Source organism: Antechinus flavipes, chromosome 6, assembly GCF_016432865.1.
Source record: "Antechinus flavipes isolate AdamAnt ecotype Samford, QLD, Australia chromosome 6, AdamAnt_v2, whole genome shotgun sequence".
NCBI lineage: Eukaryota > Metazoa > Chordata > Mammalia > Dasyuromorphia > Dasyuridae > Antechinus > Antechinus flavipes.
Window position 1 is genome coordinate 256,559,217 of NC_067403.1, and position 132,398 is coordinate 256,691,614.

Genomic DNA, 132,398 nt, shown 5'->3' on the forward strand with positions numbered 1-132,398 from the left:
CTGGTGGAGGACCCAGGGAACTGTCCTCGGGCCGGGGCCCCTAATACTGCTTAAAATCCAAGATCTGCTTGGTGACAGAGAGAATATTTAGCCGGAGGAGACTCGAGGGAGATATCTGAAGAGTTGTCCCATGGGGAGCGATTAGGTTTGTTCTGCCCGGAGAGCGGAGCCAGGAACTGGGAGGAAGTTGCAAAAAGGTCATTTTAGTCTGGGAAAAGGCCAACAGTGGAAGCCTGGAGTGGAAGCTCTGCAGCTTCTCTGGGTCTCCAAGCGGAGGGGCGGCCCCCTGGCCCGTGTGTCCCCCAGGAGCTTTCTGAATGGGACAGACATTGCTGAGTCCTTTCACTTCCTTTCTTAGATTCGCTGATTGAAATCAGTCAACACAACAAAGAGGCCTAGAAGGGCCTGGACTCAAAAGTGCTTGATAAAAGTTTTACTGGCTCTGCTGGTCAGAGAGAGGGCGGCCTCCCAGGGCCCCTACATCCCCGGGGGTGGAAGATGGTGAAGGGCCCAAAAGCACACAAACATGGACAGACGGGTCTTCGTCAAGGAGAGCCCCCGTCCCGGCCACATCCACCTGACGGCTCTCAGCGTATGGAGAGGGAAAGACCACCGGGATTGAGATCGAGAAAGCGCCTGGCTGGGTTACCCTTCCCCGCGCTCACTTCTAAGCCAACCTGATTCTGGATTCTCCGGATTTCTGGGCCTTTCCCCATTTCCCTCAGAAGACGCCTCTGCCCCTGCAGCTCCTTCTGATCGGTTCTAACCTCACCAGCTCTGCTCTTCATGGAACATTTACACCTTCCCACTTTATTTATTTATCGAGGCCATCGGATCAGAGTTAAATGTTTTGATCAGCATCACACCACTAATTAAGCTAGGTCAGTGTCTGAGGCTAAATTTGAACTCAGGTCCTCAATTTCAGGACTGATGTTCCATCCACTATGCCACCTAGTTACCCCTCTCACTTTTCAGCTCTCTTTTCTGTGTCCTCCCCCATTAAAATGTAGCCTCCTAGAGGACAGAACCCCCCCCCTTTTAAATGTTTTATTTTTTATTTATGGAATAAAACAAACATTTCCATAACACAGTTTTATTATTATTATCATTATAGCTTTTTATTGACAGAACATATGCCTGGGTAATTTTTCAGCATTGTCCCTTGCAATCACTTCTGTTCCAACTTTCCCCCTCCTTCCCCCCACCCCTCCCCCAGATGGCAGATAGTCCATTTAACATGTTAAACGTTAAAATATATGTGTGCATATTTATGCAGTTCTCTTGCTGCACAAGAAAAATCAGATTTAGAAAGAAGGTAAAAATAACCTGGGAAGAAAACCAAAAACGCAAGCAAATAGTAATAGAAAGAGTGCAAATGTTCTGCTGTGCTCCACACTTATTTCCCAGCGTTCTCTCTCTGGGTGTAGCTGGTTCTGTTCGTTACTGCTCTATTGGAAGTGATCTGGTTCATCTCATTGTTGGAGAGGGCCACGTCCATCAGAATTGATCATCATATAGTATTGTTATTGAAGTAAATAATGACCTCCTGGTCCTGCTCATTTCATTTAGCATCGGTTCATCTAAGTCTCTCCAGGCCTTTCTGAAATCATCCTGCCGGTCATTTCTTACAGAACAATGATATTTCATAGCATTCATATACCACAATTTATTCAGCCATTCTCCAGCTGATGGGCATCCATTCTATTTCCAGCATGTCTTAATAATAAAACGATTGCACGTGAAACTGCAAGTCTATTGTATACAACTTGCTCTTCCTTTTAAATATATAATACAATTTTACTGTAAATTTCTTCTTTCTTCTCTCCTCCTCCCCTCCCTCTCCACGGCTACCATCAGGCACAAATACGTATGTATGTGTAAAACCATTCTATCCATGCTGACATTTATCGGTTCTTTCTCTCAGTTCAGAGCGTCTTCCTGCATATGTCCTCTGTAGTTAATTTGGGTGTTTACAAGGATGGAACACAGGGGCAGTCGCACGGTGTAGTGGATAGAACACCGGCTCTGGAGTCAGGAGGGCCTCGTTCAAATCCAGCCTCAGATACTAAATACTCATGAGCCATGTGACCCTGGCCAATCACTGAACCCCATTGCTTTGCAAAAGAAAAAAAAAATAATCGAATACAATGATTAAAAAATGAAACAGTCTCTGACTTCAGGGCTTAGGTTCTTTCAGGGGAGACCTACATATGTAAATATATATGGACTGTGTACAAAATAAACCCTGAATTATTGAGGGTGGAGAGGAAACCGGCAGCGAGGGGCATCCAGAAGGAATTCAAGGAGAGGGTGGAGCTTGTGTTGAGTCTTGAAAGTAAGAGATTCTAAAAACAAAAAACAGAAAGTAAGGGATTCTAAGAGGTGGAGAGGAAGAGAGAGGGTATTCCAGGCAGGGGGACCAGGCAGAGACCCAGACCCGAGACAGAGTATGGCATAAGGACCAGCGTCCACTTTAGCTGCACTTTAATGTGGGAGGGAGAGCAATGTCCAGGATTACAGGGTCTGGGGCCAGATTGTAAAGGAAGAATTTATTTTCTATTTTATCCTAGAGGCAATAGGAAGCCACTTAAGAGTGTAGAATGGAGGAATCCCATTATAGGATCTGTGGGGAAGGAAGATCTCTTTGGCAGCTTACTGGAAGATGCACTGGGATGAGGAGAGACGAGTCAGGGAGACTAAGTAAGAATCTAAGGGATGGATGGCCAGGTAGCCCGGTGGTTAGAGAACTCAGGAAGATCTGAGTTCAAATATGACCTTAGCTATATAACACTTATTAGCTGTGTGACCCTGGGGAAGTTATTTAACAAAGAAAGAAAGGAAGGAAAACAGTAAAGAAAGAGGGAGGGAGGAAGAAATGAAGGCATAAAGAAGGAAGGAGGAAGGAAAAAAGAAAGGAAGGGAAGAAGGAAGGAGGGAGGAAGAGGAAGGAAGGAAGGAAGAAAAAAAAAAAGATTCCATGTTCGGTTCTGCAAACATGTATTGTATCTAGGATATACGGCAACATATCTAACATATATAGGACTGCTTGCCATCTAGGGGAGGGGGAAAATCGGAACAGAAGCGAGTGCAAGGGATAATGTAAAAAAAATTACCCTGGCATGGATTCTGTCAATAAAAAGTTATTAAAAAAAAAAAAAAAGAAAAAGAAAAAAAAGATTCCAGGAGAGAGGTGTTAATGGCCTAAACTAAGACGATAGTAGCTGTGTGGGTAGCAAGAAACAGCCACGGGTGAGAGAGGTGATGAGAGAAACGTTAAGATTTGGCAGCAGATTGGATCTGTGAGGTGAGGAGAGGGAGAGCGGAAGGTAAAGATAGGATTCAAACCGAGGAGAGAGAAAGGAAGCCGAGCCTTCCACAGAAATCGCTATTGCTCTTCCGTAATTCTCGACCCTCCGGACCACAAGCCCCAGAGTAGAACGTGTGAAACCAGGGTAGGTTTGAGGGGACAATTTGAGATCCTTATGAGGACATCCAGTTGTCAATGGCCGGTAGACAGTTGGTGATGCAGCCCTGAGACTCAGGGGGGCGGATTCAGGAATCACCCGTAGAAACATAATTACAAGTGGAAACTGCTGAGGTCATCAAGAAGAGAACTAAGGGACAAAGAGGCAGCTTAGTGGTGGGAAGACTAGTCCCAGACACTTCCTAGCAAGTCGCTTCACCCTGTTTTGCCTCAGTTTCCCCCTTCTCAGTAAAACGGAGCTGGAGAAGGAAGTGGTAAATCGCTGTGTCCTTGCGAGGAAATCTCCATGGGGTCGGGAAGAGGCAGCCCCCCTAAACGCTATCTCCATCCCCCCGACTTCCGAAGCCCTGCTGGGAAGCCCTATCTCACAGCCATCCCTCGCTGCAGTCCGTGCTAGTGGTGCTGGGCACTCAATCCCAGGAGAGGGACCAAAGGGCTCAGTCTGGGAAGACTCGGTTCCCCTTGGGCCGCGATGGTGGAAAGGGAGGCGGAAGATGCTGCGCAGCCCACTGTTAAGGGCCAGGCCCTGACCCTCCTCGGGCAGCTATTTCAAGCGGGAATGGCTAGGAAAGGATGGTGGCTGGGATCAGGTGCGAAGATCCTGGGAAGTGGGTTTATCCAGACGGGGAGGGCCGCCTTGTGTCATTCTGCTTTGGGTCCCGGAGTCTTCCGCCCCCTGAACCACCGCCAGCCCCTCGGGGTAGGAGAGTCCAGAATAAGGGGGGTGGGAAGGGGCGCCCCAAGGGGGAGTGCTTTCCCCAGGTGCTCCTGGTCTCTGCCTAATAAGGGCCTGCTGATTGACTGGGGCTGAACCCAAAGAGTTCTAGGCCCGGAAGCGGCGGAAAAGGGATCCTCAAGAAGAGAAAAGGGTGGAAACGTCCTTCCAAGTCACGGGAAAGGGAGGCAAGTGCGGCCCGGGCTGGGCTGGGGGCAGGGGAGGGAGGGAGGCCCCTGGTCGCTTGGGGCGCAAACGGGAGGGGACGGCTTCCGAACCCACCCCCAAAGCCCCGCTCCGTCGGAGAAGGGCCTGGAATTGCAGCCGAGGCCGAGCAAGATCATGGGCTGCGTGGCCCCGCCTGAGCCGCCGCGCGCAAACACCCGGACCCGCGGGGAGCCCGGGAAGCCGGGGCCCCAGCAGTGACGCTGCAGCGCCCGGAGCATCCCCAGAGGGGAGGCGAGAGCGGCTCCTGATAGAGGCGGCGCCGGGAGGCAGCGGGAGCGCTGGGCTGCGTCCCTGCCCTGGCTCCGGGCCGTGACCGCGCCGCTGCCGCCTGCCGAGAGCCCGCAGGGTCGGGAGCTGCGGCCAGAGCGGGCGCGACCCCGCCCCGGCTCGCTCGGGCTCGCTGCTCAACCTCGGGCTAGCTTCCGGGCCAGCGGCGGCCTGTTGTGGGACCAGGAGAGAGGTAGGGGGGTGGGGGCCATATGAGGAAATGGGGAGAGGGGGGCTTCGGGGGTAGAGGGGAGATTGGGGGGTGGGACGGGAGGATGGAGGAGGGGAGGGACGGAGCAAAGGATGGGATGGAGGTGTGTAGAAGGATGGGGGCGGGAAGGAAGGAGGGATGGGGGCGTTTGAGGAGTGCAAATATGGCACACCCATTAGCAGTCCCGCTCTTGTTTCCCAGCAAATCCCACCCTTGCATTAAGCGGGGGGGGGGGGCGCCCCCTCCTCTCCCCTTCCCCCTCGCCCTCCATCTTCTTCCTTCTGCTCTCCCACCCCGCGCCGGTCTTCCCCTTTAAGACCGCGGGGAAGGGGCAGCCCCCCTCGCACCCTCCCTTCCCCTTTAAGACTAGCGGCGGTGACCGCGCAGGCGCAGGGGTGGGCGCGGGGGCTGCCGGGAGAGGCGGCGATGGAGGCTGCGCGGGCCGCGGGGGGCAGCTGAGGCCGAGGAGGCCGGGCCGGGGCTGGGCCGGAGCTGGGGCCGGGCCGGGGCGCGCAGGTGAGTGGAGGCGGGGCAGGGCGGCGTTCGGGAGATGGGCAAGCGGATCGGGGGCTCCCTCCTCCACCTCGAGGAGCCCCGCACGGAACGGAGGCTCCCACCCGGCCCTGGGCGCTCTCGGGGACCTGCAGTGACTGTCACGGGGTATTCGCGGGGGGGGGGGGGGTCCCAGGAATTAGGAAGCTCCCGTCTATCCTCGGGGTACTCCAGAAGAGAGCGGGAGCTTCCCTCTATTAGGGGCTGCCTCCAGGAGTTGGGGGAGCTCTTCGCTATCTCGGACTCTCCCCAGGGAGAGGGAGAGCCCGAGCCCCCCTTTCTATCACAGGATGCCCAGGGGAAGGGGAAACTCCTCTCTATCCCCGAGTGCTCCTGGGGGAAGGAGAGTTCCCTTCCATCGTGGGGTACCTTCCGAGGGAAGGGGGATGGGGGGCTAGGCCAGGAAGAACTCTCCAGAGACTCTACTTGTTGTGTGCAGAAGAGGGAAGAACCGGGGCTTCGGGGTGGAGATGCCCCTTTAAGAAGGATCTGCATCTCCTCCGATGGGCAAGGTAGCTCGGCTGTCCCTAGTGCCCAGCTGGCCTGAGGACAGCCCCCCGTGCTCCCCTAAATAATCGGGGATTTCTCTGGGGGCTTCCTGCCCCCTCCCCCTGTCCAGAGTCCCCCCTCCCCGGGGCAGCCGGAGACCAGGGCCCGCTCCCCACTGCAATGCGTCTGGGAGGGAGAGCTGCTGCCGGAGACGCCCCCTGGAGGCCACTGGCAGGAAGCGGTGGCGGAGCTCCGGCAGGACCCCCACGGCCCCCCAGAGGCTGCCGAACCTCAGCTCCCGCCCTTCCCCCACAGGGGCCTCTTCCCAAATCTGAGCCCTCCAGCCATGGCCACCCTGGTGATGTCCCGGGAGGAGAAGCTGAGCCAGGATGAGATCGTGCTGGGTACCAAGGCCGTCATCCAGGGGCTGGAGACCCTCAGGGGCGAGCACCGGGCCCTCCTGGCCTCTCTGCTGGAGAACGTGGCCGGCCGGGAGGCAGGCGAAGCTGAGCCTGGAACCCAGGAACGCTCCGGGCTCCTGCGCAGATCCCTGGAGGCCATCGAGCTGGGCCTTGGGGAGGCTCAGGTACCCCGGGGCCTGAGGTGGGAGGGGGGGCAGTGAGACCCGGGCAGGGGCTGCCGGGGAGGGGCCCGAAGCGCCCCCTTCAGCCTCCTCTCTTGGCCGAGGGGCCGTAGGTGATCCTGGCACTGTCGGGCCACCTCGGGGCCGTGGAGTCGGAGAAGCAGAAGCTGCGGGCTCAGGTGCGGCGCTTGGTGCAGGAGAACCAGTGGCTTCGGGAGGAGCTGGCTGGCACCCAGCAGAAGCTGCAGCGCAGCGAGCAGGCCGTGGTCCAGCTGGAGGAGGAGAAGCAGCACCTGCTCTTTATGAGCCAGATCCGCAAGCTGGACGAGGACCCTTCTCCCAGTGTGAGCCCCTGGGGTCCAGACCCCCCCCCCCCGGCCAAACCAGCAGCTGCCCTTCCCGCGTCCCTGCGGCCCGGGGCTCCTGGCCGGCCTCCCTCTAGAGGGGCCTCCATTTGCCTTTTAGGCTCCGGCCATTTCTTTTCTATTTGTGACTTTTTTTCCTTCCCATTTTCTGCTTCCCTCCCTCAGGAAGAGAAGGGGGATGTTTCCAAGGATTCTCTGGATGACCTGTTCCCTAATGAAGATGAACAGAATCCAGGTAGGAGTGGGGGGAGGAGACGGGTCTCTGCCAGAAGGTCACAGTCCACGAGGGGACCGCAGGGGTGGAGGTGGGGGTGGGGCGCTGGCGGTGATCGCACTGCCTCAGGACCCAGAAGAATGCAGATAATGAGCCTCCCAAGATGCCCGAGTGTGCACGTTGCTTACTTTGGTGTAGCCACTGGACGCCCCCTCTGACCTCCTGCCTTCCTCCAGCTCAGGGCCCCGGGGGTGGAGACGCAGCCGCCCAGCACGGAGGCTACGAGATCCCGGCCCGGCTCCGGACCTTGCACAACCTGGTGATTCAGTACGCTTCCCAGGGGCGCTACGAGGTAGCGGTTCCCCTGTGTAAGCAGGCCCTGGAGGACCTGGAAAAGACCTCCGGACACGATCACCCTGATGTGGCCACCATGCTGAACATCTTGGCTCTTGTGTACCGGTAAGGGAGTACCTGCACCGTGGGGCAAGTCGAGGGGAAGGGGCCACCAGGTCGGGGAATGGATAGGGTGCTGGGCCTGGAGTCAGGAAAACCAGACTTCAAATCTGGCCCTCTAGCTGTGATCCTGGGCAGGGAGGGCAAGTCATTTCACCCTGTTTGCCTCAGTTTCCCCATTTGTAAAATGATCTGGAGAAGGAAATAGCAAACTGCTGCTAACCCTTTACTCAGAAAACCCAAATGGGGCTAAGGAGAGTTGGACAAGAAGCAAACGACCGAATAGGAAGCAGGCCTGGGCTCTATGTAAAGTCAGCTCTCCGTAGGCCTAACACTACCCCAGTGTACCCCCCTCCAAGGAAACCCACCCTGGTGCCTGTGAGTCAGCCATTAGTCCTTTGTTCCCCCTGAAGCTCCTTGAGAAAGGGAACCTGTGTGTCCCCAAAGCCCCAGACCGGGTCCCGCTCTCAAGCTGGAGGGAGCCTCATTTTCCCGATGGCGAGCACGAAGCCAACTTAGGAAGCCCAGCTGCAGCCTGGGGGCCCTGGGTCGGGTGTCCCTTCCCCTGCCTCCCACATGATCTCTCTGTCCCCACAGGGATCAGAACAAATATAAAGAAGCGGCCCATCTGCTCAACGATGCTCTGGCCATCCGGGAGAAGACCCTGGGGAAGGACCATCCGGCTGTGAGTGAGACCTGGCTTCCCTGGGAGGGAGGGCTGAGGATGGGGAGAGGGCCCTGCCCACACGGGGCTGGGTCGCCTCTGGGTCTTTGCAGCTTCTTCCTTTGCCCTGGTCCCAGGTGGCGGCCACCTTGAACAATCTGGCGGTTCTGTACGGCAAGAGGGGCAAGTACAAGGAAGCAGAGCCCTTGTGTAAACGGGCCCTGGAGATCCGAGAAAAGGTAGAGCCCCTCAGGTCCCCTGGGGCAGTGGGAGGAGCAAGGCGGCCAGGTGGGTGGCCGCCAGGTCAGAGATGGGGGGCCTGGAGGAATTAGATGGGAGCCCAAGTGAAGGAGGTCTCGACCTTTTCCTAGGTGCTAGGCAAATTCCACCCGGACGTGGCCAAGCAGCTGAATAACCTGGCCCTGCTCTGTCAGAACCAGGGCAAGGCCGAAGAGGTGGAGTACTACTACCGGCGGGCTCTGGAGATCTATGAAGCCCGGCTGGGCCCCGACGACCCCAACGTGGCCAAGACCAAGAATAACTTGGTACCTAATCCTTGGAGGTTTGAGAGCAGCTGGGCTGGGCTCCTGGGGCTGGCTGAGCTTGGCTGGGCTGGGCCAGGCTCCTGGGGCTGGGCTGGGCTGGGCTCCTGGACTAGGCTAGGCTTGGCTAGGCTGGGCCAGGATCCTGGAGCTGGATTAGGCTGGGCTGGGCTCCTGGGCTGGGCTGAGCTGGGTCAGGATCCTGGGGCTGGGCTGGGCTGGGCTGGGCTGGGCTCCTGGACTAGGCTAGGCTTGGCTGGGCTGGGCTGGGCTGGGCTGGGCTCCTGGACTAGGCTAGGCTTGGCTGAGCTGGGCTCCTGGGCTGGGCTGGGCTGGGTCAGGATCCTGGGGCTGGGCTGGGCTGGGCTGGGCTGGGCTCCTGGACTAGGCTAGGCTTGGCTGGGCTGGGCCAGGATCCTGGAGCTGGATTAGGCTGGGCTGGGCTCCTGGGCTGGGCTGGGTCAGGATCCTGGGGCAGGGCTAGGCTGGGCGTGGCTAGACTGGGTTCCTAGGCTGAGCTTCTGGACTAGATTGGGCTGGACCGGGCTAAGCTGGGCCAGCCCCTCACACTCTCCCCCGGCTCCCCTTCTTCAGGCCTCCTGCTATCTGAAGCAGGGGAAATACCAAGATGCAGAAACCCTGTATAAGGAGATCCTGACTCGTGCCCACGAGAAGGAGTTTGGCTCAGTCAATGGTACGTCCTTCCCCGAACCCCCATCAGCCCTTGGGAAAGCACCGGGCCTTTGGGGTCGGCCTTGGGCTCTAGAGCCCCGTGACAGCCCCTCCTTTCTGTTTGTCCCAGGAGAAAACAAGCCCATCTGGATGCATGCTGAAGAACGGGAGGAGAGCAAGGTATGGGGAGGCACAGAGCCAGGGCTCCCCGCTTTCACTGGGGGCTGGGGCTCCCTCCCCAAGGGTTGACCTTTCTCCCCTTCAGGATAAGCGTCGGGACAGCACCCCCTACGGAGAATACGGCAGCTGGTACAAGGCTTGTAAAGTGGACAGGTGAGAAGGGGGCTGACCTCCGGGCCTGGGAGGGGAGGGGAGGAGGTGACGAGGGCCCCCATTTCATGGCTGCCTCATCCTCCAGCCCCACGGTGAACACTACGCTGCGGAGTCTTGGGGCCCTCTACCGCCGGCAAGGGAAGATGGAGGCAGCTCACACCCTGGAGGACTGTGCCAGCCGCAGTCGGAAGCAGGTTGGGGCAGGGTCTAGGCGGTCGGGTGGGAGGGAGCAGCGACTTCTCAGCTTCACCTCCTGTCTCCTGCTGCTGCCAGGGCCTGGATGCTGCGAGCCAGACCAAGGTGGTGGAGCTGCTGAAAGATGGCAGTGGACGAGGGGATCGCCGCAGTGGCCGCGAGGGAGCTGGAGGCAGCGCGGGGTCTCGGGCTGAGCTGGAGCCCGAGGATTCAGGGCCCACGGCTGAATGGTCTGGGGTGAGGGGGCTGTTGGGGGTCAGTCAGGATGGAGGGATGGGCGGGGGAGGGGAGCGGGAGGGTGGGCAAGAACGGTTCCCTGGCCCGCAGGACGGGAGTGGTTCTCTCCGAAGAAGTGGCTCCTTCGGGAAACTCCGTGATGCCCTGAGGCGCAGCAGTGAGATGCTCGTGAAGAAATTGCAGGGGGTTGGCCCCCAAGAGCCTCCAAACCCCCGGTGAGAGCCACCCCCACCCCCTGTCCCCTCCTTACTGGAACTCATTCCCACGAGCTTTAAATTCTCTCAGCTTCCCCCGGGCCCACCCCTAGAAAATGTCAGCTCCCCCTCTCCTCCTGCAGGATGAAGCGAGCCAGTTCCCTCAACTTCCTCCACAAGAGCACAGAAGAGCCCACCCAGGTAAGGAGACCCAGTGTTGGGCCTCCTTGCACTCTGGGCCCCTTTGGGAATAGAACATGAGCTTCCTGGGGCAGAGGGGACCAGCGGTTGCGGTCTGGCCTCCCTGAGCACAGGCGAGGGTGCTTTGGCAGCAGGAGACCCCCAGTAACCCGGGTGGGCTCGGATCTTGCCTGTCCAGGCCAGAGGCCGCCCAGCGCCTTCTCTGCGGGACCCCGGCCAGGCCAGGTCCAGATCCCTGGGGCCTCGTGGCTGCGCGGTTCGGGCCCCCTCCCAGCCCCCCCCTAACCCTCCCTGTGTTTGCCCACAGTCCAGCAACACCAACCTGTCCGACAGCCGCATGCTCAGTTCCAGTTCTCTTGACCTCTCTCGACGGAGCTCTCTCATTGGCTAATGGGGAGGGGTGGGAGGGTGGACCTAAGGTCCGACCGCTCAGCCCGCCCCCTACCCGTCTCCTGGGCCTTCCTTGGCTGCTTGTCCTGTCCCACAGGGGCAGGGGGCGCAGGGGGATTCCCAAGCATCAGCCCCCCTTCCCTGAAGGCTGTTTCTCGCAGGCCCCCCATCTTTTTTTGTTCAATCTCAGGGTAACCTCTCCCCCTGTCATTTCAGGCTTAGCAGCTCCAGGCTTATTCCCCCGCCCCCGCACAGTCTAGCACTGTTAGTCACACAGCCTAGAAGTGTCCTCTTGGTGACAGAGTGCAGAGAGGAGCCAGGATCCCCCCCTGTATTTATTTCCCTCTTCTCAGCGGAAGCCAGGAAAGTGAACCGCCTCCTCAGGGCCTGACCCACCTTCCCAAAGCAGTCCCGGCGGGGCCCCCCAGCCCCCCAAGGCAGAACAACACTAAGCAGCTCCCTCGTCCCTCCCCTAGGCCTCTGCTTCTGTATATAGAGAACTAAGTTATTGGCCGCTGCCTCCCCGAGCCCTGTCCATGGTACCGCCTTCAGCCCTCCCCGCTCCCAGTGCCGGGCGCCCCCAGGCCTTAAGCCTTTGCAGACAAGGCCTCGGACCCACAGAACCGCAGAGCTTGTACATCCTTCCCGGAGGATGGGAGCCCGCCTTCTCCCCCCCACAGTGTCACTAGCGTAGGACCGAGGCACCCGGTCCCCCCTCAGCACTTTCTCATCCAGGATAGCTGACAACGGTTTCCATGGCCCCCTCTTCTTTCCTTCCGGGTGTGGGGCCTGGGCCTTAACCCCGCTCCCTTTGAGCCACATTCCAGGGACTTCCTAACCCTTCTCTGCTGCCCCCCGCCCCCCCACCAGGTACGGCCCGTTGAGCCATCCCTCCTCCCGCACCTGCCACTTCTGAAGCTTCCGGTTCCCCCCTCAGACTCCGAGGGCGGGGCTGCACTCCCTTCCCTGTAGCTGGGAGGGGGCCAGGGTGGGGTGGGCCTGGGAACCCATTTGCTTTGTTCAAATGTTGCTGTAGAAATAAAGACGGTTTGAATCCAAATGAGCCAAGTCTCGGTGGAAGGGGGGGTGGGGGAGGGGGGGCTCTGAGGTGCCCGGAGTCTGGGGGGGAGGGGGTGCTCAAGCTCTGGGGGTAGGAGCTAGAGGAAACCCGGGCTCGGGAGCCAGCGGGCGGGCTGAAGGCTGAGGGAGAAGGTCGGGTCCAAGGCCGCCCCCATTTTTACAGAGGAAACCCGGTCAGAAGTGATAGGTGACAAGGGCCCCGGCTGAGAGGGGGGAGAGCGGGTGCTGTGTGGACCTCGGCTACAGGGGTGATGATCGCCCCAAATTGGCCGTGGACTCCCTCCACGGGAGAAGCCCTTCCGAGCGGCGAACGGAAAGGAAAGCTACAAAGCCGAGAAAGTGAAGGCCAGAAAGGAGCTGCGCGTGCGTCGGGGTGTCCGGCGCCTGCGCAATCGAAGCGAGGCTGAAGTCAAGCGAGAACTACGACTTCCAAGAGGCGACGCGGTAGGACGAGAAGGGAGGGTCTGCGCCTGCGCCTGCGCGTGGGGCGGAGTCACGGGGCGGAGCCGCCGCCATCTTGGAGCGGGAGGCGGAGCGAAGCAGACAGGGAGGGAGCGACCGACCGGGGCCGCTGCCGCCGCCATGAACCCCGAGTAGTGAGTGACCCTCGCCCGGGCCCCGGGCTCCTCCTCGGACCGGGGAGGCTTCGGGCCCCGTGTCCGCGACTTGTCCCCTTCCCCACATCGGACCCCCACCCAGAGACCCCGCTGTCCTTCTCCCTGACATCCGGGTTCCTGCCCTCGGTGACCCCCCCCACACATCCGGGTCTTATGGGAGGGGGTGCCTGGCCAGGACCCCTGCTCCCCACTCCGCCTGGGAAGGCTGCGCTCCCCCTACTCTCCCTGTCCCCGTCCTCTTCCCCTCCCCCCTTCCTATCCCTTCCCCGTCCCCCTCCCTCTCTACCCCAGCTCACTTCGGGGGGAGCGTTGTGGTGGTCTGGAATCTTCTAGATTTAGGTCAGAATTTCCCCCAGTACACGTGCGCAGATTTGTCATTTCTGGGAACAGCCTCCCAGGGTTGACCCCCCCACAACAGCCCCTCAGCCCCCTCCGTGTGAACTGGGGCCCCCCTCCAAAAGTGCAAATGGGGTTAACACGTCATCTCCCCAAGTTGCGCTTTCCAGTAATGGGGGGCACAGACCTCCCCCCTCCAGGTGTCTGCACAGTGTCAATCAGCCCCTCCCCGGGGACGTCCCTCCCCAGGTGGCCCCCAACCCGCCTCTGGGGGGCAGGATCTCTGCACAAGCCCAGGAGTCCCCTGTTATGTTGTGGTTTAATGCTTAAGAAGTAAACCAAACCTGTGAGCAGCTAACTTCTGTAAGCACTTATTAAACGCCTGCTGTGTTCCAGGCATACAGCAGACAAAAATGAACTACTTCCTCCCTCAGCCACTGCAGAGTTCACTGGTTAGAGCCGTGTCCATAAGTAAATACCAAGCAGATCCCGAGTCCCGGGCCCTGGAGTCCCCGCAGGGCCTGCCTCGCTCTCCCCCCTCTGGTCCATCCTCCATTCAGCCACTAATGGGAGCCCCCTAAAGCCCCGGCCCCACCCTCGCTTCTCGTGGCTTCCAAGGGCATCGGGGGCCTCATCTTCACCCTTCTGACATTCACCTTCTGGATGCAGCTTCCCCCACGCCCCCTCCCCCCCACTCTCCCTCCGGGCTCTAGTCCTGTCTCTGACCCCGGCCCTGACTTCCTTCAGGCCCCTGAGCCTCGTCCTCTCCACACTTTGTCGGTTTTGGCGTTTGCAGGCGCCCCCCGCCCCCCCATGACCGCGGGCTCCGGGGCAGGAACCCAGTGGTTGTGGTGGGGGTTGGCCCAGTGCTTGGAACACAGTAGGTACTTAATAAGTGCAGCAGTGGTGAGGAAGGAGTCCCCTCCAGGCCGGGGGAAGGGCCTTTGCAAAGGCCAGTCTGAGATGGGTCCAGAGGCGGGTGGGAGCCACCACTGCTCCATGGGGACGACGAGCGTGGGGAGCTCGAGAGCCAGGCCAGGAGGGGGGGGGGGCGCACGTCAGTCTGGGGGGGCTGTAGGGACGGGTAGGGACAGAGGGGCGGGTCCTGTAGTGAGGAGGGAGGGGGAGGCTTTGAATGCCAAACGAGAAGACCCGGAGGCTTTGGCGGTTGGAGGCCGGACTGTGGTGGGCAGAAGCTCGCAGCGGAGAGAATAAAGGCTGCTGCTGTGGCCTAGGTGTGAAGTGAGAGGGCTCCGGGAGGCAGGTGCCAGGGCACGGGGGCACAGCTAAGTGGGCACGGAGCCCTGGGCCCACCAGGAGGATCCCAGAGAAGGGGGAGGAGCAGGACACAGGTGACCAATTGTCAGAGGCCTGCAGAAAGCTCAGGGCCCGAGCGGCGTTAGCCCGGGAGAGCGAGGGGGGCGGGTGCCCTGGTCCCCAGAAGCCTCCCGCCCCCCCCTCTACTTTGCTGCCCGGAAGCGCCTTCGGCTCCTGAGGCTGCGAGCAGGAATCCCGGGGAGGGCTGATGGCGGCACCGGAGCTCAGCCCCAGGACGGCCTCTCTGTGCCCCGGATGCCGGGCCCACCTTCCCCGGCCAAGGCCCTTCCTGGCTCTCTGGGGCCCCAACAGGCGCATCTTGATGTTCGCTGCCCTCAAGTAGCATCGAGCCGCTCCCTCCCTCGTTTAAACGTTTCCCAGCGTTCTGGGAAAGGGCCCCAGGAGTCCGGGAGGAGCCTCCGGGGTCGGCAAAGCCCGTTTCTGGTTGTCTGACTTTGCCTTTTATTTTTTGCCTCAGAAGTAGGTTTAAGAGTCAGTCTGTCCCAGCTCCCCCGTGGAGACCGCCCGTGACCCCCTCCCCCCGCGTGTCCGCCAGCTTCCCACGCTCCTTGCGGCATTCGTCGGTTTCTCATCTTTGTCCCTCGCAGGTGGCCTCGGGCCAGGGGGGGCTCGGCCTCTTAATGCTGGAAAGTGGGGAGGGGGCGCACCCACTGTGGGGGGGGTCTCCCTGACCCCCGAGCCTTAGTTTGCTTCTCTCTAAGTGGGAGCAGCCCCAGGGAGTCCCCTGGCATGTGATGGTTGCTGGGATCAGATGCCCTTCTCACCCCCCTGGCAGCCTCCTGCCTCTGCCCCGGCCACCCTTGTAGTCTTTCCCCTCGCTCCCCGGGCCTTCGCAGAGACCTTTGCCCGCAGAGCCGGGAAGCCCGGTCCTGCCCGCAGCTCTGCCGCCCCTGCCCTGTTAAACGTGGCCAGCGAGGCCGGCCTGGGGCTGGAGGGGCCGGGACGCGTGAAGCCCGGATACCGGCCTTCGCTGGCACAGCAGGAAGGGGGAGGCGCCGTCCCCGCCCCGACTCCTGCAGCCTCCCCTTCCCAGCCCGGACGGGGCCGCGTGGGGGGCCCGACCTCTCCTCCGGAGCCCGTTCCCGGTTCTTTCCCGGCTCGTCCGCACTTTCCCACATCTCCACCTTCTTGCTCTTCCTCCAGTGATTACCTGTTTAAGCTGCTCTTGATCGGCGACTCAGGTGTAGGGAAGTCCTGCCTGCTCCTGCGCTTTGCGGTGAGTCTCCCGCCCACCCCCGGGCCTGTTTGCCACCTTGAGTTCGGGGTCTGGTCTGCGTGAGGGCCGCCCACCGCCCTTCTGAGCTACCAGGACTGAGGACACGAGGGGCCTTATGAGGGGGGGGGGTGGAGGCTCCGGGGGAGGGGATCAGGAGGCCGGGACCCGCCGTAGTTGGGCACTAGGCCCTCGGCCGGGCCCCGGTTCCTCAGAGGCCGCGCTCTCTGACGTCCTCAGGATGACACGTACACTGAGAGCTACATCAGCACCATCGGGGTGGACTTCAAGATCCGGACCATTGAGCTGGACGGCAAAACCATCAAGCTGCAGATTGTGAGTGCGCGCTCCCCCCTGCTCCCCCCTCCCCTCCCCCGTGGGTCCCGGAGCTCCCGGCCAGGGCCCTGACCCTCCGTCTCCCGCCCTGCCCTTTGTCTCTTGCCCCAGTGGGACACAGCGGGTCAGGAGCGCTTCCGGACCATCACGTCCAGCTACTACCGGGGGGCCCACGGCATCATCGTGGTGTACGACGTCACCGACCAGGTAACTCGGCCGGTCCCGGGGTGGGGGGTGGGACATTTTCCTGGAATGAAGGCCCACGGGCACACGGAGACACACGTGTACACACATGCACGTACAGCCCCCTCCCCACGAGGCTTTGATTCACTCTTGTGGCAGAGGCTGCCACGTCCTGTGCCCGAAAGCTCGAGGCCCCGCCCTGCGGTCCCTGTGGATGTCGGAGCTCCTCCCTCAGGCCCCGGGGGGTCCCAGGAGGCACCGCCCGCCGCCTTCAGCTCCTCTCCCCCTCCCAGGGCTGGGGCCCCTCCCCTCAGGCTTCTCACGGCGCCCTCTCCTCTAGGAATCCTACGCCAACGTCAAGCAGTGGCTGGAGGAGATCAACAGATACGCCAGCGAGAATGTCAACAAGCTGCTGGTGGGCAACAAAAGTGACCTCACCACCAAGAAGGTGGTGGACAACCCCACTGCCAAGGTGAGGCTCGGTGCCGGGGGTGGGGGGGCAGATTCCCTCGGGCACCTCCGACCACCCTCCCCCCTTCCCCTCAGGAGTTCGCTGACTCCCTGGGCATCCCCTTTCTGGAGACCAGTGCCAAGAACGCCACCAACGTGGAGCAGGCCTTCATGACCATGGCCGCCGAGATCAAGAAGCGCATGGGCCCCGGGGCGGCCTCGGGGGGCGAGCGGCCCAACCTCAAGATCGACAGCACCCCGGTGAAGCCGGCCAGTGGAGGCTGCTGCTAGGGGGCGCAGCCGGGGCCCAGGGCGGGAGCACACCTCTTTTCAGATGATGCCCCGGAGGCCGGAGGCCCCGCCTCCCCCCATCCCCACTGAGGGGCATTTGATTCTGTGGCTTGGGGGCCCACCCCCACCCGACCTCCCTCCCACAGCCCTCGTTCCATCTTTGCTGCGGGCAGGGCCAGGGGCAGGGGCAGCTGAGCGAGCCTCCAGGCCTTGCTCTGGGCACTGCTGCTTTCCTAGTCCTTGGAGAGCCCTTCCCTGCCCCCGGCCTCCCCCCAGCTTTCCTGGGGAGGATCTGCCTTGTTCCCAGCTCGCTCCCCCTGCTTTCCCTCAGAGCTGCAGTGAGTCCTGGGTAGCCCGTCTCCCATTCCCGAGCCCCCCGCACCCCTTGGCTCTCATTGTCCGAGAGCCAGACCTGAGGCCCAGACTGTGGGGAACGTGGGTCCTGGGCAGGATGGGCCAGACCTCAGGAGGGAACGGCCCTGGGAGCCCCTGCTCCCTTCCCCCTCTTCCTGCACCCCCTCAGCTTCCCCCTCCCTGCCTTGAGCTTGCAGCTCCATCCGTCCATAATGGCTTGGGGGGGAGGGGGGCAGGCTTTGCACAAAGCCAGAGGTGCGGCTGTTTGTGCTGGAGGGGCCTGCAGGCCTCCCTCGCCCCTGGTGTGCTCGCCCCCTCTCCCCTTCTTGGCCTAAGGGGGAGGGGGGGCTGAGGAGGTGGAGGACCCCCTGTGGCTGGCTCCTCCCCCCGCCCCGCCTTACTCGCTCCTGGTTTTTTCCTCCACCCCAGGATAGAGTAAATGGTATTTCTTGCCTTGGCTCCATTACTTGTGTGCCCCCCCCCCCATTTCTTCCTTTGTCATGGCCCCTGGTTCCCAAACAGCTTGAGCGCTTCTCCCAGTGAAGTTCTGGTCCAGGTGATGGCCAGGGTCCATCTCTGCCCCCCTCCCATGCCCCAAGACATTGAGTCCTCCGATCTAGGGACCCATTCACCCCCTCCCCCTGGGCTGCGGTCCCCTGGTCAGTGTGACACCCGCCTGCACGCACAGGGACACGTGTGTTTTTGCTTGGCTCGGACCGTGCAGGGAAGCCCTCCCTCGGAGGTGCCCCCCCCCCCATCCTTCCTTCCTAGTCACATTTCGTCCAGCATTTTGCAAGGAAAAGCCACTTGGGGAAAAGGGACAAGGACAAAAATAAATCAAATCTCCGGTGGCCTCGGGAGAGCCCCCCCACCCCCAGAGGTTTTGCAAGGAAGTTGGCAGCCAGCCAGTGTGGTTTGTGGGCTGCGTCCCCGCGGTGGGGTGGGGGTCGGGGGCCAATGGGTGGCCTGGGCAGAGGGGACCCCGACACCCCGGCCCGGGGAGATGCGAGCTCGACCCACTTCCTGCGTCTGGAGAGATGTCCCGCGGAGCTTCAGACCCCCCCCTTCCTCCCCTAAGTAGGGTTGGCCCAGAAGGGAAGGAAGCTTGGCGATGCCGAAAGATGGCGAGGTCGCGGGAGGCCCTCCCCCACTTCCCTTTCCTACCTGTGCCCGCCCCCGCCCTTGTTGCCCGTCAGGTGGCCAGGCCGTGCCCACACCCTTGGAGCCAACTGCGCGCAGACTCGGGGAGCGGTAGCCATTCAGCCCGGCTCCAAAGCATTGTCCCTCCCTCCCACCCAGACCCACGAGCGAGGTGCCCCCAGCCTCGGTGGCAATCTGCGTGGGCGCGTGTGATCGCATTGTCGGCCCGGGGTGTGTGCGTGTGCGGGGGGAGGCGGGGAGCCGGAGAACTGCAAAAGCTCGGGGTGTCCTTTGTGCTCGGTTTTGGCAGCGCGATGTGGGGCGCCGGGGGTGGGGGAGCTGTCAGTTGCTAGTTGGGGTGTGCGCGCGCGTTTGCGGGGGCGGGCGCAGGCCGGGGGTGCTGGCCCCTTACCACTCGCCCATACCCCCCCTCCCGCCCCGTGGGACCCTCGGGTTCTCTCCCCCGCCCCTTCCCCGGCCGCTCGCTCTGGGGCTGGGGCCCCGCCCGCCTGGAGGCTGGGCCTGCCCCTTGGTGGGGGAGCCCCGCCCTGACTCCGCCCCCCCAGCTTCCCGGGCTGGAGAGGGAGCCGCGGGGCGAGCGCAGGATGAGCGAGAGGGGCAGGAGCATCCGCCAGCGCCAGCGGACGCGCCCCCCGAGCCGCCTGCCCGCCCCGCGCTCCCCGAGCCCCCAGCGGCCGGGCCGGCCGGCTGGCCGGGCGCGTCTCTCTTCGGGGCTCGCCTGGGCGACCCCCTCGGCCATGCCAGGCCAGCGCTGAGCCCTGTGGGGCGGGGTGGCGGCCGGAGCGGGAGCCGGGCCGGGCCGGGGCCCCCCGGCGACGGGGCCACCCGACGGCGTAGGCTGGCGCCCCCCGGCCTGGCGCTGGGCCCCGGGGCCATGGCGTTCACCTTCGCCGCGTTCTGCTACATGCTGACGCTGGTGCTGTGCGCATCCCTCATCTTCTTTGTCATCTGGCACGTAAGGCCGGGGGCCAGGGGACGGAACCTGACGAGGGCCGAGGGGTCTCCGGCCCCGGGCGCCCGCGGGGGCGGGGGCGCGGCACGCCTTGGGGGGGATCTTCCCAGGGTAACGAGGGGAAACTTGCCTACTCTTATTCTCTCCCCCCTTGTCTCTGCTCTTTCTTCTTTCCCCATATACCTGTTCCCCCATTTCAATTCCCCTTTTCCCACCTCCCCCCCTTTTTCTCCCGTCCCCGACACCCCATTGTGGTCCCTTCTGCAGCTAGATGGGAAGCGGGGAGGGGGTTTCGCGTTGCTTTGCACTTGGGGGCTTAATTTCTTCAGTACAGCTCTGCTCTTCCTCCCCCTCTTCCTGGCAGGGCATCTCTCCAAGCCTCCCTCTGTCTGTACCAGGTCTGTCTGTCCCCCCTCCTCCTTTCCTCTCCATTGTGGGTTTTTCCAGCCGAGTGATGGAGCCAGTTGCCATAGCAACTGCATCTGTTTACAAGACCCACATCTACCAGAACCCATTTAACCCCTTCTCTTTCATACCCGCCCCCCCAAAGCGTCTGTGGAGGAAGGGTCTTAAGCGGGACAGACCCCCCATATATTCCCTGACCCCTTTGATCTTCCTGCCTCTCCCTTCCCCCTCCTTCCTCCCTCCCCCCTGCTCATTTCTCTCCTTTCCCGGACTCCATTCTTCCTCTGGCCTGATTCTTCCCAGAACTGTTCAACTCCGCGGCTCGCTGTCCCAGGTCCTTATCAGCTCCAGGGCCTCGGAGTTTGGGGATCATGGGGGAAAGGGGGGGGCCTCGGCTGGGGTCCTTTTTAACCTTCGTCCTATGCTACAGCTCCTGTCCCCTCTTCCCCTCCCCCCAAACCTCCCCCACTTCCCTCTGTGCTCCCCACCCCCAGTGGCTCTCCCCTCCACCCCTAGCCTCCTTTCTGGGGCTTTGTTTGCCATTCTCTCCATCTCCGCCGTTCTCCCAATTTCCGAGCACCCTCCTCCCATTCATTCATTCATTCCGCTCCATTCATTCACTGCACAAATGTTTCCTGGGCACCTGGACTGGGCAGGGGGGGCGGGGGCCGGCGCTCCCACCCCGAGAGACCTCGCATCTCCCCGGCCCGCCCCACCCCCCCTCCCGCCGCTCCGCCATCCTGGCCGCCGCACATCCTCGCTCCCCCATTGGCTCCCGGGCCCTGCTTCCCACAGCCCTGGCCTGGGCCGGCCTTGCCCCACCGCCAGTTGCCACCTCTCTGTTTCCCTCCGTACTTCCTGTCTCCTCTCCCATATGGCCACCGCTCCATCTTTGCCATCTCTCCATCTGTTTCCCCCTCCTCATTTCCTCTTCTCCCCGCACCAGCCTCGGCTCTCTCCCCACCTCCCCCTTTTCTCCCTGCTTTTCTCTCTTCCTCCTTTCTTTCATCTCCTTTTCCTCCTTTTTCTTCCTCTTTTCCTCCCCCCTCCCCGTGGTGTTCCCCCTCCCCCCCACGTCCCTCTCCTCCATCTTCAGGATCTCTGCCACTTGTGCCAGTCTCGCCACCGTGTCCACAGGTCTTTCTCCCCATTCCCGCGGCTCCCTCTCAGCCGCCTTGTATTTCTCCATCCCTGTCCCGGTTCCCGACCTCCCTCCCCCCCCCCCCGGGGCTCACTGCTTCCCCTCCTGCCCAGGCTGGGGCTCCTTGCCGCCTCCCCTTCCCTCCCTGTGTCACATCTCAGCCTTCCCCTTCATCTTTGGCTCTTTGTCACTCCCCAAGTGCTGAGTGCGCCCCAGTCCTGTGTCCAGACCCTGCCTGGGGGACATCTGGGGCCGGCTGCCCCTCTTCTTCTTTTTCCCTTCTCCCCATCCCCCTCAGCTCCACTTCTGCCATCTGCAGGCACAGACCCCCTGGCTCAGTCTCCTCCTCTCCTCCCTCCCCCACTCCCTTGCAGCTCAGCTAGGGGAGAGAATAAGCACTTATCTAGCACCTCCTGTGTACCAGGCACTAAGGTGCTTTCCCCAATATCTCATTTGATTTTCCCAGTTCTGTGAGGCTGGCGCAAACATCCCCATTTTTATTGTTGAGGAAACGAAGGCAAATGGAGATTTGGGGGAATTGCCCGGGTGATCTTGAGGCAGGATTTGAACTCAGCTCTCCTTGCCTTCAGGCCCAGCAGCACCCTAGGCTCCATCCAGTGGGCAGAAAGGGGAGACCAGCCCGAGGGAGCCGAGGTGGACAGAGGGCAGAAGACACAGTCTTTAGGGAGAAAAACGTCCAAAAAAGGGCTGGGACTCACAGAATTGTGCAGTTGGGGGGGGGCAGAAAGAATGGGACTGAAACGGGGAGCCCCCGGCAGCTGGCCAAAGGCAGGGCTTTCCAGGAGACTTCCCTTCCTGATCATCTGAGCTGCCAGGGCTCATGGAGCACCCCCCTCAGGTCTCACCCAGCCCCCCCCTCAAGTCTCACCGAGCCCCCCACTCCCTTAGGTCTCACCCAGCCCCCCCCTCAGGTCTCAGCCCCCCCCTCCTCAGGTCTCACCCAGCCCCCCCCTCAGGCTCACCCAGCCCCCCCCTCAGGTCTCACCCAGCCCCCCCCAGGTCTCACCGAGCCCCCCACTCCCTCAGGTCTCACCGAGCCCCCCACTCCCTCAGGTCTCACCCAGCCCCCCCCTCAGGTCTCACTGAGCCCCCCCTCCTCAGATCTCACCCAGCCCCCCCCTCAGGTTTCACTGAGCCCCACCTCCTCAGATCTCACCCAGCCCCCCTCGGAAGCCCCAGGTGACCCATCTTCCAGAGCTCAGCAGCGCCAAGGCTTTCTTACAGGAGGCAGAGCAGCCTCCCTGAGCCAGGGGGCCCAGAGGGGCCGAGGAGGGCGGGAAGGGCCATTGTGCCAGGGCAGAGGAAAGCTGGCCCTGGGGGCGGGAGTTTGCAGGAAGGGCCCTGGGAGGTCGGCCAGCAGCTTCTGGGGCCGGAGCTGGGGGCCGGGCTCCTTCCCGGGGACTCCCCGTTCCTCATGTGCCGCCCCAGACGGGCCAAGGTCACAGCGGAGGACGGAGGCAGAGCGGGGCCCCAGCCCCCCAGCTCCTGCCTGGCCCTCCATCTGGAGCCCTCCCCCCTCCCAGCCCCATACCATGTGTTCGGGGAGGGGGAGGAGGCGGTGTTTGCAGTTGCTAGGCAACCCCAGGGCACCCTGGGCTTTTGACAGGTTCGAGGGGTGAGTGACAGGTGTCGACTGGGGGGTTCGTTTGTTCCTGTGGCACTTGGGGTGCAGCTGGCCTTGTGGTGGGGCGCAGAGGAGATGCTCTCTGCCACCCCCACGCCCCGCCTGGGCCCAATGGCATCCTGGGTTCCAGATGGCACCAAGGAACAGCAAAGGCGAGATGTTCTCTAGCTCAGAGCTCCCCCCCCCCCCACTCCAGACTGCCGCGGGAACACGCAGGGGGGTCTGGGCTTGCTGGGGCCCCTCCCCCACCCTAGGACACAACCCCCCCCCCCAGGTGAATCAGCTAAAGTGGTCCCGGCTTCCGAGGGCACAGAAGGACGAGGCTGCTGGAGGGGCCCCGAGGGGGAAGGGCCCCGGGGGCTAGGGCTCCCTGGCTCCCTCCCAGCCCGGCCTCTGCAGCCCGGGCAAGTCCAGAGGGCGGGGGGAGGAGGCTGCCCCGGTCCCTCCCCCTCCTTTCCCCCACCCCCGCCGGCCTCAGGCTCCTCCCTCGTAAAATGGCCCGTGGGCCCAAAGTGCCCCCTCTCCCATAAGTCAGCGCGGAGGCGGGGAGGCGAGGCTGCGGGGAGCCGCGGGAGAAGCACTCTCAGGGGCCCGGGCGGGGGACCCCCCCGGGCACCCCCAGCCTGACAGGCCTCCACCCCTACCCAGATCATCGCCTTTGACGAGCTGAGGACCGACTTCAAGAACCCCATAGATCAGGGCAACCCTGCCAGGGCAGTAAGTCAATACATGTGCCGTGCCGAGCAGTGTCCGTCAGTCTGTCCGTCTCTGTGTGGGGTCGGGGCGAGGGGAGCCGGGGCCAGGACTACGAGCCCCGAAGGGAAGGGGGGAGGCCGTCCACCGCCCCAGTCGGCCCGCCGCCCTTGGCTCCGGTCCCGAATGGCCGAGCCCCCCAGGCCTCTCGACCACCGCTCTCGCGGGCAGCTCAAACCCCGGCCGTTGCCAGGGAGATCCGGGTGAAATGGCTGTCCTCCATGGCGACGGTTGCCATGGCAACGGCGGCTCCTGCCTCCCTCAGTGGTGACATTACCATGGAAACAAGACTTCAGTCCCCATGGCAGCAGAGAGCTGGGCTCCCCGGCAGAATGGGGGAGGGCTGCTCCAGCTCTCTGGGCCCTGGCGCCCCACCCCCCACTGACTCTCCTTCCTGCATCCCTCCCTCACCTGGCTCCCTCGGTCTGACCCTCCTCTCCTTCCCACAGCGAGAGCGTTTGAAAAACATTGAGCGGATCTGCTGCCTCCTAAGGAAGGTCAGTGGGAGGTCTCGGGGGTCGCAGGACCCCCCTGTCTGTTTGTCTGGCCATCTGCCTGGAGCCCTGGACGGGGATCCGGGCCCGCTTTGCCGCTGCCATTGTGTGTGTGTGTGTGTGTGTGTGTGTGTGTGTGTGTGTATGTGACTGTGGGCAAGACCCCCAGCCTCAGCTCTTGCTCAGCCCGGGCCCAGACGCTTGGACCGGAGGGGCTTGTCCAGGCGGATCCCCGAGTCTCTGGCGCCCCCTTCTCTCCTCCCTCAGCTCCTTATGCCCCAGGAAGGGGGGGCGGGTCGAGATGCCATGCAGTGCAATGCAAATTAGGCATCCCGGTGCAGCCGTTCTCTTCCCAGCAGGCTCAGGGACGCCCCACCCCAGGACCCCTACTCCCTCTCCCAGCCCCAGGAGCACAGAACAGGTGGGTTAACCGGCCCCAGACGCCGGAGCTCAGCGCCCCCCCCCCGGCCTGTCAGGGGAGGGTGGCCCCCCCTACGCGACCCCGGGGGGCGGAGCCTGACCGCACGCCCTGCTCTGGCCCCCTCCAGCTCGTGGTCCCCGAGTATTCCATCCACGGCCTCTTCTGCCTGATGTTCCTGTGCGCCGCGGAGTGGGTGACGCTGGGGCTCAACATCCCCCTCCTCTTCTACCACCTATGGAGGTGATGAGCCTGCGGGCCCGGCCGCGGGTGCTTGTGAGGGGCCCTCCCGACTGGAGGCCCAGGCCCGGGAGGGAGGAGGGCCCCAAGGGCAGATTTCAGTCGCCGCAAGTCCCAGCCAAAGAGAAGAGGGACTGAGCTCCCCAGAATGTCTGGGGGACTAGAAGAGGGACTGGCCGCCGGGCAGGTAGTGAATGTCTGGGAAAGGAGTGGAGCGCTGTTCCCGGTTCGCCCCGGGGAGCGGCGGCGGACTCCCGGCCCACTCCCGGCTCCCCCCGCCCCTCCCCCAGGTACTTCCACCGCCCAGCGGACGGCTCCGAGGTCATGTACGACGCCGTGTCCATCATGAACGCAGACATCCTCAACTACTGTCAGAAGGAGTCCTGGTGCAAACTCGCCTTCTACCTGCTCTCCTTCTTCTATTACCTGTACAGGTGAGCGCCGGGCCGCCGGGAGGGGGGGGGGGGGGTTTGCGAGGGGCGCCGCGGGTTGGCGCTCGCCGGCTGCCCGCCGTCCCAGCGCGCCCCTCTCTCCCACAGTATGGTTTATACGTTGGTGAGTTTCTAAAGGGGGAAGCCGGCCAGGGAATGAACCCCGAGAACGGACCGGACGCCTGTGTACCCCCACCCCCGCGCCCCTTGTGGACAGCGGAGAAGAGCCACTCCCCGCCCCCCGTCTCTCAGAAGCCTAGGCTCTGGGGGGAGGCGAGGGGCGCCGGGGCCTCCTCAGCCCCTGCCCCCCAAATTGCTGCTATGGGATGGCCCGACCCTTCACCTCCACCCCCACCCCCACCCCGTCCTCCCGTGCCGCGCCGGCCTCGCTCCGAGCGGCGCCTCCCGAAGGCAGCCGGCCGCCCCTGGAGACCCAAGCCCCCACTTGGAAAACCTGGCAGTGGGGGGAGGGGCCTTGGGTCCTCATCCGCCCTAGGGATAACCGAGGGACGGAGGACAGGGGTGCTGGCGAGGGCCTGAGCTCGGGGGAGGGGAACTGGGCCCACCCCGCTCCCAAACATCCCTCCGCCCTCGGCCGCCGGCCCAGGGCGTCCCTCGGGGTCCGGGAGGCGGGGCCCCGGGGAGGGGAGGGGCGTGAGCAGGCTCAGCCGGGGGCTCCTCCTCAGCCCCACCTCCCGCTCCCAGTTCTCCCTCTGCCCCCGCCCTCCCCCCCCCCCAGCCTTTTCTCGGCTCGCTCTTCTGTGCCCTCCCCAGCCCCCGCCCCCTCCTCCAGCCCCGAGCCCCCGTTTTCGAAGGCGCTGGAGGCCTGGCCCTTCCCAGCGCCCGGAGGAGTTTATGTGTAACACCCCAGTCTCCCTCGGCCAGCCCTGGCCATTTGTGATTGAATAAACAATTGCAAAGACTTGGGGCCAGGATATGGCCATGTTGGGGGGGGGGGGAAGAGAAGGGGAGGGTATCACTTGCACGCCCCGAAGGCCTAAATATCCCTCTGACTCCCTCCTCTGAGCTGCTGCCCCATCCAAAGGCCACTCGGGAGTCCTGGGGTCCTCACCTCCTGGTGGACATCCGAGAGGGCCTGATCCAACCATCGGAGAGGTGTGCAGTGGGGGGAGTAAAAGGGCAGGAAATGAGGTCTCCTCATGGGGGGCCCTGAGCCAGTGACCTCCCCCTCCCTGCCCTGGTATAGACCAGAGGCCTTTGGAGGCTTCTTGTTCCATAGCCTCGCTTGATAAATGAGTTAACAGGCCAGAAGAAAGGCACTGGCCACCCAAGGTCACTCAGCCCAGGGGCAGAGCCAGAGAGCAGGGCCCCCCCGGGGTCACGGCCCCCCAACCTTTGGCCAGCAAACCAGGCCCAGCAGCCCTCTCAGTCCGGGGGGGGGGGGGGGAGTCCCGGAGTCCCTCAGAGCTGACCAGGCTTCCTGGAGGAGCAGTCAGCTGCCCATCAAACAAAGGCAGGATGACCTCTGACCCTATCCACCGGAGGTTCTGAGGCAGGGAGTCTGGATTCAAATCCTAGGCTCCCTCTGTGTGACTTTGGCCCAACCCCTTCCTTCCCACATGCCTCCATTTGTGGTCCAACTCTGCTCTGATGCTCCTTTGGGGGGGGGGGTGAGAAACCCACCTCCACCTCTGACCTTTGGTCCTGAAGCTCAAAATCGGCCTGGTCCTGGGAGGACGGGCCAGAAAGGGGCCCTATCTCTGGGACAGCTCTCGGGGTTGTGGGTGGGTGTGGCTGGGGGGGCAATGGCCGGCCTCCCTCCCCTGGTCTCTCCAAACGGGACGAGCGCCAAATGAGACCATAGGCATGGAGCCATTGCAAGTTTTACCGGGGGCTGCGGACAGCGCGGGCTTCTCCGGCCCGGCCAAGTCTCATCGGTGACATGGAGTCGCCCCCCTGAGGATCGCTCCGGCAGGGCGGCAGCCACTTGCCCCCCAGAGCCCCCCCACAAGGGGGGCCTGTCCCTGGCCAGCCCTTCTTTCCCACCACCTCAGACCCTCAAGGTCCCGTCCAGGGCCAGGTTCCCAGGAATGAGGGACAGATGTGGCGGAAGCAATTAAAATCTTCAATGTACAGGGTAAAAATCATCATCGTCATCTTCTCGGGAGTCTTCCTTGGGGACAGGGGAGACCCCATCTGGGTCACCGGACCAGGTGAAAGGTCAGCCAGTAGATGATCATTGGCTGGAAGGCAGCCTCGGCCAGGGTCAGGTACAGCTGGAGGCGCTGCCGGGTGGCCGGTCCCCCCACCCCGTCGGTGCCCACCGAGGTCATCCGCAGCGAGCGTACCTGTGGGGGACAGACCTTCAGGGGGGGAGGGACAGAGGCCCAGGCCCAGTGACACTCCTCCTCACCGCGGGGGTCCGGGGACTCACAATGAAATACATGAGGGCAACCGAGGTCCAAGCCAGGGCCACGTAGTAGCCGTCGCTGCCGAAGAGCAGTCCCGTGAGCACGCTGAGGATCATTCTGGGAGGACAGGAGAACTGTCAGGCCCCGGGGGCGGGAACCACGGGCAACGGGGGGCAGCCGCCTGCCCCTCCCCGGGCCCTGGGGAGCCGAACAGAGGATCTGGGACCCCCGGCGCCGTGTTCCATCAGGTCTCGGTTCTAAGGCCGCTCTGAGGTTCTCTGCCCTCAGGTTCCTCCCAGTTCCAATATTCCAGGTCCCAGCCCAGATGTGGTCAGGCTCTAAGGTCCGTGGTCCATGACCCAACGTGGGGCTGCCTCGAGCCTCTGCCTGCCTTCCCACCTTCAGCACTCAGTGACCCGCTCGCTGTCCTCCCACCTCCCCCAGGGGCAGCCCCGCGCCTTTCTTGGGTCAGCTCCCACCCTGGCACTCCCTCCTCTCGCTGGGCACTGGCCTGGTTCCCCTCCCCTTCTCTCCATCCATGTCCGGGGGTTCCGCAGAGGAGAACCAGATTCCCCCCGAGTCCGGCCCGAGGATCTCTCCTGAGCCCCCACTCTCCCTGCCAAGGGCTGGGCACATCCCACTCCCCCAAGGCAGCCTCCCTCGAGGCTCCCCTGCCTCCAGCCTCTCCTTTCTCCTCCCCAACATCTGATCCTTCCTTCTGATCTTAGGGGCAGCGGCCCCAGGACCTCCTTCCTCAAGGCCCGTTCTCCCCGCTCAGCCGCCCCCACTCGGCCCCTCCTCCGACTGCCCCCCCCCCCCCATTTCTGCATTCTCAGGTCCAGTCCCAGTGTTCTCTGTTCTTCCCAGAGTCAGGCCTGCACTTCGGCCCGGAGCTAGAGCGCCCTCCCTCCCCTCCTCTGCCTCAGACAATCCCCCCCAGCCCCTCCCCCCAGCTGCCTGGACCCTTCTTCCACCTGCTGGGATTTCTTCCCTACTTACATCCTCCTCCCCGGGCCCCGCGCCGGAGGTTTCCCCGGCAGGGGGAGCGGGGCCCTGGGGAGCTCTGTCCGCCCTCAGAAGCCGCCGTGCGACACTCGCTAAAGCCGCCGAGGACGCCACGCTCAGTGTGCCCTGCCCCCCTCCCTGCCCCCTCTTGTCCGGAGGGGCACTCAAGGACTGAGAGGGTGGGACCTGTCCAGGGTCACCGGCTAGTGCAGGGCCAGGATCGGGATCTGGGGTTCTGGGCCAGCTCCACTGCCTTCCCCCAGCCTCGCCCTGTTCCTTAATCTTCCCCCGCCCTGCTGCCCTCCAGCCCCAAGACTTCAACAGCCATGTCCGCATCTGGGGGCCCCCCACCCCTGCCCGGCCGCCCCTCCCCGACTCCCAGGCCCGGAACTCACCCCACGTATTTGTAGCCGCTGTAGGCGAGCAGGTGGAAGGTGCTGAGGTCACTGCGGACCGTGGCCAGGTAGAGGCCGAGGAGCAGGGCCAGCACCTCGATGACGACCCACACCAGGGCCGTGCTGGCGCACAGGCCGAGCACCTCGGGCGAGAACCTGGGGCGGAGCGGGAGGACGGTTGGGGGGTCCTGCTCCTCCTCCTCGGATCTCCCCGGGCTCAGGGACCTCTGACGGAGGCACAAAGAGGTGCCCTGTTCTCCCCAAGGGGAGTCTGTCTTTGTCCCAGGGCCAGTTATCTTGGGGGCAGGGGAAGCCCAATGACCCTTCTGGCCAATTCTCTTCCCCTCCCCTCAAAAATACTCTGTCGGGCGGGAACCCTAGATTCTTGCCTTCATTCTACAAATGAAGAGGCTGAGATTGGCAGTGGGGAGCACCAGGGTAGGGGGCAGGGGGCAAAGAGCAGAGGGCAGAGGGAAAGGCTGGGGGTCCTGACTGAAAACTGCTGAGCCCCAGCCCTGCCCCTCCCGCTCTGGGCAGGCGACACGCGAACCCAATTTAAACACACAAGACCCAGGAAGACGGGGGCTCCCCAAGGAGGGGGGGCTCAACCTTTTTTGAATTCCCAGCGCCATCCCGGCCAGGAGGATGTATGTGATAAACGCCATGGCTGCCAAAGAGACAGAAAAGCTCAGTACGGTGAGCCCAGATCTGAGCACCAAGCCCCGAACCCTGAGCCCCAAGCTCCAGGCCCAGCCCCCTCCCCCCTGCCCCGCCGGATACTCACTGGGGATGTAGAGGTCGGGGGCATTGAGGTCCTGCCGTGGGGGCAGGGGCACATCCCGGCTGTACTGAACCTCCCAGTTCTTAGGAACAGGGAAACACAGAAACAAGGTCAAGGCCCCAGAAATGGCAGAACTAACCCCCCCAGGAGGCTGAGAGGCCGGGGCGGAGGCCGAGGACCTCACCTGGTGCGTGTAGGGGAAGACGAGCAGACCCAGCTTCCTGGCCACGTAGGACGTGTCCACCGCAAAGAAGTGCTTGAGCTTGTTCATGGACACAAACCTGTGGAGCTGAAGAGGCGGGATTGAGGCGCAGGGAGTCGGGAGGGGCCGAGGACACGGCGGACCCAGGGCGGGAGGAGACCTCGGAGACCCTTATTTACGAAGGAGGAATTGGCGGCTCTGGCCCTTTCCCCTTCCCTCGGGCCGGCCCCCTCCGCGCTGCAGCCTCGCTCACCTCCTTGTGCACCATGTCCTTGCCCTGGGAGGCGATGGAGCTGCCGTAGGCCATGGCCACGTTGGCCACGGGATCCCCGAGCAGGTGATTGACGTTGAAGGCCACGTCCGAGGCCTGCGGGGGGTAAGCGCCGGCCTGAGCTGGGTACCCGCCACTCGTGTCGTCAAAGAGCGGAGGCGGCTCCGGGGCTGCCCTGACCCGGTGCTTGGACCCTGAAGGGACGGAAGGCGGCATGAAAGGGGAGCATCCGCCGTCTCCCGAAGCGGGAAGTCCACGTGTCCACGTGGTCAGCAGCCACGGGCCCGCTGGGGGGCGGCATGACCCCGTGCCCAGCCTCCCGGGGAGGGAACGCCCCCTCCCAGGCCCCGCCCCCTCCCAGGCCCCCAGGGCTGCGGAGAGAAGGGGGAGCCAGGACAGAATGAAGGAGGGGCCCGGAGGCAGCTGCCCCCACGAGCAGGACTCCATTTCCGGGGCGCCCGCTCCCCAGTCCCGGGAACCTAGGAAGGGATGGGAGTCCCTCCTTCTGAGGGAGCACTGCCAGGGCCCCAGTTCCCTGACACCGTCCTCAGGCTTTGCCAGCTACAGCTACTCCAGAATCCCCTTAAAGGGAGGGTTTACTTGGCCCCTACTGTGTGCACAGGGGCCTTCTCGGTTTTCTCTCTGACCCCCCCTCACAAGGCAGCGCTCCAGCCGCCCCAAGGTCCCAGGAGCTGGGAGAGAGCCTGCGCTCCGGCCCGCGGCTGTTCCGCTCTGGGCACAGGCCCCGCATCCTGCCCTCGCTCCTGGGGTGGGGGCGGGGGGTTACAGACAAACCCTCCCTGGGAACCCACGGGGAATTAGCCCGAGGAAGAAACGGCTTCTTTACAAGGACCAGTTCTAGTGGGCGCTGGGGGGTGATGGTGCACGTGGGGGGCCACTGTGGGAAAGCAGGATTTGGGGCCTTCAGAAGAGATCGCTCAGGGAGAGGCCTCGGGGCAAGGCACTCAGTGTCCCGCAGCTCCAGGAAGCTTACGCCCCCCTCCCCCAGGAAGGGCCTCCACTCCCCCGGACTGCAGGGGCTGGGCTACTTTCTTGTCGGGTAGTGAGCTCCCCGTGCCGGTGGCTGACCGAGCCTAGGTCGGCTGTTTTCTCCGGATCGGAGTCGGGGGGCGGATAGCCCGCAGCCAAGGGGAGAACCCTCGCGGTGACGTCACAGCCCCGCCCCCGCCCCGGGCCCTCTCCCTTCATCTGGGTTGATTCCCTGGTCCCTGCCCGTGTCACCCCACGCTCACCTTGGGCCCCGTACCCCGAGTGATAGGCCATGAGTAAGGCGCCTCCTCCGCGGGGCCTGACGGGTATAAACACTAATGGAGCCGCGGCTCCGGTCTTTGGGCGCGAACTGCCGCTACCGGGCCGCCCGACACGTCTATCCGCGGGTCAGCCGCAGCCGCCATGGCCACGACGTCACTCTCTCCGACTCTCATTGGCCACAGTCCCACGTGATATAAGCACCGCCTCCTGTCTTCATTGGCTATCGGCTTCTTCTCCAGCCTCACATTCGATGCAACCCGACTTCCGGAAGCTGGGTGGGGCGGAGTCAACACCGCAGTTGTCTGATTGGGCGATAGAGCTATCCAAGGTGACAAGACGGTCCAATGAGCTTGTCGGGGCTGAGTTGGTTAGCGGTGTCTTGAGGCGCCTGCGCTGTGCTGCGGGTGAAGGTCTCCCTGCCACGACTGCACCGACAGGCGGGGCAGGCTGGGGGCGAGGACGGGGTGGGGCGAGACACCTGGGAGCCGCCACGGCCACGGCCTGATTTCCTCCTCTCCCCCTTTTCTATCTCTAACCCTCCCCCTCCCTTTTCCCTTTGCTTCTCCCCCTCCCCCTCGACCTTCACCTTTTCCTTCCTCTCCCCTCTCTTCTTCCTCCTCTCTCCCTGTCTCCTCCACTTCTTTCCCCTCCTCCCATCTCTCTCCCTCTCCCCCCTCCACTTCTCTTCCCTCCTTCCTCCTTCCCCTCCCCTTGACCTTCACTTTTTCCTCTCTCTCCCCTTCCCTTTTCCCCTCCCCCCTCCTTCCCCTTCTCTTCCTTTCTCCTTCCCCTCTCTCTCCTCCCCTCCATTTCCCTTTTCCTTTCCCTTCCTCTTCTTTCCCCCTGCCCCTTCCCTCCCATTCTCCTTTTTCTCTTTAATCCCTTCTTTTCCTCCCCCCTTCTCTGTACCCGCTTCTGCCCCTGTATTTATCCTCTTCCCCCTCCTCTCTCCTGCTTCCTTTGTCCCCTGCTTTTTTCTCTCGGCCGTTTCGGCTCTCTCTCCTCCCTGCCATTCAGTGACTCACCCCCTCTCCCCTTTCCCCTCCTCCTTTTGGCCTCGGCTTTGTGAGGTGGGGCGGGCATTGCTAGGGAGCTCTCCCTTACTGAGAATAGACTGAGGCCCAAAGAGGGGGCACCCGCCAGGTCCTGCTCCCCCCCTGCCCACTGCTGGGCGGGGACACCCCCCTCCCAGGACCCGGAGGCTCCCATGAAGCGGGAGCTCTCCCCAGCAGGGGGAGCCCGGGGGCCTGTCACAGCCGGGGCCTGAGCTGGGGGCGCGGGGGACTCGGGCCTCCCACAGGTAAAGGGAAGCCTTTGAGTGGGGCCTTGCCCCTGCGCAGCCTCGGCACCCCGCAGGGCTTCTGGCCCAGGGCCCGCCCGAGCAGCGCTGAGGGAATGAGGGCTGACTGGGTTTCACTCCGCAGCCGGGGGTCACCTCCTCCTGCAGCCCTGGGAGGGCTCGGGAGCTGTCCTAGTGCTGAAGCGAGCACTCTCGAACCATCTGCGCGAAGGCGCCTCAGAACTGGTCCTAACCCGGCAGCCTCTTGGCCACATTCCCAGTGGTCACCCGGCCTTGCGCACAGACTCCAAGGGCTGAGACTCCTCCCTGCCCCCTCAGCAGCCTCGCCTGCTCCGAACGACTGCGGGGGGAGGGCTTCCATATATTAAACCGAAATTAGCTCTTTGCAACTTCCCCCATCGGAGGCCGCGGTGTGACCTCTGGAGCCGGGTTTCATCGGCCGCCTTTCGGACCCGCTGCGGACCCTGCCCCAGACGCCCTCCGCGGGGTTTAGTTAGTGTGTCTCCCGGCCCCCTCCCAGGCTGAGCTTCCTGAAGGCGGCTCTGTCTGTTCCCAGCCCCTTAAACGTAAGTGGGATAAAGAAAAAGGATAAAGGAAAACCGCTTGTGAGCCCAGGCCGGACACTTACTAAGTGACTGTTGTCAGCCGGGCAGCCCTGACCTTGTTGTCCCCCCCTGGGGCCCGCAGAGTGCGAGTCTCTAGGACAAATGGGGGGGGGCAGGTGCTGCAGTGAGTTCCCCGGGATTGAATTTTTCTGAGAGTTTCACCCCCCCAACCCCCCCTCCCCCAGCCAAGACCTCTGAGAGAGGAGTGCCGGGGACAAGGGGGGGAGGGGAAGGGGGGCGCAGGGAGCGTGGCGCGGGCCTGCGAGGAAGCGCTTCCCTGCGTGCCGCCCCTCTCCCACACGCACGTACTGGGGAGACGCGAGAGAGGCGGGCTCTGGGAGCCTCGGGGAGGGCGGGCAGGGCGGGGAGGGGCGGAGGGTGGGCCTCGGTGCCAGGCGCTCCCGGCGGCGGCCACCGGTGCAGCGGGGGCGGGGTCAGCGGGCGGGCGGGGCCGGGCTCTGGCTCAGCACTCCCTCCGCGGCCGCCGAGCCGAGCGGATGCCCCCCGCCCGGGGCCCATCTCCCTTATCATGACCGGGCCCCTGGAGGTGACGGCACGGACACGATGCCCCAAGAAGAGTCGGAGGGCGGTGTAGACGGCGGCGGCGGCGGCGGGGGGGAGGGGCCCACGTTCATCCCAGACGGGGAGCCGCTGAGGGAAGAGGTAAATAACGGGGGGCAGCGGCAGGGCCCGCACAGAGAACCCGGGGCCATCGATTGGCCTCCCTCCCTCCTCCTGGGGGCGCCTGCGAAGGTTCCCGGGGGGCTGGGGGCATCTTCCTGGGACATTGCGGGGCTGCAGAAATTTGGGGGTATTGGGGGTCCTTAGCTCTAAGTACACCCCCGGATTGGGCCCCGCCCCCATCCCATGACGTCAGGTCAAGAGGAAGCCACCGTTCGCCCTCCTTCTCGGACCAGAGGGGGAGGCTTCGGGCCGGAGGGTCTCCGGGACTGGGGCTTAGGCCCCCCAGGCCTGGGTCACCCCCTTTCCTTTCGGTGTTGGCTCAGAAGCCCCAGCCTGCAATGCAGCACGGAGGCTGGGGCTGAGGCTGAGGCTGAGGCGGGAGAGAGGGAGGAGGAGGGAAGGAGACAGGAAGGGGGGGAGGACAGGGAAAAACCCTCTGGATTTTAGCTGCTGCTCCAACCCTCCTTTCCCCAAGGGGAGGAGGAAGGAGGGGGAAGGAGAGGAATGAGGCTCCCAAGTCGTGGGCAGCAGGAGAAGGCTTTGACCCCCCAGGATGCCCCCCTGGGACCTGCCCCGGAGCCAGGGAGACTGAGACAGGCTGCTGGGGAGTGAGTGAGGAGGGAAGGCCCGGAGTGTGTGTGGGTGCCCTGGGCCGTGCTGGGGGGGGTCTGCATCTCTGTGCCCTGGGGTATGAACCTGTGCGAACATATCCCCGGGCACCGAGTTTGTGGGTCTGAACTGTGTGTGTGGGGGGGAGAGGGAGACAGAGATGGAGAGAGAGAGAGACAGAGGGAGACAGAGAGAGACAGAGACAGAGGGAGACAGAGAGAGATAGAGACAGAGGGAGACAGAGAGAGATAGAGACAGAGGGAGACAGAGAGAGATAGAGGGAGAGAGACAGAGAGAGAAAAAGAGAGAGACAGAGACAGAGAGAGACAGAGGGAAACAGAGACAGAGAGAGACAGAGAGAGACAGAGAGGCAGAAGGAGATAGATAGAGACAGAGGGAGAGAGACAGAGAGAGAGACAGAGAGAGACAGAGAGAGAGAGACAGAGAGACAGAGAGAGACAGAGACAGAGAGAGACCGAGAGAGAGACAGACAGAGACCTGAGGGATGGAGTGTCCGTGTCCACGATGGGAGATGTTTCTTCTCCTTGGCTTTCCTTGGCCTGCCCTCATCCCAGTGTGTGGAGGTGAGGAGGAGTGTGTTGGGGAGGACTGAGGGGGCTTGCACTTCCTCCTCCCTGTTGCTCCCCTCCGAAGCTAGGGTCCTCCTCATCACATTCTCCTCCTCGGCCCCTTTCCTTGCCTCCTTCTGCCTCTTTTTGCTTCTTTTCTTCCATCTTCCCCGTCACCAACCCCTCCACAACCCCCCTTTCTCCCCTCTCCGTAGCCATTTCTGCCTTTGCTTCATTCCCCAGTCCTCCTCCTCCTCCTCCCTCAGTGAGTGTGAGTGTGTGAGTCCGTGCTGGGGGCTGCTGGGGAAGGAGACCTGGGGCTAGAAGGGGAAAGGGCTCCCCAGGAGTTCAGCCAGGCAGGGGGGAGTGCAGGTGTTCCCTTGGGGGCCTTTCCCAGAAGGGGGCAGAGGAAGGAGTCTTGTGACCACAAACCCAGCTTGTCTGGGAGCACCCCTCCCCCCTTCACAGATGGGAAATCGGGGGGCAGTCCACCTGCTGCCCGCCCGACCCCAGACTCTGCCTGCTTTCCTGATCTGTTCTCCCCCCGCTCCCGCCTCTCCTCCCTTTCTTGAATCCTGTCAGTCCCAGGGCCGAGCCACGGCCCCCCCCCCACGTCCCCTGGTTTCTGTGCCCGCCTGACTGCCGCCTCCTCTCTCTCTCTCCCCCCTCTCTCCCACTGCCTCTCCCTCCCCCGTCTCCCCCCCACAGCAGCGACCCCTGAAGCAGTCTCTGGGAGGTTCCCTTTGTCGGGAGTCCCACTGGAAGTGCCTCCTGTTGACCCTCCTCATCCACGCATGTGGGGCGGTGGTGGCCTGGTGCTGGCTGGCCACCGTGCCCCGGCTGGCCATCGGCGCCGGCCTCTCCCACGGGACGCCGGCCACCTACCAGGCCAGCCCCTGCTCGGATGGCTACCTGTACATCCCGCTGGCCTTCGTCTCCCTCCTCTACCTCCTCTACCTGGCTGAGTGCTGGCACTGCCACATGAGGGCCTCGAGGGCGCCGCGCACAGACGTGGTCACGGTGCTGGCCCTGATCCGCCGGCTGCAGCAGGCCCCGCCCTGCGTCTGGTGGAAGGCCACCAGCTACCACTACGTGCGGCGGACCCGACAGATAACGCGCTACCGCAACGGCGACGCGTACACCACCACGCAGGTCTACCACGAGCGGGCCGACAGCCGGACGGCGCGGGGCGAGTTCGACTACTCCGCCCACGGCGTGCGCGACGTCTCCAAGGAGCTGGTGGGGCTGTCCGAGCACCCCGCCACGCGCCTGCGCTTCACCAAGTGTTTCAGCTTCGGGAGCGCCGAGGCGGAGGCGGCGTACCTCACCCAGAGGGCCCGGTTCTTTGGCGCCAACGAGGGCCTGGATGACTACCTGGAGGCCCGGGAAGGGATGCACCTGAAGGACGTGGACTTCCGCGAGTCGCTGATGGTGTTCGCGGACCCCCGCAGCCCCCCCTGGTACGCCCGGGCCTGGGTCTTCTGGCTGGTGTCCGTGGCCACGCTCTCGTGGCCGCTGCGCGTGGTGGCTGCCTACGGCACGGCCCACGTCCATTACCAGGTGGAGAAGCTGTTCGGGGCCAGCTCGCCGCCCCCCGGCCACGCCCCCGGAGGCCCGTCGCTGTCCCGAGTAGCCACCGTGGACTTCACGGAACTCGAGTGGCACATCTGCTCCAACCGGCAGCTGGTGCCCAGCTACTCGGAGGCCATGTTGATGGGCCCCGGGCCCACGGCCTACCTCAGGGGCTGCCAGCGCTGCCGCCGCTCCGTCAGCAGCAACTCGCTGCCCCCCTCCCGCGCCAGCGGGCCCCGCCTGCCCTTCAGCCGCAGCCGGCTCTCCCTGGGCGGCGGGAGTCGGGCCACGACGGGGGTCTTCCGGAGTCTGAGCGGGGGGCCGCTGGCTCGCCGGGGGGAAGACACCGAGCCCTTGGAGAGCCCCCCCTGCTACCAGGATGCTCTCTACTTCCCGGTCCTCATTGTCCACGGAGACGGGGGTTGCCGGGGGGATGGGCAGGGCGCCATCTGAGCCCCCCCAGCAGAAGTCGGGTGTCGTGGCGCCAGGGCCCGGCGGGGGATGCACACACCCGGGGCCCCGATGAGTGATCGGTTCTTGTAGAAACCCCAATGGCAAACGCTCTCGGTGAGGGGGGGTGGGTGCAGGCCACGTGGAAGCCACGCTCAGGCGCCAGTGCGGGGGGGGGACTTGGAGCTGGCAGGAGGCGGAAGGGAGACGGAGCTTCCCTCAGCCCCCGCTTCAGCCCCGGCTCCTGCGGATGTCGTTTCCCCGAGAGCTAAGGGCCCGTCTGGGGCCCGAGTCCTGGGGAGCAGGACTAGAGCAGGTACTGAGGCCAGCTTGGGGCGGGCTGGGGGTTGCTAGGGAGATGTTTACTCGGGGCCAAGGGCCCTTTTCCCCAGGGAAAATCTCCCCTCCGGGGCTGGGGCTCGAAGGCGCTCCGGAGCAGTTCAGACCAAGGGGAAGGGCAGTCCCCTGCTCCAGGAGCTCTATTCACCCCCAGCTCCTTGGTCCTTTGGGGTGGACCCCCTCCTCCCTCATGGAGAAGCACAAAGGGGAGCAGCTCCCTCCCTCCCCGGGGCTCAGTAAGGGTGCCGAGACCAGGACCGGGGCCTGAGGCCTTCTCCCGACCCCACACCCCGGGGCCACACACACTCGGCCACTCCCGAGACCTCCGAGCTGGCTGACCGGCCCCGGCTGGGAGAATGTGGAAGGGGGCGGTGGCAGGAGGTGGGCCCCACTCCCACCAGTTCATTCTGTACTCCCGTGTCCCGTCCAAACACTCGCTCTTCCCCCGGGGGGCCCCTTCTCAGACACCCCGGCCCCCTCATTATGAGCACCTCCAAGGTGGGCTTTGCTTGTCGCCTCCCTCCTCCCTTCTCATCCCCTCCCATGAGACACCCTCCTTCCTCTCCTCTCCTCCTCCCTCAGGAGGCTTCCTCTCTTTGCTGTCCTCCCCCGCAAGGGAGCCAGCTAGGGGTGGGGGGAACTGGGGCAGCATGTGGGCCCCCCGAGGCTCTGAAAGCCCCCTCTCTTCCTTAATGTCGCGACCCCACCCCCAGGGGCGGCTTCGTCCAGGCGCCCCCTGACCTCTCCTTCTGTGATTCCCGTCCCCGGCCAAGGGCTGCTCGAAGGCCCCTTGCTCCCGGCAGGACCCTCCGGGCTCTGGCGCCCCTCTGGGGAGACGCGGGCTTCGGCCGGCAGGAGGCCCCAGGAGACCAGGAAGAAATAAAAGGTATGAAACAGCTGAGCCGCCCCTCCTGCTTTCTGAGGGTGGGGCTTGATGAGAGAAGGCCCCGGGGGGGCTCGCAGAGAGCTGAGGAGGGGGAAACTGAGGCCCGAGCTGGGGGCACGACACAGGCCCTGGCGTGCCCGGGAGGGGGCTCTGGCGGGGAGGATAGCGCCCTTCTGACTCGGGAGCTCGATCTCTGTGGGGGGCTTCGGGGGCCTCTCCAAGGACCAGAAGGCAAGGGAAGAGCCGTGGTGGCCCCTCAAGGAACAGAGACCGGGGGGGCTGTTTGTGTCACAGCAGAGCTCTCCCCCCCCACAGCATATCGAACTTTACACTTGGGGACATAGAATGTCAGAGCTGGGGGGGCCCTAGAACAGGGAGTAGGTCAGAGTGGACAGCACCAAGGCAGCCCAGCTGAGCCGGGAGGACACAAGTTTGGGGGCCCCCGTGCGTGTGTGAGGAAGACCGAAGGCCGCGTCCCGGGCTCAGGGCTCGGGCAGGAGGAGACGCTGGGCCGGGGCCACAGGGACGGACCCCGAGCGGACGTTGGCGGGGGAGGCAAGGACTCTGCGGGCGGCCGAGGAGCCGCCACTTCCTGACCCGCGTCGCCAGCAGAGCCCGCAGAGGGGCCGCCGTCCCGCATCTTCAGGAGGACACACGGTTTCCCCGAGAAGGCCAGAGCGCAAGGATGGCTACGGGGAACAGCCTCCGGGGTCAGGGGGTGCAGCCCAGGGCTAGGCCGGGGGCTTGGCTCGTGAGGGAGAGGGCGGGCCGTCCCAGGCGGGGAGAAGTCGGGCCGTCCCGGGGCTCTCCCTGCTCCGGCTGGAGGGGACCTTAGGCCTCCAGAGGGGTCCGGCAGCCTCCCCATTTCATGCCCACTTAGGAACAGATGGGGAAAGTGACTCCATCCCGGCCCCTGTGTGCGTCCGGCCCGTCCAAAGGGCAGGCTGGGCCAGGGGAGGCGGAGGAGGCCCAGACCACCCACTCATTCGTGCCGGGAGCGGCTGGGACTCAGCGGACACTGAGAAGCTGCCCTGGGATGACCTTGAGCAACTTGTGGCTCTAGTTTCCCCATTAATGGGACGGATTCTTCCAGCTACAAAACTGGCGAGTGAGGGGCGGGAAGAGAGGCTGGAGCAAGGGCCGAACCCCCGCCTCGGATCTGGGTGCGGATTCTGCCACGGGGGCCTGGGGCATTCTGGGCCAGTTGCTTCCTCTAGGACACAGAATGGGATCCCGCTGCCTTCCAGCTCTACAGGAGCTGGTAACCAAGAGGCTTCTCGGCCGTCCCCGGGGCCCTGGTACCTGCGTCAACAAACGTCCGTGGGGAAGCCCCGAGTCCCACAGGCTGCTAACTGCTGCGCGCGCACACACACTCACAGAGACACACTCACACACTCACAGAGACAGACACTCACAGACACACTCACACACGCTCACAGAGACACACACACTCACAGAAACACACACACTCAGAGACACACTCACACTCACAGAGACACACTCACACACTCACAGAGACAGACACTCACAGACACTCACACACGCTCACAGAGACACACACACTCACAGAAACACACACACTCAGAGACACACTCACACTCACAGAGACACACTCAGAGACAGACACACTCACAGAAACACATACAGAGACACACACACTCACAGACACACTCACACACTCACAGAGAGACAGACACACACACTCACAGAAACACATACAGAGACACACACACTCACAGAGAGACACACACACTCACAGAGACACACACACTCACAGAAACACACTCACACAGAGAGACAGATACTCACACACTCAAGAGAAACATACACTCACACACACTCACAGACACTCACACACTCAGACACACAGATGCACACACACACAGACACACTCACAGAGACACACACAGATACACACTCACACAGCTGAGTTAAAGTCCTGCCCATTAAATGCCAATCACTGGCCACACTGTTCCCCCCATACTGGATCAACAAGCATTTATTGAGTACCTACTATGTGCTGACCCTTTGCTAGGGACGGGAAATACAAGACCCAGGCAAACAGCAGGGCTGCCCCCGTCTGGCCGGATTCAGAGACCCTCCCGACTTGGTCTCTCGCTTGGCCTGGAACGGTCAACATTTATTAAGCACCTACTATGTGCCAGGCCCAGAGAAATCTCAAATACAAAGAAGCTGTGGACCAGAGGAATAGGAATTAAGGGAAGGAAGGCACCGGATTTAAGGGGATTGGGAGGCTACTGGTAGAGGGGGTCTTATCTGAGACTTCAAGGGATCGGGGAAAGGGGATGAGCGAGAGCTTCCCAGGCAGGGGCTGGCCAGAGAAAATCAGGAGAGGGAGGGCCCCTTGGCTGGGAGGCCAGTGACCCTGGATGGAGGAGGCTGGGAAGGGAGGACTTTTAGGAGCCATTGGCCTTTATTAAGTAGGGGTGAGAGCTGGCCTTTAGTGGCTGGCTGGAGGCCGGAGGGGGAGTGAGGCAGGCAGACCTGCCCCCAGTAGCCATTGCACCTGCCCAGGCTTGGGAGGGGGGGGTCCCGATGGTGGGGGGGAGGGGGGAGGGGAGTGTCTGAGATGCGGCGGAGCTGAAATCGACAAGCCTTGGCGACAGCTCGGATTAACCTTCGGGGGCCCTTTTACGGGGAATGAAGGGACTGGGTCAGGGCGACTGCTGCAGGCCTCCCACGGCGAGGAGCTGGGAAAAGCCACCCGGCAGCGGGTGGGCTGAGACGGCGGAGGAGGGCCGGACACCTGGGCTTCGGCCGCAAGACCACTAGGTGGCGACAAAGGCTCGCTCTCGGAGGCTACGCGGAGCCCCGCCCTCCCGCCCCGCCCCCAGATCTCCGGCCTAGTTCCCCACCCCCGCCCCCAGTAGGCGCACAATAAATGTTTCCTGGATTGAATTGAATTTTCGTTTCCCCCAGTTTGGACTTTGCGCCCCAGGAGTTCAGCGGGCTAGGGGAGGGGATCCCCAGGAACAAAGAAAAGTTCTCAGACTGGCCCCCCCCAGAGCAAAAGCTTCCCCGGAATTGCACCCCGGGATATGGCCCGTGGGGAACGAGCTTCCCCACAACAGGAGGTCTCCAAAAAGGGGGGGGGGCTTGCGGGGATCCAGCTGACTGGACTAGGTGACCTCCGAGGCGGAGACCCCCGGCGCGGCCCGCAGAGCGCCCCAACGTCCGAGACTCGGGGAGGGGCGGGGCCTGCGGCTGGGGAGGCACGGCTCTCGGGGGTGGAGCCTGCGGGTTCCGATTGGAGAATATCAGGGCTTGGGGCGGGGCGAGCCCTGGTGGGCGGGACCGACAGGCTGAGGGCGGGGACTGCACGCCACCACGCATCTGGTGCTCATTAGCGGGTGACAGGAGCTCTCGGCGCCCCCTCCCGCGGCCCCTCCCCTCCAGCCCGGAGAGGCCGAGTTAACTCCTTGGTGCCCTCGGAGCTTCCGGGGAAGGTCCCCGCTGCGCCCCGCGCACGCACACGCGGCCGGGGTCCGGCTCTCGGACCTGGCCAAAGACCTGGGCCCATCGCCGCCCCCGCAGGCCCTGCCCCCCGCCCCCGGCCCTGCAGCGTCCTCGTCCCTGTCCCGGCTCTGGGCCCGGGCTCTTCCTCCGTGTCTGTCCCGGTCTCTGCACCTGTCACTGCCTCCCTCCGGCCCCGGCCCCGCCCTTTCCCACCGCGAGGGCTGTCCTCTCCTCGGTCCGTCTCCGGGGCCGCCCCGCCCCCCTTCCGCCCTGTCCCGGCATCGCTGACCAGTCTCCTTCCATCCCGAGCCCCCCGCCCCGGGCGCCGGACGGTCAGCCCCGGGCTGGGCTTTCAGGTTCCCGGCCTCCGGAGCTCGCCCGGGACCAGTGAAGAGAGCAGGGCTCATCTTCCTCCTCCTCCTCCTCCTTCCCCTTTCTCCCTGACTCCTTCCCTCCATTTCTCTCTGTGTATCCTATCTCTCTCTCTCTTCACACATCCCTCCGCTGGTCTCTGTCTCTCTCTGTTTGTCTCTGAACTTCTCTGTCTCTTTCTTAGTCTGTCCCTCTTTCTCTCCCTCTATTTCTCTCTGTGTGTATATATTTCCTTTTTGTCTGTGTCCTGTCTCTCTTTCTTTATACCGCCCCCCCCCACTGGTCTCTCTCCTCTGTCTCTGTCTCTCTGTCCCTCTCTTTCTCTCCCCCTGTATTTCTCCCTCTCTGTGTGTTTCTATCTTTCTTCACACATCCCTTTGCTGATCTCTTGCTTTCTCTCTCTGTTTCTCAGTCTCTGTCTTTCATTCTTTCTCTTTACTCTGTTTCTCTCTGTGTATGTATTTCTCCCTCTGTGTGTGTGTGTCCTGCCTCTTTTTGTCTTTCTTCACACATCCCTGCACTGGTCTCTCTCTGTCTCTTGTCTCTGTGCTTGTCTCTCTGTCTCTGTGTGTCTCTCTCTCTTTCTCTGTCTCTGTCTGTCTCTCTGACTCTTTCTCTTTCTGTGTGTGTCTCTCTCTGTGTCTCTGTCTGTCTCTCTCTCTGTCTCTCACTCTCTCTTGTCTCTATGTGTCTGTCTCTGTCTCTGTGTCTCTCTCTCTCTCTTTCTGTCTCTGTCTCTCTGTCTCTGTTCTCTCTCTCTCCCCCCCCCTCTCTGTCTCTCTCTGTCTCTGTTCTCTCTCTCTCCCCCCCCCCCTGTCTCTCTCTCTGTCTCTGTTCTCTCTCTCACCCCCCCCTCTCTCTCTCTCCCCCTCTCTCTCTCTCACCCCCCCTCTCTCTCTCTCACCCCCCCCTCTCTCTCTCACCCCCCTCTCTCTCCCCCCTCTCTCACCCCCCCCTCTCTCTCACCCCCCCCTCTCTCTCCCCCCTTCCTTCCCCACCCTCTTCCTCCACCAGGCTCCAGGCTGGAATCCCACGTTAGAGGCTCGGCCGGATCTGGGATCTGAAGGCCCGTCTGGTTTCAGTTAGGGGAACGTGAGAGCAGAGACTACTCGGGGCCAGGCCCCTCCTTCCCTCTGCGGGGGACCTCAGCAGCCCCCTCCCATCCTGGCCCCTGCTAAGACTCTCCTGCTGTGCCCTGTCCCCTCCCCGCAGACTCCCTCAGGGAGGCCTCTCTGGGGACCTTGGGCTGGGCCTGTGAAGGCCGAGCCAGTCCCAGGCTGGGGGCTGGGGGGGGGGCTCCAGCTCCCCTCTCTCCTCTCTGCTACAGACCCGCTTTCTCAGGCTCCCCCCCACCCTCATGGGAAGGGGATGGAGGCCCCAGGGGGAGGCGGGGCTGTGGCTGAGATACTCAGCCCTGCTTGTAATTAGAGCCCCTAAATGCTAGGGTTGGGAAATTACAGGGACTGTGGGGGATCCAGATGCCCCGGCCTCCTCCACTTGCCCCGTGGGCCCCCCAGGAACAAATCAGCCCTCCAAGCCCCAGCTGGCCCCAAGGCTCCCCTTGCTTGTGCCTCTGTTTCCCCCCTGAAACCAGAGCCCCAAGGCCCAGAGCCCGGCTCTCCCTCCTCCCAATTCCTGACGGCCCATGTCCCCGGGCCCACTCCTTCCTCTCAGCTGAGGGTGAGGAAGGAGCTCCAAGAGGAAAGCTTTGGGAGGGCGCCTAGTGGGGCCGCGCAGCCAAATCAGCGCCGGGAGCCAAGCCGGATGAGTCTCTCCCGCCTCCTCCTCCCCTCTCCGAAGGCTGCCCTTCACTGTCGTGTCCCCGGCCCCCAGGGTGGGGGCGTGCCGGCCAAAGGCGGGCCGGAGAGCTCGGGGTCCGCGGGGGACGGGCGGTGGGAGCGCCCAGGCCCCCTTCCTGTCCGGCCGCGGGAGATGGAAACGGGGGCCGGGGGCCCTCCTCCCTCCAAATCACTGCAGGCGCTGCCCCCCCCCGGCGGTGGCCAGAGGGAGAAAAGCGCTCTGACCATCTGGCTTCTAGCCGGGTGCCCTCCCCCGCTGCTCCGTCCCCCCTCCCAGCCCCCCGAGACCAGATGCTCTTTGTGCGTGGGGGGGAAGGCCACGAGAACCCTACTTCTCCCTGCCCGCTCCTGCGGCCCCCGGCGGGCCCTTCTCTGGGCAGAGGCCTTTCTCCCCCCCACCCCCCCGCGGCTGCTCCCGGGGCCCCCGGCACATGACGAGCAGAGCTGAGGGTCACCACCCCATTTATTGGAGAACGTTCCAGGCTCCCCCCTCCCAGCCCGGCCCTGACGGGGCCCGGGGTCCCCCCGAGGGGGGAGGCCGGGAGGGGGCCGGGGCCCGGGGAGGTGCGAGCAGAGAAGGCAGGGCGGCAGGCCCGGCGCCCCCGGGAGTGCAGTGGCGGGCGGCTGGGCCCTGGCGGGAGCTGGGCCGGGTGTGTCTGTCGGGGGCAGTGAGTGTCCATGGCGGCGGGCTCGGGGCGGGGGGCAGCATACCTGGGTTCCCCCGACCCTATGGGGAGTAGTAGTGAGCGTGGGCTGAGGGGCCGCTGGCTCCCCCCATCCCGGGGTGCAGTTTCCTGGGCTTCAGTCTAGGAGGGGTCCCCTTGTCCCGGGTCCACGGGAGGGGGCCTGGCTCCTTGTAGTCCGAGGCAGGAGGGTTCCCGCCAATCACACACTGGTTCTGCAGGTCATGACCCCTGACAGGCTGCCCCCCTTGGGCTCAGCCTCCCCCTTGGCCCCCGAGTTTGTGATCCAGTGGTAGCAGTCCGTGATGCTTTTGTTGGGGGCGCGGGGCCCGCAGCGGGTGCAGTACACGATGCCCACGGCCAGGAAGATCACCAGGAACACGCAGGTGGGGACCAGGAGGGCCACCAGCAGCCAGCGGTCGTCCCTGCGGCTCCGGCTCCGGGCCGTGGGGGGGGGCGCCGAGGCCCCCAGGACGTCCAGCGCCGGCCCGGGGTCAGGGAGGGCGCTGGGAGAGGCCCCCGGTGGGCGGGGAGCCGCGGGAGAGGCTGGGGGCCTGCTGGGGGCTTCGGGACCAGAGGGGGGCGGGGAAGCCCGGGGCCGCGGGGGCTGGTCCGTGGGAAGGGGAGCGGGGACGGGGGCCCCGGGGGAGGGGAGAGCCGGCCGCAGAGGCCCGTGGGGGGCCGGGCCCGAGGCAGGCCGAGAGGTGGAGGGCAGAGGAGGCTGGGTAGCGGGACCCGGCGGGGGCTGCCCGACAGAGGGCCCGAGTCGGGGGGCCCCGGGGGCAGGAGGCAAAGGGGGGGCGCTGGTGAGGGCAGGCAGCCAGGGAGCCCGGGGGGCGGAGGGGGCGGGGAGCCGGTGTGCGGGAGGCACGGGAAGGTGGGTGCTGGAGCCCGCGGGAGGCCTGGGGGTCGCAGGCAAAGGGGGCCGGGAAACGGGGACGCCCGGGAGCTTCCGCGCGGGGGGCTGGGTGGCGGGGAAGGCGGGGAGCCGGGTGGCCGGCGGGGGAGGGGGGCGGCTCGCAGGGATGATGGGGAGCCAGCGGGCCAGGGGCAGCCTGGGGGGCCGCGTGATGGAGAGGAGCGGGGGGAGGTAGGGAGGTCTGGGGGGCATGTGCAGAGGGGGCCGAGTGGGGCCGGCCTGGGGAAGCAGGGGTCTGTGAGGCGGCTCGAAAGCGAGCGGCGGCCCCGTGGGCTCCAGCCACGGGGGCCCGCCGGGCTCCGTCCAGCCCCCGTCGAAGGCGTCCCAGCCCCCGTCGTCCTCGTCCTCGTCCTCCCGCGTGTCCCCGCCCAGGGCCCCCCGGCCCGGCCCCAGGGGGCTGCAGCTGATGCCGTCCGGCTCGAGCTCGTGCCCCTCGCTGCAGTAGCACTCGAAGCCCCCGACGTAGTTGACGCACATCTGCTGGCAGACGCCGGGGATCTGGCACTCGTCCGTGTCCAGGCAGCGGTGGGGGTCCTCGTCGGCCGGCCGGAAGCCCAGGCGGCAGTGGCAGCTGTAGCCCCCGGGCCCGCCGGGCTCGCACTGCTGCTCGCAGGGGGCCTCGGCGCAGGGGTCCACGCAGCCGCGCCCGTCCGCGTCCAGCCGGAAGCCCTCGGCGCAGCGGCAGGACGCGCCCCCGGCCTCCCCGTCCACGCACTCGTGCTCGCAGCCGCCGTTGTCCAGGGCGCAGCCGGCCGGGCCGGGCAGGGACCCCGGGCACACGGGCCCGCGGCGGGACCAGCCCACGCCGCCCTCGGGCCGCTGCATGCAGAGCAGGGAGGCGCCGCCCCCCTCGGAGCAGGGCACGGCGGCCACGGAGCCGAAGGGCAGCCAGTCCAGGGCGTCCGTCACCAGCTGGAAGGGCGTGGTGTAGAGCGTGGGGCCCGCCTGGCCGCGCTCGGGGGGCAGCGCCGGGCAGGCGGCCTCGAAGCCGAACTGGCACAGGTAGCCGTCCACGGGCAGCGTGCAGGAGCCCTCGCGCCACAGCTGCGCGCCCCCCGCCTCCATGGCCACGCAGCGCAGCGCCGGGCAGGCCCCCGGCCCCGCCGCCGAGCCCCAGTTGGTGAAGGCCGTGTCCTGGTCGCCCGTGGTCCAGGTGAAGCCCCGCAGGGGGCGCTGGGGGTGGCACTGGCGCGGCTGCCGCTGCAGCCCGATCCACAGCAGCCGGCCCGGGGCCCCCGCGGCCCCCCGGCCCGCCAGCAGCCCCAGCCGCTGCGCCTCCTCCGGGGTCCTGGGGGTGGCCAGGTTGCCCCCCAGCTCTCGGCAGGCCCGCCAGGCCTCCAGGAAGGTCCTGCGCCGGGGGAAGAGCGCGTAGCAGCTGCTCGGGCCGCAGGAGGCCGCGGCCTCCTCCGGGCCTTGGGGGCCCTGACCCAGGGTGGGCCCCAGGGCCACCCAGGCCAGGAGAAGCTTCAGCATCGCTGCCCCCGACAGACTGGCCCGGCCGGGCCCCGCCAGCCGCTCTTGACAGGGGGAGGGGACTGGGGCCTCCGGGCGGGGGGGGGGGCGGGACTTGGGGCCCGGCTCCCTGCCCTTGTAAGGCGAAGTCTGGGGAGGCTGCCAGCTCCCCCCGCTCCCCCCAGGGACGCGGGGCAGGAAGCGGCCGGGGCGGGAGAGAGGGGAGAAGGGAGAGAGCAGAGGTGTGAGGGGGGCAGGAGGGGAGGGGGCCGCAGGGCATGGGGCCGGGGGAGAGAGGAAGCCGGGGGGCGGGGAGTCCTGGGAATGGGGGGCAGCGAGGGGGAGAAGCCTGAGAGGGGGAATGGGGAGAAAGGGAGGAGGGGAGGAGGAAAGGAGAAAAAGGGGAGGAGGAAGAGGAGGAAGGGGGAGAAAGGGGAGGAGGAGGAGAAAGAGGGGGAGGAAGGGGGCTGGCCATCAGAGCAGAGAGAAAATGTGGTGGGCCGGAGGGGGGTCTGGGAAGGAGGGGGATGGGGCTGGCTGAGGCCTGAGGAATGATCCCCCCAGGCCTGGGAGGGGCCCGACTGTGGGACTCTCCCAAGATGAGCTGCCGTGTTTACCACAGACCCAAACATTCACTCAGCAACACACGCTCTGACATGCTAACCCCTCTTGCACACCCTCTGACATGCTAACCTCCCTTTCACACACTCTAACATGTTAACCTTCTCCCCTGTACACGCTCTGACACGTTAACCTTCTCCCCTGCACATGCTCTGACATGCTAACCTCCCTTTCACACGCTCTGACATGCTAACCTTCTCCCTTTCACACGCTCTGACACGTTAACCTTCTCCCCTGCACATGCTCTGACACGTTAACCTTCTCCCCTGCACATGCTCTGACATGCTAGCCTTCTCCCTTTCACATACTCTAACACGTTAACTTTCTCCCCTTTCACACACTCTGACACGTTAACCTTCTCCTCATGCACACGCTCTGACATGTTAACCTTCTCCCCTGCACATGCTCTGACATGTTAACCTTCTCCCTTTCACACGCTCTGACACGTTAACCTTCTCCCCTGCACATGCTCTGACATGTTAACCTTCTCCCCTGCACACGCTCTGACACGTTAACCTTCTCCCTTTCACACACTCTGACACATTAACCTTCTCCCCTGCACACGCTCTAACATGTTAACTTTCTCCCCTGCACACACTCTGACACATTAACCTTCTCCCCTGCACATGCTCTGACATGTTAACTTTCTCCCCTTTCACACGCTCTGACACGTTAACTTTCTCCCCTTTCACACTCTGACACGTTAACCTTCTCCCCTGCACACACTCTAACATGTTAACCTTCTCCCCTGCACACACTCTGATGTGTTAACCTTCTCCCCTGCACACGCTCTGACACATTAACCTTCTCCCCTGCACATGCTCTGACACATTAACCTTCTCCCCTGCACATGCTCTGACACGTTAACCTTCTCCCCTGCACACGCTCTGACATGCTAGCCTTCTCCCTTTCACATACTCTAACACGTTAACTTTCTCCCCTTTCACACACTCTGACACGTTAACCTTCTCCCCTGCACACACTCTAACATGTTAACCTTCTCCCCTGCACACACTCTGATGTGTTAACCTTCTCCCCTGCACACGCTCTGACACATTAACCTTCTCCCCTGCACACGCTCTGACACATTAACCTTCTCCCCTGCACACGCTCTGACATGTTAACCTTCTCCCCTGCACACGCTCTGACACATTAATCTTCTCCCCTGCACACGCTCTAACATGTTAACTTTCTCCCCTGCACACGCTCTAACACGTTAACCTTCTCCCCTGCACACGCTCTGACATGCTAACTCTCAGTCACACACACGCTCTGACACGCTGACCTTTTCACCCAGCCCCCCTGCCGGACTCTTGCTGCCCGCCCTGCGGGTCCCCAGCTTCTGGGCTGCCAGGCCCGTCAGAGGCCCCGAAGCTCCCCTCCCTCGGCTTTTTCTGCTCCCGGACCCGGTCCCGCTCCCCGCCCACTCGTGTTCTGGGATGACGACGCCTCCACTTCTGCCTCCGCCACGCTCAGTACCCGCCGCGCCGCACCAGTCGCCCCCGGCTCCCTGGGCCCCCTCCCACACCGCGGGACCTAACGCACTGACCGTCCCCAGCACCCCGGCTTTGGCCCCAGGAAGCCGCTTGGGCTCCGGCTTCAGCCCCTCCTTGGTCCTCCCCCCCAGGTCTCCCAGGACCCCCCCCCCAGCAGAAGAGGGATTGTTTTCTTTGGCTCTGGGAGGAGGAGGAGGGAACGGGGGGAGGGAGCCCCCCACAGGAAATGCCTCTCAGGCCTCTCCCTCCCATCCCTGACCCCTGGCTGGCCAGGGTCAGGGGTCACAGAGCGGGAGAAGCGGAGGCCGGATACCCAGGGTCCAGAAGGAGGCCGTCGTGGTCCAGCCACACAAACCCTCACAGACACGTGACAGCGTAATGCGTTCCAAATGAAGAGGAGAGTCTGGAGGCCCAGGGAGGACGTGGGCAAGGACAAGGAGTCCTCCCTGCAAGTGTCCCGAGGGCCTACTGTGTGCCCGCGCCGCCCCGAGGGCCTACTGTGTGCCCGCGCCCCGAGGGCCTACTGTGTGCCTGCGCCTTCTGGGCCTGGAGCATGTGACCCTGTGGGTAGATGATTTTACTCCGGTGGCCTCAGTTTCCTCCTCTGTAATAGGAGCTGAGAAGGGGATGGCCACGTGCCGGAGTCTCTGCCAGGAAAACCGCAGTGGGTCCCGGAGCCTCGGGCACAGCGGGCCAGGTGTGGCGCTGGGCACTGGGCTCCAAAGACGGGTACAGGGCAGGTGTGAGCCAGCGCAGGAGGCAGACACGGAGCCGGGAGCCCCCCACACACACACACCGAGGGCCCTCGTCAGGACCCCGGACAGAGCCGGGAGCAGGGGCTGGGGGGGGAAGGGCTGGCAGAGAGGCCTTTGGATGTCAGTAAATATTCATGAAGGGCCAGCTTGGCCCTCGGTGCAAGAAAGGGGGGCCCAGACAAGCGCTGTGACCCTCGGGGAGCTTCAGAGAACCCCAAGTGCGCAGTTATTGGCAGGGAGGGGGGCGGGGGGGGGAGCAGAGCTTTAGCTGGAACTTTAAGGAAGCCGGAGGCCAGAGGTCAGAGAGGAGGAGGGAGAAGGGCCCAAGTCCCCCCGGAGCCTCCTGTTCTGGAGGAAATGAGGTCCAAGGAGGCTGGGGAGTGGGAGGGAGCCCACGGAGCCTGGGCTTGGCAATATCTCTGGGGCAGCCGGGCCCACAGTGGTTAGAGCACCAGCCCCGCAGTCAGGAGGACCCAGTTCAAATCTGGTTCTGACCCTTAACACTTGACCCTGGGCAAGTCACTTAACCCCAAATGTCTCCAAAAAAAAGGACTATCCCTTCATGGAGACTGAATGCAAATTCTCTTTTTTCCCTCTTGTGGTTTTTCCCTTTGGTTCTGACTTTTTTCTCCCAGCGATTCGCAAAGAAATCTGCATTTAAAGATTTAATGTACATGTATAATAAAAAAAAGGAACAACCCCTTCGGAGACTGAGCGGAGGATGGGCCGGGGTGGGGGGCGGGGCAGGCGGAGACCCCGGCCCGGACTCAGCCCAGGGAGGGGGCGATGAAGGTCTGCACCGGGGCTGGCCCAGGGAGGGAACGAGGGACAACAAAGAGATTCACGAGGAGCGACTTTGGGGAGGGGGCTTCCAGGCGAATGGTTTTGGAAGCGGCTGCGGAGCGAGAGGAGAATGAGTTTCCTTGTATGAACAGACCCCGCAGCCGGGACGGAAGGAGCGCAGGACCCTGGGAAAGACTCGGCCGCGATCCCTCGGTACAGCGAGACCGGCTGGAATATCACGGGCTCCGAGGGGGGGGAGCGGCCTCGGGAAGGAGGCGCCGTCCGCCTTCTGAGAGGGGGCACGGAAGGGGGCCTTTGGGCCCTCGAGGTTTGCAGGAGCCCGCGGCCTGTGGGGAGATGGCTGCGTCCGGGCCGGGGTCTCCGCCTGCCCCGCCCCCCACCCCGGCCCATCCTCCGCTCAGTCTCCGAAGGGATTGTTCCTTTTTTATAGTTTTATTTCTCGGTGACTCACCCACGTTCGGTTTTTAATTCCCTTGTGCCTCACGTGGGGACTGGACATCGTGGCGGAGGGGGACGGGGCTCCTCGCGCAGTGGTGGGCGGCTTAAGGGGGGGAGGGGAAAATAGAAAGCGGCGGCAGAGCTCGGGGGCCGAGAAGGGAGCCCAGAAAAACGGACAGCGAGGAAAGGAGGCGGGGCCTTTGTCATCCAGACGTTTTACATGGGAGCGGAGCCATCGCCGGGAGGGGGGGGGTGACATGGGGGGCCGCGGGGGGGGCTTCCTGAGCCCCCCGGCAGCAGCGAGAGCTCGGTAAAGAGACGTGGGGAGCCGCAGGCGGGAGGGGGACCCGAGGGCAGCAGCAGCGGTCGGTGACCAGACACGGGGCCAGGGACTAGACTGGCCAAGATAGGGAGGAGCGGCCTGGGAAGGAGCCTCTGTGTGCCCCCAATACTCAGCGAAGTCCCGGGGCTGAGCCAGGGAGACCCCCACACTTAGCAGTGGGGTGACCGTGGGGGGAACGTCCAGCTGAGCGGGCAGAAGCGCCCCTGGCTCGGGCACAGCGAGCTTGCCCGGGTCCCCGGCGCCCAGGATTTGGTGCTGGGAGCGCTTCGGAGGCTCTTCCAGAGACAGGGAGGGCCCAGGAGGTGGGAAGGGTCTCCCGGGTTCCGCGCAGCCGAGCCCCCTTCGTCCCCCTCCATGCGGCCCGGGGCAGGGTCCGGCCTCCCGGCCTTGTCCGTCCCCCTCTGGGGGCTCAGCCCTGGGATAAGAGGGGCCAGCCCGGTCCCAGGCACAGCCAAGGACAAAGACCTTAAGCAAACAAAGGCTGCCGGGAGAGCAGCTTTGTAAACAGAAGCCGGGCCCAGGCTCCCAGTGGGGCTCAGGGCAGGAGCCCAGGAGGCAGCTCCAGCCGGTCTGGGGGCTCTGGGGGTGGGGGCGATGTCCCGCTGGGGGCAGCCCGGGCTGGGTGGGCTGGGAAGCCAATGGACAGGCTGGGGGAGGAGAGCCCCCAAGCTGTGTGTGAGGGGGGGCTCCAGGCCGGCCCTGTGTGTGTGTGTGTGGGGGGGGGCTCCAGGCCCGGGCCCTGTGTGAGGGGGGGCTCCAGGCCGGGCCCTGTGTGAGGGGGGGCTCCAGGCCCAGGCCCTGTGGGGGGGGGCTCTGAGCTGAGCCATGGATGAGGGACAGGGAGGGTTCCAGGCCTAGGTTGTGGGTGAGGGGTAGGAGTGGGGGGGCTCCCAGCTTCCCGATGCTCCCTTCCAGATCTGCCCTGCTGAGCAGGCACATTTCTTTGTGTAGAAATCAGCTCTTCTCCCCGTTCCTTTCTGCCCCCCCCCGCCCCAGTTCATTCTCCTCCTTCCCAAACCACCTCAGCCTCTGGCCCACCGAGCAGGGGCCCCCACCCAGCCTGGGCCCCCTGGGGCCCGGGGAGCTGCAGACGGCGGGGAGGGCTGGGGGCACTGAGCCGGGGGGGGGGGGCTGGATCCTGGGAAGCGCCCGGGGGGCCGGGGAGGGAGGGAGCTCGGAGCGGGGCGTCCAGAAGGCTGGGAGGGGCCCAGGACTCCCTGCTCTCCCCAGATACAAGCAGCCCCACCCCGTCAGGCTTCTGGCAGGGATCGGGGGCAAGGGGGGAGGGGAACAATGGAGGAGAAAAGCTGCGGGAGGACTAAGGCGGGAACAAGGACACAGGCCGGGCCCCTCTGAGCTTCCCCCCAAGGGAAGCCCCCATCACCCCCTCCTTGATAAACCTTCCCCCGGTCACATCGGCCTTTGGGAAGCCCCCCCGCCCCAATCTGGAGATGTGTTGGGTGGCCGATGTGGTAAACTGAGGCAGGGCGGTGAAGACCCCCCATCCTGTCTGTGACCCTCCCCCGCCTGCATGGCTTCCGGGGGCTGGAGCCCAATGGGCCCCCCTGCAGCCCACTTCCCCTGGAGCCCAAGGTGCAGGTTCGGCTGAGAGCCGGGACAATCTGGGGGCGAAGTGGTAAGGGGATGGTGGGCTCCCCAGCTGGGGCGCCGCCTTCTGACTCCCCAGCCTCCTCCCTGGACTGTCCCCGTGGCCCTGGGGCTGCCCCCGCTCCCTCCGCCACCCCAAGGCTCCCCCTTGGACTTTTCCCACCCGTCAATCACTTCCAACCCGTGGGAGGGGGTTCTGTTTCTCCATCTCCGGCACGATCTCTCCGTGTCTCAGGGTCCTGGACCCCTTCCCATTTTACAGCACAAGAGACTGAGGCAGACAGACGTTGAACAGGGGCCGGTCTGGGCTGGTGGGGGTGTGAGACCCCCCTCCCTTCCTTTTCTGGGCACGGCCCTGCCCGGGGGGGCTCGGTTCCCCCCCTTGCTCTCGGGGCCTCCCCTCCTCCACCTCCGGGGTCCTCTGTGTCCCCCCCTTTCCTGGATGGGGTCCCGATAGATGACACCCCTCTCTCGGGCCGGCTCGGGCGGGAGCCAGGGTCCGGCCTGGGGTGATTGCCAGTCTGGGGAAGGGGAGCCAGACCAGACAGGATATTTACTTTGTGACTTCAAAGCCCAGCGTGGGGAGGGGGTGTTGCTGTGGGATGGGGGAAGGGTTGTGGTGAGGAGCCGGGGGTGGGGGGGCTTTGGGAAGGGGAGCACGGTCAGCGTAGCGGAGGAGGGATGTGGGCCCGGGCCGGCTGAGTCGGCTCCTCCGAAGGGCCCGGATCCGGGGGGAGGGTCCCCTTCCTGGCCCAGCCCCCGCTCTTTCCCCCTCCCTCACAGGTAGAGTGTGCAGGGGGAGGGGGAACGGGGGGGGGTTAGAACGCAGAGGCCTCGGGACAGAGCCCGAGTTCAGATCTCGCCGGGCCGGGCAAGGCTCTGATGCTCCCGCCACGTTCCTATCCGAGAAATGGCCCCGAACAAACGGGGGAAAGAGAGAAGTGGACGTGGGGCCTTGGCCTTCGAGCCCAGTGTAAATGCCGGCTCTCCGCTATCGCTGGACACAGAACAGTCAGGCCGGGGGGGGGGGGCTCCCGGGGCGCTGGGTCAGGGGGGCTCCCGGGGCGCTGGGTCAGGGGGGCTCCCGGGGCGCTGGGTCTGGGGGGGCTCCCGGGGCGCTGGGTCTGGGGGGGCTCCCGGGGCGCTGGGTCTGGGGGGGCTCCCGGGGCGCTGGGTCAGGGGGGCTCCCGGGGTGCTGGGTCGGGGGGGCTCCCGGGGCGCTGGGTCTGGGGGGGCTCCCGGGGCACTGGGTCAGGGGGGCTCCCGGGGCGCTGGGTCTGGGGGGGCTCCGGGAGAACATCTGAGCCGAGACCATGGTCCAGGGGAGTCCCAGGGAGGGCCCGGACAGCGGGGTCTGAAGCTGGCCCAGAGAAGGGGGAAAGGGAGACTGAGCCTCGGAGACCGTGTCCCCTCCTCCAGAGTCGGCCTCCCGTGACCTTTGGTGGTTCCCCGCCCACTAAGAAGCATCTGTGGGAAAGGGGGCCAGGGCAGGAGGGTCACGGCCCCCCCCGGGGCCCCTGGAATGGGGTGGGGAGGGCCCCAGGGCCATTTCCTCATCCAGCCCAGAGTGAGCGCAGCGAGGAGAGGAGCCGACCCACTCAGCCCCCCCTCCCCCCGCCGTGCTCCACTTCCAGAGGCCCCAGGAACCGGGGCCGGCACAGCCTCCCGGGCCGCTGGGGTGCGGGGGAGCCGAGTTCAAGTCCAGCTTCGGACACTAGGTCTATGATCTGGGCAAGTCACCGAAGCTGTCTGCCTCAGTTTCCTCAACTATAAAATGGGGATAAGAGCAAGATTGTGGGAGGGTCAAATGAGACAACAGTTGTGAAGGGCTCCACGTGGTGCCGGGCACATGGGAGTGCGGTGGAAACGCTCATTCCCTTCCCTGCCCCTATTCTCTCAGAATCCAGGGGGCCTCCTGCCTGGAGGGCCCGGGGCCGCAGAAGCTCAGCTCTGGTTCCCCACCCTCAGCCTCCCAGAGCCCCCTCCCACCCAGCTGTATTTGTCTCCCCAGTGCCCACCCGGCCTAATCCCCAGACCCCTGAACTTCTCCCTTCCACCTCCGCCCCCCCCAGCCCCCGAAGCCCCCGAGGCTCCAGCTCCCGGCTTTGCCCCTGGGCCAAATCTTCCCTCCCAGAACCTCTCATCCTCCGCCCCCTCCCCCAGGCGTCACCCCCATGAGTCACCCCGGCTGGAATCTGATGAGCTCAGGCCACCGCGCCCTCCTGCCCCTGCCAGTGGGGTCACCACCCCCTCCGCCTCATCTGGATCTGCTCAACAGCTGGAGAGAGCCCCTCCCTCCCCGCCCCCAGCCCCTGTAGGCACGGCCGGCCCGGGTGGGGGGGAGGTGCAGGCCGGGGTGCCTCCTCCGGTCTCTGGCTGGGATGCCAGGGGGAGCCGGGCTTCCTCCCGCTCTGGGGGATTAAAGCGCAGCCAGTGAAATCCTCGCTGCTCCGAGACCCTGCGGGCCAAGGGTCAGGGCCCGGGGACGCGGCCTGGGCGGGGAGCTCTGTGTCCGGGGCCGCCATGGCCTCACTGGGCCCAACGACCAGGACGTCCCTCTCTCCAGGCTCCTGCCCCCCCACTTTACAGATGAGGGACTGAGGTTCTCCCAGAGACCTTGGGGGGCGAGCTAGCTGGGAGGGAGGGGCCTTAGAGCGCGCAATGTCGGGGCTTCGGGGGCCTTAACGCGGGGGATATGGGACCTGGGAGAGCCCCTGGGACGCCGGAAGTCAGATCTGGGGAAGAAGTTAGGAATCCTCCGGCTTAAACTCCAGACTGTGAGACGGGGCGGGGGTGAGTCAAGAGACAGAATGGGGTGACAGTGAAAGGGAGAGGAAACCCAGAAGTCAGGGCTTCTGGCCCCCACTCAGGCCCTCCCTGGGGCACCCAGCTCTTTGGTGAGGACTCTTGTCAAGGAAGGGCCAATGCTTCTGGAAGAGACTCCTTTTTTTCCCCCACTCAGCCTCCCTTTTATTCAGTTTCGCTCTCTCTGTGTCTATCTCTCCATCTCTGTATCTCTCTGTCTCTGTCTCTCTCTGTGTCTCTCTCTCTCTGTCTCTGTCTGTCTCTCTCTGTGTCTCTGTCTCTCTCTGTGTCTCTCTGTCTCTGTCTCTCTCTGCGTTTCTGTCTCTCTCTATGTCTCTGTCTCTGTCTGTCTCTCTCTCTCTGTCTCTCTCTGTCTCTGCATCTCTGTCTCTCTCTCTCTGTCTCTGCGTCTCTGTCTCTGCGTCTCTGTCTCTCTCTCTCTGTCTCTGCGTCTCTGTCTCTCTCTATGTCTGTCTCTGTCTCTCTCTCTCTCTCTGTCTCTGCGTCTCTGTCTCTCTCTCTCTGTCTCTGCGTCTCTGTCTCTCTCTGTCTCTCTCTCTCTCTGTCTCTGCATCTCTGTCTCTCTCTGTCTCTGTCTCTCTCTATGTCTCTGTCTCTCTCTCTCTCTCTGTCTCTGCGTCTCTGTCTCTCTCTGTCTCTGCGTCTCTGTCTCTCTCTCTCTCTCTCTGTCTCTGCGTCTCTGTCTCTCTCTATGTCTGTCTCTGTCTCTCTCTCTCTGTCTCTGCGTCTCTCTCTCTCTCTATGTCTCTGTCTCTCTCTATCTCTCTCTGTCTCTGCGTCTCTGTCTCTCTCTCTCTCTGTCTCTGTCTCTCTCTATCTCTCTCTGTCTCTGCGTCTCTCTCTCTCTCTCTATGTCTCTGTCTCTCTCTATCTCTCTCTGTCTCTGCGTCTGTCTCTCTCTCTCTCTGTCTCTGCGTCTCTGTCTCTCTCTGTCTCTCTCTCTCTCTGTCTCTGCGTCTCTCTCTCTCTCTCTCTATGTCTCTGTCTCTCTCTATCTCTCTCTGTCTCTGCGTCTCTGTCTCTCTCTCTCTCTCCTCATCCATTCCCTAACATCCCTCTGCAGGTGGCTGCCAACTCCATGGCTCCAGCCCCGGGACCCCAGCCCCCCCTCTCCACCTGCCAGGACCGTCAGGGGCCGGGACTCGCTGCCTGGCTTTCGTCCCCCTTCCCCCAGTATCCTCAGTGAACACCGGAGAGCTGGCCCTTAGCTGGAGGCAGACGTTGGTCAGGCGCTCCTGGCACTAACTGCCCGGGGGCAGAGGCAGAAGGACAGAGCAGGGCAGTCTCCCCCCTGCCCACAAGGAGCGTCTGTCCCAGCGGGGGCGGCACCGCGTGTGAATGGGAAGAGAATCGGGGGGTGAGCGGAGCCGGCGGCAGCTGGGATGGCTGGGGGGGGGCTTCTGTAGGAGGGCGCCTGAGCAGAACTTTGGAGAGACCCGGGGATTGTGGGAGCCAGAAGGAGGCGGGAGCGCGCTGGAGGCACAGGAGGCAGGGGGTGAGCGTGGGGGGCAGCGGGGAGGGCGGCAAGGGAAGGGCCGAGACCAGAGCGCGCAGGGGTCGGGGCCCAGGCGGGAAGGGCTCGTCGGGGAGCCGGGCCTTCGGCGGTGAGAGGGTCCGAGGCGGCTCCGCCCGGTCGGTGACGGACAGAAGCAGCTCCGCCCAGAGAGAACTCTGGGAAGGGAGTGAGGACCCCGGCAGCACTTCCAGTCCCTCTGTTCGAGCCGCCGGCATTTTTCTTCCCAGTAATTTTTACCTTCTCTCTGACGGGATTTTTCTTGTGCCGCAGAGAACTGTCTGAATACGGGCACCTGTATCTGCCGTTCCTTTAACATGTTTAACATGCATGGGACAACCTGCCATCGGGGGAGGGGAAAAGGGTCAGTGGTGGAAAATTACCCTGCGAATGTTCTGGAAACAAAAAGCTATAATTAAAAGAAAGAAAGAAAACCAGCTGCCTGGGACCCAGCAGAGCCAAGGGTTGGGGGTGCTTGGCTCCCTAAACCTCCCGCACGGGATGGGGTCACCAAGACTGCAGAGACCCCCGCGGGCCGGAGGGGGCGCCTGTGTATCAGAGGGGCCTGAGGACCATCGAGCTGCCTAGGTCAGGGCTGATGGCGGGGCCACCGGCCCGAGAACCATGAAGACACAGAGCAGGATTTGGCGGCGGATTGCACGTGGGGGCCGGAGTCCGGACTGAGCGGGACTTCCGGAGGGAGGGCAGCCCGAGTGTCCCCTTCGGGGTCTGAGAGGATGGTCAAGGTGGGGGAGCCCCGGCTCTGCGGGCCGGCGGTCAGTGCCGATGGCTGCAAGGGCTGGGTTGGGTTTGGGGGGGTCTGCCCCTCCCGTCAGACAGTAGGAAGGTTCCCCCTTCTCCACAACGACCCTCCCCGTTGGCCGACGACCAGAAAGGGGGGTGGGGGAGGCCGGCCGGGGGGCGCCATGACCTCCGCGACTCTCGCGTCCGTGGCCGCTCTGTCCTTAGGGGGCCCGCCGCGGAGCCGGGCCTTCGGCGGTGAGAGGGTCCGAGGCGGCTCGGCCGGTCTGTGACGGACAGAAGCAGCTCCGCCCACTCTGGGAAGAGAGTGAGGACCCCGGCAGCACTTCCAGTCCCTCTGTTCGAGCCGCCGGCATTTTTCTTCCCAGTAATTTTTACCTTCTCTCTGACGGGATTTTTCTTGTGCCGCAGAGAACTGTCTGAATACGGGCACCTGTATCTGCCGTTCCTTTAACATGTTTAACATGCATGGGACAACCTGCCATCGGGGGAGGGGAAAAGGGTCAGTGGTGGAAAATTACCCGGCGAATGTTCTGGAAACAAAAAGCTATAATTAAAAGAAAGAAAGAAAACCAGCTGCCTGGGACCCAGCAGAGCCAAGGGTTGGGGGTGCTTGGCTCCCTAAACCTCCCGCACGGGATGGGGTCACCAAGACCGCAGAGACCCCCGCGGGCCGGAGGGGGCGCCTGTGTGTCAGAGGGGCCTGAGGACCATCGAGCTGCCTAGGTCAGGGCTGATGGCGGGGCCGCCGGCCGGAGAACCATGAAGACACAGAGCAGGACTTGGCAGCGGATTGCACGTGTGGGGCCGGAGTCCGGACTGAGCGGGACTTCCGGAGGGAGGGCAGCCCGAGCGTCCCCTTCGGGGTCTGAGAGGATGGTCAAGGTGGGGGAGCCCCGGCTCTGCGGGCCGGCGGTCAGTGCCGATGGCTGCAAGGGCTGGGTTGGGTTTGGGGGGGTCTGCCCCTCCCGTCAGACAGTAGCAAGGTTCCCCCTTCTCCACAACGACCCTCCCCGTTGGCCGACGACCAGAAAGGGGGGTGGGGGAGGCCGGCCGGGGGGCGCCGTGACCTCCGCGACTCTCGCGTCCGTGGCCGCTCTGTCCTTAGGGGGCCCGCCGCGGGCCGCCCCCGTCTCGGCAGCCGGCTGCTCTGGGTGGGCCGGATCGGACGAACAAAACCCCCAAACCAGATTTTCAGTCTGGAGAAGAGAAGATGGGAGTGGGAGGAGTCTCTGCACTCAAACATCCCCAGATTTCCCAAGAAGCCGGAGCATCGTGTGCGCTTCCCTGTACGTGGAAGACGTGACTCTGGATACCCTGTGGCGCTGCCCGTGGGAGCCCGGGGTGGGCGCGGAGCTTCTGGGGGACCCCAGAGACTCTGGGGCAGAGATGCTCAGAGAGGGAGGAGGGAAGGGAGGAGGGAAGGGAGGAGGGAAGGGAGGAGGGAGAGGCCGAAGCGAGTTTGGGCCCTCCCTGGGCCTTGGTTTGAGCTGCAACCTTGTCTGGCTCCCCCGCAAAGGGCTCCTGTACGTTCTTCGGCTCACAGATGCCTAAAACCTCCCTGGTGTGTGGGGGCCGCTTGCTTGGATTCGGGGGTTCGGGCGCCTCTGTGACTTGTGGCGGCCTCTGTGTAGCGGCTCTTTGGGGGGGGGGGCTCAGCTGGGGGACATCACCTAAGAACCGCCTTCTTCCGCGGGCCCCCCGGGCCTCCCAGCACCGCCAGCGGGGTCGCGGGCCCTTTCAGCTCCGACGCCTCCGTACCCCTTGGCACGGGCGGCACTAAGTAAATGCTGATAACTGACTGCCCAGCCTCCCAAACTCCGGGGCAGACCCACGGGAGGGGGATGGCAGGTCGGGGCAGGTGGGAGACCTGCACCAGCTCAAGGTGGCGGCTCGGGTCAGCGGGCGGAGAGAGGGAGGGGCACGGGGGGGGGGGGCGGCCGCAGAATCCCCGGCTTCCTTCAGGCTTAGCTCAGAAAGCACCTTCTCCGCCAGCCCCCAAACGCTGTCTCCTTTGTCTCCTCAGTGCCCCTGAGGGGCCGCGAGGGGGCGCAGCGGAGAGAACACCAGCCTGAAGTCAGGAGGACCCGGGACACTCCCTCCGTGTGACCCCGGGCAAGTCACTTAACCCCGACGGCCTCAGGAAAAGAAAAGAGCCGTCTGCACTGACGCCTGTACTATACACATACTGGGGAGTCCATCAACTTCCCAGCAGCCTCCTGGACTTGGATGTCCCGGAGGGACCTCCCCCTGCACCCAAACATGGAACGGCCCTATTCCTAGCAAGGCCGCGCCCCCTCCCCGGGGAAGAGCAAACCTTCAGGTCTACAGCAGAGAGTGATGGGATTGCTGTCAGTGGCCGGCTCTGGCCCGTCAGGGGCTCTGGGATAGGAGGATGTCACAAAGACCACAGAGGCCCCTGGGGGCCACAGAGCTCCCCCCCAGGCCCCCAGCTCCCCCCCATCCCCCCCGGGGGCCCCAGCTCCCCCCCATCCCCCCCGGGGGCCCCAGCTCCCCCCCATCACCCCTGGGGGCTCCAGCTCCCCCCCATCTCCCCCCCGGGGGCCCCAGCTCCCCCCCATCCCCCCCAGGCCCCCAGCTCCCCCCCATCACCCCTGGGGGCTCCAGCTCCCCCCCATCTCCCCCCCGGGGGCCCCAGCTCCCCCGGGTGCTCCCAGACAGGGGGGAGGCTTCCATTTGCTGCTGTCAGCAAGCCCGTCCCCTGTGGTGGGGCTGCACTGTTTTAGAGCTAAATTCTGATGTTCCCCGGGGGTGGGGAGAGAAGGAGCCAGTTCTCTTGTTTCCAGGATGGGGGCAGGAGGCGGGAGGTGGGGGGGGGGGAGACAGACGACGACAGCCTCCAAGGCTGAATCTTGGCCACGAATCCGCCTCCTGGGCCCTGAGACACCCCTCGCCCTCCCGCCTCCAGGGCCCCCCCCCAGAGGCCTCCAGTTGTGTCCCATTTCCTCCCATTTTGCCCCCTCCACGTGACATCCCAGATCTGGAGCCCCCACAGCTTCCTTTCGACCTTTGGCCTTCCCACCTGTGGGGATCTACCCGCCTGGCAAAGTCCAACCACGTGCCCCTTCCTCCAGGAAGCCTCCCGGGCTGCCCCAAGCTTTTCTCCCTCCCTGCCCCCCGTACATTGTTTGCCCCTCTCCGGCCCCTCCGCTGTCTCCCCCTCCCATCATCCCCACCTCCAGGCGTCCACCCCATGAGTCACTAGGGCTGGAATCTGCTGAGTTCAGGCCACCCCACCCAGGCTGCCCACCCTCCTTCCTGCCCCGCCAAGGGCTCCTGCGCCCCTTTGTCCACCGCACATCCCCGTGCCCCGCGACCCCAAGGCTTCACAGGAGAAGGGACAACTGCCCCCCCCCGGCCCACCGGGTCTCTGGTGCGTCTGGATTTGCTCAGCAGCTGGGTGGGCGCCTCCCGTTCCCATCCTCCGTAGGCCGGGGCCGGGAGCCCAGGTCTGGGGAGGGGCCGGACAAAGAGATGACTCTGGGGGCTGGGGACAGACCGTCCCCCCCAGGCAAGGGCGGCTGCCCCGTGGGCCACGTGTCCCTCAGGCTGGAAGGGACCTGGAGGCCCCCAGTCCTGCTCCTTTAGGGGGGCCAGAAAGGGGGCTTTACACACACTCACACACACACACTCTCTCACACTCACACACTCACACACACACTCTCACACTCACACACACTCACACTCACACACTCTCACACACACACTCACACACACTCTCACACTCACACACTCTCACACACACACTCACACACACTCTCACACTCACACACTCTCACACACACACTCACACACACTCACACTCACACACTCTCACACTCACACACTCTCACACACACACACTCACACACACACTCACTCACACTCACACACACACTCTCACACTCACACACTCTCACACTCTCACACACACACTCACACACACTCACACTCACACACTCTCACACTCACACACTCTCACACACACACACTCACACACACACACTCTCTCACACTCACACACTCACACACACTCTCACACTCACACACACACTCACACACACTCTCACACTCACACACTCTCACACACACACTCACACACACTCTCACACTCACACACTCTCACACACACACTCACACACACTCACACTCACACACTCTCACACTCACACACTCTCACACACACACACTCACACACACACTCACTCACACTCTCACACACACACTCTCACACTCACACACTCACACACTCTCACACACACACTCACACACACTCTCACACTCACACACTCACACACTCACACACTCACACACACTCTCACACTCACACTCTCACACACACTCTCACACACACACACACTCACACACACACTCATTCACTCACACACACTCACACTCACACACACTCTCACTCACACTCACTCTCACACACTCACTCACACACACACTCACACACACTCATTCACTCACACACTCACACACACTCTCACTCACACAGTCACACTCTCACACTCACACTCTCACACACACTCTCACACACACACTCACACACACTCTCACTCACACACACACACTCACACTCACACACACTCTCACTCACACTCACTCTCACACACTCACTCACACACACACTCACACACACACACTCACACACACACTCACACTCACACACACTCTCACACACACACACTCACACACACACTCATTCACTCACACACACTCACACTCACACACACTCTCACTCACACTCTCACACACTCACTCACACACACACTCACACACACTCATTCACTCACACTCTCACACACACTCTCACTCACACAGTCACACTCTCACACTCACACACACACTCATTCACTCACACACACTCACACACACTCTCACTCACACTCACTCTCACACACACACTCACACACACTCTCACACACACACACACTCACACACACACTCACACACACACACTCTCACTCACACACACACACACACTCACACACACTCTCACACTCACACACTCTCTCACACACACACTCTCACACACTCTCTCACACACACACTCACACACACTCTCACACTCACACACTCTCACACACACACACACTCACACACACACACTCTCACTCTCACACACACACTCACACACTCACACACACACTCACACACACACTCACTCTCACACACACACACTCACACACACTCTCACACACACACTCTCACACACTCTCTCACACACACACTCACACACACTCTCACACTCACACACTCTCACACACACACACACTCACACACACACACTCTCACTCTCACACACACACTCTCTCACACACACACACTCACACACACTCACACACTCACACTCACACACTCTCACACACACACTCACACACACTCTCACTCTCACACACACTCTCACACACTCACACACACTCTCACACTCTCACACTCACACACACTCACACACTCACACACACTCTCACACTCACACACTCTCACACACACACACTCACTCACACTCACACTCACACACGACCGCCTTTCCCGGGAGGCCTCTGGTCCCCATTTTACAGCTGGGAGCCTCGAGTCTGGCCATCAGTCATTCCAGGCCCCGCCCCTTCTCCTCTCCAGCCTCTGTGACTGTCCAGGACTTCTGTCCGCCTGACCTGGACCCTCAGGGCTCGTTCGTACATCTATTAGTCACCTACTGTGTGCAGAGGCCCCCGCTGTGTGCCGTGGGCAAACGCGTGGCTGAACCTGCTCCCCAGGAGTGGGCCCCACGGCCTCGGGCTTGGCGCCTCCCTGAGCCTCAGTTTCCCCTTCGGTCTCCCAGCCCCCCGGGACCCCAGCTGGGGAGGCGCACTCAGTCCCGGCCGAGGCTCCTTCCGGGGAGGCCGCGTCTAAGCCGGTCCTGCGGGCGGGGGAGGCGAGCCCCGGACCCAGGAATAGCCCCAGAAGGTGGAGGCCGCCCCAGCAGTTCCCAGGCCCAGCCCGGAGAGGGAGGAAGTGTCCCCGGGGCCCCGCCCCCTCCCTCTGCCCCCTGGGCCCAGCGGCCACAGCAGCTGTGTTTGCGGAGGAGCCCCCCCCCTCCCCCCAGTGACTGACGGAGCCGGGTTCCAGTCCCGGCTCTCACGGGGCCATTGGCTGAGTCCTCCGAGGCGGCTGTGGGGGAGGGGGAGATGCCGGGGACGCCGCCACTTCCCTCTGAACCCCTGGTGCGCCCCCAGCCCCAGCCGAGGGCCCCCCCTCAGTTTGCTCGTCTGTCGGAAGGGTTGGCCTGGGCCCAACCTCTGAGCACGACGCAGGCTCCCCTCGGAGAAGCCTCTTGGGGCTCCCTTGGCCCCCGGTTGCCCAGAAGCCGCCCCAGCTCAGCGCGCCCCCCCCTTCCTTCCTCTGCTGGAGGATGGCGCAGGAGCGCCCTCTGGTGGCGCGAAGAGAGACCGAGGACGGCGCCCCGAGAGGGAGGGGGCCCTGGCTGGGTAAGGGAGGGGCCTGGGAGATCGGGGGCTTCCGGGGGAGCCAAGATGCAGGTGGCCACCGAGGAAGAGCAGAGAGGCGAGCTCTCCCAGCTGGGGGAGGGGCTGAGAAGCCGGGGTCTCCATCTAGCCCCTCCCCCCGGACGCCGGGGCCCAGCCCGAGTGACCCCCCCCCAAAGCCACAGACCCGAAGTGGAAGGGCCTGCAGTGAGCACGTGGCGTCGGCGGGGGAGCGCGCGACCCCCGGAGGCGCCCCTGTGGGCCAGGAGGGGGAGCCGCCCGGGGCGGGGGCCGTGCCCCTCGAGGGGAGACTTCCGAACACTCGGGGCTGCCGGACCCGAGGCCCTGGGGGAGGGAGCGAGCTCCCGGCGTGGCTCTCCAGGGACGGGCGGAAGTTTCGGGGGCGCCGCCTCTCGGACACTGGGCCGGCCCTTCCAGGCTTGCGGAGGCTTCCTGGACGTTCGCTGTCATTCTCCAGCCCCCTGGGAGGTTACTAAGGGTCATTGCCACCCCCAAGGAGGCAGGAGGAGCCGCTTGTCCAAAGTCACCGCCAACGACGTCGGACCCGAATTTGAACCCAGAACTTGCTGGCTCCAAGTCCAGCCTCCTCATCTGCCCCTCCCTCGGGGTCATTGGGCGGGGGCCGTTTAAAGCTCCTGCGGAGAGGGGCTCTGAGGGGGCTGTTTCTGCAGCCGGGTCCGGCAGTGACCAGCAGGAAAGTCCAGAGGGGCCGCCCCTCCCCCACTCCGGCCTCTTCCATCCTCAGGGGGCGGGACTCCGCCCGACTGGGCCTCCCGAGGCTAAGGGGGGTGGGGGGGGAGGGGTCACCCCGGCGCGGACCACTCCCCCCCACCCCCCCAACCCCCGCCATGAGACGCCGGGACACACCGGATGGGGGTGGGGCGGCCGGAGCCTCCCCCTAGAACGGAGAGGGAGGCAGTGGGGGTGCACCTGAGGCTCCGAGCTCCGCCTGAGGTCGGGGCCTCCAGGACCCTCTCCTTGCCTGCGGACGGGAGGCAGAGAGGACGGAGCCTCCTGGGGCCCCACGGGGAGGCTGTGACTGGGAGGGCACCCGCTGGGGGGGGGGGCTGCCCAGTGCCTCCCACCCTCCTGAGCCTGCCAGGGCTGCCCCGCCAGTCACCGGGCCTCAGAGAGGGCCCAGCCTCGGACCCAATCCAACACTGGGCGGACCCGAAGTGGGCGTCCCTGGGCCGGCGGCTCCGGGCTCGGCCTTTCAGGTGCAGCTGCCCTTGGCCCCACCATGACCTTCTGCCCGAGGGGATCTGCCTGGGACCCTGGGGAGCGGCCCCCAGACCCCTCAGCATCCTGGGACCCCCCCCTTCCATCATCTGCCCAGAAGGGAAGCTCCTTGGGGCAGGCGCTGCCCCTTCTCTGCCTGGTCTGAGCTCGGCACGTGGTAAGTGCTTAGTAAGTGCTTTATTCATACATTTGTCCATTCATTCAGCAGCAACAGCAGCCTCAGCTCTCCAATCCCGGGAGGTCTCAGACCCAGCAAAGCCCCCAAGGCCATTTCCTCCCCCACATGGGGGGGGGGGTCCCCGGCCAGCCGCCCCTGGGCCAGCGTGGGCGTGGACTGGCCCTCGGAAGCCGGCTCTGGGTGGTCACTCCTCGGGGCCTCCCCCCGCTTCTGGCTCCTGCTCCTCGGGACCCCCAGGGGTCCCTCCGCCTCCCCCTGCTTCCGGTCCCTGTTCTTCGGGACCCCCGGGGGCTCCTCCACCTCCCCCCGCTTCCGGCCCCTGCTCCTGCTCCGGGTGGCCCGCTCCTGCCCCTTTGCCCTTCTCCTCCAGCCTCCCTCCACCTCCCTCGGGGGTCACCCCCTGGGCCCCAGGAGCCTCCTCCCTCCCCTTGCCTCCATCCTGCTCTCCCTCCACCCGCCGGTAGATGAGGTAGCCGGGGCCCGCCAGGTCATGGGGCAGGGTGTCGGGGGCCAGGCGGCGAGAGCCCTTCTCGTTGTGCAGGAAGAGGGCGAAGGCTTCGGGCCTGCTCACCCGGAACTTGGCGGCACAGAGCTGGCACAGCGTGGCCGCCGAGGAGCCCGGGGGCAGCGCCAGGGTCTTGGACGTGCAGCCGTTGGTGGGGTCCTGGTACGCCACCCGGAGGAGGTGCTGGGAAAGGCAGAGGGCCCAGGAGTCGGTCCCGATGCCGGGGGTGCCCACTTGGCTCCCAAGGGCACAGGCGGGTCCCGGGCCTCCCGAGCCTCAGCGTGTGCCCCCTGCTCTGAGCCCCCCTCCCCCTCCCCCATTCAGTGGGAGCTTCCGCCCTTGGGGGGGGGGGCAGCTACCTTGAAGTTCCCGGAGGGAGGGAGTCTCCGCTGCTCCCAGAGGCTGAGCGAGCGCCGGAGCTCCTGGGCCGGACTGAGGGGCCGCGCCCCGGCCTGGCCCAGACTCCCCAGCAGGGTCAGGCTGGCCATCAGGCTGGTGAGGCAGTAGCCGCCTAGGACAGGGAGGTCCGGGTGAGGCGGGGGCGGAGGCCGCGGGAGGGGGCTCAGTTCTGGGGGCTGCAGGGGGGCGGGGGTGCTCACCCTCCCCCGTGAGCAGGCCGGGCTCCAGCAGTTCCGCCATGTACTCGGCCTCGGGCAGCAGGTCCGGGAGGTCGCACTGGGCCAGGACAGCGCTAAGCAGGGGCAGGAACTCATCGGCGCCCGCGCTCTCCCCTGCGAGGGAGGGGCCCTTAGGGAGGCTGGGCCTCCCCTCCCCTGCCCCCCCCCAGGGCTGGGGCGCCCGCCAGGGGCTTCTTGGGTCACACTCGCCCCGGGGACCCCGGGCTGCGCCCCCTCCCTCCCCCCGAGTCCCTGGGCCACAGACAGCCGGCCCCCAGCCCGGTCCCTTCCACCCTTGGGGTTTTGGGGGGATCAGCGGGGCGCGCCCTCCCCTGCACCGTGTGGGCCTCCTCTGCAGCCAGACAGGGCCCACCCTGGGGACGCCAGGGGAAACCGAGGCCCAGAGGTTCTGGGGGGCTCCTGGCGGGGCCTCCGTCCCACCCCCCCCTCGCCGGCCCCGCCGGTACCTGCCCAGCTCCTCAGGGCCTCCGAGAGCAGCTTGCAGGCCTGCAGGAGCCGGGTGACCTTGGCCCTGGGAGAATAGCCCCCGAGCAGTTTCAGCAGCTTCTCCCGGATGCGCTCCATCTCCGGCGGGGAGGGGAGACCCAGGCAGTCCCCGAAGGCCCCGGGCCCCTGAGCCTTGGCCAGCCGCAGGCCCTCCTCCAGCCGGGCCCAGGAGCCGTCCGCGGCCAGGCGCAGCCGCAGGCGCGACAGCAGGAGGGGCCGCAGGGGCTTCAGCACCGAGCGCTGCAGGGCCTTCTCCACCACGAGCTCTGGGGGGCGAGAGGGGGCGTCGGGGGGGGGCGGAGAAGGGGGCCCATGCCCGGGGGCAAAGGAAGAGGAGGGGGCCCGTGCGGGGGGGGGGGGGAAGGAGGAGGAGGGGGCCCGCGCCCGGGGGCAAAGGAGGAGGAGGGGGCCCGCGCCCAGGGGCGGCTGATGTGGCACACAGGAGAAACCGAGGCTCAGCCAGGCTCCCTGGGCGCGGGGCCCTCAGGGGCTGGGGGTGGGCAAGGAGGAGAGCGGGGGAGGCGGGCTGGGGGTGGGGGAGGGGGGCAGGCCCGGCACTCACCCAGGCGCTCCTCGGCCACCAGCTTCTCCTGGGCCAGCTCGGCCACCAGCAGGGCCTGGGCCCGGCTCAGCACCTCGCGCACCTGCTGCAGCTCCCGGGCCTCGGGCCCCGCTCGCACCCGGGTCAGCAAGTCCTGGACCAGCTGCCCAGGGAGGGTCCGTCGGTCCCGGGCCAGCTCGGCCACGGCCCGCGCCACCTGCCTCTCGGGCGCCAGCAGGGAGCACACGGCGTCGCTCATGGAGCGGAGCAGCCGGCGCCGCCGCCCCGGGCGGGGGGAGGAGGCCGGGCCCCCCGGGGGGCCCCCCTCGTCCTCCGAGGCGCTGGGGGAGCCGCTGTCCACCTCCCGCAGAGAGGGGAGGGGAGGCGCGCCCAGGCCGGCGCTCCCCGGGACCCGATAGCCCCCCGAGCTGCCCCTCCTCAGGGGCCTGTGGGGGGGCGCGGCGCGAGCCTGGGCGGGGGGGCCCCCGGGGGGCAGCGGCACGGGGGGCGGGGGGGCGGCCGGGGGTGACAGCGGGCTGGAGGTCTCCGTGGACACCCGGACCTTGAAGCTCCTCTTGAACTTCTCGCGCTTGGCTGGGCCCAGATCCCCGGGGAACAGGGGGTTGAAGAAGCAGAGGGCGCCCCCGGTTCCCTGGTCCAGCTCCTCGGGGGACCGGGGCTTCAGGCGGGGAATCGGGGGGGCCGCAGCTGCTGGGCCCCCGGGGGCCCTGCTGTTCAGGGAAGAGTTCCAGAACTCTGGGGAGAAGAGGGGATTCGGGGGCGTGGGGGGCGTGAGCTTCGGCGCCCCCCTGGCACGGCCAGCCCCGCTCCCCTCGCCCCTCCGGGACACAGACGTCACGGGGATCAGGGGGGACAGAGGGTACGTACCCATCCCCAGGTGAGAGATGGCCTCCAGCTCCTTGTGGGTGGTGGCTCTGCGGATGGCCCTGGGCAGCTGGAGGGGGAGGAGCAGGACGTCCCTGGGGGAGGAGGGGGCCGAGGGGTCAGGATCCCGGGGAGGGGGCGGGGGAGGCAGCCCCCCTAACTCCCTCCCCCCACCCCCCGCTCACCGGCTGTGGCAGTAGGCGGAGATGAGCTGGATCAGGTCTGGGAAGTGGAGCTCGGAGCCCTCCAGGGAGACAGCTGCCGGGGGGAGGGGGGTACGGGGGTACGGGGGTGTCACACTGGGCAGGAACAGTCCACTGACACGGACCCCCCCAGACTGGCCCGGCCCCCCCAATGACCCAGCCCCCACACTGCCCCCCCCCCCAGACTGGCCCATTCCGGGCAGCGGGCTCACCCTCGGGGCCCTCCCGGATGTCGTGGCTGGAGACAAAGGAAGGTCCCAGGGCCTCCGGGAGCCGGACACACAGGGCCTTGCACTGCCGGGTGTTGGATTTCCGAACCAGGAAAGTCTGTGGCGACGAGGGAGGCTCAGAGGCTGGGGCCGGCCTCCCCTCCCAGAGGCCCAGCCCCCCCCCAGCTCCCGGCCGCCCCCCCCCCAGCTCCCGGCCCCCCTCCCCGGGGCCCGCCCCCCAGCCCCGTCCCTCACCCCGGGGGGCTCTCTCTGCAGCACGTGGAGGGCGGCGGCGGCGTTGGCGCTGAGCTGGAGCCACACGGGCTGGGTGATCAGCAGCCGCTCCCACAGGCTCACTGGGCGCCCGGGGCCCCGGAACGGGCCCTCCTGCCGCCCCCCGGCCTCCGGGATGTCGTAGATGGGGTCTCTGGCTGGGCTGCGAAGACAGACGGGGTCCGAGGAATGGCTGCCTCCCCCCTTTCCCCCCCCCCCCCCCCCCCCGAGCCTGGGAGCCGTTCTTCCCTCCCGGCTTCCCAGGTCCCTCGCCAGTTTCCTCCCCGTCCCATCTTCTCCCTCCAGGCTTGTGCAAGGGCACAGATACACACGCTCACACTCATGCACACAATCACTGACACAATCACACACACACACAGACACACAATCACTGACACAATCACAGACACACACAATCACTCAGACACTCACACTCTGCTCTCCACACTCCCGAGTTCCCCAACTTTCCCGGGCGCGGGTACCTGGCGGGGGCGCCGGCCCCGGGGAGCTCCATGGGGGGCCCTGGGAGCCCCTCTCCGAGCTCTGGAGCTAAGGATCCAGGGCCGGGAGCGAAGGCGCAGTCACATTCCCGGTGAGTAACACTTCCTGGAGGGAGCTCAGCCCTGGCACACCCCAGCCTGTTAACTCCTCTCTGCCCACGGCCCCGCCGGCCCGCCCGGCACCAGCCGCCCCTGCGCCCGCGGGCCCCGCCTGCCCCACACCCCGGGATGCCGGGGACAGCGCCCCACGCGCCCGGGCTCAGGCATCCCTGCTCCCCGCCCCCGGGCCCGCCGCTGAAGGGGCCGCAGGCAGGAGCGGGTTAAGCCGGGCATCTGCCTCGGGCCCACGCAGGCCCCGGTGACTCACTCCCGGGCACCGTCTTGCCCATCCCGGCTCGGCGCCCCCTCCCCCAGGCCTGGAGTGCCCCCTCCCGGTCACGGGCTGGCTCCCCCCCAGCATCTCTTGCCTGTAGCTCTGGGGTTGCCATGGTGAGGCTGCATTTCCCCCCGCATCATTTCCATGGTAACTGCCCCCTTTCTGTGGGGGTGGTACTGACAGCGCTGGGGGGAGGGGGGAAGGCTGCGTGTGAGGTCACCTGCGTCTGGCTCAGCCGGCCCTCTCCCCGCCCTCGGGCAGCCTCCTCTGGATCCCTGCCCAGGCGGCCGGCAGGTAGCTGCCGGGCCCCTGAAGGTGCGCCTCCGCTGGGGCCCCTGCCGGGTTCGGATGCTGCCGCTAGGGGGCGCGGAGGGTTGGGAGAAGCACCTACTGCGTCCCAGTCCCTCCTGAGGTGCTCTCCTCCCATTCAGCAGCTGCAGAAACCGAGGCAGCCCCAGATTGGAGGCCCTGCTCGGGGTCAGCCCTGAGCTTGACCTCGGGTCCCTCCGGGGCCCCAGCATGCACTGGGCTGAGGAGCTGATGGCTCCTAACCCTCCCCCACCCAACCTGTGAGTAATCCTGAGGGGAAGCCCCCCGACTGAGCTTCATCAGTCCAGCATAGGTAGAGGCCCCTCTGGGCCCCGCATCTCTCCTCCCTCTTCCCCCGGTGCTGGGAGGGTGGGCACAGATACACACGAGTCAGGGCAGTTGTTTTAATTATTAAACTTTAATTGTCACCATGATTCTAAACCTCGGAACCCTGGGAAAAACTTGGGTTCCTTCGTTCTCACCCCAAAACGCGTCACTCCAAGGAACTGGCCCCGAGCCCCTGGCCGGGCGGCCTGAGCGGCCCTGGGGCTGGGGGCAAAAGCTGGCCGGCCCTGGGCCATTCTGAGAGTCTGGCTCTGGGTCAAAGCGACTGGACCCTCCACAGCCCCCACGTCCAGGGGCGTCCGCCCCACCTCTGGAGGCTAGATGGTGGAGGAAGGGGCGGCCCACGGGGTCATCTGGTGGCTGGAGGGCCCAGGAGCCCCAGGGGTCCAGTCGGGCCTTGGCCACAGCCCGGCTGCCCGTCGGGGGTTAAAGACTTGAGATCGGCTGTGGGCCGGGCGCCCGCCAGGTGGGCCTTGGGCAGGAGAGGGAGGCAAGTCCGCCCAGGCGTGTCTAGGCCGGACCAAGGCCCCAAAACCGCGCCCCTCCTTGCCAACGCTGCACCCGCACGCCCGCCCCGTGGGCCTTCTCTCAGTGGGATGGGCAGCCCTGCCCAGAGCCACTTCTGCTCTCACCCTCAGGTTTCCTCTTCTGTGGGGACACCGCCACCTTGGCCTGCGGAGGAGAAAAAGCGCTGTGCTCCCTTCCTGCCCCCTCCCAGTGCCCTGGCCCCCAACCTGTGATCCTTTCCCCTTCAGGGACTGGGGACCCGAGCCCAGCTAAGGCTCATCCAGGAAGCTGGCCCAAGAGGTGGGATTCAAACCCAGAGCCTGGACTCCCACCCTAGGCTTCCAGCATGAGCCACTGTCCAGTTTTAAAGGAAGCCCCAAGGGAGTCCCTGATGCCGGGGGAGGGGAGAGGTACCCCCTTCCCCATGTAATGAGGTGCCTTCTGGGGGCAGCAGCGCCCGTGACGTCCGCCTTCTGGTCCCTGCCCTGGTCAAACTCTCTGGCCCTTGGATCTCCCTCCCGCTGTCTTGACCCTCTGGCTCAGCCCCCCAGTGCCGGGAGGTGGGGGTGGGGTGGCCTTCAGCTCATGGCTGGGCCCCCTGCCCTAGCCCCGGACCCCTCACTGCTCGCTGCCCTATCCCCATGCTGCCGAGTGGTGCCTCTGGGCATCCCAAAATGGAGCTGAGCGGCCCCCTCAGGTCCCCCATTCCTCTCGCGCCTTTCTGGTTAAGGGGGGCCCTTCGCTGAGCATTCCCTCTTCCATCAGAGCCTCCCCCACTTCCCAGGGATCCAGTGGTCTCCTTCACGCACAGGATTCTGGGATCTGGCCACCCCAACTCACTCAGCAGAGCCCCTTGCCAGAGTGTGCTCCCCCCCCCCAACCCAGCATGGCCCCGGGCCACCTCCCTCTCAGCACCAGGAGCCCCCACAATCCTCCCTCTGAACCTTGGCCTCTTGGAGGCCCATCCCCCCATCTTTACTTCCTGGCTCCCCTCGGGTCTCAGCGCACGCTCTCCCTCAACTCCGGGCCCTTCTTTCCTTGTCCTGGGGAGCTGGTTCACTGTGAGCAGGTGGTCTCTCCCCCATTAGCCCAGGAGCTGCCCCCCACCCAGGGCATCATTCAGGAGACCGCTCATCTTCCTACCTTCTTAATGGCCGTCCAGTCCTCCAGAATATCCATGTCCTCCAGCATGTACACAATGTAAGGTCCTGGAAGGGCCCAGTTAAGGAAAGCAGAAGCGCTGCCAGCAGGGGGCTCTCTCCAGCTCCCCCGCCACCCGGAGCCCCCGGCCCTTCCAGCCTCCTGGCTCCCAAAGCTCCCGGGGATGTGGCTTCCTTTTAATACTATGAGGTCACGTGTCCCCCCCCCCCCCTCCCCCCCACACTGTGGAGCAGGCTTTTGGTCCCGCCCTGTGACTCCTTTGGGGAAAGAATTCCAGATGTGGAAATTCACTCCCTGCTGCTGATTGCGGCCCAGTGGGACCCTCAGGGCGATGCTCGGACCCCGCTCCTCCAGGTGGCTGCCTCCGGGGAGGCCGGGCCCGATTCCCCAGGGAGGCCGCACGGACAGACCCAGATCAGAGCCGTGATTCCTCTTCGCCAGCCTGGGATGCCCAGCCCGGAGGATCCCTGCCCATCCCCCTGTGGCTGTAGCCCTCCCGTGGGGCACAGGCCCCTCCCCCACCAGTGTAAGGATACCAGAGACCAGGGGAGCTTTCTTCCTCTTGCCGGACTGCAGGGACTCCCAGGACCTCGAGCTCCCTCGTGGGTGCAGCTTGTCATCCCACCATTCTGTGCCAAGAGGGCAGGGTCAGCAGGCCCCCAGGCCTGGCATCCCCCCCCAGGCCCAGCCCCCTCTCCCCCCCCCCCCCCCCAGGCCTGGCCCTTTCTCCCATCCCCCCCAGACCTGGCCAGCCTCACCAGAGTTTATGTCGATGCTCCGCCGGTCCTCCTCCAGCCGCTGAATCCGCTCCTGGAGCTCCCCCTGGAGGGCGTCGTACAGCAGCAGCCGCTCGCTCTGCAAAGGGCACTAGGGGGTCAGGCTGGGGCCCGGGCCCCCCACCCCCCGCCCCCGCCCCCCCCCTCACCTCCAGGTGCTGCCGGGCTCCCTGAAGCTCGCACTCATACTTGTTCCTGATCACGTCCAGACAGAAGCCCTTGTAGATGCCTGGGAGAGAGGGGCAGCGGGGGTCTCACCACGGGCACGAGCGCCAGGAAGCAGCGCCCCCCAGCGGCGAGGAGCCCGCACTCACCTGCCACCTGAATCCGAACCTTGAGGCTCCGCTGCAGCCCCCCCAGCGGCTCCGTGTACTCGGGGGCGCGCTCGGCCCCGACCTCCTCCAGCCGGAAACACACCTGGCTCAGCCGCTCCTTGAACAACCTGAGAAACCAGAGTCAGCGGGCGCCCCCAGGACCCCCCTTTCCCCCTCCCTCCCCCCCTCCCCCCGGCTGGGCCCTCCCCCAGCGCACTCACTTCTCCTTCAGCTCGGAGAACTGCTTCTCCAGGTCCGACATCTCGTCCAGACACTCGACCCGGCGCCGCTCACAGTCCTCGTCGTCCATGTCTGTGGACAGGAGGCCGGTCGGGGGTTAGGGCGCTGCTGGTGTGTGAGTGTGTGTGTGTGTGTGGGGAACGGTCAGGGGGGCAGCCCTGGGGGAGGGGGACCAGCGGCCTTACCGGAGCTCTCCCCGTCGGACTCGGTCTGGCTGGCACTCTGCTCGTCCTCGCTGCCCTCCTCCTCCAGCCCGTTCATCTCCGGGGCAGAGTCCCCGTCCCCGTCCCCCTCCATGGCCCTGGCGTCTTTGCTCAGGGGCTGGCCTGACATCGTCACCCTGAGAAGAGAGGGGGCCTTTCAGGACCATTCAAGGGGCTGGAGCAAAGGAAATACCCCCAGGGGGAGGGGAGGAGTCGGTGTGGTGGTGGTGGTGGGTGGTCACTGGCGCTGTTGGGGGGCGTTTCCCTGCCTGGGAGGCTCAGATCCAACCCTGAAACCACCCGGCGCCCAGCTCCGGCTTCGGGCAGGGGTCACCAGGGTCTCTTTAGCCACAAGCCTCTGCCCCCAAGTCCCAGGCTGGACCTCAGAGAGGGCCGAAGGCCAGGCGGCAAGGCCCCTGCCTTAGGGGTGGATGCCCTGGGGGCTCCGCCCAGCACTATGGGGGTGCTCAGAAGGCCCGGGACCCCGGCAGGGCTGCGTAACAGGGACTGTGGAGCACAATCCTGCCTGAGGCAAAGTCACTGCCCCTTTTTGCCTTGATTTCCTTTTCTGTAAAACAAGAGGTAAGTCCCTTCTGAGTGGAAATCTAAGAACTTATAACCTTGGGTGGGCCTTAGCCTCCCTTTGGGGGCTTTAGGGAGGCAGCGGCTACAAACAATCCGCAGGCACTTCTCCTGCCTTGGGGAACTTCCATTCAGAGGTAGAAAAAGTACTTCCAGGTGAGGGTGGGTGGGTGAAGTACTTCCAGGTGGGGGGGAGGGGGAAGGTGAGCAAAGTACTTCCAGGTAAGGGGAAGATGGGGTGGGGGTAAGAAGGGGGAGGCAGCTGGGGCTGAACTTAAGGGTCCCTCAAAGAATTCTCACCCCGAGTCCAAAGAGAAAAACAAGATATGGGCCCATGGCCTGGAGGCAGGGGACCCCAAGCTGCAGGGTGGGGCCCCTGCGGAACCAAGCTCACTTCTAGAAGGAGACACTGTTTCCTGACAGAAACACAGAGGGAAAGGGGGATCCAAAGTCCTGCTCCCCACCCCCCCACCTCCATCCTACTGGTCAGAGCCTGGACTCCGACATTCATTGGAACCCCAGCAGCCCCAGGAAAGCCCATGGGGATGAGTTACAGGAAGGCTCCCCCTTCCAGTCCCCTAAAAGGTTAATTAAGAAAAAGAACATGGCTGGAGCTCTGCAAAGGCCTACAGGCTCCTTTTCTTGCATTTCAATCTGCCCTCAGACACTTCCCAGCTGTATCTGAGCCCGACACTTCACCTCACTTTGCCTCAGTTTCCTCATCTGAAAAATGGACTGGAAGCAACGGCCGACTGCTCCAGCCCCATTGCTAAGAAAACCCCCAAATGGGGTCAGAGCCGGGGCGCACCCCTTTAATGGCTCCCCCACACCTATTTCCTACTGACCACCCTGGAGCCTCTTCTCCTAAATGGGGTTACCTTCTGGCTAAGGAGAAAGCCCTGCTGAGCGAACCCCCTCCTTGGAGGCTCCACCTCGTCCAAGTGGTTGCGGGGGAGGCCGTGTGACCCGGCGGACACGAGGGGGAGGGGCAGACCAATGGTCCCTCGGTGAGGCGGCCTTCCCCTCCCTGCTCCCCCATTTCCACCCCTCTCGCACACTCCCGGGAAGTGATTTGTCTGGACCCTGGCTCGGGACTTTCCATTTATGCCCCACGGACTGTGATCCTCGGAGATCGGGCCCGGAGCCGGCCCGGGCCTCGGCAGACCTTCCACGTGCACGTGCGCCGCCGCTGCAGATCGAGGCGCGGAGCAGCCGGGCCGAGGTCGGCTCGTGGGGCCCACGGGGCCGCTCCTCGAGTCCCTGGGCTCACAGCCTGGGAAGGGGCCGGGGAGGGGGCGGGGTGACTGCTAAAATCTACGCACATTCTCCACGATCCCTTCCCTCCCCCAAGGCCCAGCATTCCTCCTTCCCCCGGCGCCCCGGATGGGGGGAGGGGAGAGGTGGATGGGAAGTCCCGTGAAGGCAGGCCCGGCCTCGCTTTTCTGTAACCCGTAGGCCCCTAGGCCCGCAGGCCCACGCTCAATAAGCGTCGGGGAACGGAGCCTGGCGGGGGCAGTCCCGAGTCCGGCGCGGGGGCGACTGGGGAAGGTACCCCCCATCCCGACCAACGTCGGAAGGGCGCCTCCGCGGGGGGAGGAGAGGCCCATTTTACAGAGAGGGGCACTGAGGCCCAAGGACTTGGCCACTACTCCGGGGGATACCCCCGCCTCAGGTGCCCGGGGTCATGACCACCCTCCCCCGGCCCGGAGCAATGGTCCGGTCCGGGTCCGTGGAGCTCGCCCGGGCGGACGCTATTACCGCTCGCGCCGCGGAAAGGAGCGGGGGGGGCGCGGCCGAGACGAACCTTTCGCCGCGAGTCCCGGATCCAGACGGCTGCTCCGGGGGTCGGGGGGTGGGGGGCGGCGACAGACGCAGCCGGCGGCGTCCCGGAAGTCTCTCCTGGTTCCGCCCCTCGGGGAGGGGCCGAGCACACCAGGACGCGCCCACCGAAGAGTGAGCGGGAACTCGCTACTACGTCAGCGAAAAGCGCCGAGCCGCGAGGCACTCTGGGACGCCGCCGGCGCCTGGTGTTTCCATAGCAACCGGCGACGCTCCCCTGGCCTTTTAATTGCCTTGGAGCAAGAGGTGGGAATTTTCCCCCTCCCTCCTGCGTCCCGGATCCCCGGGCTCCCGGGCCCCCGCGCTCAGGACAAACAGCTAGAGCAGCTGCCATTGCCCCCGCCCTCTTCAGGCTAGCCCTCGATTTATGCAGAGGGGGTATCAAGGTTCCTAGGGCGGAAGGGACCCACAACCAACAGTTAATACAAGACTTTACAGCCCCTTATAAACTCATTCACTCCTTTGGGCCTCACAACAATCGGGGAGCTGAAAATACTAGACACACAATGATTACTACCACATGACAGATGGGGGCACTGAGGCTCCAAAGTGGTTTGCTCAGACCTTGGGTCTGTCACCCTGATGCTGGAAGGGAACACCCAGACACGCTTGTCCACGTGAACACTGTTTATTGGCATATGATCATCCAAGTGAAAGTTCCTGGCTCTTTGGGATGGGGTTTCCTCTCACCAACGGGGGTCTTTCCCCACCCATCCTGATTCCCAAAGCTGTGCCAGTCACAGATGCCAAACCTCTGAGCTGGAAGGGACCTCACAGCTCCCCTAGTCCAATTCTCGACTTTTACAGACATGTCAGAGAGAGGAAGGGATTTGCTCCGGGTCCCACAGCAAGTCCGAGGCATCGCTGGGACTGGTGTCCGCGACTGCCAACCTCCTTCTTTCCCTTACATCATCAGATTCATAGTTGAAAGGGACCTTGGGCATCTAGTCCAAGTCTCTCATTTTACTGATGGGGAAACTGAGGCCCAGAAAGGGGAGGAGAGTGTCCCGAGAAGAGCGGTGGAGGCAAAGGGCAGGGACCTAGGGATATGCAGAATGAGAAGAATGAAGGACTTTTGGCTGCTATCTCTGAACCACAATTCAAGCTTCCTGAATTCAAGCTTATTTCTTCCCCCCCCAAGTCCCCACTCCCTTTCTGTCTCCCACCCCATGGAATCTTACCTCTTGGCTTTGTCACATCAGTGCTCATCACCCACCTAAAAAAGGCCCACCCCCAGGGGGAAGGACCGGGTCAGCCCCTCTTGCCTCCCTCAGGCTTGAGGGGGCAACCTGAAGAGCCAAAGGCCTCAGCCCCTGCCTTTGGAGGCCCCTCAATAGGTGGGTCAGTAGCTCAGCATCGCCTGGGGGAGTCTGGGTATTTCATCTTCAACTCCTGTTTAAACTGGCGGAAGAGGATTTTGTTGCGCTGATTCTCTGCCTCCTTCTGGGGGTGGAAATCCCCTGGCATCTTGAAACCCTTGTGAACCAGGAAAGCATCGTTCAGCACCTCAAACTCGTACCCCGCCACGTGGAGTTCACAGGCCTGGCAAGGGAAGGGGAAAAAGTTAAATAAGACTGGCCTTGGTTCCCCTCCCGCCGGCCCCTGCCTCTTACCAGACACCTTTCTTGGGGCCCCTTCCCTCCCACCCCCAGAGAGAAGGGCTGGCACCTGGCTGATGCGGTTGAAGCCGTACTGGCGAAACCTCTCATCGTAGGAGGGCACTGCCCCTCCAGCCACATAGAAGGGCTCCCAGGGGTCCTGCCAGGTCACCCGATAGGCAGGGCGCAGGGGTCCCCCTGGGGGCAGAGTGAGCCATCGGGTGTAGTTGGTGGGGGCCTGGCATCGGGGGCACAGTTCAGCGTAGAATGGGCGCACATGTCCCATCTTCAGGAAACGCATCAGCTCGATCTTCGTGCGGGGGACCCGGACCCCCTGGCGGATCTCGAAGGCCGGCACCACCAGCGCCCTGCCGGCCTTGCCCTCGCCCAGGGCCAGCAGCTCCAGCAGGCCGGTCCAGAGCCCCTCGCTGGGCACCATGTCCACATCCACGACGAGGGCGTGGCCGGCGCCCTCTCGGGCCACGTTCCGCAGCAGGTTGTTGGGGTAGGAGACGTTGGTGGCCAGCGCGTAGTTGCGGCCCGAGCGGCTCCGGGCGCCCATGCTCGTGAACACGTCGGTGCAGCTGCTGATGCGCGCGAACTCGCCGGGTTCGCGGGGGTCGGGCACCGCGGCCTCGGTGCGCGCGGGGCACACCAGGTGCATGGTGAGGCGGTCGCGCACGGCCTGCGTGCAGAGCGCGCCCAGCGCGTAGGTCAGCACCGTGGCCAGCTGCGCCTCCTCCGGGCGCGCCGCGAACACGGCCACGGCCAGAGGGCCAGCCCAGCGCTCCAGCAGCGTGCCCACATGGCCCAGGTTGCTGAGGCTGGTGTGCGTGGCCAGCAGCAGGGCATCGCGCGGGCGGCGCGAGGGGTCCCCCAGCACGTGCCGGTATACGCGGTAGTCGCCGCTGGCATCCAGGGCCCCCCCCGCGGCCAGCACGGCCCTCAGCTGCTCCTTGGCGCTCTCGGCGGCGCGGCGCTGCAGGCTGGCGCCCAGGGCCGCCCCGCCGGGGAAGAGCTGCCCGTAGCGGCGCCGCTGCTCGCGCCCGTGCAGCCCGGCCAGCAGCGACAGGTAGACGAACTGCAGCAGCGCCACGGCCAGCAGCGCGGCCAGCGCCAGCTTGTAGGCCGAGCAGCGGCCGCCCGCGTGCCCGCCGCCCGCCGCCGCCGCCGCCACCGCCAGCGGGTTGGGCATCGCGCTCCGCCCGGGCCGGCCGGGGCCGGGGGGAGGGGAGCGGGCGAGGAGGAGGCCGAGGCGGGCCGAGCGGAGCGAGCGCAGACGCTGCTGCCGCTGTCCCTCCGCAGCTGCTACTGCTGCCGCCGCCGGCCCAGCACTGCGGAGCCGCCGGGGAGCGCGAGCTCGCCCTCTGCCCAGCGGGAGGACGCACTGCAGCCGCGCGCCCCCCGCGGCGAGCGGGCCGCTGCCAGGCTGCCTTCTGCGGCTGCTCCGGCCCACTTACGTAGCGGAGGAAAGGGATGCTCAGTGTGTGGGGGCCGATCGCCCAGCCGAGGGGCGCGGTCTCGCTGGCAAAGTCAACGTTTCGGGAGGGGGCGAGGCACGGAGTGGGGGGCGTGCAGACGGGCCCCGCGCCTTCCTCCCCTGCCAAAAGCAAGCGAGCAAAGAAGGAAGCCATTGCGGTTGCTGTAGTAGTACCGGGATCGGGGAAGCTGCCCCGAGTGCGGCTCCCAGCGAGGAGCCCGGGCGGCGTGCTCGCCCCGGCCCCGGGAGTGCAGGGAAGCGACATCCGCAACCCACTTTGGGACGGGAGGGAGGGAGGACACAGTGCGCGCCATGCTCATGGAAGGCCATCCCCTGGCACCTGCGCCCCCTCCCGTCTGCACCCCGCCGCAATTATTGCGGGAGGGGCCGGGAGGGGATTTGCCCCGTTTCAGGAAACCGAGAGTGTTTTGGTGTGTGTGCGTACGCGCGCGTGCGTGTGCTCTGTGTGTGTGCGTGCGCGCGCGCGCGGTCCCTCTTTGCATCAGAAGTCGCACAGCCCGCCCGGCAGGAGCTCGCGCCGAGATCTCCCGCAGTTCGGGGCCAGCGAGGTCCGAGAAAGAGGAGGAAGGAGAGGAGGAGGCTGGCGCAGTGCGCGCCGCCGCCGGGCGCAGCAACAAGGGGCTGCGCGGAGGAGCGAGCCCGCGGCGGGACGAGGTGGCCGAGTGGTTAAGGCGATGGACTGCTAATCCATTGTGCTCTGCACGCGTGGGTTCGAATCCCATCCTCGTCGTTCCCCTTTTCCGCCCGCCCCGCAGTAATTTTTCTCCTGAGATCCCTTGCAAACCCCCACGCTTAGCGGCGGCTTTGGCCAAAGGAGCGAGGGGCGCAACGATGCTGCACCCGGGCCGGCCCGGGAACTCCCAGAGATCACCCCCCCTCCCCCTTTTGGTCCCTGCTTGATCCGAATCCGGAGGAAAGACAGCCGAGCCGTGGCTGGTGATGGTCGCCGTCCACCTCGCGGTCCCCCTGACCCCGCTTCTGCAGCCCCAAGACCCCGAGGGCAGCCTGGGGGGGAGGGGCAGGGTTTGGGTTTCAACTTAGCAAACACTGATGGGCCCAGAGCAAAGAGGCTGGAGATAAAGCTGGATCAACACAAGGCTTCTGCCCTCGGGGGGCTCCCAGGCCAGTAAGAGACCCACACACTCACACACACTCACACACAGATGTGCACACTCACACTCAAGTTTACAGCTGGAAGGGATCTTAGAGGTCATCAGACCACCCCCCTTTACAGATAAAGGAAGCGGACCCAGAGTTCAGTTCAGCACAGCATTGCCACACAAAACCTTTCCCTGTCCCGGGGCCTCCCGCAGACGTACCTGCACGAGGCCTCCTCCTTAGCTGCAAGGATACACTCTTGGGAGCAGGCCTGGCCCTGCTTTGATTTCTGCGGCTTCAGTGCTGGCACACAGTAGGTGCTTAATAAATGCTCATCCACTGATTGAGCCTCCAGGCAGCCCTGTCCCTTTTGCCTGGACAATGGGAAGAGCTTGGGTGACTCCCCAAGGAAGATGTGACCCCCTAATGTTCATCCTTGCTAGTCCTTCCCAGCAGAGCCCAAGGCACGGGAGGACAACATCCCCCCCACCCCCAGAATAGAAAAAAGGGCATTTATTAGCATCTTAAGGTGTGCAAAGTTGCTTACAGGCACTTTCATGTTTGAATCTCACCCGGGAAGCAGGTGCTATTATTAAGCTCCTTTTTATAGAGGAAGACACTGAAGCAAAGGGATTAAGTGACTTGCCCAGGGTCACACAGCCCGATGGTGTCCCAGGTGAGTCTGGATTCAGATACTTCTGAGTCTTGCCCAGGAGCTGACCAGACAGGGTCACGTGGTTGCCTTATCTAAGCCCCTCAGAAATCAGAGGGCCCCTATTCCAAATCAGGGCGCTTCTCTCTGCTGATAGATAAGTAAAACTCAAAGCAAATCAACTAAAGGCTCCCATCTTGAAGTGAGCACTGGGACGTTGGAGCTAATTCACGGTAATTGGATTAGAATTGGAGGGCAGCTGAAAGGTCGTTTATGGGGATGTGCACCTCCCTTACTGGGGCAGCCAAGGCTGGAAAAGTCATCTTTGTGAGTGTATCTCAGTTACTAGCTGCGTGCCTCAGTTTCCTCATCTGTCAAATGAGCTGGAAAAGGAAATGGCAAATCACTGCAAGTTTCTCTCCATTCCGATGGAGTCAACGGAAAATCGGGCGCGACTGAACACAGCTCTCCCCTCCCTCTCCCCTCCCGCGCTCACCCAGGCTTGGCCGAAGGCCCGCGGTGTCCCGAAACTTAGTCCCTTTCATGGCTGTTCCATTTCGACATGGCTCCTCTCATTGTTTGGAAACTTCCAGAAATCCAGCACAAGGGGACTCCTGCGCCCCCACCCCTGGCTGGTTCAAGCCTCTGGGACCTGGAAAAACTAACCTGTCCTTAGTTTCCGGCCCATAGCAGCCCATAGGCTCTCGGAGGACTACTCAGCTCGCCATTTTGCCCCCCTCCCCTTCTCAGCTAAACAAACCCAGTCCCTTCCATTGAGCTTCGTGGACTCCAAGCCTTCCCCCCCCCCCCAGGAGGGCCTTTCGCATGGACGCCCACTTAGCCAGCTCCTCCCTGAAATGTGGGACACAGGGCTTGCTAAAAATAGCTAGGACTGCCTACAATAGGGGGCACCGCCCACAGTGCTCCTGAGGGGGAGTCACCCATAGGAGCCAGGGACACTGAGAACGGGGCCGCACAGATCGGAGGGGAAGTGGGGGCTTCTTTTTTAAAATTTTATTTAGAAATGTTTGGTTTTTTATACTTCATTTACTTCTCAGTTATTCCCCCTATTTATCCGTGTGTGTTTGTGTGTGTGTGTGAGCGTGTATGTGTGAGTGTGAATGAGTGTGATAGTGTATGAGTGAGTGTGTGTGAGTGTGAGTGAGTTTGTGTGAGTGTGATTGTGTGTGAGTGTGTGTGTGAGTGAGAGAGTATGTGTGTGAGTGTGATTGTGTGTGGGTGAGAGGGTGTGTGTGTATGTAGCAGTATGACTGAGGGCGAGTGTACAGCCCCACACTTGCACCCCATCGCCTCTCGGCCAACAGGAAGTTCTTGTTCCAAGGTCGATCAGTACTGGGCTTGGCTGCTGCCGTCCTTCAACGTTGTCTCAGTTTGTGTTACTGTTTAACGTGCAGAGTGTTCCAATGTCGCCTCGGTTCCCGGATTGTTCCAGTGTCGCCTCGGTTCCCGGATTGTTCCAGTGTCGCCTCGGTTCCCGGATTGTTCCAGTGTCCCCTCGATTCCCGGATTATTCCAGTGTCCCCTCGGTTCCCGGATTGTTCCAATGTCGCCTCGGTTCCCGGATTGTTCCAATGTCCTCTCGGTTCCCGGATTGTTCCAATGTCCTCTCGGTTCCCGGATTGTTCCAGTGTCGCCTCGGTTCCCGGATTGTTCCAATGTCGCCTCGGTTCCCGGATTGTTCCAATGTCCCCTCGGTTCCCGGATTGTTCCAATGTCGCCTCGGTTCCCAGATTGTTCCAGTGCCGCCTCGGTTCCCGGATTGTTCCAGTGCCGCCTCGGTTCCCGGATTGTTCCAGTGCCGCCTCGGTTCCCGGATTGTTCCAATGTCCTCTCGGTTCCCAGAGTGTTCCAATGTCGCCTCGGTTCCCAGATTGTTCCAATGTCCTCTCGGTTCCCAGATTGTTCCTTTGCTTGTACTTTCCTGAGCCTCTGCCGGTTCATGCAAACATTAATTCTCCCGGTTCTCTGGCTTCCTCCAGTTTCTCCCTTGTGGCACAATAATATTTCATCAGTCTGACAGAGAAACGGGAAAAAAGAGCAGCGTGGGACAGAGGCGAGAGCGGGCCTTGGGGGCAGCACAACTGGCTGCTTGAAGGGTCCCGGGTAACACTTCATTTCTCAGTCCCGGCATCTCGCCAGCTCTGGAGAGAAAGGGCCCAGTATCGGGCCCAGTCCCGTTCCCACATTCATATCCCCCAGCTGGTCCGGCCCTTCGCAGTCAAGGGTCGCCTCATTTCATTTGTCTCTTGTTCCTCGATTTCTCAGAAGGGCGACCAGCAACTTTTAAAAAACAAATTCACTATGGGGACTTCTTTCCTCTTCATAACCTTGAAATCTTAGGTCAATCATGAAATGATTAGGTCAAATTTCTTTTTCTTCTGTCATTCCAAGCTGTTTTCCCAAGCGATGGGCCAACTGGAAGCTCTGCCGATGCTGTAGTTACGCCTGATTTCTCACTGCCCCCCCCCCCCCCAAAAAAAAAATCAGTCTTTCTTCATCCTAGAAAACAGGATTTCGGAGAGACCTTGAAAATTGCTTTCAGAACGCTGGGAGAGGACTAGGAACCACGACATAGAATTCCCAATCCCGCTACTTTTTGTCCGCCTGAATTTCTGATTTCCTTCACAGGCTAATTGTACAATATTCCAAAGTACGATTCTTTTTGTGCAGCAAAATAACTGTTTGGACATGTAGACTAACATTGTATTTAATTTATACTTTAACATATTTAACATGTATGGGTCAACCTGCCATCTGGGGGAGGGGGTGGGGGGGAAGGAGGGGAAAAGTTGGAACAGAAGGTTTTGCAATTGTCGATGCTGTAAAATTACCCAGACATATAACTTGGAAATAAAAAGCTATTAAAAAAAAAAAAAGAAGAAGAAGAAGAAGTCAGGAGGCCTGAGTTCAAATCTGGACTCTTAGCGCTTCCTAGCTGTGTGACCCTGGGCGAGTCACTTAACCCCAATTGCCTCAGCAAAAACAAATAAATAAAATATCGATGACCCCTTTGGGGGTTTTCTTGACAGAGACTGGAGGGATCTGCCAGCTCCTTCTCCTGCTCATTTTACAAATGGGGAAACCAAGAGGCGAATAGAGTGAAGGGACTTGCTCAGGGTCTCACAGCTAGCGCCTGGGTCATCTTGGAATTCAGGAAGATGAGTGCTGTGGTGTCACCTAGTGGTGGAGAGTTTCCTTGCTGCCTCTGACTGATCGTTCACGGCTCTGCTGTCTGTCACATTTTACAGAGGAGGAGCTGGGTTCAGAATATGTGACTGGGCCTTCAAGGCCATCCAACTATTATGAGAAGGAGGGAGAGGAGGCGGCACGTACCAGCCAGTCCCTTCCTCCTCCCCATCAGGACGCCGTCTCCCCCCCTCCTCCCAGTGCAGAGAGCCCAGGACCGATCCCTAAGCCGGGGGGTGCCTCCAGCCCACAGAAAATGGTTCAGCTCCAGGACCTATGGATTTGTCAGTGGAACCTCGGGAGAGAAAAGCCTGATGGCCGGTTTTGCTGCTGCCCCGGAGGACCCTGGGACCTTTCCACTCAACTGCCCACAGGACGTCTCTCCCGTTACGATGAAGGCTCCTCCCAGTGCAGGCTGACTCCTCTGTGGGCCTGCACACAGTAAGTGCTTAATAAGTGCTCTTGCATTCCCGCCAGTGCCCCAGGAAGTATCTGAGCCAGCGCTCCGTCCGCTGCGTCCCTCCGAGCTGCGTCTGGGCTTTCTGGGGTTTTCCGAGGCCCGCTCACCCTTAAGCCGCTTTGAGTTACCGACGTCACCCCCGCTCCCAAGCTATGGGTCAGGTGGTCAGCGAGCATTCCCAGGACCCCCCGACCCTCGATGCCCCGCCAGGCCCCGGCTCAGTCACGTCTGCCCTAAACGTGCTTCTGGCTGCTCCTCCTTGGGCTTCTCTGTCCCCCACAAGAGGGCACTAGGTGACAATCAGTTAGCTCATGTTGAGGGCACTAACCGTCCGATGTGGGCCCAGCCTGGACGGAACCAAGGCACGTGCCCGGGGCCGGAGGTTACCCAGTGCGGGGGACGTGTCCGAGAAGAGGCAGGAATAGCTACACGTGACGCATAAAAAGCCAGCCATTTATTTCACACACCAAACAGCAGTTCTCCCCAGAAGGGCCCGGGTAGTGGACGTCGGGCTCCCTGGGAGAAAAGGGGAGCCTAGCCACCAGAACACGAAAATTGGTCCAAGAGGGTTTTTTTAACTTGTGGGTAAACTGAGGACCACAGAGGGGAATGGCTTTTTGGAGAATAAAAGCTGAAAAAAAACGTATTCCATTCCCCTGCCCTTCCACAAACCTGCCTCAGTTTCCACCCCCTTCCAGGTGACCAGACCTGCCGTTCCCCGAGCCCTTGCACTCCCGCTGTTACGAAGACTTTTCAGATGGAGGCAGGGCCCTCCCCCTCTCCTTCCACCTGGAGGGCAGTCATGGAGCTCGGGGTACAGGAGGCTTCCTGACTCCCCCACGTTGGAGAGATTCGCTAGGGGTCCCGGCCCCTCCCACTGGGGAGCGCGCTCCTACTGTGTGACCGGCCTCCTCAGCCGATCTTCCCGGGACCGGACCTGGTCGTCCCTCCTAGCTTGCAATCCTCCTGTGGCTCCCATGATATGCCGGTGCCTCCGTCCAGCGCGCCTTCGTGCCCCCCAGCTGCCCAGCCCGCCAGCCCCTCGGCCCTCCCTGATGGGCGCACATTTAAGTCCCATATTCCCAAAAAAACATGCTGTCTCTTGTATTCTCAGTCCCTAGCACAGTGCCCAGGTACATAGTAGGCACTTAATAAATGCATATTGGTGCTTATGTCTTAATTCCCCCAACCAGACTATAAAGCCCCGCAGGGCCCGGATTTTCCGTATCTCTTTCATGCATATACTAGGTGCTCAATAAATGCTAACTGAGTAAAGCTGCTCTCTAAGGAGCAGAGCTGCCATTCTCAGACGCCCTCCCTGAACCACAATTTCCTCCTCTGTATAATGGGGCCAAGGCCGGCCTGGCCGGGAAGCCTCTGATGTCGGGCTAGCAGAAGGGCTTGAGGATAGAGGGTTCCAACTCTCTGTGTAAGTGTAAGAGAGCATGTGCCAGTCCCTGCTCAGCCCTGGAGCTCCAGCCCGGGAAGGAACCTCCCGCAGACAAAGGGGCAGCTCCTGGGGCGTAACAGCACCAACAGGGAGGCAGGGGGGGCCACACCGGGCTCCGCTTCCAGGAGCTTCCCGGTCTGGGTCAGCCAGGCGGCCTCGTGCGCTGGGCAGCAGCAGGGGCAAGCGGACCGGAGCGCCCACGGCAGGCGGGCCACGGGGCTCCGGGGGAACCGCCCCTTCCCTGAGTCTCCGGCAAAGCGCCCTCCCTCCCAGTCTCTGGCCCCTGTCCCCGAGCTGAGCTTGCTTTTCCTGCAGAACGGGAGCTCCTTGAGGACAGATCCGGGGCCCGGCGCAGGGCCTGGCACACAGGAGGCCCTTAATCTTGCTGATTGATCCCATCTCAGACCTTCTTTGTCAGACCCCGGGGGCTGAGCTCACCGTTGGCACAGACCTCACTAGGAATACTTCTGGGGAAAGGAGGGGGCTCGGGGCAGCGCCTGCCATTACCCCCTCCGTGGCTCCCTGTAAAGCCTCATCCCAAAGGAAAGATCCAAAGGAATTCCCAGACTCCTCCAGGACTTAAGCCCAGGAGCTCCCGAGAATGGGAAGTTTAACAACGTCCAAGGTAAGGGTTTTCCGACGGAAACACAGGGCCTCCAGAGGTCATCCGGTTCATCCCCCTGCCTCCAGGGCAGGTCAGCACCCGACCATCAGCTCCTTTTGAGAGCTGCTGGGGGATCACTCAGTACCAGGAAATGTGGGGGGCTTCCATCCCCCTTATCAGCCTATCACCGGCTGCTAAGTCACAGCCCTTTCCTGGCAGGAGGGACAGGGCAGCTCCCGGGAGCCTTCAGGCCTGAGAGCCACAGGGTTTGCCTTCCTGTGCCTCAGGCTCCCGCCCGGGACATGCCTGCCCCGGCCTTCGCAGCCCCCCGAGGCCGCTGGCAAGGAGGGAAGCAGGCTGCCTCACAACAGGGACTTGAAGAGGAAGGACAGGGACGCCCCACAGGAGAGCCCGAGGGCCAGGAAGAAGGTCATGAGGGCTCCGGCCACCTCGCTCTCGTGGGGCAGGACCTGCCTGCAAAGGAGGGGGAGCCACTGTCAGAAGGGAGCCCAGCCCTCCACATTCCCCACCCTTGGGCAGGCCTTGGCTCCTGGCGCCCAGGCTGCCACATCCCCAGGACCCCCAGGCTGCCACATCCCCCAGGACCCCCAGGCTGCCACATCCCCCAGGACCCCCAGGCTGCCACATCCCCAGGACCCCCAGGCTGCCACATCCCCGGGTCCCCCAGGCTGGCACGGCTCTGGAGCCCCCAGGTTTCCAGTGTCTCCCCAAAACACGCATTAGTCTCACATCCAGGGAGGTGGAAGGCACAGGCTCTCTCGTGGTACCTGATGCCTTTTTGGGGACCTGCTGCCTTCTCTAGCTCTGGTATTCTGGGGCCTCTGAGGAAAGGCTCCAAGCTCCCCTTAAGTCACTCATTCTTCTCCCCTCCCCAGATGGACTGAGACAAGCCCTGGCACTCCCTCCCTTCCGTGCTCGGCCTTCCCCCTGCCAGGGGGTCCTGAGCCCAGCCCGGCCCCTTTCATCCTGAGGACCCCGTAAGTGAGGGGCCCCTGGAAGTCAGGGAACCCTGTCAGAGGCGTGCTGGCCACCGAGGACTTCCTGGTGCTCCTGCAGGACGGACCTGCTCCCCGAGGGAGCACCCACCCCCAGGGAGCACCCACCCCCATGGAGCACCCACCCCGAGGGAGCACCCACCCCCATGGAGCACCCACCCCGAGGGAGCACCCACCCCGAGCCCCCTGGGGTTACTGATGAGGCCCCGGAGGCGAAGGATGCCGCCGGGGTCAGCTAGCCGGTCAGAGCCCAAGCTCGGCTCCGCAGCCGGAGTCCGGCCCTTTCCCTCTAAGCCGCGGGAAGAGGGCCCGGTGAGCAGCCCCCGGGGCTCCCCCTCGGCCCTCCCGGCCCCCGCGCCCACCTGGGCGCCAGGCACATGGTCAGAGACACCAGGTAGCCGTTGGAGAGCGCGAACAGCAGCATGAAGGTGATGAAACAGGCGTCCTGCGGGAAGAGGATGGGCAGGTGGGAGCGCTCGGGCACGTGGCACAGCATGAAGAGGGGCACGAACAGGAAGCGCAGGCAGGCCAGCAGCGGCAGCAGGCGGCCGTCCCGGTCGGGCTGGGGGCCGAGAGCGCCAGAGTCCCCTTCACCCCCGTCCGGCCCAGACCGCCCCCTCCCCCGGGGCCCGCGCCCTGGCCGCCAGGGGGAGAGGAGGCTCCCGGAGCTGCGGGGCCTGGGCCCTCCCTGGCAGGCGGGAGTCAGAGGGCGGAGGGTCCCCGGGCTTCCCAGACGAGCGGGGGCGAAGGTCGCCCTCCCCGGGCCCGGGACACTCACCCACAGGAAGTAGGAAGTCAGACTTCTCCCCAGCCAGTCCATGGTGTTGAAAAGGAGAAAGCAGCAGATGGGGTTAAAGAACTGGCCTGGGGAGGGAGAGGCCCGGAGGCTCAGGGCCGGACCCAGCCTCTCCTAAGCCTCCTTCGGGCCTCGTGCCAGCCCCCCCGGCTCCGTCCCGCCGGGCCCCAGCCCCGCCCCCACGCTCCCTCTCTGGCCCACTGTCCGTCCCTGCTCCCCCCGGCTCCCCCCGGCCTCGGTTTCCCCCTTTCTGACACTCACTCCACTTCCCGGGGCCCCTGGAGCTGGTCACCATGGCCGTGATGGCCGGGAACACGGACAGGGTCACTGTGAACACCAGCACGATGCACAGAGCCATCATCCAGATCTGCAAAGCACCAGAGCCGTGTCTGGGGCTGTGGGGGCGGCCGAGCCCCCCCTCCCTGCAGCCGCCGACTGGGGGGCCCGGGAGCCTCGGCCAGGCCCGGCGGGGGGGGGCCCGGGGGCTGCGGCCGGGGCGCGGGGCCCACCTTTCTGAGCACGGCCGGGACCGAGGCTTTGCCGGACTTGGGCTCCTTCTCCGGCTCCAGCTCCGGGGCCAGCATTGCCTTCTGGGGACTCCCAGAAAAGCCGTTCTTCTCATCTGGGGGGAGCGGCGGGGTCAGCAGGCGGAGAGGGCGGCCCTTGGGGCCCAAACCAGAGGGCCCCGAGGACGCCCCGGGACAGCGCCCGCTCAGCTTCCTCCTCCGCCCAGACCCCAACACGCCTACGCCCGTCAGAGCCCCCCCTCCCCCTCCCCCGTCAGCTCTGGGCCCGGGCATTGCCCGCACTCCTCACGCTGCCCATCCCCCCAGTCTCCGGCGCTGCCCACGGCTCTGCCCTGACCTTGGACGAAGGACTGAAAGTCCGCTCCCTCCCTTTTAAGTAGAGAGCTAGACTCCCCCGCCCCGAGCTGCCCTAGTCTGTCTGTCCCGGGGTCCGTGGAGCGTCCGCGGGGATTCCTGGCAGGGAGCTGGGGCGGTCACACTCCCCACGGGCATCACAGCCCCGCGAGGCAGGAGCCGCCACCCGCTCCATTGTACAGATGAGCAAACTGAGGCTGAGAGCAAGGTCCCAACATAGGCTGCAGCCCCCCCCCCCCCAGGAACACCCTCCCCCCTCAGTGTGGGCCCGCCAGGGCCAGACTAAGTAGCACAATTAATAATGATGCTGCTGAGCTCCCGGAGACCCTGGGAGGGGGCGCTGATGTTATCATTAGTCCCATTTGCCAGAGGGGGCCACTGAGTCTGGAGAGAGAAAGGCTCACACAGCCGGTAACTGTGAACCCAGGTCTCCCTGCTCCGGAGTCAGGGCTTTTTCCTCTAAGCAGCCCCAGCTTCACAGTAACCAAGAGATGCCTGGTGGGCTGGGGAGCAGCTCCTGCCCCCCTCCCCCGCCCAGGCTGCCCCCTCCCCCCCAAGCTACCCCCCCAGGCTGCCCCCTCCCCCCCAGGCTGCCCCCCCAGGCTGCCCCCCCCCAGGCTGCCCCCTTCCCCCTCCCAGACTGCCCCCCTCCCCCGCCCAGACTGCCCCCCCCAAGCTGCCCCCCCAGGCTGCCCCCTCCCCCGCCCAGACTGCCCCCCTCCCCCGCCCAGGCTTCCCCCAGCCCCGCCCGGCTCACCAGCCTGGAGCAGCTCGGCCCTGGTCTCCAGCTCATAGGCCTGCGGGAGGGGCGCCTTCTTGTCCAGGTAATAGCGGGCGAACTCCTGGGGCAACAGAGAGCCGGAGGCCTCGTGAAGGGGCCGGGGTGGGGGGGAGGGGCAGTCTGTCAGTGGGCCGGGGCCGGTGCTAGGCTGGGAGGGGCTCAGGGAGAAACTGAGGCTCAAGGGGACAAGGGGGAGAGACCCAGGTCTCCTAGAGCTCGGCTTGGAGGGGACAAGGGGCAGGGTCTCCAGCCCTTTCCACCTGAGGGCAAAACTAGGAGCCAGGAAGTAAAGGCCAAGGTCACCCCGCCCGCGGTCCCGGCCGTCCCAGCCCAGGGGCTCCCTCGCTCTGCAGAGAAGACAAGGCCGAGGGGTCACCGGGCAGGGAGGCCCAGAGAGCGGGGCGGCAGCTCTGTCCCCCCTTCCCTTCCGGGGCTCCCCAGCCTGCTGCTGGGGGAGGGGCTTCCCTCTTGCTGGCTCCATTGGGTGCCCTCCCCCCCAAGCCAGAGCCTGGGGGGGTCAGACTCCCCACAGCAAGAGAGACCAGTCCGGTTTCCTGCCAGCGTCCCCGCCTCCGCAACCCTTCCCCCCCCCCCATCTAGCTAAGCTGGAGGTGGCTAGGGAGAGGGGGGAGGGGGAAAGGAGGAGGGGGAGGAGGGGAGGGGAGGACTTGGCCGGTTCCCAGCAGAGGATCCAGAGGAAGCCCGGCTCACCAAGTGGGACAGGGACAGGTAGCAGACGGTGGAGACGAGGATTCCCACGCACGGGGTGATGAAGTAGCCGAGGGCCGAGGTCTGGGCGTCCACTCCGCCTGTGATGGGAGTAGAACAGCCTGGCTCTTCCAGGAGCCCCTCTGGGAGCCCCGGCCCGGCCCCTGGGGCCCGGAAAACCGCCCCCCTCCCTTCTCTAGGCCGCCCCCCCAGCTCCCCCCCCAGCTCCCGCCCCCCCCAGCTCCCCCCCCAGCTCCCGCCCCCCCCAGCTCCCAGCTTGGATTCTTCCTGCCCCCGAGCCCCGGAGTCCTGGCTCTGTAGCCGCTCCCCTCCCAGCCTCCTCCCGGACCGGAGCCCAGCGCCACGCCCGCACTCACTGGCCATGGACATCAGCATGGCGAGAGCGGCAAAGGTCCCGGCCAAGCCCTGGCCGCTGAGGAAGAGGGTGCTGTACATGGGGGGCATGGCCCCCAGCTGCCCAAAGAGACTGCCCTGGAGGACGGCGCAGAAGGCTGGGGGGAAAGCCAAACCATGGTCCCCAGTGGGCATTGCCCGACGGAAGCGGAGCGGTGAGAGCCCTGGCAGGGGCGGCCCGGGGCGGCCGGGGGCCTGGGGACCAGCTCTGCACCCCGGGGGGCGGCCGGGCTCGCAGTCCTTGGCAAACGGGGCAATGTTCTCCGCACAAGGCGGGGAAGGGGCTGCCCGGGAACGTTTGCTCAGGCCTTGGAACTCTCAAGCATTCGCTTTCTTCCTCTCCACAATGGGGGACAAACCCATTTCTTCCTCTTTGAAATGAAGGACTCCACTAGAACTTTTAAGTTCTCCAGGCCAGCTCTGAATCCCAAGTTCTAAGGACCATCCCGGATCTGGCGCTCCCCCCCGGGCATTCTTTGTTCTAAGGTACCCCCCAGGCCTGACATTCTAGACTGGTTCTGGGTCCTGCGGTTGCTTCAGGTGCCCCCATCCAGGTTTGGTTCTAGGTCCCTCCCACTTCTGACACTCTCGGTTCTGGGCCCTCCTAGCTCTGACAGTCACAGCCGGATCCTCTACCCCACGTCCGGGCTGGGCCCGGGGAATCCTGGGACTCGGACTTCGCGCGGAGGGCCCGGGCTGCCCTTGTCACTCACAGTTGATGAACCAGATGGAGGCCATGGTGATAGAGAAGAAGAGCCCGGGGCTCATGTCCACTTTGACGAGCGCGGCCGTGAGGATGAAGAGCATCAGGATGCCCAGGAGGCTGCCCAGGATGCGGACCCTCTCCGGGATGCTGTGCGGGGGCAGAGAGAGCTGTGGCCCCGCTCTGGGGCCCCTAGGACAGAGCCGGCTTCGGAGGGAGGGGAGAGCGGGTGCAGCCGCGGGGCTGTGGCTGGGGGCAGCTGGTGGAAGAGCCCTCGCTAAGGATCCCGGGTGGCTCAGGGGGCAGTGGCTGACGGGACACAGCAGCAGTAGAGGCAGGAAGTAAGGGGGGCTCACCACTGGTAAAGGAAGGAGTTGAGGAGGGTGAAGAGCAGCAGGGGCAGCTGGGACAGGAGGGTCATCCAGTTGTTGAAGTTGAAGGCATCCCCGGGGCTTGTGAGGTTGGCTCCGGGAGGCTCCCCCGTGACATTGACAATGGCCAGCCGAGCCTGGAAGTACTGAGGGGAGATGGGCAGGGAAGCCCCGGTCAGCGCCAGGTGTGACCAGGGCCAGGTGTGACCAGGGCCAGGTGGTGACCAGGGCCAGGTGTGACCAGGGCCAGGAGGCACCAGGGCCAGGTGGTGACCAGGGCCAGGTGGTGACCAGTGGCCAGGTGTGACCAGGGCCAGGTGTGACCAGGGCCAGGTGGTGACCAGCGGCCAGGTGTGACCAGGGCCAGATGGTGACCAGGGCCAGGTGTGACCAGGGCCAGATGGTGACCAGGGCCAGGTGTGACCAGGGCCAGGTGTGACCAGGGCCAGGTGTGACCAGGGCCAGAAGGTGACCAGGGCCAGGTGTGACCAGGGCCAGAAGGTGACCAGGGCCAGGTGGTGACCAGGGCCAGGTGGTGACCAGCGGCCAGGTGTGACCAGGGCCAGGTGTGACCAGCGGCCAGGTGTGACCAGGGCCAGATGGTGACCAGGGCCAGGTGTGACCAGGGCCAGATGGTGACCAGGGCCAGGTGTGACCAGGGCCAGGTGTGACCAGGGCCAGGTGTGACCAGGGCCAGAAGGTGACCAGGGCCAGGTGTGACCAGGGCCAGAAGGTGACCAGGGCCAGGTGGTGACCAGGGCCAGGTGGTGACCAGCGGCCAGGTGTGACCAGGGCCAGGTGTGACCAGGGCCGGGTGTGACCAGGGCCAGGTGTGACCAGGGCCAGAAGGTGACCAGGGCCAGGTGTGACCAGGGCCAGAAGGTGACCAGGGCCAGGTGTGACCAGGGCCAGGAGGCACCAGGGCCAGGTGGTGAGCACGGCCAGGAGGCACCAGGGCCAGGTGTGACCAGGGCCAGGTGTGACCAGGGCCAGGTGTGACCAGGGCCAGGTGTGACCAGGGCCAGGTGTGACCAGGGCCAGATGGTGAGCACGGCCAGGTGTGACCAGGGCCAGGTGTGACCAGGGCCAGGAGGCACCAGGGCCAGATGGTGAGCACGGCCAGTCCGCAGCCAGGAGCCCCAAAGTCTTCCTGTGTCTCGGGAGATCTGGGAGCCTAGAAGGGCAGAGGGGGAGGGGCCGCGGAGGTGCAGTGGCCAAGGACCCTGGCCGGGGAGCAGACTGAGGAGGCTGTGACTCCGGGGGAGTCTGCAGCCTCTGAGCCTTTTCAGGGCCGTCAAGTGGGACAGGGTATCAGGGGACTACGGAGGTCCTTCACAGGCTCCAAGAATCCGATCTCGGGAACATGACTAACGGAGTGTTGCCCATCCCGCCTCCCGGACCCTCCTCTCCCGCCTCCCGGACCCTCCTCTCCCTCCTCCCGGACCCTCCTCTCCCGCCTCCCGGACCCTCCTCTCCCGCCTCCCGCTCCCTCCTCTCCCTCCTCCCGCTCCCTCCTCCCTGGCTCTCCCCCAACCCTTCCGTACGGGGTTACTCTCACCGGAATGGCCGTGATAAAGAAGTTCCAGGGCAGCAGGGTCCCCAAGCCCAGGATAAAGAAGCTGGTCCCGACTAGGTGGTAGCTGTGGGGAAGGGAAGAGTCAGAGACCCCCCGAGCGGCCCCACGTCTTTGGCGAGAGTGTGAACTACAACTCCCAGCAATCCTCGGCGCTGGCCTGGGCAGCCCAGGGTGGGGGGGTTCATGGGGGTTGTAGTTCGCTCCCCGCTGCGCGGCTCCGGGTAGGGGACTGTCGGTCTTTCCCCCGGGGGGCCGTGCCCCGCGCCCAGCGCCCGGACTTACTCATCCTCTGGGGCGTCTCCTCGGGCCATGGTGGGATTCGGATACGACGCGCCAGGTCAGGGGGAGGACGTAGATGCTGGAGTCGGGATGGAGAGGAGCGGGGAGGGAGGCGCACCTGGAAAAGAGCCCCAAGTCGCAGCGGAGGCGGGGTCTGGAGCCGGACACCCCAGGGGGGGAGAGAACCAGGCCCGGGCCCCCAGGGTCCCCTCGCCGCTCGGCCCAGGCTGAGCTCCGCCCCCTTCCCCCCGGGGAGGGACCTGACGCAGGGTATTGGGGGTGGGGAGCAGCTCGCACCTCTCCGGCCCGGCGGCCGTAGCCCAGTCCGCGCCGTCCTCCAGGACCCCGGCGTCAGACTACGTCCCCCTGTGGTCCCCCCTCCCCGCGCACTCACCTGGCTGCCCCATCCCCCGGGACCCCGCCGAGGCAGCTGCTGCTCACCTGGGCTCCCCGCCGGGACCGGAGGGCACGGTGCCCCCGGAAGGGCCGGCCAAGGACAGCGGGGACAAGGTGGCGGCTGCCGAGCTGCAGAGACTGCGGCCTCTCTCGGCCCGAGCCGCGGGGGGGCACGTGACGTTGGTCCCCCTCTGCTCCCCGGCCCACCGAGCCCGCCTCTCGCGGCCGCCCTGTCTGCGGAGCTGAAAGATGCTCTGGTGGACAGCTCCCGGCCCCAGTGCGCTGTGTGCGGGTGCAGGGCCGAGTGCCCCCTCTCAGCAACTCGTGCCCTCTCCCAGGTCGTGTGCCCCCTCCCAGCTCCGTGTGCCCCCTCCCAGCGCTCTGTGCCCCCTCCCAGCGCTCTGTGCCCCCTCCCAGCTCCGTGTGCCCCCTCCCAGCGCTCTGTGCCCCCTCCCAGCTCCGTGTGCCCCCTCCCAGCGCTCTGTGCCCCCTCCCAGCGCTCTGTGCCCCCTCCCAGCTCCGTGTGCCCCCTCCCAGCGCTCTGTGCCCCCTCCCAGCTCCGTGTGCCCCCTCCCAGCGCTCTGTGCCCCCTCCCAGCTCCGTGTGCCCCCTCCCACCGCTCTGTGCCCCCTCCCAGCTCCGTGTGCCCCCTCCCACCTCCGTGTGCCCCCTCCCAGCTCCGTGTGCCCCCTCCCAGCGCTCCGTGCCCCCTCCCAGTGCTCTGTGCTCCCTCCCAGCACGCGGCCCCTCCTGGGATCCCGATGGCCTGGCTCCCCAGCGTGACCGGGAGGGGCCGAGCCGGCTCCACTGGGTGAAAAGTTAAAACCCTCTTTGTTTATTTCCTCTGTGCAGTGGGGATGATTAAGTGAGCCCGGGCTCCTGGGGAGGTTTGAAGCCCTTTGCCATCTGGTTCCCGCCAGTCTCCAGAAGCCCATGAGCCGGCTCGGCTCCCTCCCCCTGCCCTCCCTCCCCCTGGAACTCCAGTCTTGCGGGCCTACTGGCTGCTGGGGCACAGCACGCGTCTGCACAGGCTGTTCTTCCCGCCTGGAAGCCTCTCCCACCTCTCTCTGCCTCCGGGAGCCTCCAGCTCCCTTCGAGGTTTAGGCTGAGAGACAATAGGAGACCTTTTTCTGGAGCTCCTCCCTCCAGGGCGTGATTCCCCCACCATCAGAGTGAGCTCTTCTTAATAAACCTCATACTTAGTTATAAGTAAATAAATCTCTCTCCACTCCTCCCTCCCTCTCCAACCTGCTGGCAGCCCAGACCCTGCAGCCGCCACTGAGGGAGGAGATCATCGCGGAGAGGACCCCGGCCCTCCTCGTTGCCACCAGCAACAACCGCCCCCGACCCCAAACAGAGAAACACCGGGAAGGGAGAGAACAATATCGTGCCTTTTACCGCTAAGCGCTTGACTAATCTCACTTGGGCCCGGGCATGGCAGTCCTCCGCCCACCCGGCTTCTGGCCCAGTCCCAGAAGCCGGCTCCTGTGGACAAGGGGGCCCCCCAACCGCCACAGCTCCCACCCCCACGATGGGCAAGCCAGCTTCCCCGAGGTACGGTGCATCCTGGGGAGAGTCCGGCCCGTGCGGACCAGTCAAGCCGCCCTCACCATCTTGGCCACCATCTTCCCTCAGACTCTGATGGGGACCAGCCCGGGAGCCCTGGGGATTGCGACGGTCCTCGCTGGGTTCCCCTTGGTCGTCCCCCTGGGCGGCAGCCGCCCCTGTGGATGGCAAGGCTGGCTTCCTCCAAGGGCTGCGGCCACAGCCACTGAGAACCCAGAAACTGATCAAGGGAAAATGACATTAAAGAAAACACGACGTCAGCAAAGCATGCTGGAGCTGGAATCGGGACGACGACTGCCTGAGTTGAGATCCGCCTCAGACAGGACTTCCCTGGTGACCCTGGACAAGGCACTTCATCCTGAAAAAAAATGTAAAATGAGCTGGAGAAGGAAATGGCAAAGCACTGCAGTGTCTGCCGAGAAAGAACCGAAATGGGGTCCCGATGAATGAATATATCCGAACAACTACGTGATCATCTATTTTGCTGCTGCCCCCAGAGGATTATGGATCCTTTCCAGCTGATTTGCTGCTGAAAACTTTCGTATGTGATGTCTCCCCCCCCCCCATTAGAATGGGAGCCCCTTGAAATCAAGGACTCTCTCTTGTCTTACTCAGTGCTTTGCACATGGTCAGGGCTTCTAAAATATCTTATTCATTCATCAGTAAATGTATCATATCCACCAGGGGAATATAGACTTCTTGAGGTCGGAGGTGATTTTGTTTTTGTCTTTGGGTTTTCAGTTGCTCTGCTTTAAAAACGTTTATTCAAGTCAGGAGTTCAAATCTAGTCTCAGACACTTAACACTTCTAGCTGTGTGACCCTAGGCAAGTCACTTAACCTCAATTGCCTCAGTCAAAAAAAAAAATTCTATTCAATCATTTTTTTGGTCATAGCTGACTCTCTGTGACCCCATTTGGAGTTTTCTTGACAGAGATACTGAAGGGGTTTGCCATTTCCTTTTCCAGTTCATTTTATAGATGAGGAAACTGAGGCAAACTGGGTTAAGTGACTTGCCCAGGATCACACAATAAGCATCGGAGGCTGGATTTGAACTCGTCTTTCTGAGTCTAATCCCACAGCTCTTTCCACTGAGCCACCTGCCTCCCCAGACTGAATTGTTGAAAGTTCCCCTCTGTCTGATGGTTCTCCATCCGTGTCACACGTATCAAGCGTGATCCTAGTCCTAGAGCTTTAGTCTTAGACCGTGTCGATGGAGAAAATTCCCACGCTGCTCAAATCAGAGATCCTGGACGCCCTGACTTAATAAACCCGTTATTAGAAATTAGAAATAAATCCAAAATTAGAAACGCCCTAATCTTAAACCCAGTTCCTGGCACGTAAGGAAGGCTTAGTTCTTGCCTGCCCGTTGTCTGCAGAGTGGAAGCCCGGCCGTGTCACTCAGGGAGGGGGAGGGCCACCAACATTCGTGGCACCTGGCGAGGCCCTGGAGGAGCCACGGAGGCTGGGGGCCACGCCGTTATTCTGAGTCACTGTGATCCCTGGGCTCTCCCCACTGCTGGCGTGTGCCTTTGTGGGAGCGTAGGCCCCATGGCAATAGAAGACATGTTACTTTAGCTTTGGATTAATGGGGACCTCTGGCTGACTAGGGAGTCGGCAATCGGTCAAAAAGGCATTTATTAAGCACTTACTAAATACCAGCTTCTGTGCTGAGTCCTGGGAATAAAGAGAAAAGCAAAACCAGTTCCCGCCCTTGAGAGATCCCCCTCCTAATGGGGTGTAAAACGAGCAAACAAGCGCGTCTGTCTAAGATGGAGGCCGAGGAAGCTGGATCCACCAGCAAGGGCTCGTGACTGTCGTTTTCGTAGATCGTCCACCCATAGATCTTCGTAGATCATAGATCATCTGTTCATAGGTCAGAGCCTAAGGAGAGGGAAGGGGGCGGTCAAGAACCCTGGTAGATCTCCATCCTATCACCGAGGCACACAGGACAATCCTACAAAAGAGCCAATGGGACGCTGGGTAGAAGCCAGTCTCGGTCCCGTCATTGCCCACAGAGAGGGCCGGGCTTCCCTGGTAGGAGTTTCCCAGGCTTTGCTACTTCAGTGAAATTACATTTATATTCCCATCATCCCTCATTCCTCCCTCCCCAGCCCCCGGCACCAACTGAGAGCCCAAAGAACACTTGGGTCAAAGCCTCTTGGAGTAGGAAGCGTCCCTCTGGCTGGGAAAATCTTCTTCCCCAGCCTCCATTTTCCAGTTTTCTCTCAGATGAGGAGGTGCCAGATGTTGCACGGGCCTGGATTTGAACCCTTTGGCCGGAAATACGGCCGCATCCGTTTCTAGCTTAGCTGATGCTTCCTTAAGTCAGTCTCTGATTTCATCAGTGTGGGAATCTTCTCCACCGGCGGTCTAGGTCTAAGTCATCGAAATGTGCTTAATCTAGTCAGAAATCAGCCAAAAAAGCATTTATTAGGCACTTACTATATACCGGGGGTTCGATGAGAATCGCCAGGGGTTCCTACGTGGCTGAGGTGGGATCAGAACCTTCCTGACATAGGACTGGGGCTGTCCACCGTGTGCGCGGATCCCTGGTAGAACACTCACTCCCCGGCACAGCTAAGAAGCAGACATTAAAGGGCAGCTAGGAAGCGCAGCGGATAGAGCACCGGCCCTCAAGTCAGGAGGACCTGAGTTCAAATCTGACCTCAGACACTTCCTGTCTGTGTGACCCTGGGCAAGTCACTTAACCCCAATCACCTCAGCAAAAAAAGAAGCAGCAGACAAGAATTCTAGTTTACCCACCATTTTGGGTGGTCCCAGACTTGGTCTGATTCTAGGAAACGACCCCAATCCAGATTGTAGGAGGCTTTGGGACCCAGCAGGGCAGGGCGGGCGGCCGTCCGTTCGGGTGCTTCCACTAGCCCTTGTCCTTCTCTCCCCCTCAGGTCAAGGCGGGTGAGAACGCTCCTCCCGGGAGGCGCAAAGGAACCAGTTTGGTGAGAAGGAGCAAGCAGGGGAGTAATGGGTAAGTGAAGTGGAAAATTTGGCCGGAGGAAGTTTGCAAAAGGCTTTCAAGCTCAAACAGAGAAATCTGCGTCAATATGTGGCATTATCGCATGGCAGCCCATTCAGTGGAAATAATGATCTCACCTTCTCACCCTCCCCACACCGCTCCTGCGGGCAGGGCCGGGGCCCCAGAGCGGAGCTGCCGGGACCCTGGGCTGGAGCTGGGGGGGCCGGGGCCTCCACCACTCGAATTCCCGTCTGGCAAGACTCCTTCCTTAGCATCCGCTGACCGGTTGCCTCTGCCTGATGCTAAGTAGCCATCCAAGGCCCAGGAGCTTATTTTATTTTGAGAGCTGGGGGGGAGGGGCGGGGGGTCACATAGCTGGCGGTCTGAGTCTGGATTTGAACTCAGCTCCTCCTGACGGCAGGGAAGGTGCTCTGCCCACTGCTCCTTCCTCTCAGCTTTTACAAAGACGCATTTCCTGAGAAGGAATGGCAAGGCCGGAAGTGCAAAAGCTCGCCTCCAAACTGGGGCCTGGACTCCCATTTGCCAGGTCCCTGAGGAAAACAGTCTCCAAGTGGTAGCTGAAGAACATCCCCTGGTCCCCAGACAGGGGGTACTTCCTGGCCGGAGGAGACCCTTCCCCTTTCAAGAAATCACCCTCCTCACTCCAGGTCCAATTCTCCGTAGTGCGCACAGTAGGTGGGTTTGGCCCTCTCTTCCTTCCCATTCCAGAACACACAGTAGGTGGGCTTGGCTCTCTTCCACTTCCCACCCCAGAACACACAGTAGGTAGGCTTGGTCCTCTTTTCCTTCCCATTCCAGAACACACAGTAGGTGGGCTTGGCCCTCTTCCCCTTCTCACTCCAGAATACACAGTAGGTGGGCTTGGCCCTCTCCCCCTTCCCACTCCAGAACACACAGTAGGTAGGCTTGGCCCTCTTTTCCTTCCCATTCCAGAACACACAGTAGGTGGGCTTGGCCCTCTCCCCCTTCCCACTCCAGAACACACAGTAGGTAGGCTTGGCCCTCTCCCCCTTCCCACTCCAGAACACATAGTAGGCAGGCTTTGCCCTTCCTGCTTGCTTGTAGGGAATCACAGGTCTCATGGTCCAGGTCCCACAGCTCTTCCCAGGCTTATTGTTGCTGCTGCTCTGTTGCTATTCTGACTTTTTTGAGTTTATAAGCCAATTTCATAATCTCATACTCATCAGTTTAAGAATGAAGGGAACAAGCATCAATTAAGCACCTACTGTATGTCAGCCCCCATGCTAAGTGCTTTACAAATATCACATTTGAGACTCCTGATGATTGTGGGAGGGAGGGAGGGTCTTTTAAGATTTCCGTTTTCCTGTTGGGGAATTAGTTCAGTTGTTGAGTGGGCGAAGCTCTACCCACATCATCACCCGGAAGGAATGGACTCGGACATCCAAGAAATAGCAATGCCATGCGTTCACTGCTGGGGGGCAGCCAGGTGGGGCACACAAGCAGGTGCGTGCCGCTGCTCCCCTCCCCCTCCCAAGTCTCTTTACACATTCAGCCTCCGGAGAAGAGCGAGTTGTCCATTTGAAGCTTTAGCGGGACACTCTGTCCTGGCTCAGTGGGCAATTAAAAGGCTTTGTCCCTGTGGAGGAGGAAGCAGGAAACAGCCCGAGAAGGATGTACTCCAGTGCATGGGGAGGGAAGGGGAGGACCCCTCCATCATGCGTTTCCAGAACTGGAGTCCCTGGGCTTCCTCCTGGATCGGCAGCAGGCAGACTGGGGCTTCATGGGCTCATTCACTCGTTGACCGGTCCCCCATCACCTTCACGTCACTCGGGCCCAAACCCCGTCATGTACCAGCCAGATCATTCTGGGGGTAACGCCCACCCTGTGGGGTTCTCCTGAGTTCTCTTAATGATTATCGGTTGATATCAATTAGCCCGCCTGGGTTATTCCCCCCCCAAATGGCACTGACCATCCACCTTGACCCAGCAATCGTCAGCCCCGTGGACTCTCCACCCGCCATTTTGTGAGGTTTAAATAAGACCAATAACATGGAAAGCGCGGTGCGGATCCTGAGAGCTCTGATAAATGTGGGTAATTATTGTCACCAGGAGGATGCCAAGAGGCCCCCCAATGGATGGAGAACCCCAAAGTCAGGGCCCGCAGCAACAGAATCCCCACAGAAACAGGCCGGGCAGATTGGGGCATGTAGGAGAAGGAATACCACTATCAAAGTGATAAAAAATGGAGGCTGTTTTCTTCTGAGAGATTTCTTTGGAGATGTCTTAGAAGAAATTAAGCTGGCGGCTCACGTGCCAGATACCCCCATGCCCCTCCATCCCCCTTTCCAGTTTCTTTTTGTTCTTCCCTCATTCGTTTGTAAACTTTTGAGGGCAGGACTCTTTTTTTATTTGCATTCGCAGTGTTTAGCACAATATCTGGCCCATAGTAGGTGCTTTAAAAAGATTTATTGAATTGAATTGGTGACTCAAGGTTCTCATTCTGGGTAACAGCTGAGTGACAATGGTACCTGAGCTAGGACCCCTACTCTCACCCAACTCCTTCCTGGGAATCGAATGTCCGAGCCGGGATTAATTACCTCTCAGTTCAGGACATTTAATAAAGTGAAATCGTGAGCAGAGTTGGTAGGAAACATTCCCCACCCCCTCCAAGTTTGAGAAACTGTCCTGGAATCAGTAGAAACCAGAAATGTGGCTTCAAGGTGGGAGAGCTCAGGCAACAAGGTCTCCACTCCCGGCTTCTCGCTGCCTGGAAATCCTTTTTTTTTTCCTTTTTTCCTCACAAAGTTCTCCTAAGGAACAGCTTCTTTCTTGGTCCTTGCCCCCCGGTGACGGTCCGCCATCCGCCACGGCCTTTCTCGGCCTAGGAAGCCAAAGGGAAGTCCACATCTTTTCTGACGCTTTTCAATCACATAAGGCAAGGAGCAGAGGCTCCTGGGAACATGAGTTTCAAGATGAGTAAGTGAGATCCCGTGGTGATGATGGTGGACAAAGATGGCAGGCTGGTTAGGGAGAGATAGCTAGAGATCTTCTCCACCCCAGGCCAGTCACTGAGAAGGAGGGTGTGGCTGAGAGAGATCAGAGGGCATAATATCAAGGGGACTTATTGTGTGTGTATATAAACAAACAAACAAACAAATAAATAACAAACATACACACACATGTTTCCCTGATAATAAGACACTGTCTTATTATTTTTTTGGACAGAAAAAACCACCAGAGGGCTTATTTTCAGGGGAGGGCTTATTTTAATGCTCTCAATGGCGCCAGCAAGCAAATCACTGGGGAAGAACAGGATGACGCGCTCCCTGCTGCAGCTCTGATTGGATGCAGCTCGGAGCGTGCGTTTCACCTGGGGGGGAAGGGAGGGGCGGGGACAGTGCATACAGAGGGTACCGTAATGTAGCGTGTAGCGCAGGGGATCACCTTCACTACAGTAGCAATCTCAATAGGGCTTATTTTCGGGGGAGGGCTTATTTTAGAGGAATCTTACACAGTAATGGGAGGGCTTATTTTCGGGATAGGTCTTATTATCGAGGAAACACGGTATATACTTGCTTCTCTGTACCCAGATGGCAGAGATTCACTTTCAAAGTACTCTGTTCCTTTAAGGTCTTAAATTCTGATTTTTTAAATATAAAGTTATAACTCATCATAACTGTTCTGTTATCTGCATTATTCTTAATGATGTGCAGAGAGGGTTGCGATGGAGGAGGTCGGGGAGTAGCTTGTAGTTCACAGAACAAAAGAGAATAAGAGACTTGACGAGTTCTTTTATGAATTATAATCATGAATGAATCTTCTGGATCTGATTTCTCATTATTTATTTTTAAAATTCATTCATTCGTTTATTTTGTAGCTCTTATGAGCTCTTCAGTAGCCCAGGAGACTAACCACGTGACAGAACCAACTCTCCCATGGCCAACGAATAAACAAAGTTGGGGTGAAAGGAAGGTTTTGGCAGCAAAGTTTGCTCTTTTTCATCCCTTCCAAGGTAGTTTGAAACCCTGAGTGCCTTTTTCTGAGGGAGGGCAAGGGAATCGGACGCTGGAAAATCGCACCCCGGGAGTCGGCCGGAGGGCAAAGTGGAGAAAGAAACTGTCCTTGCAAAGCTGAGGAGCCAGAGGAACAAGGAGCTCCCATTTTGATTTTTTTTATCCTTCCAATCCTTTCAGATCGTGTCGAATGCCCAACCTGGCTTAAGCATATATGTTGGAATCTTTACAAACTGCTAACTCATTAGAGTTGATAGATTATTGATCTGATCTTACAAGAAGATGTTTTGGGCCAGAAGCTGAAACAAGGTACTAAGTAGAACTAATTGATACGATGCTTGTGTTTGCACCTTTACTCCTTGGAGTTCACACGTTTGGGAAATTTCAGGGTTTGGTATGAGATATCTGAATTCACACCTCCCTTGAAGCTCTTTGGGCCAGAGAGCACTATGGGAGAAAACCCATAATCCCATTCTCTCAGAAGAGTCCTATATAAGGCCAGTGAAGAGTGATTCATTCGGAATATTTTCCACTTGGCTGCTGGTGGCGGAAGGAGAGTTTTCAGAGGAAGAAGTTACGAGTTGAGAGTTGAGTGGAAGATTGAGAAGGTTCTCTCAGAGGTACAACCCGATTCATCTTCATCTCACAGCACTGTGGTGGCTGGACTCCTGCACCTCCCCCACTGAGACCAAGCTGGTCTGAAAGACTCGCCAGAAAGCTAACCGAGCCCCAAGTGAAGGAGACAAGAGATTCATTCCATCTCTGTGCTGGCTGGAGGCTGAAGAAAGCAGAGGACAATCTGCAAGAGCTCTTGGAACCAAGCAGAGAGATAGGCCTCAACTAACCAGGCTATTTTGGAAGGAGAAAATAAACGTTTGTATTTTTACCAGCTGCTGCATTTGGAGTAATTATTGATCTGAACTGATACTAAAGCTGCCTCCAAGAAAACCTCCCGGAGAAACCTACCCTCTCCCCCAGAGAGAACTACTCTACTTATTTTAAAAAGAAGATCACCACAGTATATCTTTGCGTGATTTATCCAACATCGTAAAAACAAAAAACTTTGAGAGTCTCAAGGACTGACGAACTCAATGAGCAGCCAGAGTTCCGAAGGACCCACGATGAAGACTTTTCACCCGCCTCCTAGCAGAGAGGAGACGGACAAAATAGCCACTAAGGGACCCCCGCTTTTGGACGCGGCCAATGTGAAAAGTGGCTTTTCTTGATTGTACCTATCTGCATATTTGTTACAAGTGTCATTCCCCTCCCCCTTTTCGTTGGTTGTTGCCATTCATTCATTTCAATCTCGGCCAACTCTTCACCAACCCGTCGGAGATTTTTCCGGCAAAGACACTGGAGGGGTTTTGCCATTTCCTTCCCTGGTCTATTTTACTGATGAGGAAACTTAGGCAATCAGAGTTAAGTGACTTGTCCAGGGTCACACTTCTAATAAATGCTAAGGACCTGCTTTGAACTCAAGAAGAGAAGTCTTTGATCAGACCAAGCCCTTTTATTTCTATATTCCATGGTAAATAATATTGGTTCATTTACATTACTCAGAATAAGGAAGAAGGATGCTAAGGTGAAAAACATCCTTGTTCACATAATAAGAAAGGGTATTGGGAAGTTCAAATGAGCTAATGACTGTAAAGCATTAATATGTTATATAATAATATGTTAAAGTGTTCTATAAGTATTTAATTATATATAGTATATAATTATTGTTATTATGATTATTATCCATCTTCATTTCTGACCTATTAAATGATGATCTTATTCCTTGACTTATACTGTCTCTCACTGAACTCACATGATGCTTATAGAGCGATATAGGGCTCTGCTGTTTAACAACCTGACTGGGGTGATGCGGGCTGTCGGGGTGCAGGGGTACAATTCTAAGTGTAATCTGCCTCATCGAGGCTTTTTAAATTTAGTTGTTCAGTTGTAGCCAACTCTTCACGGTCCCGTTTCTTTTTTTATTTTTTTTTTTTAATTTTTATTTATTTATTTATTTTAACTTTTTATTGACAGAGCCCATGCCTGGGTCATTTTTTACAGCATTATCCCTTGCACTCACTTCTGCTCCGATTTTTCCCTTCCCTCTCTCACCCCCTCCCCCAGATGTCAAGCAGTCCTTTACATGTTGAATAGGTTACAGTATATCCTGGATACAATCTATGTGTGCAGAACCCAACAGTTCTCTTGTTGCCCAGGGAGAATTGGATTCAGAAGGTAGAAATAACCTGGAAGGAAAAACCAAAATGCAAGCAGTTTCTATTCATTTCCCAGTGTTCTTTCTCTGGGTGTAGCTGCTTCTGTCCATCCTTGATCCATTGAAACTGAGTTAGAGCTTCTCTTTATCGAAGAGATCCACTTCCATCAGAATCCATCCTCAAACAGTATCCTTGTTGAGGTATATAATGATCTCCTGGTTCTGCTCATTTCACTCAGCATCAGTCCATGTAGGTCTCTCCAAGCCTCTCTGTATTCATCCTGCTGGTCATTCCTTACAGAACAATAATATTCCATAATGTTCATATACCACAATTTACCCAGCCATTCTCCAATTGATGGGCATCCATTCATTTTCCAAATTCTAGCCACTACAAACAGGGCTGCCACAAACATTTTGGCACATACAGGTCCCTTTCCCTTCTCTAAGATCTCTTTGGGGTATAAGCCCAGTAGAAACCCTGCTGGATCAAAGGGGATGCACAGTTTGATAACTTTTTGGGCATAATTCCAGATTGCTCTCCAGAATGATTGGATGTATTCACAATTCCACCCACAATGTATCAGTGTCCCCGTTTTCCCGCATCCCCTCCAACATTCATCATTATTTTTTCCTGTCATCCTACCCAATCTGACAGGTGTGTAGTGGTATCTCAGAGTTGTCTCAATTTGCATTTCTCTGATTAATAATGATTTGGAGCATCTTTTCATATGGCTAGAAATAGTTTTAATTTCTTCGTCTGAGAATCGTCTATTCATATCCTTTGACCATTTATCAACTGGAGAATGGCTTGATTTCTTATAGAGTCAATTCTCTCTATATTTTGGAAATGAGCCTTTATCAGAATCTTTGCCTGTAAAAATGTTTTCCCAGTTTATTGTTTCCCTTCTAATCTTGTCTGCATTTGTTTTGTTTGTACAAAAACTTTTCAATTCCATAGCATCAAAATTTTCTAATTTGTGGGCAATAGTGAGTTCTAGTTCTTCTTTGGTCATAAATCCCTCCCTCTTCCACAGGTCCGAGAGGTAAACTATCCTATGCTCTTCCAATTTATTTATAATCTCATTCTTTATGCCTAGGTCATGAACCCATTTTGACGGTCCAATTTCTTGACAAAGATACTGATTTCCCTCTTCAGCTCATTTGACAAATGAGGAAACTGAGACAAGCAGGGTGAAGTGACTTGCCTAAGGTCACACAGCTCCTGAGTGTCTGAGGCTGGATTTGAACTCGGGAAGATGAATGCTCCCTGCTCCAGGCCTGTACCACCTACCTGTCTTAAGTCCACAGTCAGCCAAAATAATACACCAAGTCCTGATTTGTAGCTATTGCTGACATCTGGGGTATAAAGGTTCCTTCTGAACATTTAACAATGGGCTCTCTTAGAGAGAGTTGGCATGGTCCCAGTCCGCATTTGGGTCAGAGTTAACCTTCTGTTGAGGAGACTGCAAAGCTGCAGAGACCTCCTCCAGCCTCCTGGCTCCTGCACCAAATGCAAGTCCCTCCTTTGAGCTCCATTGAGAGCTCTTCACCGGGGGGCTCAGCAATCCGGGTCCCCGGGCACTATCCTCCGCTCTCCATCACCATGACTTTGCCCAGCTGCTCCTTGTCCCCTCTCCTCCCTGGCCCCTCTCCTCCCTGGCCCCTCTCCTCCCTGGCCCCTCTCCTCCCTGGCCCCTCCGCTCCTTGTCCCCTCTGCTCCTTGGCCCCTCTCCTCCCTGGCCCCTCCGCTCCTTGTCCCCTCTGCTCCTTGTCCCCTCTCCTCCCTGGCCCCTCTCCTCCCTGGCCCCTCCGCTCCTTGGCCCCTCTGCTTCTTGGCCCCTCTCCAGCCTGGGCTGGTCTCCTCACTGCCCCTTAGGATCCCGACTTTCCTCTAAATCTCCCTTCAAGACCCCCACTGCCCCATGGGAAAGCTCTCCTATCACTCCAGCTCCCTTCCCCTGGGGATCGGCTTGTCCCCGGAGCTGGAGTTCCATCTCTCTCTTGATTTCATTTTCTTTCTTTTCCCTGGATCATGTGCAGCTTTTTTTAAATAGATAATAAATTCAACATGTTGGTTCCCAAACTTTTTGTCTGTGTCTTCCTTCTGTGTCTGGACCTTCTGTTCCCTTCTGTGCATTTCGAAAACATTTCATGTTGTTCTTCCCTTTGTTCCCCGCTCCCTCCCACTCCTCCCGTCACTTCTGGGCTCCGTTCCTGACCCTCCGGACTTCTTTCTCCCCCTACTCCCAGAATCCTCCCCCCGGATGACCCTTCATGGGTGGGTTACTCCCAGAACCTTCTCCCTGCACCTGCCGCCTCCTCCTCAGCCTCCTCTCCCCCAGGAGAAGGGCAGCACTTCATAAAGCCCTAATGACTTGAGTCTCTCCCCCGCCCCCGCCCCAACCCTTGCCAAACCGAGGCCCACAGTGATAAAAATAATAACTCCTCCTTGGCCCCTCTCCTCTTGTGCTGACCCGTCCTCTGCTGAGCCTCTTGGGCCGGGCCCCGAGGCGGGAGGTACCAAGCAGGAGGCGTGTCGGTCCCTTGGAACCGGGGCCTGGGCCTTGCCTCAATGGCGGCGTTTGGTCTCCAAGTTGCTTTTCTTTCCGACGTGGCAGCCGTCCATCCCAGCTGTCGTTCTCCTCCCCCCGCGTGTCCCGCATCCGTTCCCACAAATTGCCTTTGGGTCTGTCTCATCTCTTCTAGTGCACTCATTATGGCTAGTGTGCCCTTCTCCCTTTCTTCAGGCAGGGCCATAGTGGGAAGCGGGAAGATTTGTGTTCAAATCCTGCCCGACCCAGTGTGTGTGTGTGTGTGTGTGTGTGTGTGTGTGTGTGTGTGTGTAGTATGTCAGGGGTATGAGTGTGTCAAGTGTGTGTGAGTGTGAGTGTGTGTGTGTGAGTGAGGTGAGTGTGCATCAGGGGTGTGAGTGTGAGTATGTCAGGTGTGAGTATCAGGTGTGTGAGTGTGTGTGTGAGGTGAGTGTGTGTCAAGGGTGTGTGTGAATGTCAGGTGTATATGAGTGTGAGTGTGTGTGTGTGAGTGAGGTGAGTGTGTGTCAGGGGTGTGAGTGTGAGTATGTCAGGTGTGAGTATCAGGTGTGTGAGTGTGTGTGTGAGGTGAGTGTGTGTCAAGGGTGTGTGTGAATGTCAGGTGTATATGAGTGTGAGTGTGTGTGTGTGAGTGAGGTGAGTGTGTGTCAGGGGTGTGAGTGTGAGTATGTCAGGTGTGAGTATCAGGTGTGTGAGTGTGTGTGTGAGGTGAGTGTGTGTCAAGGGTGTGTGTGAATGTCAGGTGTATATGAGTGTGAGTGTGTCAGGTGTATATGAGTGTGAGTGTGTGTGTGTGAGGTGAGTATGTGTGCATGTGTGTGTGTGTCAAGGGTGTGAGTGTGAGTAAGTCAGGTGTGTATGAGTGTGAGTGTGAGTGTGTGTGTGTCAGGTGTGTTACCCAAGCAAGGTTCTCATTCTCTCTGAACCTCCTTTCCCTCGACTGGGGACTGGAGGCGATTGCCCCCCCAGCGGCTCCTCTGTGTTAATGGTGGTTGTTGGGGGGCTCTCAGGCCCGCCGTCGTGGGCCTCATGGCCACCGCTGCTAGTCCGGAGCTAAGCTTAAACCTCAGGCTCCTCCCGAGGCAACAGCTGTTCCCAGATCTCCAGGTTTTCTACCCGCTCACCCTGCTGGGTCTGGCGGCCACAGCTTCCCTCTCGCGGGCCCTGCCTTTCTTTTCTTCCAGTGTCCCCCCAATGTCTCTTAACCCACCCCAGGTGGGCCTGACCCTCGCAAGGACCCGGCTTCCTCGCTGTAGCCCAGCTCTAAGCCCTCGGTCCTTTTCAGCCTTCCTGTTTTGTTGTTGTTGTTGGGTTTTGGGGTTTTTTTGTGTTTTTTTCCTGAGACAGTTGGGGTTAAGTGACTTGCCCAGGGTCACACAGCTGGGAAGTGTTAAGTGTCTGGGGTCACATTTGAACTCGGGTCCTCCTGACTCCTGGCTGGGGCTCTGTGCCCCCAGCTGCCCCGGCCACCCTGTTTTGACAGCCTCCCACCAGACCTCCCTGTTCCCAGGCCTCTCCGATTTCCCTTCAGCCTGGAGTAATCCATAAACAAGAGCATCCCTCTCTCTAAAAAGCTGCTGAACTAAGAACATCCCGTGGCTGCCCATTGCCTTCCAGATAGATGGAGTACCGACTCCTTACCCTGGCATTCAAGGCTCTCTGCAGCTGGGCTCCCGGCTGCCTGACATTGCTCTGTCCCCGGCCTCTCCCTCTCCCTCCGTTAGTCAGTCAGTGAGCACTTCTGAGGTGTCCTGAACTGCGGCAGGAGCTCGGGGCCCATCAGCTCCTGGGGGCGGCCCTCCCGCTGCCGGACAACGCTCCTCCCCGCCTCGGCCGTCTGGCTCCGGCCCAAAGAAACGGCTCCTGGCTTCCGCCCTCACCAGTCGTCTCCCGCCTCCACGCCTTTGCCCGGCCTTTCTCTGGGCCCGTCGTGGACTCCTGGCTCCGGCCGGCACGGGCTCTGTTCTCACAACATGGGGGAGCTAACTGCTGGTGGGTAGAACCACAGGGCACAGGATGACTTCAGAGCTGGCTTTAGACACTTGTCTCAGCCTCCTTTTCTGGGAAGAGAAAAAGAGCAGGGGCCGCTGGGTGGGGCAGTGGGTAGAGCACCAGCCCTGAAGTCAAGAAGACCCGAGTTCAAATCCAGCCTCAGACACTTAGCACGTCCTGTCTGTGTGACCCTGGGCAAGTCACTTAACCCGACTGCCTCAGCAAAAAAAAAAAAAAGAGAGAGAGAGAGAGAGAGAAAGAATAGCACCTGCCTCCCCGAGCGGTGTTGACGATCAAGTGAGCTAAAACCCAGCGCTTTGCACCTCTTCAATGACATATCAATACTGGGAGTGATCAGTAATATTTTTAGCTCTTTTTCTCTGACTCCCGGCGGCGAGTGCTGTCTCCCTCCCCGGCTGCCTCCTTTACACTGACATCACTGTTCCTCGCAGTCACTCGTGTGTTTGTCCTTCTTCCTGAAAGCCCCCACCCACACGCAAACCAGACGTAAACTCCTGGAAGCGGGATCTCTGTCATCTGTAATTACAGGAAGGATTGCGAACGTGTTGTCAGGGAGACTTGGATTCCCGCGAGCTATACGCCCCCCCCCCAGTCACTTAGCCTCCGTGCCTCAGTTTCCTTATCTGAAAAAGAGGGGATGGGGCCTGTGGCCTCCAAGGCCCCTCTCAGCTCCGACGCTAACAGCTTTTTTTTTTTTTTTTTGGCCTGGCATGTAAATCCAAGGCCTCGGGTCGTCAGCCTCGCTCCCTCTCCCAGACTCCCTGAAGTCCGGTTTCCTGGCGGGGGCCCAGGAGGCCGCGGATGGCCTTGGCGCCTTTGCTATCTGCCCGAGCTGTCAGCGCTCCCGCGACCTCGGCCGGCTTCAAGGCCGCTGGGACCGACTGTTCCCATCCTCCCTTCCTGCTTGGGCCGGATCCCCCCTTATCCCCCCATGGTCGGAGGCTCCCGTTAGCCGCAGCCGGGCTTGGCCCCTCTGGTTTTCCCGGGGCACGGCAGCTGCCGTGAGATGGGCGCGGGTGAGAGCGGGGAGAAGGCGACGGCAAAGGTGGCCAAGCAGCCTTGGGCAGAGTCCAGCAGCCCTCCCAGCAGGGGACTCCGCCTCCCGGAGCACCCTCCGCTCCTCCCACCATCCCACCCTTCCACACACACAGTGGTGACAGATGAATGAATGTTTATCGGATTCACAGAATTGATGCTGACTTGAGGGGATAAAGAGAGGAAAAATCAGGGCGGTGGATAGAGCACCTGCTTTCAAGTAGCCCTCAGACACTTCATACTTAATACCGTGTGACCCTGGGCAAGTCACTTAACCCCAATTGCCTCAGGGAAAAAAAACAAGAAAAATCTCAAAGAAAAGCCCAACAGAACTGGCCCTCTGTTTCTGTGGCTTCGAGGGAGAAGAGAGAGGCAGAGTCGTCCCCGAGGTCTCAGCCAAAGGTAACTGGGAGGATATTGATGTTATTGCCATTGACCAGGAAGTTCAGAAGAAGCTGGTTTTCCCAACATTCCCCACTTCTGCCACCGGCGTGTTCCCAAACTCGCCCTCCCATCCCTGGGCTGGGGTCTCAGCTAATTACATCCATGTATGTAATGACTGTGTGCATGTGATGTATGTAATATATGACTATAGGGTGGTGTTTATACATCCAAACACACATGGAATGACACAATTACATAATAGGGTCGTGGGGTTAGACCGAAGGGGCTTCCCCAGCGTCACCCCCAAGCCCTGGCGGCGCGTTCTCCGTTATCACTTACCCATCAAAGGCCGCTCGGCGTTAGCAGAGAGGTTTACAGCAGAGGCCTGGCGAGCACAGCTGCTACAAGGCCCCCCTCCTCCCCGTCTCCCTGACAATCGGGGCCCAATCCCACGGAGCGTATCCCGGGAAGGGAAAAACAGACTGAATGGAAGCGTTCTTCCTGAAAACACCAGAGATGCGGCAAAACTCGGAGGGACGAAAACGAGAGGCAGAACAACATAAAAAGGCAGCCGCCGTCGACGACCGGAGGAGACGGAGGCAGGACATACGCTGCTTACGGGCCCCCACACAGTCCTGTCTTCCTTACGGGGCGGAAGGAAGTCTAATTCACAGAGGATCCGGGCAGGTCCTGTTGTGTTTCGGTCCTATTAAAGGAAAAATGGAAAAGGAGGGGAAGAGGGGTGCATTATGGGAGGGGGGAAGAGAGGAAGAATGGGGGAAACGAAGAAGTCTCTAACCACGAGTAAGGGGTGACAGAAAGAGAGGCCGAGTTGTCCCTGCGGTCCTTAGCCAAAGGTAACTGGAGGATATTGATGTTATTGCCATTGACCAGGAAGTTCAGAAGAAGCTGCGTTTTTGATTGGAGCAAACGATACTTGAACTTTACTTTCATCTGAATTAGTGAGAGGAGGGAAATCACACACACAAATGGGGGCAGAAATACATTTCACTCAGTCGAGAGAAAGGGAAGAAGGGGAGCCCCAGGGGGAGGGCAGCTGGGTAGCTCAGAGAGCTGGGCCTGAAATCAGGGAGTTTAATCAAATCTGACCTTCCACTTTTCCTAGCTGTGAGAGTCTGGACAAGTCTCTGAATCCTGCTTGCCTCAGTTTCCTCAGCTGTAAAATGAGGCGGGGAAGGAAATGGCAAACCACTGGAGTATCTTCGCCAAATAGGGTTGCAAAGGGTTGGACTCGATCGACTAAGACGATTGAATGATCGGGGAATGGTGAGGAGGTTATAGTATATCGGGGGAGGGGGGGAGAGAATACTATTGTGAGAAATGATGAAGGAGCTGATTTTAGAGAAAGCATGAACTGATGGAAAGTGAGAAGATTTGGAGAGTGACGACACTATTGTAAAGGGAAACAACTTTGGAAGTCTTAGGAGTCCAAGTCTCACCGTTACCAGTCACGAGTCCAGAGCTTCGTGATGAAGCTTGCTGCCCAGCCCTGGGGAAAGAGGGGATGGACAGAAACTGGAACCTGAGTGGCTGCCCATCAGCTGGAGAATGGCTGAGTAATTGTGGTATATGAAGATTATGGGATATTACTGTTCTGTAAGAAATGACCAGAAGGAGGATTTCAGAGAGGTCTGGAGAGACTGACAGGAACTGATGCTGAGGGAAATGAGCGGGACCGGGAGATCATTATATACTTCAACAACAATATTATGTGATGATCCATCCTGATGGACGTGGCCTCCTCAGCAATGAGAGGATCCAAATCAGCTCCAATAGAGCAGGAATGAACTGAACCAGCTACACGCAGGGAAAGAACTCTGGGAGATGACTAGGAACCACTACATAGAATTTCCAATCCCTCTGTTTTTGTCCCCTTGCGTTTTTGATTTCCTTCACAGGTTAATTGTACGATATTTTAGAGTCCGATTCTTCTTGTGCAGTAAAATAACTGTTAGGACATGTATGCTTATATTGGATTTAACTTATACTTTAACATATTTAACATGTATGGAACTACCTGCCATCTAGGGGAGGGGGTGGGGGGAAGGGAAAAGTGGGAACAAAAGGTTTGGCAATGGTCAATGCTGCAAAATTACCCATGCATTGTGGTGTTCTTTTTCTTCCCAAAATGCAGCAGCTGGTAAAAACACAAATGTTTATTTTCTCCTTCCAAAGTAGCCTAGTTAGTTGAGGCCTCTCTCTTTGCTTGGTTCCAAGAGTTCTTGCAGATTGTCCTTTGCTTTCTTCAGCCTCTAGCCAGCACAGAGATGGAATGAATCTCTTGTCTCCTTCACCTGGGGCTGGGCTAGCTTTCTGGAGAGTCTTTCAGACCAGCTTGGTCTCAGTGGGGGAGGTGCAGGAGTCCAGCCACCACAGCGCTGTGAGATGAAGATGAATCGGGTTGTGCCTCTGAGAGAACCTTCTCAATCTCCTGCTCAACTCTCTACTCATAGTTTCTTCCTCTGAAGACTCTCCTTCCGCCACCAGCAGCCAAGTGGAAAATATTCCAATGAATCACTCTTCACTGGCTTTATATAGGACTCTTCTGAGAGAATGGGATTATGGGTTTTCTCCCATAGTGCTCTCTGGCCCTAAGAGCTTTAAGGGAGGTGGGAATTCAGATATCTCATACCAAACCCTGAAATTTCCCAAACGTGTGAACTCCAAGGAATAAAGGTGCAAACACAAGCATCGTATCAATTAGTTCTACTTAGTACCTTGCTTCAGGTTCTGGCCCAAAACATCTTCTTGTAAGATCAGATCAATAATCTATCAACTCTAATGAGTTAGCAGTTTGTAAAGTTTCCAACAATGCATATAACTGGTAAATTAAAAGCTATAATAAAAAAAAAGAGGGGATGGATTCGAGAATACAAAGTGAGATAGTTTTTGGACTTGACCAATGAGAGAATCTGTACAATTGGATGCTCTTTGCTTGCATTGAGGATTTTGTTTTTCTTTCTTTCTGGTAAGAAGGAGAGAAAGCAGATTTTGGTGAATGAAAAAAAATAAAAGTTAACCTTGAAAAATGGAAGTTTCCGTGAGATGATTGAGGCCGGTTCCAGGGATCTTATATGGAAAGAGCCCTCTACACCCAGAGAGGATTGTGGGAACTGAGTGTGAATCACATCGCATTTTCACTCTTCTTGTTTGCTTGCATTTTTTTTTTCTATTTTTTTTCCTTTTTGATTGGATTTTTCTTGTGCAGTCTGGTAATTGTATAAATATGTCTGCATATATTGGATTTAACATATATTTTAACAGTTTAACATATATTGATTACTTGCCATCTAGGGGAGAAGGAGGGAAAATTGGAACACAAGGTTTTGCAAGGGTCGGTGTTGAAAAATTATCCATGTATGTTTTGAAAATAAAAAGCTTTAATTAAAAAAAAAGAAGAAAGCAAGGGGAAAAAAGGGGAAAAAATGGAAGTTACCCTAGACATCTGTGAGAATGAGGGTTTATTGAGTAAATTGATCAAATGACCTCACTCCACTTAAAGTAGATGTCAAGATGCATAACCTGCCATGTGAGGTTAGAACAGACGTGATTTCTTTCCTAGGTGTGACAAAGGCCTACATACTTGCCTGTATCTTTCAGGAAGTCTATCCTGATTGGATAAGAGAGTTGGCCATGCCCTTTGGCACTTGGATATAACCATCAAGCCGGATGGAATCAGAGCGTTGTTCTAGCTACAGCACTCGGAAGAAATGGTTTTGGGGACAGCTGAGGGGAACAGATATCCAGCTCTGGGTCTTGATTTCAGACCCCTCCCATCTTCCCACCCATCCTTTGTCTTAATCTGCAAAAGGTCAGCAGGCTTTAAGCTTTTCCCCCAAGGGTCTCTGGGACAGCTGATGACAGAGTCTGCATCAGAAGCCAAGAACACACTGACCAGGAGGGGAGGAGCACATTTGAGACTCTGCATAGAGCCCAGCAGAAAAGCTACACCACAGTTAAGAATTATAATCTTTCAATCTTTTTTGTGCAGCAAGATAACTGTATAAATATGTACACATACATTGGATTGAACATATCCTTTAACATATTTAACATGTATGGGACTACCTGCCATCTGGGGGAAGGGGTGGGGGAAGGAGGGGGAAAAGTTGGAACAGAAGGTTTTGTGAGGGTCAGTATTGAAAAATTATCCATGCATATGTTTTGTAAATCAAAAGCTATAATAAGGGGAAAAAGAATTATAAAATTATAATTATATATTATATTATATATAATGTTTATATATAGCTACAAATTATATTATATATAAAATTATAAATTATATTATATATAATTATATTTTATGCAATTATTAATGATATTATATATAAAATTATAAATTATATTATATATAATTATATTTTATGCAATTATTAATTATGTTATATATAAAATTATAAATTATATTATATATAATCATAAAAGAATTATAATCTCGAAAACAACAGCCAAAGGATTTAGAGGAGCTTTGTGTTGCCCTCCTGCTCTGAGCACTCTCTAAGAATAAGCCTAATTTGTCCCAAACTCTATGTTTTTGGGGGTATCACAGATTTGTGAGGGATGTTACAGAATACCTTAGTCAATACCCCTTTCTAAAAACAAAGGAAATCTGGCTGGCTAATTGATATCAATGGTCAAACATAGTAGGGACACCCTGGTGGGAGCTCAGAGCTCAGCCACATGGCACAGTGAACGGAACCCTGGGCCTGGAGTCAGAAAATCACGAGTTCCAGTCCAATCTCAGAAATGTATTAGCTATAGGATCGTCATCTCTATTTACCTCAGTTTCTTCAACGATAAAATGGGGACAGATAAAAGCACCCACTTTGCAAAGTTGTTATGAGAATCAAATGAGCTAATGTTTGTGAGATGTGACACATAGTAGGGGCTTTATGAATACTTGATTTCTTCCCCTTCTGTTAGAAAGCGAACCCTGGGGCCTGGAGAAGAGAGTTGGGGTCCTGGCTGGGCGGGGATAGCCCTGAAGCGCTTCCTTTTTGTCCTGTCGGTGGGTGAGGGCAGGAGGCTCCTGGGTGACTGACCCCATCCCTGTGGGCACCCCCCCTGCTTTAGTGCTCCAGGGTTGGGCGACTCTCCAAACTCTGAGTTGCAGAGAAGACTTTGGTCTCTGTGGGGAGAGAGAGAGTTTCCCCATCTGGAAGTTCCCGGTCCCTAATTCCCCACAGACCAGGAAAGGTGCTCCCCATTCGGGGATCAGTTTGGCAAACCCTACCGTCTGCGGTTCCCGTAGGGGCCACACGGTGGCGCTCAGATCACGCCACCGTCTGCTTCGCTCTTCCTCCTGAGCTCACAGATTCAGCATTTGAACAGCAACGGATCCGAGGGGAAGGCAGAGATTGGGGATGGGAGGGGGGTCTCAAAGCCCCGCCGCCCTCTGGGCTCCCTGGGAGGGGATGAAAGGATGGATGGCCAGAGAGAGCTCCAGACCCCGGGCTCCTACTGCTTGTCAGCTGCTTTGGGATTAATTAGCAGGGGAGAAACACACAAGGACTCAGTTATAACTAGGTCATTCATTCATTCATTCGTTCACTAAGCACCTACTATGTGCCAGGTACTGAAAACAAAAATGAAAATAGTCCTGACCCAAGGACTTGGGACAGAATTGCAGGGGAAACAACATAAACACAAAATATTAAAAATTAATTTTGGGGGGAGGATGAAGGCACTAGGAATTAGAAGGTGACCTCCTTGAGGGCAGGGGAAATTTTTGCTTTTCTTAGTATTTCTAATATTTGACACAATTCCTGGCACAGGTTTGTTGACTGACTAATGGGCATCGGGGTAGCCTTATGGAGAAGCTGGCCCATGGGCTGAGCTTTGTACAAGGCCAAAGTGAAGGAAGAAGGGAAGGAGGGCACCCCCTCCTCCCTCCCCCCCCCCCCGTATAGGGGGCAAACCTTGGCAAGGCATAGGGATGAATAATTATATATTAGAGCATTAGGGGCTAGCTAGTTAAGCTCCTTCATTTTACCCATAAGACACCAAGGCCCGGAGAGTTGACTGATTTATCCAACGTCACAGAGGTAGTGAGTAGCAGGGCCAAGGTTTGAACTCAAGCCCTCTGGCCCCAAGTAGTTTGGTCTTTCCTCTGCACAGATGGTCACTCGGAGAAGAAATCGTGGGCCATTTTGGCAGGAGCCGGCCACGTGCCGGATCCAGGTACGACACGCTTGGGAGAGCCGATTATTAAATTTTCATTGGAAACATCAGCACCCGGGACGTCGGCAAATGCTTCCAATTGGGCTTATCGTTTCACCGATTATTTCAATTTAAGAAAGTGATGGGGAAATGAATATAATGAGATTCAACTTATAAGTTTATGCTACTCGGTTTTTTTTCTTTTTCTTTTTCTTTTTTTTTTTTTTTTGAGAGCAGACTGTTAAACTTTTACCATTGCTCCTCCGGCTGATCCACAGAAGTACCCGGAGAATAATGTTCAGCAAGCCTGCAGAGATAAGCTTCCAAGGGCCTCCTGGATATGTCCCACCAAGAAGCTGGTCGGGCTGAGAATTGGGGGCGGCAGGAGAGTGCAGAGGTTAGCTAACGTGCGGACCCTACCCTTCTGGGGCTCACGTAGTAAGGAGGTGGTTCGCTAAGGTGGGGATGCCCTTCGCCATCACAGATCACAAGCTGTCTACGACCTAGGGAGTGACCTTTGAGAGGGGCTGCATCCAAGGCCAAGCTGGCACTGAGGCGAGCACAAAGAGCCCGGATGGCTTCAGGAAAATGATGCCAAAAGATGCAACTGGCTCTTGCTGAAGCTGTAGGACAGAAATACACTCATACAACCAGCAGGTGGCGACGTGAATTGATCCAGCTATTCGAGAAAGCAATTTTAAAAACAATTTTTATTGAAGCTTTTTATTTACAAAAATATGCACAGGAAATTTTTCCAACATTGACCCTTGAAAAACCTTCTGTTCCAAATTTTCCCTCCTTCCCCCACCCCCTCCCCTAGATGGCGGGTAGTCCAATACATGTTAACATGTTAAATATGTTAAAGTATATGTTAAATCCAATCTATGTCCACATTTATACAGTTATCTGGTGACGCAAGAAAAATCAGATCAAAAAGGAAGACAAAGAAAAACTGAGAAAGAAAACACAACGCAAGCAAATAACAACAGAGAGAGTGAAAACGCTAGGTTGTGGTCCACCCTCTGTTCCCACAATCCTCTCTCTGGGTGTAGATGGCTCTCTTCATCACTGAACAAGTGCAACTGGTCTGAATCACCTCAATGTTGAAGAGAGCCACGTCTATCACAATTGGTCATCGTACAGTCTTGTTGTTGCGTGTACAATGACCTCCTGGTTCTGCTCACTTCACTTTGCATCTGTTCATGTAAGTCTCCTGGAAAGCAATTTTCTTTTTTCTTTTTTTTAAATTTTTTAAAATAACTTTTTATTGACAGAATCCATGCCTGGGTAATTTTTTACAGCATTATCCCTTGCACTCACTTCTGTTCTGATTTTTCCCCTCCCTCCCTTCTCTCCCTTCCCCAGATGGCAAGCAGTCCTTTACATGTTGAATAGGTTACAGTATATCCTAGATACAATATACGTGTGCAGAACCGAACAGTTCTCTTGTTGCCCAGGGAGAATTGGATTCAGAAGGTAGAAATAACCCGGGAAGAAAAACAAAAATGCAAGCAGTTTATATTCATTTCCCAGTGTTCTTTCTTTGGGTGTAGCTGCTTCTGTCCATCCTTGATCCATTGAAACTGAATTAGCTCTCTTTATCGAAGAGATCTACTCTGGAAAGCAATTTTCTTTTTTTTTTTTTAATTTTTATTTAATAATTACTTTATATTGACACTCGTTTCTGTTCCAATTTTTTTTCCCTCCCTCCCTCCACCCCCTCCCCTAGATGGCAAGCAGTCCTTTATATGTTGGATATGTTGCAGTATATCCTAGATACAATATATGTTTGCAGAACCGAACAGTTCTCTTGTTGCATAGGGAGAATTGGATTCAGAAGGTATAAATAACCCGGGAAGAAAAACAAAAATGCAGATAGTTCACATTCGTTTCCCAGTGTTCTTTCTTTGGGTGTAGCTGCTTTTGTCCATCATTTATCAATTGAAACTCAGATCTCTTTGTCAAAGAAATCTCCTTCCATCAAAATATGTCCTCATACAATATCGTTGTCGAAGTGTATAATGATCTCCTGGTTCTGCTCATTTCACTTAGCATGTAAGTCTCGCCAGTCCTCTCTGTATTCATCCTGCTGGTCATTTCTTACAGAACAATAATATTCCATAACATTCATATACCATAATTTACCCAGCCATTCTCCAATTGATGGGCATCCATTCATTTGGAAAGCAATTTTCAATCCTACTTTCCAAAAGTGACTAAAATCCATGGATCATTAATCTAGAAGGGATCTTCTGAAATTGTCTAGTCCAACTTTCTCATTTTACAGATGAGAAAATAGAGGCCCAGGGGGTAAAGTAATAGTCTCAAGGTCACAGAGAAGGCATCAAAGGCAGAATTTGAATCCAAACCCTCCATCTATTTCCTTTGATTGAGAAAGAGAAACATTAATGGACTTATATATATTCCAAGGAAGTGAGAGACAGAAAGGTCTCACAGATATTAAGGTAATCATAGCAATCCTTTTTGTGGAAACAAAGAATTAGAAACCAGTTAGAAAGAAAGGATCGGTTAGAGAATTGCCAGACAAATTATGGTCCATGAATATGATGGAATATCACTCTGCTATAAGAAATGATGGATATGAAGGATTCAGATCAATATGAACTTATCTGAACTAATGAAGAGAAAATAATTAGGATTAAGAAAGCAACATCAGTGTCTACAACGAGATAAACAGAAAGAACAAAAGGGTTAAGGTGTCATTTTAATGACCACTATTGATTGGTCCTAGAAGAAGGTTGGAAAAAACGCACCTCCCTCTTTGTCTTTGCAGAGGTGGAGGACTAGGGATACGTGACGTTGCATTTACTGTTAAAAATCGATATTCTGGTTGGTTTGCTGAATTATTTTTTCCCCTTCTTTAAAAAAAAAAAACATTTGTTATAAAGGATGGCTCATTGGGTAGGGCGAGGGAGCGAGAGATTTGGCAACGCAAGAAATCTACCGATAGGTAAGTAAAAGTATGGGAAATGTTTTTAAAAACAAAGAACAGGCTACACTAGACTAACCTTACTTTTTTATTCATATGATTTCTAGCCAATCATGTTTAGCAAAGCATTTGAGAAAGTCTATTGGGCAGAAAATTAAATGAAGTGGGCTGGACAATAATAAAATTGTCAAAACTGGTGGAATAGACACTCTCAAGGTGGCTCGATGTTAACTTGGAAAGAAGTCTACAGAGGGGCGTCTTGGAGATCTTTATGGCTTGGAAAAAAGCATCAACTTATCAAATTTCAGATGTCTTGGCCTAGATTTGGAGGGGGAAATTCAATCATCTTATGAATAAGGTCAATGGATTATTAAATTAAAAAGGATGGGCATTTGGCCGTCTCTTTTAGATCAAAGACAAACACTTCATTAAGGGTTTTTGATGAAGTAGATTTTTTTCTTTTCTTAGGGATCATGCTTTGAGCCCAAATCGCTCTGGCTCTCATCGATTGCCCCGCAATAGGTCCCAGGCCAAGCCCCACTTGGTCATTGTGCAGGCTCTCACTTATTGTTTCTGTTTTCACTAGAGCATCTTCTCTCCCAGATTGATTTTTTTTTGAGTATAAAAGACACCATCCTCTGCCTCATTTCTTTTTTTTAAGGAAACATTTTTATTTTCAAATAAAACCGCTCCAGAATCTTTGCCAGGAAAACCACAAGTGGGATCACAAAGAAAAAGAAAAAAAAATGAAGAAAAACAACAGAAAACAGAAACCAAAAGTCTTGGCAGCCAAAGCCGTGCAAATGTGAAGTTTGTTAGGGATAAATGTAAAGTCTCTGACTCGGGTCCAAAAAATCAGCTGCACAGATAGAAGAGGGGAGCACAAGTTCCATAGTAAAGTGTCCATGAGAAACACCCGGGGATTTTGTGGATTGTAAAGTCACTCTCAGGAGTTAGGACTGTGGCCACTGGCAAAGGCTCAGGGATTGTAGATCGCATCAAAAGGCGGAGGATGTTGGACCGGGAGAATAACTATCCCTGTATTTAGAAGCGTTTCTTAATGTCCACTGTCCCAGAACAATGCTGGGCCCTGGGGACAGAAAAGGTAAAAGGGAGTAGCTGCCATCTTGGTGAGTGATGGGTCTAGTCGGCAGAGACAACAATGACAGGTACAGAAAGAGGCAGAAACAAATACAAAAGGTGGAGTGTGATGGGGGGGAACCCCGGAAGCCTCTGCTTTGGGAGAAGGCTCCATCTCCTCTCATTTTGGGGAGGGGCCTGGGCTCCCCAACTTTTATGCCCCCTGAGACTCCTTCACTGTGGGTTCCTTCCTTGCCTGGTTTGATGAGGTGCCAGAGGGCGAGAGCTGGAGTCGTCCCCCAATGCCTTGACCAAGTTCCCAGTTCCCTCCGGGGCTCAGCTGCTTGGCAGCATAAAGTGGGACTCAGGCAGCCTCCGTGGGCCTCTTGGGGCCCAAAGGGGACACATCCCTAAACCGAGGGGACTGGCATTGGATTGGGCATCACAAAGGTCCCTCCCCCCTCCGCCTTCGGGAATTCTACATGTGTCCTGTTCTCCCCTAGCCCGGACATCCTAAGCTCCGCGTCCGGGGCGCCTCCTTGCCCTGACATTCCACATTCTGGGTTCTAGGCCCTGAGGTTCCAGGCTCCAGGTCCCTCCTTGCCCTGAGGTTCCACATCTCTCCTTGCCCTGACATTCCAGTTCTGGGTTCTAAGCCCTGAGGTTCCAGGCTCCGCGTCCCAGGTCCCTCCCAGCGCTCGCGCCGCCCGCCTCCCCCCTTTCTCTGCGGCGCTGGCGGCCCGGCGCTCCCCCCTCCCCGATCCCGGCGGGCGGGGGAGGGGTCCCAGTGACGTCACGCTCCTCCCCGCTCTCTCCCCCTCCCGCGGGCTCGCGACGCTTCTTGCCTATTTTGGAAGCGGAGCCGCAGCCGCGCCGCCGAGCGCGCGCCGAGCCGCCTTTTAAAGGCAACGGGCCTCGCGGCTCCCCCGCCCTCGCTGGCGCCGGGCCTCGGCCGTGCCAGGCGAGGGGAGAGGAGCTGGGGAGCCGGGCGTCCTCCCGCGGGAGGCCAGCGCCCCGGCCCCGCGCCGCCCCCTCCCCTCCCTCACGGGCGCCCCAGCTTCTCGCTCCCGAGGCTCCTGAGGCACGCGGAGACCCTCAGTGCGCTTGGAGATCCCTCGGGGACGAACCAAAGCGCGCCAGCAGGTGAGGAGAGAACGCCGCCCGGTGCCTCACGCCCTTTGGCGCCCCTGCAAGCCCCATCCCGACCCCCCCCCGACCCCCGCCGCTCTAGCGCAGCCTAGAACCCGTGACCTTTTCTAGAGCCCGTCTCAGGTGACTTTCTGGAGCTTCAGGGGCTCGTATACTCAGAGCTAGAAGGGACTTCGGGGACCCTCAGAGCAGCCCCCCATCTGACCCCCGAGAAGGAAAGGCCGGGGCTGCGGGCTCTGTCACGGCCCGGAATTCTGCCCCAGGATGCCTTGGAGCCAGGGTTCCAGCGACATTTCCCCTCAGGGAGTCTCAGTTTCCCTTCCTAAAAAGACCCACATCACAGGGCTAGGAGGGAAGGTGCCCTTCGGCCCTTAACTGAACCGCTCCACCCTCAGGCCGTTAATGTTGTTCCCAGTTTTCTCCCCACTGATCTCTCCCCGGGGTGAGACGCCACCCATTGGCTAGCACTGCTCTCCAGGGTGCCTCGGAACCCCACCAGCCCCGAAAAGAGCATTATGCAAATTACTGCAGATTCCTCCATTTTACAGGGAGATAAACTGATTCCCAGATAAGGCATGTGACTTGCGTCAGGGAGTAAGAGGGAAGGCCAGGCCCAGAAGCCAGATCTCCCAGTTCCCATTGGAGGGCTCCTTCTGCTGCCCTCGGCCTTTAGAGCAAGATTCTGGGGTCCCGGAGCTTGCTTCTTGAAACTTTTGATCATTGTATTGCAGCATAATTTGTGTCCTTCCAGTTTTGTTTTGTTTTGTTTGGCTGAGGCAGTTGGGGTTAAGTGACTTGCCCAGGGTCACAGAGCCAGGAAGTGTGAAGTGTCTGAGAACAGATTTGAACTCAGGCCCTCCTCACTTCAGGACTGGTGCTCTCACCACTGGGCCACCCAGCTGCCCCGGTCCATTTGTTTTTATAGCTAGCTCTCGTATGATGCTCTAAGACAGGCAACGTGCTTTACCAACATTATCTCCCCAAAGTACCCAGCGCGGTAGGTGCTGGTATCGTCCCCATTTTACAGATGAGGAAACCCAAGGTCACACAGCCAGCAAATGTCTGCGCCTGGATCTGACTTTAGGTCAGAACTCTATTCACTGCCCCAGCCAGTTGCCTAGGATTAAAATGCAAATTTTGTCCCTTAAGAAAAATAAAATAAATCGACTTAAATGTGATGCCTTTAAAACAGTATCCTGAGAAGGAATTAATAGGTTGCCCCAGACTCAGTGTCCAAGCAGTTCAGTTTGCAGAAAAGGTCGAGGCCTCCTGACATAGAGAGAAACAAGTGGAGCTGGAGCTCTCTGGAGGGAAAAGGGAAAAGCAGAACGGCCTCTAAGCCTCTTTAGTGATTGCTACGGCCTCTGCTTTCCTGTAGTCTTCCCTTCCCTAAAAGGCTCTGCTCAGTCTCATCTTCTCTGGACACTTCCCATGATCCTCTCCTTCTTGGATTTTCCCAGAACAACCTGCTGGATCTTCCCCACTTCCTGTCTGTTAGCCCCTAATCCACACGATCCCAGAATCCTAGAGCAGAAAGGAACTGTCGTTGCTTCAAAAATCTGCCTTGTACCTGAAGGGCAAACATCTGTGTGGAGCATCACTTCCCAAAATCTAGCCTTGTTTCAAGCAGGGGTGGGAGCCCTGGCCCAGAGGTCAGAGGGTGTGGGTTCAAATCTCTACACCCCCCCTCCCCCATCTTATAAACAGTTGGAACTCTGGACCTCAGTGTCTTCATTTGTGAAAATCAGGAGGTTCATCTAAATGGCCTGGCAGGGCCCCTGGTGCTCTAGATCTGTGTGTCCCTCACTTCCCCCTCCCCCCAGTTTCCTGAGCCCAGATACTGTCATTCTGGGGCTTTTGTCCCCCTGTGGGGCAGGGTCTGCACACGGTGGGTACTAACATTGAACTCAAGCCACGGCAGCCCAAGTTTGTCTTGTATATTCTGTCCAGAGAGGTGATGGGCCTTTGCTGAATTAGGACCTGGGGAAGAAGAGGGCAGTGGGTGTGGTTTTGCCTTCAGGAGCAGGGGATGGTGGACTCATTCATCTGGGAGGTGAGAAAGGCCAGGACGCGGAGCCACGGAGCCACGGAGCCACGGACCACGTTCCACGGACTGGCCGGAAAGTGCCGTCTCTGGAGTCGTTCTAGCCAGCCTTTAGCTCGGGGCTTTGCTCCGCGCCCTTTCCATCCATCCTCCCCTAGGCAGCAGTGCTCAGGCCCTGGGTCAAAGAAGGGCAGTGTCCCACAGCGCCCTCGAAGCTGCCATCACCGTCACGGCCCTCTGGAGCCCCCTCGTTACCCCAGGACGTCCGAGGAGACTAGGCCTGGGCCACACTCTCAAGCTGGACCCCAGGGATCACGAATCACGGCGGAGTGTCTGTAGCGGTCCAAAGGTTTCCCAAGCGTTTGCTTCCCAGCGGCCCTGGAAAGTAGGGAATCCATTGGGTGGTCACTGAAGCACTGAGAGGGGAAAGGAAGGAAAGAAGAAAGCAGCTTTCCATCCCTCCCCTTCCTGCCCTGGCTCTTGTTTGCTTCAAACAAACAGGAAGTCAGGTAGATGGCAGCGAGCTGCTGCTTCCCTACGCTGTAGAGAAGAAGAAATATGTTCAGGGGACGCCCAAAGCTCAGAAGGAGCCTCGGCGGCTACAGGCCCAACCTTATTATCTCCGCTGTCCTCCCACGGTCTGTCCCTTGTCGGAGCCCACCCTTGCCCGGGCAGCTCCCTCAGCTTCGGACAGGTCTTGGGGTTGAAGAGAAAAAAGCCCCTGAGTCCGGGCCATCCCGGGATGGCGCCATTTTGGATTCAGCCCCAGGCCGGCACCTGCACAGGGGGGTGTTGGACTCTCATCACAAACAAAGGGGATCTGGGCCTGGCTGTGGTGGGGGAAGAGAGAGAAAGGAGCCAGTCAAAGGAAGGGCTGTGACTTAAACATATCCATTCGGGCAATTTTCCGTGAGCCAGTTGCTCGGTGGTTACCAACTCTGAGAAATATGAAGTTGAATCACCGCAGTTCGTAATTTTTTACCCAGAAATCTTGCTTGCTGGGCATCTAGCCCAGGTCTAGGACCGAGAAGCCCCATTTATGCACAGATATTCACCTCGCCATTTTTTTTGTTAATCAACAAGCATTTATGAAGCATATTTCTGGACAATAATAACTAGAATTGCTATGGCGCGTTAGTGTTTACAAATCGCTTTAGTTACAAGATTAGCTCGTTTCATCCTCCATGTTGGGGGTGGGCGCCATTGTTACTCCGATTTTTACAAACGAGGAAACCGAGGGAGATAGGAGTGGAGTGCCTTGCTCAGGATCACACGGCTCCTAAGTTTCTGAGGTCAGATTTGAATTCAGGTCCCCCTGACTTGGGGGCAGTTAGATGGATGGCACATTGGATACAGTGCCAATGTGTCCAAACACACAACCTCAGAGTCCACTGCAGTCTCAGACCTTTCTAACTGTGTGACCCTGGACAAGTCATTTAATCCTTGTGCCTCAGTTTCCTCATCTGTCAAATGAGCTGGAGAAGGGAATGGTCAATCACCCCAGTATCTTTACAAAGAAAACCCCAACGGGGTCATGAAAAGTTGGCCATCGCTGAAATGAACAAGAACAATATGGGTCTCCAGGACAGATTTTTTACTGTCAGATTTAGGATCATAGATTTAGGTCTAGAAAGGACATAGAATAGGACATCTAGTCCAGGCCCTTCGTTTTACAGTTAAGGAAACTAAGATCTTTACAGATTTCTCTTCTAAGCATCTGCTAGATCCTCCCTGCCCCAATTTACATAGACATACACATATATGTATATATATATATATATATATATACACACATATATGTAAATTATATGTATCCATGTTTCCCTTGATAGAATGTAAGCTCTTTGTGGGCGTTCAAGAACAGTTATTTTGTCCAGTAGTTTGTGACACATAGTAGGTGCTTTGTAAATGTTTCTAAATTAAGCAACTTTCCCAAGACCACATAGGTAGTAAGTGACCGAGCTGGGATTTCCAACCCAGCTCGCCTTCCCAGTGCCCCTCCCTGGAGCAGCTGGTTTTGTTCTTTGGTATGCTAGGGCTCCGTGGGGTTGGGCTCCTCAGGAAATGATGCTGTAAAAAGTCAACAGAACCAACAGGAGGTTTATATTAAACATGCTCCTCGTACCCACATGGTCTAGGTCTAGTCTTGAACATCTCCGATCCCCCCAAGGCCTTGCTGGGAAACGTTCCAGGGAAGGGGACCGTTCTCGAGAATTTCAGCAAAAGTCACCGTCCCAGAAAACCCTGGGGTTGAGGCGACGGGCGGCTGGCCTTTGAAATGGGCTGAAATAGTTATAGGACCACAACGATCGGGACAAGAGCGCCTTCACACCCAGCCCACAGAGGGAAAGCGATCTCGTTTTAATTCAGATCTCCAGGATCCAGACATGGTGCCGGTCCTCGGAGATCAGAGAGTCCCAGAGGACCCTCAAGGAGGGCGTGCCCAGGTAAAGTGGGAATAGGATCATTCCAAGAGACAAAGCTCAGTCAGGTCTTTGTTCCTGTCTCGCACAAGACCCATGTTTGAATCCCGACTCTGCACTTTCTACCCGTGTGATCTTGGGCAAGTCCCTCTGTTGCTCTCAGTTTCCCCCTGTGTAAAATGAGCAGGGTTGGGCCAGAAGGCCTCTGAAGCCTCTTCTGGTTCTCCATTTCTGATGCTTTCCTCCTGAGCACACACAGAAATAGCTAGAATTCCTAACTTGGCAGATCAGAGAGAGGTTCGAACATGGGAGCCACGTGAACTCTGGGGGAAGACTTGTTTCAGCTGACAGGGGTTCGGGACGTTTCTTGGAGGAGGTGGACTGGAAAGATCGGGTAGGACTTTGACAGGTGAAGAGGGGGAGGAAAGACATGGGAAGAGCGTGAGCAAGGGCGCGGAGGCGGGATTACACGATCCTATTTAAAGACTGGAGACATCCCGGCTTTCCTAGGAAACTCAGCCCAGTGTTTACTGCCTTTGCAGTCTGGAGGGGGTTCCTTCCACAAACCCAATCCCTCCTCCACAAATCTCAGTCTGTGTCCTCTCCTGCCATCTAAGGTAGGGATGGAAGACTGGCCGTCATCACCGGTGGAGCTGCTTCTACAGCGAGCCCTTAAAAGTAGTTTAAAAGTGGTAAAGCTAGTACCGTCAGCCCCCGGCCAGCTAGGAAACTGAGGCCCAGAGGTGGAGGAGCGGCTTGCTGGTCAGTGTTGCCAGCAGGATTCTCCTCTCCTCTCCTCGGTCCAGTTTCAGAACCATCATCCTGCCCTCTCTCTGGTCTCCAGGCTTCTGGACAAGCTTTTCCCTCTGTGTGGGATTCACTTCCCCCCCACGTCCCCCCGGCGTTGCCTGATCGCCTTCCCCCTCCCAGGGTTATTTGGTTCATGTTGTGTGTGTATTTACCTCAGTAGAATGTAAGCTCCTTGAGGGCAGGAATCGCTGCTGGTCTCAGCTTTATGTCCCCAATGCCCAGATGGTTGAATAAATGAATGAATGAGCAGATGGCCCACTTTTAATGCTTTTCATTTCCCCCCAGAATGACTGCTGCTTGAGCCCTGTGGCTGTCTCCTTGGCTCGTGTGGCCTGCTATGGGTTCTCCTGATCTTGTTTCCTGCCATCCTCGAGTCCCGGTAACTGTTTCTCAGTCTAGGTTTGGGGTCAGAGGTCTCCCTCTGGGAAAGGGCATGCTATAGAGAGCCCATTTCTCCGACATCACGGGAAGCCCGGCCTCCAAGGCCGCCCACCCACCCCAGGCTCAGAATCAACTCCAGGCCATCCTCAAAGCCCAAGAAGGGAATCAATAAAATAAGGAATCCAGACCTAGTCTCTGATGGACCAAGAGGGACAAAATCTCAGCGCCCATCTGTTCGCGATTGCCCCCCAAACCCTCCTCTAAGTTAATGTGGCTACCTGACTGTTGCTTGGAACCCTCCAATGGTCAGGCTTTCTCTCTCCTTCCTTCCTCGCCTTCTGAGCCAGTTCATTGTATTTTAGAACAGTTTGGATTAGTAGGAAGGTTTTCCAGAATCCAATCTCAGTCTGGTTGCCTGCAAGCTCCCCATTTCTCCTTATTCTGCTCTCTGGGGCCTAGCAGAACAAGTCTGATCTCTTTTGTATGATGCTCGTGGCCACAACCCCACCAGCCAGATCCCCTCCTTCCCCCGCTGTATAAACATGTCCGATCCTCGTGATGACTGGAGACCAGCCACGTCACGTTCCTCTTTACCTGCAGCTTTTCATTGTCTTTTCTAAAACGTGAGTCTCACTGGACCCAGGACCGCATGGCCTGACAACAGGGCCATCTCCTCTATGATGCACTTCTAAAATCTGATTTTTTTGGACATCCTTTGTTTTTCCGTTGCCTTCATCTCCGAATATACACCTTCCTGTCTCCTTTATGCAATAATAGCCATGCCTTGTAATAAAGATTTCAAAAGAAAAAGGAAACAAAAACAACTCAGCCGAAATAATTCCCATATTGACTGCCTTACAGTAGATGCAATATTCCAACCCACCCCTTTCCGCCCCTTCCTGTGCCTCCCACTGCAGCCTCAGTTCTTGGGGAAAGAAGGGACTTGCAGCTCAAACCTAATTCCTTATGATTTACTTGGCTCCTCACTTCTCCAGGAAGCCTCCTCTGAAGATCTCATCGACTGCCTTTCTTTGCTCTCCTTTAGTTCCATGCACTCTGACCCTTAGAAACACACCTATTCTCAGTCTTGCCTCTTCCAACCTCCAGGCTTCCTACGGGCATAGCTATTGCTGACACTTCTGCCTCACTAGGCCCAGGAGGATTATTTGGACTCATTCTTGCCCCCCTATTTGGGTGGGAAGGCTGTCCAGTCAGACTTCTCTGTGTGACTTGTATCTGGTGGGGGTGATGGGAAAAACATGGCGTCTGAAGTCCGAGAACCTGATTTACCCGTCCATTTCTCACCTGAAAACTGTGGGGTGAGACTTCATTGCAGCTTTCAGCCCATTTCTCAGACCTAGAAAGTCCTTTCTCTGCCCCAATCCACTGACTGCCTCTTCCTCCTTTGGAATTTAGCCCCTAGCTCGCCTCCAAGCCTTGCCCGGTCAACGGCCAGCCAAGTCTTCATCTGTAGGTGTTTGAAGTCAGTGGAGGAAGTGCTTGTGTGTTTGTTAACCCATTTTGTGAGCCCGTCTTCTCCCCCCAGTTAAACTATAAGCTCACTGAGGGCAGAAAGCCTCCCATTCTGCATTTCCGCTTTTCCAGAACAGCCATCTGGCTCTGTCCACAGCAGGCGTTATCTGTCTGACCCTGTCCTCTTGAGGAAATTTGTTTTCTCATCTAAAAATCAACCCCAAATCCCCAAGTCATGGACCAGAAGATAACAAGTCCAAATCTCCCTCCCTCCAGAGGGGTGGACCAGGGTATGGTGGCTGTTCATTGGCCGAGCCTGTGCATGTTGCCATGGAAACAGGAGGCGGAGAAACCCTCCTGCAGAGAGATGCTGCTGAGCATCTCCCTGCGCCTCGGAAGGCCCTGGCCTGTATACGGTTTGTGAGGGGAGCACTGCATGAGAAGTAGAGGAGAGAAAGTTGCCACCTCTGTTTATCTGTCCTTCCCATGCTGCAGCTTTCAGAGAGGTCTTGAGATGCTGGGGGAAGAAATGTCTCTTCCTCACCCCGCCCTCAACCAGAGCAAGGAAGCTGAGAGAAGGTATGGCCTGGCAACAGCCAAAGCATCGGCTGACAGACAGTGCCCTTCTATTTGTGAGGAAGAGGAAACGATGGGAGAAATCCCCATGTGATGAATTATACACAACTTTCCCACGGGAAAAGTCCTTAGAACCTAAAACATAAAATGCCAGAATGGAAGGGACGTTACAAGACATAATGTAAAGTGGGAGAGCTGGGAAGGACCTCAAAACACAGACCCTAAGAACGTTTTGTGTAGACTTTCAGACTTAGGAGGTGCCTTAGAACATAGAGCATAAGATGCTATGGTGGGAACACCCAATACAGAATGCTACAGAGCCGGGAGAACGGACCCTGACAGAGCTGGAAGGGTCTTTATACCATAGAAGAGCAGAGCTTGAAGGAGCCTTGAAGGACAAAGTATGAGGCACTCTAGAATAAATACCATAGAGCTGAAGGGATCTTAGAAATGATGTAGCCCGACACCCTTCATTTACAGAGCAGGAAACTGAAGACCCCGAGAGCCATAGCGCCTTCTTAAGGTACCCTGGTGAGTTTGTGGCTGGTAGGACCAAAATCCAGGTCTCCAGGACATTGCTCTTTCCATTAGTCTACAATTTTGCTAAAAGGCAACTGACCCACATCAGTCACCCTGGTGGCCACCTCTAGGCAGAGATGGCTAATCCCTTGGGTCATTGTATTTCCCTGGCTGTCTTCATCTCTGTACTTGGGACAAGTTGTCTTGAAAGCTACCCGGCCTCAGAAGCGCGCTCTCCCCAGCATATCCTGGAGCGATGGAGCTGTCCAGTTGGCTATTCGTGGCCAGAGCTACAATAGGATTCTCTGGGTTCCAGTCCAGGGTGATCCCATTTCTGTAGTGAGCCAAGACCAGGAGCAAAGCAGGGATTTCGAGCCATCAAAGCATTTGGCAGGAAAAGCTGAGCTCACACTTGAAAGTGATGTGGATTCAGTGGCTCCCAGCCAGCTTTGGTCTAGAGCTTTCTGGGTATTGGGGTTAGCTTTGGCCCTCTCGAGAGCCGTCACCTACATTCAGAGCTGCCCTGGGTCTTGAGGTGAACCACACGGCCAGTAGTGGACCGACCTTCTAGCTCTGGCCCGGCCTCATTTGCAGGGAGTTCAAGGTATGGCGGCTCTTTCTGGAGCCTTCCAGTCTGCCATCTGCCCCATCTCAAATCTCAGTCTGAGCTGGGCCTCTTGGACTTATGTTCAGTTTGTTGTGGATGCCAAAGGATGCCAGGAGGTTAACCCCCCCCAGGAGGGGCACAGCTAGCCAGGCTCTAATACCTCCCCAGGGATGTTTT

The 132,398-nt window shown here is 60.3% G+C and overlaps 10 protein-coding genes, 3 long non-coding RNA genes and 1 other non-coding gene across 17 annotated transcripts in view; 8 read left to right on the forward strand and 6 right to left on the reverse strand.

The window, feature by feature from the left end:
• The first annotated feature begins 4,806 nt into the window (after positions 1–4,806).
• KLC2 (kinesin light chain 2) lies at positions 4,807–12,049 on the forward strand. Of its 2 annotated transcripts, none has more exons than XM_051964003.1 (16): positions 4,807–4,887; positions 6,262–6,532; positions 6,643–6,873; positions 7,060–7,129; positions 7,345–7,567; positions 8,159–8,246; positions 8,363–8,464; positions 8,597–8,770; positions 9,362–9,461; positions 9,570–9,619; positions 9,705–9,772; positions 9,858–9,966; positions 10,046–10,204; positions 10,295–10,419; positions 10,542–10,599; positions 10,907–12,049. In XM_051964003.1, the coding sequence occupies exons 2-16, from the start codon at positions 6,293–6,295 to the stop codon at positions 10,988–10,990; spliced, it is 1,881 nt and encodes a 626-aa protein (XP_051819963.1). In that variant the 5' UTR covers positions 4,807–4,887; positions 6,262–6,292; the 3' UTR covers positions 10,991–12,049. The 2 variants fall into 2 exon arrangements, with proteins under 2 accessions (XP_051819963.1, XP_051819962.1); XM_051964002.1 differs by lacking the exon at positions 4,807–4,887 and adding an exon at positions 5,322–5,421.
• A 500-nt stretch (positions 12,050–12,549) lies between these two features.
• On the forward strand, positions 12,550–18,080 carry RAB1B (RAB1B, member RAS oncogene family). Its single transcript, XM_051964008.1, has 6 exons — positions 12,550–12,665; positions 15,504–15,576; positions 15,814–15,909; positions 16,021–16,116; positions 16,433–16,564; positions 16,639–18,080. The coding sequence occupies exons 1-6, from the start codon at positions 12,652–12,654 to the stop codon at positions 16,831–16,833; spliced, it is 606 nt and encodes a 201-aa protein (XP_051819968.1). The 5' UTR covers positions 12,550–12,651; the 3' UTR covers positions 16,834–18,080.
• A 1,062-nt stretch (positions 18,081–19,142) lies between these two features.
• CNIH2 (cornichon family AMPA receptor auxiliary protein 2) lies at positions 19,143–25,749 on the forward strand. Its single transcript, XM_051964007.1, has 6 exons — positions 19,143–19,303; positions 23,140–23,208; positions 23,694–23,741; positions 24,287–24,399; positions 24,687–24,830; positions 24,936–25,749. The coding sequence occupies exons 1-6, from the start codon at positions 19,223–19,225 to the stop codon at positions 24,961–24,963; spliced, it is 483 nt and encodes a 160-aa protein (XP_051819967.1). The 5' UTR covers positions 19,143–19,222; the 3' UTR covers positions 24,964–25,749.
• A 906-nt stretch (positions 25,750–26,655) lies between these two features.
• Positions 26,656–31,278, reverse strand: YIF1A (Yip1 interacting factor homolog A, membrane trafficking protein). Its single transcript, XM_051964006.1, has 8 exons — positions 31,107–31,278; positions 29,836–30,047; positions 29,565–29,669; positions 29,384–29,462; positions 29,209–29,266; positions 28,600–28,755; positions 27,223–27,316; positions 26,656–27,136 (listed from the first exon to the last, which is right to left on the reverse strand). The coding sequence occupies exons 1-8, from the start codon at positions 31,135–31,137 to the stop codon at positions 26,990–26,992; spliced, it is 882 nt and encodes a 293-aa protein (XP_051819966.1). The 5' UTR covers positions 31,138–31,278; the 3' UTR covers positions 26,656–26,989.
• Positions 31,279–33,456: 2,178 nt separating this feature from the next.
• Positions 33,457–38,151, forward strand: TMEM151A (transmembrane protein 151A). Its single transcript, XM_051964004.1, has 2 exons — positions 33,457–33,693; positions 35,601–38,151. Exons 1-2 carry the CDS (start codon positions 33,595–33,597, stop codon positions 36,915–36,917), a joined length of 1,416 nt encoding a protein of 471 aa, XP_051819964.1. The 5' UTR covers positions 33,457–33,594; the 3' UTR covers positions 36,918–38,151.
• A 6,081-nt stretch (positions 38,152–44,232) lies between these two features.
• On the reverse strand, positions 44,233–46,890 carry CD248 (CD248 molecule). The gene has a single exon (XM_051964798.1). The coding sequence runs from the start codon at positions 46,860–46,862 to the stop codon at positions 44,673–44,675; it is 2,190 nt and encodes a 729-aa protein (XP_051820758.1). The 5' UTR covers positions 46,863–46,890; the 3' UTR covers positions 44,233–44,672.
• Positions 46,891–65,892: 19,002 nt separating this feature from the next.
• On the reverse strand, positions 65,893–70,384 carry RIN1 (Ras and Rab interactor 1). The gene is made up of 10 exons (XM_051966620.1): positions 70,135–70,384; positions 69,635–69,815; positions 69,383–69,497; positions 69,153–69,225; positions 68,971–69,062; positions 68,104–68,838; positions 67,502–67,807; positions 67,017–67,148; positions 66,777–66,928; positions 65,893–66,600 (listed from the first exon to the last, which is right to left on the reverse strand). The coding sequence occupies exons 1-10, from the start codon at positions 70,164–70,166 to the stop codon at positions 66,097–66,099; spliced, it is 2,322 nt and encodes a 773-aa protein (XP_051822580.1). The 5' UTR covers positions 70,167–70,384; the 3' UTR covers positions 65,893–66,096.
• Positions 70,385–71,236: 852 nt separating this feature from the next.
• BRMS1 (BRMS1 transcriptional repressor and anoikis regulator) lies at positions 71,237–76,937 on the reverse strand. Of its 2 annotated transcripts, none has more exons than XM_051966625.1 (9): positions 76,770–76,937; positions 74,366–74,520; positions 74,162–74,252; positions 73,941–74,068; positions 73,776–73,855; positions 73,609–73,705; positions 73,387–73,479; positions 72,833–72,897; positions 71,237–71,854 (listed from the first exon to the last, which is right to left on the reverse strand). In XM_051966625.1, the coding sequence occupies exons 2-9, from the start codon at positions 74,511–74,513 to the stop codon at positions 71,771–71,773; spliced, it is 786 nt and encodes a 261-aa protein (XP_051822585.1). In that variant the 5' UTR covers positions 74,514–74,520; positions 76,770–76,937; the 3' UTR covers positions 71,237–71,770. The 2 variants fall into 2 exon arrangements, with proteins under 2 accessions (XP_051822585.1, XP_051822584.1); XM_051966624.1 differs by lacking the exon at positions 76,770–76,937 and adding an exon at positions 75,844–76,231.
• Positions 76,938–77,413: 476 nt separating this feature from the next.
• On the reverse strand, positions 77,414–79,691 carry B4GAT1 (beta-1,4-glucuronyltransferase 1). The gene is made up of 3 exons (XM_051966623.1): positions 78,473–79,691; positions 77,986–78,346; positions 77,414–77,844 (listed from the first exon to the last, which is right to left on the reverse strand). Exons 1-2 carry the CDS (start codon positions 79,595–79,597, stop codon positions 78,155–78,157), a joined length of 1,317 nt encoding a protein of 438 aa, XP_051822583.1. The 5' UTR covers positions 79,598–79,691; the 3' UTR covers positions 77,414–77,844; positions 77,986–78,154.
• An 860-nt stretch (positions 79,692–80,551) lies between these two features.
• Positions 80,552–80,633, forward strand: TRNAS-GCU (transfer RNA serine (anticodon GCU)). The gene has a single exon. It is a non-coding gene; the product is annotated as a tRNA-Ser (tRNA).
• Positions 80,634–85,759: 5,126 nt separating this feature from the next.
• SLC29A2 (solute carrier family 29 member 2) lies at positions 85,760–95,488 on the reverse strand. 2 transcript variants are annotated; one of them, XM_051966622.1, is made up of 13 exons: positions 95,341–95,488; positions 94,903–95,017; positions 94,603–94,684; positions 93,030–93,190; positions 92,684–92,823; positions 91,934–92,068; positions 91,560–91,657; positions 90,825–90,909; positions 89,696–89,808; positions 89,448–89,553; positions 89,169–89,254; positions 88,753–88,835; positions 85,760–87,848 (listed from the first exon to the last, which is right to left on the reverse strand). In XM_051966622.1, the coding sequence occupies exons 2-13, from the start codon at positions 94,929–94,931 to the stop codon at positions 87,737–87,739; spliced, it is 1,230 nt and encodes a 409-aa protein (XP_051822582.1). In that variant the 5' UTR covers positions 94,932–95,017; positions 95,341–95,488; the 3' UTR covers positions 85,760–87,736. The 2 variants fall into 2 exon arrangements, with proteins under 2 accessions (XP_051822582.1, XP_051822581.1); XM_051966621.1 differs by having other exon boundaries at positions 88,753–88,952; positions 95,341–95,484.
• On the forward strand, positions 93,161–93,752 carry LOC127541343 (uncharacterized). Its single transcript, XR_007948442.1, has 3 exons — positions 93,161–93,245; positions 93,429–93,526; positions 93,644–93,752. It is a non-coding gene; the product is annotated as an uncharacterized LOC127541343 (long non-coding RNA).
• Positions 95,489–100,224: 4,736 nt separating the features above from the next.
• On the forward strand, positions 100,225–101,130 carry LOC127541344 (uncharacterized). Its single transcript, XR_007948443.1, has 3 exons — positions 100,225–100,667; positions 100,713–100,757; positions 100,803–101,130. It is a non-coding gene; the product is annotated as an uncharacterized LOC127541344 (long non-coding RNA).
• Positions 101,131–123,192: 22,062 nt separating this feature from the next.
• LOC127540193 (uncharacterized) overlaps positions 123,193–132,398 on the forward strand; it is a 9,618-nt gene continuing 412 nt past the window's right edge. Inside the window, exons 1-2 of the long non-coding RNA XR_007948109.1 lie at positions 123,193–127,879; positions 128,951–132,398. The exon at positions 128,951–132,398 is cut by the window's right edge and continues 412 nt beyond it. This is a non-coding gene — a long non-coding RNA (uncharacterized LOC127540193). The remainder of the gene's footprint in view (positions 127,880–128,950) is intronic.

Excerpts from the sequence above, each read along its gene's own strand:
- KLC2 (XM_051964003.1), top strand. The coding sequence starts at position 6,293 with ATGGCCACCCTGGTGATGTCCCGGGAGGAGAAGCTGAGCCAGGATGAG. Across the intron at positions 7,568-8,158 it reads ATCTTGGCTCTTGTGTACCG|GGATCAGAACAAATATAAAG; the intron begins GTAAGGGAGTAC and ends CTGTCCCCACAG. Across the intron at positions 9,462-9,569 it reads GGAGTTTGGCTCAGTCAATG|GAGAAAACAAGCCCATCTGG; the intron begins GTACGTCCTTCC and ends TGTTTGTCCCAG.
- RAB1B (XM_051964008.1), top strand. Across the intron at positions 15,577-15,813 it reads GCCTGCTCCTGCGCTTTGCG|GATGACACGTACACTGAGAG; the intron begins GTGAGTCTCCCG and ends TGACGTCCTCAG. Across the intron at positions 16,117-16,432 it reads TGTACGACGTCACCGACCAG|GAATCCTACGCCAACGTCAA; the intron begins GTAACTCGGCCG and ends CCTCTCCTCTAG.
- CNIH2 (XM_051964007.1), top strand. The coding sequence starts at position 19,223 with ATGGCGTTCACCTTCGCCGCGTTCTGCTACATGCTGACGCTGGTGCTG. Across the intron at positions 19,304-23,139 it reads TCTTCTTTGTCATCTGGCAC|ATCATCGCCTTTGACGAGCT; the intron begins GTAAGGCCGGGG and ends ACCCCTACCCAG. Across the intron at positions 24,831-24,935 it reads TTCTTCTATTACCTGTACAG|TATGGTTTATACGTTGGTGA; the intron begins GTGAGCGCCGGG and ends TCTCTCCCACAG.
- YIF1A (XM_051964006.1), bottom strand. The coding sequence starts at position 31,137 with ATGGCCTATCACTCGGGGTACGGGGCCCAAG. Across the intron at positions 29,463-29,564 it reads TCTTCCCCTACACGCACCAG|AACTGGGAGGTTCAGTACAG; the intron begins GTGAGGTCCTCG and ends CCTGTTCCTAAG. Across the intron at positions 28,756-29,208 it reads GCGCTGGGAATTCAAAAAAG|GTTCTCGCCCGAGGTGCTCG; the intron begins GTTGAGCCCCCC and ends GCTCCGCCCCAG.
- TMEM151A (XM_051964004.1), top strand. The coding sequence starts at position 33,595 with ATGCCCCAAGAAGAGTCGGAGGGCGGTGTAGACGGCGGCGGCGGCGGC. Across the intron at positions 33,694-35,600 it reads GGGAGCCGCTGAGGGAAGAG|CAGCGACCCCTGAAGCAGTC; the intron begins GTAAATAACGGG and ends TCCCCCCCACAG.
- CD248 (XM_051964798.1), bottom strand. The coding sequence starts at position 46,862 with ATGCTGAAGCTTCTCCTGGCCTGGGTGGCCCTGGGGCCCACCCTGGGT.
- RIN1 (XM_051966620.1), bottom strand. The coding sequence starts at position 70,166 with ATGGAGCTCCCCGGGGCCGGCGCCCCCGCCAG. Across the intron at positions 69,226-69,382 it reads CATCCGGGAGGGCCCCGAGG|CTGTCTCCCTGGAGGGCTCC; the intron begins GTGAGCCCGCTG and ends TCCCCCCGGCAG. Across the intron at positions 68,839-68,970 it reads CATCTCTCACCTGGGGATGG|AGTTCTGGAACTCTTCCCTG; the intron begins GTACGTACCCTC and ends TCTTCTCCCCAG.
- BRMS1 (XM_051966624.1), bottom strand. The coding sequence starts at position 76,067 with ATGGAAAGTCCCGAGCCAGGGTCCAGACAAATCACTTCCCGGGAGTGT. Across the intron at positions 74,521-75,843 it reads GCTTTCTCCTTAGCCAGAAG|GGTGACGATGTCAGGCCAGC; the intron begins GTAACCCCATTT and ends CTCTCTTCTCAG. Across the intron at positions 73,480-73,608 it reads GAGCATCGACATAAACTCTG|AATGGTGGGATGACAAGCTG; the intron begins GTGAGGCTGGCC and ends CTCTTGGCACAG.
- B4GAT1 (XM_051966623.1), bottom strand. The coding sequence starts at position 79,597 with ATGCCCAACCCGCTGGCGGTGGCGGCGGCGGCGGCGGGCGGCGGGCAC. Across the intron at positions 78,347-78,472 it reads GCTTCAACCGCATCAGCCAG|GCCTGTGAACTCCACGTGGC; the intron begins GTGCCAGCCCTT and ends TTCCCTTGCCAG.
- SLC29A2 (XM_051966621.1), bottom strand. The coding sequence starts at position 94,931 with ATGGCCCGAGGAGACGCCCCAGAGGATGA. Across the intron at positions 91,658-91,933 it reads CATGCTGATGTCCATGGCCA|GCGGAGTGGACGCCCAGACC; the intron begins GTGAGTGCGGGC and ends CTCCCATCACAG. Across the intron at positions 89,809-90,824 it reads GGCCGAGCTGCTCCAGGCTG|ATGAGAAGAACGGCTTTTCT; the intron begins GTGAGCCGGGCG and ends CGCTCCCCCCAG.